Source organism: Mus caroli, unplaced genomic scaffold (assembly GCF_978045245.1).
Source record: "Mus caroli unplaced genomic scaffold, Mus_caroli_1 scaffold_1, whole genome shotgun sequence".
Lineage (NCBI taxonomy): Eukaryota > Metazoa > Chordata > Mammalia > Rodentia > Muridae > Mus > Mus caroli.
The window spans coordinates 182256545-182400723 of record NW_028227256.1 but is presented as its reverse complement, the minus strand read 5'-3'; the positions used below and the strand labels follow the sequence as shown (position 1 = coordinate 182400723).

General features: G+C 43.3%; 1 long non-coding RNA gene across 1 annotated transcript; it reads right to left on the bottom strand.

Annotated features, from left to right (window-relative positions):
- Positions 1 to 78120: 78120 nt before the first annotated feature.
- LOC147006292 (uncharacterized) lies at positions 78121 to 139054 on the bottom strand. Its single transcript, XR_015046619.1, has 3 exons — positions 138922 to 139054; positions 110621 to 110814; positions 78121 to 78296 (listed from the first exon to the last, which is right to left on the bottom strand). It is a non-coding gene; the product is annotated as an uncharacterized LOC147006292 (long non-coding RNA).
- Between the last annotated feature and the right edge of the window lie 5125 nt (positions 139055 to 144179).

Here is a 144179-nt window from a genome sequence, read left to right as displayed (position 1 = left end):
TCCCCTTTTCGGACTGTGATTTTTTTCAAGGACATGGAGATGTTTTATTAATTTGGATAGTTTGTCTACCCAGCACAAGGCTCACCCAAATTACATATTCAAGGCTCAAGGACACATTCTTATCAAGCTTGGAAGATAGATAGATATCAAGCTGTTAGATAGATAGGACAAATCTAAGTTATGTGGAATCTGCTGTTGAGATGACAAAGACTAGCATGTCTACCTCTCTTGGCAGGTCTGTGAAAGAAAGGTATCCCAGGTGCTATAGAAACTCATTCTTGATTGTGGTGAGGATGTAGAAGGTGGTTGGATTTGATTTAAGCATCTTAAATTTCAAAGAATAAGTTAAAAAAAAAAAACCTTTCTCTCCAATGATAGTACAGTGCAGGAAGATACTACTTGGCCATCTGGGGGACAAGAAATAGCAACAGTCTTAACAGCTGCTGGACTTTGGATACTACAATACCGACCTGCCAGGCAAGATGTGCCCACTGGTGCAATGTTGTCATGAAGGTTATGGGGGGTTATCAACCACTCTTTTGATTAGATTTGAGGCCTGCTCTATAGGAGGGAATTCATGTTTGATGCTATAAACCTAAGAACTGATGACTACAGAGGCCATAGGCCCAGAGGAACCCTTGAATTGGAAACTTTAAGGGTGCCTTGGAAAGTCAGTTGTGTTGAATGGTGTTTTGCTGGGGCAAGCACATGAAGGAATGTTTTCCTGAAGTGGACACAGGTGAAAGGCTAAGGCAGACTCATGAAGAAACAGTTCACTGAAGCAGACACAGGTGAAAGAATGTTCTGCTAAAGCAAGCACATGAAAGGACACATGCTGAAAGATTCTTTGCTAACAACACACATGTATTGGTTCGCCTTACATTGTGTAGTTGAGCTCCATTTGTCAGAACTCCATAGAGACAAATATACCAAAAACTTTTGGTGGTGTGCTGCAGTTTCTTGCCTCTTCCATGGATTCAGTCTGATTGGCCAAGTGATGTCAGCTGAGACAGACACATGTGCTGAGACAAGACCTGTGGAGGACACATGATGTTCGGAGTGTATAAATAGGACTTGAGGGACAGTAACAATGGTTGAGCTTGGCTTGCTTATAGAGCTAGCTTTGCAGTGCTTGTTGGTCTCCTGTCTTTGCTGATCTTCGCTTAGCTGAGAGAGGCACAGCTGAGAACATCTCCTGGCATTCTTGCTGGCTCCTTCAGCTGGCTCCTGTGAACTGACCTACTGATTTCTTGACAACACAGGTAGAATTTGCTCTGAAGAATCATCTCTAAACACATTCACTTCCCCTGTATCCTTTCTTTCCCACTACCTCTGGTGGGTGGTGGGCTAAAAGGGAGGTTAAAGCATTTAAGAACCATCATTAAAAATAAGGTTCTTAAAAAAAATAAAGTTACAGACCTTACTGGCTGTGTCAAACTGCCTTCTAAATATTTATGTTGACACCTGTATCTCAGTGCTGCTGTCAACTTGGATTAGAGAAGCTTCTATATTTTAGTGTACAGTTAGTACATTGACTCATAACTGGTCAAAGTGCTGAGAATACATGACTGTTGAGTTTTCTACCCTGTATGAGACATCTCTATCACTCTCCCCTGCCCCAAGGTTCAGAGAACATCCTGGAAGATGGAGTGGAAAGGATGCCAGAGCAGGAGGATGAGGAGGAGTGCTGTGAAAGCCTGTCCTCTGGAACAAACATAGCTGCCACACACATCAACTCACAGCAGCTATGGTCACTGGCACCAGACCTGTACAAGTTAATCAACATACCAGCGTGGATGGATGGGGACCCACTCCCTTATAACTCCATTATAACTTCCCAAATACTTTAATTGAGGCAGTATTGGCAATTGTTGATTGACAGAAGAGGGAGAGTCACTTTCCCTCATCTGAGTGCGTGGCCCCGCATCCATATACATGCTGCCAACACTAATGGGATTCAGTGAATTCTATTTAAAAGGTGAAAGGACAGAAATTGGGAGGGAGATGTGTTGAAGGAACTCAGTTGGAGTTGCAGAATAGAGTAAGGGGTGGCTATGATCATGGTTCTGCTATACACATATATGAAACTTGCAAAGCTTAAATAAAAAGAAAAAACTCAGTAAGATGTAGCCTCATTTGCTTGTGCGGTATCTTCAGTGACACTAGGTGGTTAGAGTGGCTCATAACTTTCGGTCTAAGCATCTAAAAGAGTCAGATTTATTTTGGGAGAAGCTCTATGTCACCTTTTGCGAGAAAGAAGTTGTTAAAAAAGACTTGGCCAAGAAAGTCTGTTTCATAAATCTGAAAAACAAATAAAGCTTTCTGTGAACAGCTACCCCCCATAAAGTCTCTTGACGAGGTTGCAAGGCAATGTACTGCAAGGCGGAGCCAGCCCTAGAGAATAGTTTCAAGAATTTCCTGAGCTTCTGAGGTGCAGTTACAGTTACGGGAACTAATCTGTGGAAGTGACTCATTCAGTGGCAGGAAGTGACAAGGACAGGTGTGGGTCCCAAACACTCTAGAAGGAAGGGGCTGAAATCTCCTGTGGTTTTCTTAGCGCCTTTACCAAGATGATCAATCTCCTTCCGTCTGAGTCTACTCAAGATATTGCCAGTGGGTTGAGAGGTCTGTGCCACACTGTCATTTGAGGTTCTGGGATCCTGAGATGTCTGCTTCACTCTGAGTTACTTTCAAACTGCTCAGGCGGAATCCTAAAATCTCACCTTTGATTTGGTATGGATTAGGAAGCTATATCTGATGCTATATTACCCATGAACTTCTACCCAGTTAGGGTAGACTCACAGATGTTTTCAGTTTTTTTTTTTTTCTTATGTCCATATGACTTTCAGTAAATTCCACTTAACATCGCTAAGTTTAATGACGTCATTATGGAACCGGGATAGTGTTACCTGACAGACACACCACTCTAGCATTCAGTGAAAGCATCTGTGGGCGGAGGATTCTTTTATATGACTGAGTTCTCCTTAGTCACTTCGGTGCAGGTATCATATATATGTGAAACTTGAGGTTGACGGAGATGATACGCCACGTACCCACAGAAGGCAGCGGGGCGTTGCAGCTTCAATCTGTGGCTTCCTCACTCTGTTTCTGAGCTCTTAAGTAATACATTAAGTTTTACACTTAACAAACTAGAGTATGTTTTTTATTTTGAAGATTAAAATTTACTTTTATTTGTGTGTGTGTGTGTGTGCCACATGTATCCAGGTGTCCGTGGAGGCCAGAAGAGAGTGTTGGATCTCTTGGAGTTGGAATTAGAGGTGGCTGTGAGCTGTCAGATGTGAGTGCTGAGAACTGAACTTGGGTCTTCTGGAAGAGCAGTCAGTGCTCATAACCAACAGACCATCGCTCCAGCTCCTATGATTAAAATCTTGATGTGAATGTACAGTATTACAAAGTTCGAACTTTCTCACGACTAGGTTATTTCTGAAGTTTGATTCTCTGGGGCTTCAATTACTTAGTAGGAGACAAAACTCTCATTTAAATTGTGTGAGAACCTCCGGGCCACCAGGGTTATCTTTTTTCTTAGCATCAAGGCCTGCTGAGAATGGCACCTGAAGAACATGACATTTCTGTGGGAACCCAAAGGAAGAAGTCTTTGACACATCACTCCATACAAAGTACATTACAAAATAGCTTAAATATGCATATATGTTTGTGGCTATCTAGCTCCCTTCAATAAAACATTTACTCATGTCTACCAGAATTGGAACATTAAAAAAATTAGAATAAGCAAACAAACAAATGCCCCCCCCCCAGACCCTTAAACAAGAACACTCATATTACCACACTCAGAAACAATCACCCAAGGGCTGGAGAGATGGCTCGGTAATTAAGAGCACTGGCCTCTCTTCCAGAAGACCCAAGTTCCATTTCCAGCATCCACAAGACAACTCACAACTGGCTGTAACCTCAGTTCCAGAGGAACCGATGCCCTCACACAGCAATGCAGGCAGGACACCAATACACATGAAAATAAATAAATCTTAAAAAACAAAACAAAACAAAACACTGTATGGAGGGGAATGCTTAAAATAATGGCTGTTCGCCATTTTTTAATACGAGCATTTAATATGTAAAATGGGATCGTGTCTACTATTTGAGCTGACAAGATTTATATATCCACTGCAAGGGCTTCATGCACTGAGCCATCTCCCCAAGTCTCTTAAACTCTGTTTAATGGAAGGAATATATTTCCATAGTAAGCTTACGGATGACTTTAGAGAAACACACAGAGCAAGGCCCTGCTTTTCTAATTTGTTAGGTCAATGTCTCAGTTACTTATCTGTCAACAGTCAATAGTTTCTTACTTATTAGTGTGGAGTTTTCTATGTATGTAAGCATTCCTCCCTCTCCCTCTGCCCTCTTCCCTTCCTTTCTCACCCCATCTCCACTAACGTTTGCTGAGCATATAATATTTCCTGTAAGTCATGTTTGCCCTGCTGTGGGCTAGCCTGCGCGCTGTCAGGTGCTGGGCTCAAGAAAAGAGCTGATACACTGCTCAGGGAGGGACACCGAAGCTGGGTTCCCTGACTCCCGGGAATCCAGTCGCCTCTGGAAAACTGCACAGTGGAGTTAGGAACAGAGGGCCGGAGGTCCGCGGGTTAGTGACAAGGCCAGGGCCTAGGGCTCCCAAACTCCCGGACATCTTGGCGCCACTGGGTCTCAGGGAGCTGGGAATAGAGCTGGGGTCCTGAAGGCTGAGGATGATGATGAGCCCAGGGCCAGGGGAATGGGGAACGCTGACAGCTCATTTGCTATTGTCCTTAGCTTAGCAGTGGTTGTCTGGGAGCACAAAGGGGCCTTCTGCAGGACACGTAGGCTGTGGCTCTGTAGGCAAAGGTATTTTCCATGTTTCCCACGGAGGTCCTTGATGCAAGAGACAGTCTTTGGTTCCAAACAGTTTATTGCTTGTTCATTGTGGAAAACTGGTGCATACCACCTTCTCAGGGTGGACCAGAGATTAAATACCTTTTGCAGGAAGGAATGTCTGGGAAGGGAAGCTTATTGGTTAAACCTTCAGGGCATCTAGATGCCTCGTTAGCATGTAGAACTCTGTTCTGGGCTACTTGACCGACATGGGTAGTGTGGCCACGTGTTCTGGGCCAGGAATCTGGCAGGGATCAGGGAGACACCTACCCTCTCAGGTGGGTGCCTGGGTGCCGGGGTCTCAGACCCACTCAATTCAAGTTTCCTGGCATGGTTCTTTGTCGGTCGTACATCTTGTTAATCTCAGATGGTGAGTGTTGCGACTCTTATGAGATGAAGGCTGTGGTTTTCTTGCTCACTTCTCTCGTCCATGAACACAGATATTTTTAAGAGGTAACTATTTTCAGCTGAAAGCAAACAGCCTTTTAAAAAGTGTTTCTGTTTCCTTAGGTGCAGACATTTTGGAAATGCCAGATTGAAAATGCATATGCTCCCATGGAAGAAGCAAAGGGGGTTGATTTGCTAAGTGTGCATCTCTTTGTTGTGGCTCAGAGATCTGAGCGTGGTTTCTGGGAAACCAGGCAATGTGGAAATGAAAGAGATTCTGTGTGTCGAATTGCTGAGCCACCACTGGGCTGTCAAACACAAACATAAGTTTTGCCAATTTAAAGTGGAAGTCTGAGTCGAAAGTCAGCTGGCAGTTATCTGTGGCTTCCTGCTGATACTTGGTTTCTGGTTAGCTTCAGCGAGTTGCTGAGAGGAGGAGGGTTATGAGCAAATCACCCACCTACCCAGTGACATATGGAAGGTGCTACATCGTTGTCCTGTCTCTTTCCCAACCTTGAGAGGGCTGGGGATGCATGCGGCTCCATCTTAGAGCATCTGCGAAGTACTCGTAGAATCCCGAGTCCCATCTTCAGCACCACAATGCTCTGCTTGAAGAACAAATGTCAGTACTTGTCTTTTAGGCAGGAAGTGCCCACAGAGCTTGTCTATACAGAAAGTTGATGCATACAGACAGGGGTTGGGTGGGGCTGGTGGGGAGGTGACTATGTGTAAGAAGGTCATTGTCAGAAGATGATGGATCCATGGAACATTGCTTTGGTGTACCTAGATGGCCCATGTTTGCTTGGGTAGCCGAGGTTCCAACAAGCCTCCTTGATTGCTACAATCACTTGAGCAAAATGGTGAACTGTTTGGGGCTCTTAGGAAGATGCTCTGCTCTCATCAGGAGCCCTCCTCTAGTAAAAATGTTTAGATCATAAGAGATCCTGATTCCGATGAGTGTGCTGTTCATTCTCCTCACTCGGCAAAGCCTTCTAGGTCGTCCTTGGTTTCACATCATTCTGCCTGTGCTGGCACAGATAAAGTCAGCCAGGAGAGGGGATCAGGGACGTGTCCATTAAGTGCAGGTCTCTGCCACCGAAGAGTTGGGATGAAGTTATAGAAAGAATTATTTTGGGGCCAAGTTGTAGAGTGATGGACATAACAAGGGTTGAGAGCAGGAGGCAACATTGTTTTTCCTTCTTAAAGGAAAATTGGACAATTATGAAATAAACTCAAGATGTGTGTGTGTGTGTGTGTGTGTAGGCTAGAGGTCAGATATTTTCCTTTATTGCTTTTTCTATTAATATTTAAGATCTCTTATTGAATGTGGAACTCACAACTTTGGCAAAACTGGTTGACCACTGAGCACCCAGTATCTCCTATCTTGGTCATCAGCTCTGGGGTTGTGGGTACCTATCATTACATCCAGATTCTATGTGGGTGCTAGGGATCTGAACTTGGATCCTCATGGTTATACAGCGGGTTCTTCACTGACTAAGCCATCTCTCCAACTTAGGGCACTTTAAAAGGAAACTGAGGTAGCAATGTCTATAGCACATGTGATAGCCACGTGCATCTGCAGAAGAGTTAAGGAAGTGTAATATTAGCATAATATATGGAAGTGTAATATATCATTGATATTGCAAAGGTATCGCATGCGTATAGGTGGTTTTAAAAAATGCAAAATTAAAATCCATTTTTACATTCATTTATGATAATCTATATATCTGTCCATTCATTCATTCATCTATTTTTCTATGTTTGGTTGTTTTGTGAGTTTTTCATGTGTAGTTTTTACATGACAAAAATCACAATGTACATTTCGGTTTATGATTTCTTTGTCCTCACGACTGTATGTCATGAACATTTCCTTGTGTTATTGAATGTGGTTAGTTGAATTTTGGGAAGATTCCTCGGCATGCTTTGGTAACTGTCCTGGCTAGTTTTATGCCAACTCAATGAAAGCTAGAGTTGTCTGAAAGGAGGGACCCTCAATTGAGAAAATACCTCTACAAGGTCCGGCTGTAAAGCATTTTCTTGATTTGTGATTGATGGAGGAGGGCCCAGCGTATTGTGGGTGGTGCCATCCCTGTGCTAATAGTCCTAGGTACTATAAGAATTCAGGCTGAGCAAGCCATGGGAGCCAGCCATGTAAGCAGCACCTCTCCGTGGTCTCTGCATCAGCTCCTGCCTCCAGATTCCTGCCCTATTTGAGTTCCTCTCCGGACTTCCTTCAATGATAGTGCCATGACAGTGTAAGCCAAATATACCCTTTCCTCTCCAAGTTTCTTTGGTCCTGGTGTTTCGTCACAGCAATAGTAACCCTGACTAAGACAGACTTTCAGCCATAGTTTAGGACAGTCAGTATTATGGGCACTTATCACTAGGGAAAATATTATCCATTAAATATTGACTAATTAAGTTAATTATTAATTTTTAATATGCATTTTGTTTTGGGGGAGAATATAGTTGATATACATGCCTCCATTCTTTTTGCTAAGTGCAATTAAATACCATGCTGGCTAGTTTTTGTTTGTTTGCTTGCTTGTTTGTATTTTTCTTTATCCACTTGATACAACCTGGAGTCATTAGTGACAAGGGAACCTCGATTAAGGAAACGGTCTAATCAGATTGGCCTGTGGGCAAGCCTGTGGTGCATTCCTTAAGTTAGAGATTGGCCTAGGAGGGCCCATCCGAAGCTGGAATGGGATGTATTATTCAGTTTCCCTGGGTTGATATGGGGGGCATCTGCTAGGAGATGGGACTTCCATTCCCCACTGAGAAATAGTGAGGGCTCTCCTCCTCTTGCCACCTCCTTCTTTGGTCTCAGTACAGACTGTGTGGGTAGGCTGGGTTTACAGTCATAGCCGCAGGTGGGTGGTGTTAGAGGAGGTCTAGTGTAGACTGGGGACTGTTGCTGCCCTATGTGGGCACCATCCTCCTTCCTTGGTATTAGTGGTGGTCATCAAACAAGAAGTAACTCTCATTGTGTCCAGCAGTAACAGGGGAGCTTTCTGACTTCCTCCGTGTGCCAGTGGTGCCCAAGTGGGAACCTACACTATTTTCACCTGGGCAGAGTAACAGGTATTACTCTTTCTCCTGTTAGGCCTGTGTTAGAAGAAACCAGTTAAAACAGGTTTGGATAAGATCCTGAGTTACATGGTATTGTACTCAAGCTAGTCTTTTTTTTTTTTTTTTTTTTTCCCAGTGAAAACCACCCATTACACTAAGAAACAGAAAGATCTCAAATTGAAAACAGAAAGATAGTTGACACAAACATAGCCAGGTGTGGAAGGTCATGAGGACCGTGTAGAAGGGCTGAATGAAGTAGGCTGTGGAGCACAAGACTATATTAAGTAATAAAAACTAGACACTAACATCAAGCTGATGATTTAGCCAAGATTTTAAATCAGTTGTCATAAAAATACTTTGTTAAATATATAAGCCTGACTGGAATTACAAATTATAGAAATAGCCTTAACCAGGAAATACAAAGTCTCAGAACAAAAGAAAAAGAGAAATGAAAAAAAAAATTTAAACTGAAAATACAATTAATTAAAATAAGATACTTAATGGCTAGGCTGAAGAGCAGGATGGGAAAGGGACAGAGGCAAGAGCCAGGTAAATGGAAGACAGAAAATTGGCAACAAAGAGAAAACCTGAAAACTAGTGACTAGTGCATCCTAGCCTTGAAAACTAGAACAAGAGTTAGTGAGTGAGCCACCAGGAATGCAGACACTGCAGACAGACACTGCAGACACTGCAGGCACTGCTGACACTACAGCTAGACACCAAAGACACTACAGACACTGCAGACATTGCAGGCAGACACTGCAGGCACTGCAGATATACACTGCAGACACTGAAGACACTGCAGACAGACACTGCAGGCACTGCAGGCAAACACTGAAGACACTGTAGGCAGACAGTGCAGGCATTGCAGACACTGCAGGCAGACACTGCAGACTCACACTGCAGGCACTGCAGGCACTGCTGACACTACAGGTAGACACCATAGACACTACAGATACTGAAGACATTGCAGGCAGACACTGCAGGCACTACAGGCACTGCAGATATACACTGCAGACACTGAACGCACTGCAGACAGACACTGCAGGCACTGCAGGCAGACACTGCAGACACTGAAGACACTGTAGGCAGACAGTGCAGGCATTGCAGACACTGCAGGCAGACACTGCAGACTCACACCGTAGGCACTGCAGGCACTGCTGACACCATAGACACTGCAGACACTGCAGACATTGCATGCAGACACTGCAGACAGACACTGCAGGCACTGCAGGCATACACTGCAGACACTGCAGACACTGTAGGCAGACACTGCAGGTATTGCAGACACTGCAGGTGCTGAGGAGAGGAAAGATGGAGACCAGAAAAGAACTCTAATGAAGAACAATCAACAGCATCTCCAACTTGGTCAAAAGCCTACTAATTTCAGAAGCCAGGTGAAATCCAGAAGAGAGAAATGCAGGGACACCAAGCCAAACAAATCACAGTCCCAGTTGAAAGCTGGAGACAGTAAAATAAATGCTAAGTGATGGAAGCCCCTTACCTGCAAGGGATACACAATTAGAATAATAATTTTCTCATCAGAATACTGTATAAGCCAGAGGAGATAGCATGGCGGTTTTTAAATTACCCCTTTCAAAAATCACTAGGAGCAGGGCTGGTGAAGTGCTTGCCGCAGCAGCTCGAGGACTTCTCCGTCTCTAAAACTCATGTATCTGATGGAGCCAATCCCGGGCACTGTTGGAATTCCTCCCTGGGGACATGAAGACAAGTGGATCTTTAGTGCTGGCTGGGCAGTCAACCTGGCTAGTTAATCAATGATGCTCAAGTCAGTGAGAGAGCTCCTCTCAAAAATCAAGATGGAAACCTTCCAAGGAAGACATTAAAGGGTGGTTCTCTGACCTCCATGCACGCACATATATTTACATAGAGATACAATAACTGGAAAGGAAAGCCGTCTCTCCAACCCTATATTGCCTTGGTCAAATCTAACCCTACTCCCTCTCCTCCAACTCCTATACCACTAGTACTTTCCCCATTCAACCTTATGGACTCCATTATTATTATTATCATTATTATTATTATTAAACTCACAGAGTCCATTAGTGCTGCAGGTATGTTCATGGGTTAGGGCCAGTCATTAGGATGTGGACAGCCAATCAGGACCCTCATCAGAAGAAAACTTGACTCTCTGTCCCCCAGAAGCCTCTATCACCAATAATTCCTTATCTATAGGTGGGACTTAGTGAGTTCTTCTCCCAAAGTTTAACTTTAAAAACTATGCTTGAAACACTATTTCGAAGCAAGTGTCACATATCGGCAAACCTGAAAAAGTCTGTCTCCTCATTAAAAATCCACAGTTAATACAAACTGTACCCACCGTGTTACCCAAGATGGGAACTAGGCAGTCAGAGTGTTTTAAAGAGAATTTTTGTCCCGAAAGGAATCGTCACAAACCATTCTGAAATTTTGTCCCATTTCTTCCTCCCCAGTCCATGTCTTAAGTCGTATCTGTTCACGAGTTGACTTTACCCAACTGTGGTTTGCCAAGTTTCTGTGAGTGATCAGTTCTGCACAGGGTGGCGTTATTCTTTGAGAAAGGTCCACAGAAATCCCAAGATCTCTGAAAGTACTTTATTATGCATAAAATAACAACTTTGAGGAATGAGGTGGTTTTAACTTATGAAGGAATTTTAAAGAGCTTAAGGAATGAGTTTAAGGAATTCATTTTTTTTAAATTAAATTTTAGAGAGAGTAGATTTCCCCTCTCATTTTGCTGATGGTATATTATTTTTCTTCTCAATGTTTCAGTGGTTCTTGTGTTATCGTATTTTTTGTCATTCCTTCCACTGATTTTTATGTTTAATTGTGTGTGTGCATGCACAAACATGCACACGAATTATGTGCCTACCCATGGAGGTCAGAAGAGGGCATCACATCTCCTGGCTCTCGAGTTACAGGCAGCTGTGGACTGCCTGATGTGGTTGCTGAGAACAGAACCTGGGTCCTTTGCAAGAGCAGTAACAGAACCTGGGTCCTTTGCAAGAGCAGTAAGTGCCCCCTGAACCATGTCTCCAGCCTGGCTTTATTGTATTTCATGGTTGCTTCTTCCTGCTTCCTTTCCAACAGTGGTGTTAAAGGAACTCCAGATCAAACATTGAAAGTGGGGGCAGTCGATGACATGGGCACTGATCTCTAAGAGAAGAGGTGTTCAAACTCAACAGGACTTTCCTTCCTAGTAACCCATTCTTATAGAGGGAGAAGGGGAAGGAGAGAGGTGGAAAGGGGAGAAGGAAGAAGCAGAAAATGGAGGGGAGAGGAAGAGGAAGGGGAAGAAGAGGGGAGGGAAGAAAGAATATGAGGGAGAAAGAGGAGGGAAAGAACTGGAAAGGAAGTGAGGTAGGAAGAGAGAGAAGAGACGAGGAACATTTGTTTGATTTTGTAAAAAAATAATTTTAGGGCTGCAGAGACAGTGCCATAGTTACAAGCTGGCTGCCCTTGCAAAGGCTTAGAGTTCTAACATCTATGCAGTAGCTCCTATCAATCTGTAACTGCAGTTCAGGGCATTCAATGCCCTCTGCTGCTGTTGATAATAATGGAAGTTCATTTAGATGAAGCATTGAAACAAATACATAATTAGCATCACAGGTACTTCCCTCTGCTTCTCATCTCTCTCTCCCTCCCCCTTGCTCTCTTTCCTTCTTCCTCCTCCCCTTTCCCCCTCTCCCCTCTCTCCCTCTTCCTCCCCCCTCCTCTCCTGAGGTACTCCCCCTAATAAACCTATTCTGCACAAATTGCTTTAATCATCTTCATGCTATGACAAGTTTTGCGGAACCAGGAGAGATGCAAAGTTGGAAAGAAGTGTGATTTTATTTTGAAGAGATAAAGCTTGGAAAGGCTTTACAGTTGGACCCTAGCAAAGGTGTCAGCAAGGCCACAGATTCTTCCTCTTGGGGGTCCTCCAGGGCTTGTGAGGTGTCAGCAAGGCCACAGATTCTTCCTCTTGGGGGTCCTCCAGGGCTTGTGATTCTTAGGTTTCTCTTCACTTTGTGGGAGCATCTCAGTTTATTGCAGACATTCTGAATTCCAGGCCGTGCCAACGACTTCATCCCAAATAGTGGAAACACTGAGCGCTCCCATGGCTGCACATCCTCACAGCCCAGACACCGACACAGCTCATTTCATTTTTCCTGGAGAATTGTTTATCATCTCACACAGGGATGCTGAGATAAACTTTCTCCAAAGATAGTTTTCATTATTTGAATTCTGTCTGTCCATTTCTATCCAGTATCTAGCCTTGGAAACATCCGACTTAAGTTTCTCTTGAACTACTGTTATATTAAGAAGTGACTTCTTTTATTTTCCAGTCTATTATTTCTTTGTTTCTTTCAAACTGCACCACCATCTTCTACTTCTTACTGTGATAATTCCACAATGTCATCTCACCAGGACTTCACACGGAAGAACCAAGCCTCATTTTCACAAGTCTTAGGACCAGTGACATCAAGAGCAAAGAGCCCAATGTCTCCTCTCCACTCCCTTCCCCTCACAGAGCAGGCTGCTATCACCTCAGACATCACCTCATGGGAACCTGTTCCTCATCTATTCTCCTCACTGCACCAAACACTTCAGCTTGGAAAGCTTGTGTGAGCCTTACACATTCTCAGATGCACTCCGTTGCGCCTGCCTGAGGTGAAATGATACGGTGCTCTGTGGAAGGAATCTGATTGGTACCACAGACTGTGACTCTGGGGCTTTAACTGGCAGCAATGGTAAATGCTCTCCTGATGTGGAAACTCCAACCACCTTGCACCTCAGAGAAGGCAGGTCCAGCAGCACTGCCCTTTAACTCAGTGTCCTGGGTTAACACCCATGCAACTGTGTCTGGAGCCTGGTAATTGCATTATAAACATGATGGTCCACAAGGCGTAGTCCCTGCAACCACTGGCAGTGACAGGGGTTGGCACAAGGGCAAACACAGGAAGAGTCCAATGATGGTAGGAATGAGAAGACATTGTCTGAGGATACCAAAGGCATTTGTCGGCACTGCAGTGACTTCCCTTCAGGTACTTGCAGTGCACCACACAGCAGTTTGTTGGATATAGGCTTTAACATACTACACATGCCATGGACAGATGGGAGCTACTGAGTTGAATGCTTCCTCATTAAATACCTTAAACCCTTTTATAGTGTTAGCATTAAGGATCAGAGGGAACACCTTTCTGGATGCATCAAGAGGACTTGAGCACAACTCTACACGGTTGTGACATTTTACGGGATGTGATTTCACGAGTAGCTTGCCAAATATTTGCAATAACACCATTCCATTGTATTTCTGTCATAGTCCTATAATCTCAGGAGTTGTGATTTATTTGGGGAAAAAAAAAAGGAAAAATGTTCTATCAAATCCAAGTTCCCTGGGGATTATGTGATCAGCAGTCGTGAAGGCAAGCCCCCAAGTTGTGTGTGTGTGTGTGTGTGTGTTTATTTTTTAATTTTTTTATTTTAAATATTGTCTTCTCAGGTGGATTTTTCTGTTTGGTATCACATCCTCTAACAGGGATGGATGGGATGAGATTTAATTAGTTTCTTGTGGGAAGTGGTACCTAGATGGGAGTGTGTGTGTGTGTGTGTGTGTGTGTGTGTGGTTTTGGCAATTGTTTTTTTTTTTCTGTAATGGGCATGTGCAGTATGTCATGCTCGTTGAAAGAGCCGTGCCAACAAACCACACTCCTAGTTCCCAGCAATCCCCTCTGATGCCTATTAATTAGATAACTTAGACTTCTCACACTTCTCCCTCTTACCTCTGCAGAGAGGATCATTGGGCTCTGTAGGTTTTACCCATAAGGCATTTTTCAATGTTCAAAGTTCAACTACTGAGGATGAGTGCCCTGTCCTTCTGCTTGGATGACACCGTTTTGCCATTTGTGGATGACAAGGGATATTGGAAGCCTTAGAATGATACAAGCCTATTGGGAAGATGAACGAAAGGGGTAAATCCTATTATGAGTAAAGGAAATCTAGAATGAGAGCAGAATTAGTGAGTGGGGCTCAGTCTGGAAGGATTCCTGGCTTCTCACCTCCCCTTCAATGGCACTGTGACTCGCATTTGAAATGGAAACAATAAAACAAGCCAGAGAGCAAAGCTCCTGGCCTTTTGCTTCCATCTCTATGTTTATCAGCACGCTCACATGAATCCTTTAGACACCTGGAGCCCATCTTCAAGCAGAGAATTAGAAGTGATAGAAACCATTGGCTTTATTTTAAAGTTTCCAACTTCCAACCAGTTGAACATTGGTTCTCATTTCACCAGGATGTTTTTTTTTTCTTTTTTTTCTTTTTTCTTTTTTTGGTTTTTGGTTTTTCGAGACAGGGTTTCTCTGTGTAGCCCTGGCTGTCCTGGAACTCACTTTGTAGACCAGGCTGACCTCAAACTCAGAAATCCACCTGCCTCTGCCTCCCAAGTGCTGGGATTAAAGGCATGCGCCACCACGCCCAGCTAGAAATTTGTTGTTGTTGTTCTCCTTTTAAAGCCAAGGTTTGACTAAGCGTTGAAGCTGTGTGGTCTTTTTATTGGGTGACATGAAGTGGCATGTGAACCAATGGTGCTCCAGAGTCTGGGCCCACTGACTTCCACATGGCCTATCTAGTGCTTTGGGTGCAGATGTGTGTGGGGGGTTACCTCCCCATCTGTGGCAGCAGAGGCCGAGTGGCTGGTCTGCAGTGATTCTCCCTCTCCGACTGCGCCCTATCCCGCACTGCTGAATTGGATGCAGGGCTAAGAGGTATAGTCTTCCAGCTCCCAGTCTTTCAGTTCTTGACTGAGACCTTGCCTGCATCTCCTCAGAAAGGCTCCTTTTAAGTGACTGGGCACACAGATGGATGGGGTCGCTGTGTAAAGCAGAAGAGTGGCTTTTAGTGGAAAAATGAGGTATTTTCCACTGTGGTAAACTGTTTCTTTTTTCTTTTTTTTTCAGTCATAAAATTGTTCAAAAGAGGAAGTAAAAAGGAGAACATGTATTCATTTGTTTTGACTTGAGTTCATAAATTGAGTTCTTATGAATGCTGTCAGGCACCTATTTCGAAGAATGATAACTTTGTTTCTCCAGGGAAACATCATGACACTTTCAGAAGATAATAACCTCCCATTGTGACCTGGATTTACAACGGGGACTGTAGGTCACAATGAGTAGATGTGTAGGGGCTTTCAGTGTGAGACCACCAGAATGAGAGAGCCGTGCGTGTGTGTGTGTATGAAGAAATATTAGTGCCTATTCAAATGACAATATCAAAAACTGTGATCCGTAATAAATTAGTTGATATTAGAAAGGCATGATCTAGCAGGCATATGGCATTAAGGTATATGGCCTTAATAATCCCTGCAGCCAGCCTTAGGAATGGATGTGCATACCAGAGCACACTCACACAAGCATACAGAATCAGATCCATTATTTAGACAGCTCCTCAGTGCTCCCAGTAGTCCCTAACTGTGGGGCAACCTCAGAGGACAGCTGCAGACTCTGGCCCTTCCCTACAGAGGGGAAGAGCTGAGTCTGGGCTTCACAATGCTGGAAACCACTGCACAGAACCACTGCCAACCTCCTACCACTGGTTCTCCACCAGCAGTGGCTGAGAAAGCAGAGGGAGGCAGATGTGGCTGCTGCCCAGTTGGAAGTAAGGAGATGTAAAGCGAAGTAAATGGCGGGTGGGCATGTGGTATGTGCGCGAGCGCTACTTTTTGGTAAGGTTCCCTCTGGCCACCCCAGACATGGCGGGAAGCTGATTTCATTTTGTGGTATCTCCCCTTCCTGGCAAGGGAAGGGCAATAAAGAGCACCACTGACATAGACATTTGGAGGGTGGGTGCCTTCTTCACCCCAACATTTTTGCCCATTCCTTTTAGCTGATTCTTCTTTGAATGAAAACTAAGGAATGAAAACTAAGGGGGCAAAGCCATGAAGGGCATCTGAGGTGATGAACATAGTGGGGACACTGTTGCCAAACCTGAGAGTGAATGTAGGTCCATTCCTGAGTTGTCTCTAGTGGTAGCTCTTCAGGGTCTCCAGGAACAGGAACTCCAAGGGAAGTTCAACTCAACAGCTTGACCTGAAGGTGAACTGGTTATGAGCCTGCACACTGGGGAGGTGACATGTATGGGACTGGGTCCTCCTCCCTTCCTTATTTACAGCATTTAATTGACAATGTGACCCCTAAGCATGGAAGCAGGATCCTGAATGCACCATCTGTCAAGCCCTCAGGATCCTGAATGCACCGCCTGTCAAGCCCTTAGCACCTTTGCTTTCTGAACAACTTAGTAAATAAGGTTGCCATTTTGTCTGTTAAGTTTACTGGGCAGTATCTGGAGAAATGATATCTGAGGTCTCTTTATGGCTTCTACATGCCTGCACACATTCATACACACTGTACATACGTGGGTACCTATGCATGAGTGCGTGCATGTGCGCGCGCGCGCGCGCGCGCGCACACACACACACACACACACACACACCCCACAAGCCTAGTTATTTATTTTATGGTAAAGGATGTGTTTCCCAGTGGCTTGTCAGAGCCTGCCTTGTATGCTGAACATGTGTAGGGAAGTCAAAGCGAGCTCTCTGAAGCCTTGGCGGAACATCTGGAGGAGGATGGGCGCTTTCCCTACTTCTCATTCATCTGGTGTCACATGGATCCAGCTATCAGCACGTGTCTCTTTTTCATTAAATTTTTTTAGAGTATTATTTTATTTTTCAGTGCCCCTTTTCCTTTTCTGGAAAACAATTTTGTAAGGTACAAGCTGCTTAGATGAGGTGCTGAAATCCCTGCCGGAGGAAAGGCTCCATGGAGCAGACCAACACTTACTTCAACCCCAGCAGTGACACTTAGAGGTTTACCCTTTGCCATTTAGCACGTCCCTTGGCTGTGTGAATGCACACAGTGTATCCTGGGAATTTAGCACATCCCTTGGCTGTGTGCGCACGCATAGTGCCTTCTGGAACCTTCCCAAGTCTCTCCATTTTATACTTTGGGGTGATATTAGCTTGACCAATACTAAAAAAGCAACATTAGAAGAATCTAGTTTTCTAACAAGAGAGCAGTGGGCTCTCTAGAGACCATGGCTTCATTTTCTATGCAAGGAATCCTCTAGCTCCATGAGGTCCCCATCCTCAGGCCCAGGCTTCCCAAACCTGTATCTATCCCCCCCGCACCCCGTCTATCCTCCCCTACATATCCCTCCTTCCTACCTGCTTCCCACCCCCAGCCTATCCTCCTCAGTCTGTGCATAGTCTGACTTGCATGAGATAATATGATGAAATGTTAATGTAGATTAGTCAGCCATGTTTTCTGAAGATTAGGGTTATGTGCATAGAACAAACAATCTGATCTCTTCCCCCCCCACCCGTGTGTGTGTGTGTGTGTGTGTGTGTGTGTGTGTATGTTTCTGTGTGTCTCTGTGTGTAAAAGTGTATCCCATGTGTTATTTGGACCAAACTCACACTAAAACTATTGTTTATTCAAATTTTCTTGGGCATCATATATTTTAGTTTTGAAGATTGACAGCTGTAGAGTAGACACTTTCTGTACCTGAAGACCCCCAAAACATCCATTTTCCAAATCCTCCATATCATCAGGACATTCAGCAGCAAGCTAAACTCTGGGCAGCTCGCCATTTTTGATTCAATCATGTGTTTACTTTTAACAACGAATCATAGAAGATTTTGTAAGCTCTTTGAGACATCTTTCAAGGCAAAGCTGTGTGAGGTATGAGGTAAGAATCTTGCTCTCTAATTTCTTTGGCTGCAGAGCATCAGGATTTGGCATGGTCAGATGGCAGCATCCCCTTGCTGAAGCAGAGGGCTTGCTGTCATCTCTACAGAGGGGCTTAAGTCTCTCCTCAGTTACCCAGTTGTCTACCATCTTCTCCTTCTTTGCTTGTTAAAGAAACAGCCTGATCTCTTTGAAGCTCACGTGTGTTTAACATTTGTGCCTCCAGGATCTGTGGCTCAGAAAGGTGATCTGACTTTCTATGGAAGATATTCCTAGGCTATAGATGTGTGTGTGTGTGTTTGCATGTATGCATGTGTGTGTATATGGAGGCCAGTTGTCAATGTTGGGTTAATGTAATGTTAGGTATGCAGAGGTCAATGTTCGGTGTGCAATGTCTTCCTCAGCATTCTGCTTTATTTTTATTTTTGATGTGAGATCTGTCACTGAGCCTGGAGCTAACCAGTTGGGCTAGAATGGATAGCCAGCACGTCCCCAGGATTCCCCTGCCTTCCCTTTTTCCTTGGCAGCTGGGAATTGAACTGAAGTCTTCTTGGAGTGCTTCTCCCATTGACCATCTGCCCAGCTCATCACGTGCAGGTTCTAAACACAGCTTGTCAGCGCTGACAAGGCCTTCTGAGTAACTTGACAAATGTCAGGGAGGAGAATACAGATTAATTAAGATTTATAAATGCATACTGAAATTATTTTGAAATTTAAAATTTTTTATTAAAAATCTACATTTTAAAATTAAATTCATGTTCACTGTGGATCAAAATATTACACATCTAAAAGCAGGAAGACACAAGCCACACTTGAACCTGACACCCAGAGAGCACCGCTGTTAGTATTTTTGAAGTACAGCCCTATAAATATCCTAAAAATAAATGTACAATTTGAACAAAAGCAGCGTGTGACCCATGCGATACTCTGCAACTTGTTTTTTATTGTTATTGAACATTGGAAGATGTAAAAATTTTCCAGTGTGATCTTGCTTGTCAGTGTAATTGTGCATTATTAGTTTTCAGAGTTTGGGGGGAGTTGCTGGTCTCATTTGAAAACATAATATTAGATGTGTAGCCTTCTTCCATAAAACTATTTATCCAGTTACATAGGGAATTTGGGTATAAGTGTCAGAGCTGTGAAAGATAAATGTTGATCCTACATATAAATAGACCCCACCCTAAAAACATCACAATTGATTTTTATTTAAAAACACATTTTTTTTACACTGTGTGTGTGTGGGTATGTGTATGTGGTATGGTGTGTGTGTGTGGTATGGATGTGTGTGTGCATGTGTATGTGGTATGGATGTGTGTGTGTGTGTGTATGTGTATGTGTGTGTGTAGTATGGATATGTGTGTGTGTGTATGTGTGTGTGTATGTATATTTGGTATGGGTGTGTGTGTGTGTGAGTGTGTGTGCGTCACAGTGCATTAGCAGAGGTCAGAGGACAGTTGGTTCTCTCCTTCCTCCATGTGGGTTCCAGGAATTGAACTCAGGTCTTTAGACTTGGAAGCACATTCCTTTCCCCACTGAGCCATCTCACGGGTCCCTACTTTAATGACTGTGCACACATGGGACATTTGAGGGCTTCTCATCTAAATGTACTATATCCAGGCTTTTGAGCAGTTAGACATGTGCCCCCTTGCAGCCTCAAGGCATCTGCTATCTTCGTTTCTGTAGACTGGCTGAGGGCTAACGAAGAGGAGTCACTGATGGCCAGGAAGACTGTCTGCCTTCCCAGCAGCTCCGAAAACTCCTGAGAGGCTGGGGCTTCTCTTGGTCACAAGCCAGCAGCTGTCATGAGTGAGAACTCTAGTGTGGATTTCACAAGACCTTTGTCACAAGTGTCACGTTTCCTGTAGGAAAGTTGAATTTGCCAGCACACTCCCTGTGAGTAACTCCACTCTCAGCACAAGACTTGGCAGAGGAGAAAAGTGAATTCTCAGAGGAAACAAAGTGAATCCCCTAGTTCCTGAATGCTAAAGATGACGGTTCCTCTTCTTCCATATTTTGGGTATACCACGTCCCCAGTGTAGCATTCTATTTATTTCCATCATCTGAGAATGAAAATGAGGTAGCTTGGGAAAGCATAGGAAACAAGGGAGCTCTTCAGGGAGAGCTAGGTCTTGGGGGGTTTCTGGGCAGGTCTAACCTGGGATAGAGTTATATGGCTTCTGCAGCCCATGGAGTCAGCAATAGGGCTATATTATCAATTGCAGTAACTTTAGATGCTATTCACTGGGTGCTTTTGATTGGAAGGCTGTGTGCTTTACATCCTCATTGCTCTGAAGAGTAGATGACTTGTTTTTCTTTGAATTGTACTAAGAGGCAAAGAGAATGGAATCTGTCGCTCTACCATCAGGATTCATCCTTGCTGGCTCTGAGACCTGGGGAAAGTTGCCTGCTCATCCGTTTCTTCATTTCTCTCATCTGCAGAATGGGTACAGTGCAGGGTATGATCCAGGTTAGCCAAAACATCCTGGGTCAGAGAGGCCATCTCTGAGCCCCTGTCCTCACCCTGTCTTTTCCCCGCCCCTTCCTGCCAGAGCCCCGCCCTTTCCTGCCAGAGCTCTTCCCCTTCCCTTTCCATGCCCTGAACAGTTAGCGTCCAGGTCTTTCACGTGAAGTGCTGTGGAACAGAAGCACACAGTGGGGTAGGAGCACCCCAGAAATAGGAACCTTTGGACCACAGGCTCTGGGAGTACAAGGGTGTTTTCTAATGGGGGAACGGCTGGAGCCATACCAGGAGCAAGGACACATTTGCTGCCAGGTTCCTATCGTGTGTTTCCCAAAACACACTTAAAGAGATGGCTACCTACTTTCCTCAAATTATTTGGGCTTTGGTGTGGGTCTGGGAGAAAAATCATACACTGTAGCCTCTCTTCAAGTTCAGGATCTCAGTTACCTTGGCCATCCTCAGGATGACATCACTTTGGGGCCCAGGCAACAGGCAATCCAGGCCTCATCTTTTCCTACATAAAGCCTACAGTCCTCTTTGCTTGTGGGTAACTGTACATTTTCTTTCCTGGATTGAATGATTAGGGGAGAGAACGGTTGGTTGTCATTTTGAATACCTGCAAATTGTTTTCTGATTTGGTTATGAGAAGGATTTTGGGAAGCCTTCCATCAGCCTCAGTTAGTATCTCTCCCATTATATTTGCCTTAACATTTGTTCCAAGCCTCTAGCTTCATGTGGTGCCTCTGGAGCCATCCCATGTCCTCCGGGCTGGGTTAGAAGTTCCCGAGAGTCGCTGTCACTATTGGAAAGGCAGCCAGCATCTCTGAAGAGCCAGGAACAAACTGGCAAGAAAGGGAGAAGAACCAGTGTTTCTGCATTTATTTAGATGCTTGTTGTGCGTGTATGTATACATTTGGGTGTTTACAGGTATGTAAATATGTGTATACATGCATGAACATGCTAGAGGCTGACATTGTGGGTCTTCTTCAACTGCCCCACACCTTGCTTTTTGCATGCCTGCTCATTAGCAAGACTGGCTGACTGGTAAACTCCAGGGATCCTGCTGTCTTTGCCTCCTGTGTGCTGGGATTGATGGAAATATCTCCTCAGCTACTTCAGCCTGTTATTTTTTTTAATTAGGTATTTTCCTCGTTTACATTTTCAATGCTATCCCAAAAGTCCCCCATAACCACCCCCCCAATCCCCTACCCACCCACTCCCCCTTCTTGGCCCTGGGGTTCCCCTGTACTGGGGCATATAAAGTTTGCAAGTCCAATGGGCCTCTCTTTGCAGTGATGGCCGACTAGGCCATCTTTTGATACATATGCAGCTAGAGACAAGAGCTCCGGGGTACTGGTTAGTTCATATTGCTGTTCCACCTATAGGGTTGCAGTTCCCTTTAGCTCTTTGGGTAATTTCTCTAGCTCCTCCATTGGGGGCCCTGTGATCCATCCAATAGCTGACTGTGATCATTCACTTCTGTGTTTGCTAGGCCCCGGCATAGTCTCAAAAGAGACAGCTATATCTGGGTCCTTTCAGCAAAATCTTGCTAGTGTATTTAATGGTGTCAGCGTTTGGAAGCTGACTATGGGATGGATCCCTGCATATGGCAATCACAAGATGGTCCATCCTTTCGTCACAGCTCCAACTTTTGTCTCTGTAACTCCTTCCATGGGTGCCTTGTTCCCATTTCTAAGAAGGGGCAAAGTGTCCACACTTTGGTCTTCGTTCTTCTTGAATTTCATACATTTAGCAAATTGTATCTTATATCTTGGGTATCCTAAGTTTCTGGGCTAATATTCACTTATCAGTGAGTACATATTGTGCGAGTTCCTTTGTGATTGGGTTACCTCACTCAGGATGATGCCCTCCAGGTCCATCCATTTGCCTAGGAATTTCATAAATTCATTTTTTAAATAGCTGAGTAGTACTCCATTGTGTAAATGTACCACATTTTCTGTATCCATTCCTCTGTTGAGGGGCATCTGGGTTCTTTCCAGCTTCTGACTATTATAAATAAGGCTGCTATGAACATAGTGGAGCATGTGTCCTTTTTACCGGTTGGGACATCTTCTGGATATATGCCCAGGAGAGGTATTGCGGGATCCTCCAGTAGTACTATGTCCAATTTTCTGAGGAACCACCAAACTGATTTCCAGAGTGGTTGTACAAGCTTGCAATCCCACCAACAATGGAGGAGTGTTCCTCTTTCTCCACATCCTCGCCAGCATCTGCTGTCACCTGAATTTTTGATCTTAGCCATTCTGACTGGAGTGAAGTGGAATCTCAGGGTTGTTTTGATTTGCATTTCCCTGATGATTAAGGATATTGAACATTTTTTCAGGTGCTTCTCAGCCATTCGGTATTCCTCAGGTGAGAATTCTTTGTTCAGCTCTGAGCCCTGTTATTTTAACATGTATTTTGGTTTTAATAGTACTGGATAATTCCATGAACAATGCACCAGAAGAGATCTTCTTGCCACCAAGAGACGCTGTGATATCCTGTCTGTGAACTTCAGTCCAGAGATAGCTGTCTAGACCTGAAACGAAGGACAGGTGTGTGGATGATGTTCAGATTGCTTTGCCATCATTTGAGTGGGGCTCAGATGATTTTGACTAGAGTGGAGTATAAGACAATACATTCATTCTCAAAAACCACATGGTGTAGTTAGGAGGTAAAGTTAAATAATCTCTGTCTGTCTGTCTGTCTGTCTGTCTGTCTGTCTGTCTGTCTGTCTCTGTCTGTCTTTGTGTGTGTGTGTGTGTCTGTGTTTGTATATGTGTGAAGCCAAGTATTGAGCTCAAGGTCTTGTACGTGGATGGCATGTGCATGTGTCTTCTACTGAGTAACATCCTTAACACGTGACTGTAGTGACAATTCTGGAACTTTGGTTTCTTTTAAAAACCCAGAAATATTATAAGAATGTGCTTTCTTTTTAATCCCAGGTGTGGGATACAGGACTGGTGCAGACTGTTCGAGGCAGCTGATTATGATTTTCCTTGTGCTCTAGCAGAGGCATGGTTTTGCCAGCTGCAGAAAATTTCTTCAGGCTGCTTGCAGTTTGTGTAGTAGTCAAGCACAAAGAAGAAACAGAAGGAAAGAAATTAGATTCATGGATGTCTGTCTGTCTGTCTGCCTGCCTGTCTGTTTCTCTCTCTTAGTTCACAGGCTGTAACAAATCCATTGGTTGGAAATCTCTACATGATAAAATTATTTTGTAAAATAATAAGCCTAGAAAAAATGAAGCTCGTATTCTAAATGATTGACAAAACTGTGTTTTGAAAGAAGCCTTTATTTAGGCTTTGTGTATCTTTTCCAAGTGTCAGGATTTGGCCCGAGTTCTTTGTGTGCTCATGCACATCCTAGTGCAATACTCTTGAGAACAAATGCCCAGCACCTTGGTTTAATTTCGCTATAGGTAGGAGAGATGCCAGAAGTCCTCTATCTAGTGACAAAATAGCTCTTCAAACATGCTAGAAAAGGGACAGGAGCCATGGTCGGTGAGTTTAGGGAATCTTGTTGATAGTTGGGAATGGTTCTTCTGGAAATGGCCATCTTATATCCCCATGGGAAAACAGGGTGACAGGGACATTAGAGGATAAATGCAGAAGAGAGGGAAGCTGTTAGAGTGACCATGGTTGTGGTTTTCTCATATTTTATGTATAATATTGTATATTATATAGTGTGTAATATATTGTATAACATATATTATACACATACATATATGTGCTTATCTACACACACACTCAAATGGTTATACTAACAAAAAAATGGAAGACAGGAAGAAAAATCTTGAGACCGGAGGGCAAAACAAACTCACATTCTTAGGAATGAATGGCTTAAAAAACTTCATTTTCCTTGAAGGGACATTAAAGATTAACTCTTGGTCTCACTGGGGTCAGTCTTGCAGAAGTAGGTAGACCTACCCGTGTGGCCAAAGCTGCCCTCTGAGAAACACTGAGAGCTGCTTGTAAGTCTGTCCTGGGCTCTGCCCCTCTGCCTCATTCTAAGTGCAGCAATTTGGGTTTGCTGACAGATAGCAGGCTTTGTTGTTTGGCTGGTTTTGTTTTATTCTGATTATTTCAGTTACCTTGTTCTCTTTGGAAGTCCTACCAAGAGCACACTGGTCCTCTCAAGTTAATTATTTGCTGTCTTATCTCTTAGGTGTGTTTTTGTCTATCTTCTGGTGTGATGCTACTTCCAGAAGCATTGTCACTTATTATCTCATTCTCTATTTAAATGTTATGTTCCTACTGTAATAAGCAGCTTTTCAAATATTCAAATTCTCTTGTTTTATTTTTTTTTCTCTCTCTCTCTTAAATGAGCACAACCTTGCTTTCTCATCTCTCTGAGATAGTAATAACAGTGCATTGAGGCTTTTTCCTCTTCTGTTTTTTCACTTGTATTTCTTGACTTCTACTACAGATCTAGTGTTGAATGTCTTCCATGTGCCTTTGGCCTGGGTCTGGGATAACATTGTCATGATCTCCTCACAGAGAGCCATGAGCCCAAGTGATCTGCTGACCCAGTCTCATGTGCTCATGGACGATGCTAGCACATGTCACTCACATCTGCTCAGGTTCCATCAGCTGGGGAATGATGTGGCCAAGCTCAAAGTCAGATACACAGAGGAATAGAATCCACCCTGGCCCAATTTGCTTTTCTGTTTCTGGCTTAAACACTGGACCAAAAACAACTTAGTGGTTTCTGCTTCCAGGTCACAGTCCAGCACTGAAGAACATCAAGGCAAGAATCCAAGCAGGTCTGTATCCAGTTTTTTATTATTCACTTTACTTCCTGACCACTGTCCCCCCCCCCCGCCCCGTCCCTTCCTCAAAGTCCCTTCTCCACCTCCTCCGCTTCTCCTCTGAGAGGGTGGAGCCCCCCCTCCCAGCCGAGTATTCCCCCTGTCCTGGGTCATCAAGTTTGCAGGGTACAAACAAATGGGGTACAGATCTAAAAAATTAAAAAATTTAACCCAAATACAATCACACACACACACACACACACACACACTCACACACAGACACACACAGGGACTGATGTAGGACCATGGAGAATGCTGTGTTCACTGGCTTGTCTCCAGGCTCATGGTCAGCTGTCTTCTTATATAGCACAGGATGCCTGCCAGGGGAATGGTGCTGCCCACAGTGGGATGAACCCTTCCATATTAATCAACAAGAAAGATGATTCTTCTCACATATGGCCACAGGCCAATCTTACCTGGGCAATCCCCAAGCTGAGACTCTCTCAGATGCTTCTAGGACACATCAAATTGACAGCTGAGGCTAGTGAGGACACACCTCAAGGCAGCTAGCTTGTTGATCAGTGATAACATATTCACACGCACATACTCATACAAACACACACTATCTCATACACATTACACGCATTCCCTGTTATGCATGCAGAGTCAGATGTGCAGGTACTCGCACATATGCTGGCATTTACAGACTCTGTCATAGACAGTTACACACACATACTGCCATCCACACACTGCCATATGCATGCTGTTACATACACAGTTACAAACATGCTATCACATGCATACTCACATACTGCCACATACATATCCTGTTTCAAAACACTATCCTACACATGCTGCCACAATATGCTACCATACACATATACTATCATACATAGGTGTTCTTCACAAAGCACACATACCTAAGCATCCAAATTTGTGAGCCTTTAGTTTTAAGGATTATCAAGGATTATCTATGTATGCATGTATGTATGTATCTATGTCCTATCTATGTATCTATGTTTCTATGTATCTATCTACGTATCTGTCTATTTGCCTATCTATCTATCTATCTATCTATCTATCTATCTATCTATCTATCTATCTATCTATTGTCTGTCTGTCTGTCTGACTTACAGATTTGGGTCATGAGTTACTAATGAAAGAATTGGAGAGAATAACAATGTTTGCATTTGAAGCCGTGGTGGTAATGATAAGTGCTATTTTTAGTTTACAAAGGATTTATTCATGTGTGTATCCATATGCACGCATGTACAAATGAGTGTGGGGGCTGGCGGAGGCCAGAAGAGCATGCTGGATCCCCGGTGCTAGAATTATAGGTGATCCTGAGTGGCCGGATATGGATGCTGGGTGATGACCTCAGGTCCTCTGCAAGAGTAGTAGATGCTCATAACTACTGAGCCATCCCTGCAGCCGGATCCATCCTTGCCGCCCGGGCCATCCCTGCATCTCCCAGATTTCATTTCTTGTCAGGGTTTAGAAACAAGGCAGTTGATCTTACCCTCCCATTGCTAATCAAATCCTTCACGGTTGGCTTTCCTTTTGGAACCCAGCTTCTGTTCAGTGGGTCCTGACCTGCTGTTCTATATGTCTGCTCGCTGAGTTTACTGGAGTCGCTTTCATTACTCAGGCAACGCTGCTTTCCTTCAGTAAACATGAACAGAAGCCAACGAACACATTTATGGGAAGAAACCCTACTGGGGCTATTGTAGGTGGCATGGCGGGTGGGTACCAAGCCAGCTGTTTGCCTCTGGAGGTCTCACTGGAAAGCTTGGCCTGGTTCACATGTGGAAATATGTCTAGTGGTCTCATCCTCTTCTCAGCCGCCTGTTCACTGCACGTCTTGGCACTAGCTTCTGGGCAGAGACCCACAGGACTGCATGGCTGCGTTTTGTAGGTTAGGAATGGCATGTGTGTGGTGTGAAGCTTTTCCACTGTCCAAAAACCTACATGGGCAGTCCCTCTGACTTTAATTTTATACACTCCTGATGGAAACAAGGTATCCTGTGTCTCGTATTGGAATAAAGATTCCAGAATATTCTGCCTTATACTTTGGATTCTACCTAAAAGGTACAAAAAGTTAACAAGTACATTTTTAAAAACTTCTCTGTTAGTGGAGATGGTTCTGTGTGTATTTGATATAAAGCTGTTGGTATCATACTATGGCTTTGGTTTCTTGGGGAGAAGAAGTACCAGATATACAACACACACACACACACACACACACACACACACACACACACACACACACACACACAGCAGGAGGGAAGAAATAAGGGAGAGAAGGAGGGAGAGAGAAACAGAGACAGAGATAGACAGAGAAAGACAGAGCCAGAAAGGCAGACACAGACAGATATAGAGACAGAGAGACATACCCAGAGAGAGACACACATACACAGAGAGATTGATTTCTGCTTTGTGGGCTAAGGGAACATACCAGAGTTTATGAGTGTTGGGATTTAATTCTAGGAAACCTTGTCTTCTGGCATCTACCAATATAGCCTCTGGAATTTATTATGTGCCCGCAATGTCTCTCTGAGCAGCCCTTCTCTCCCATTTTCCACAGTCACTAGCTTAATATTAGCCTCTATCCTCTCACACCTGTATTATAGACACAGTTCAGTCCCTTGTCTCGCTGGCTCTGATCATCCCCAGTTTCAGCATCCATCCTGGCTGACAGCAGAAGATGAAGTCATTATTCTTTCTAAGTCATCCCCTTCCCCACCTGTTAAAGAACTCAACTGCATCCACTCGAAAGCCATTGCTCACATCCTGCTCTGGTCCTTTGAAGCAGAAAGGCAAGCTAAGTATATCTGTCAGAGTCATTGGAGAGATACCAAGATGTGCTCACTCCTGATACTCTTTGACTTGGGAGGCCATATTATATATTTATATATTATATTTACTGTTACTATATTCTGAAAATGAATTTAAGGCTATAAATTATTCCTTATTGATATTACTTGAAGATGAAATTGTCCCTAAACTTAACCAACAAGTTGGGAGTCTTTAAAATATTTACAGATTTTTTTTTGTTAGAGGTTAAAAGAATTGCTATCTTTCCTTCCTTCCTTCCTTCCTTCCTTCCTTCCTTCCTTCCTTCCTTCCTTCCTTCCTTCCTTCTTCCCTCCCTCCCTCCCTCCCTCCCTCCCTCCCTTCCTTTTACTTATTTCTTTTCTGTCTATCTTTATTTATTTTTGCTGTTAATATTCTATTTCTTGAGCCAGGTGCTGAATAAGTTCAAATATGAATGGTAAATATTCTATATAATATGTAGTGTAACCCTCTAATTTTCCATTTATTGTATTATTCTTTGTGATACATACCACTTCAAAATACTTTCATTGACTTACTCCAGCTATGCTTATGGTGATCCTGGTAATTGTTCCCAAATACAGCATTTCAGTAACTGTATTTAACTACAGTGGACCTTTGGTGTATGTTCAACAAGTTGAAACCTCCTTTGTTTATATAATGTATATACTTGTTACCTGGTCTCATGTGTAGCTTATGATGCTGTCAGACTCATAACCCTCATGAATGTACCCATTTATGCATAGCTGCAAACCAGAACTCAAGTGCCCTGAGTACTGGTTTACAGCTATGCATAAATGGATCAAACTCCTCCTCCCTCAAATCTTGCTAAGTAGACAAAGACACTGTATGGAAAGAGGTGACAGACACAGCTGGGAGTTAGTAGTCAGAGCCTCATTTAGGGGCCTCTGGGCACCAGAGTTTGCTTCCCACATTCCGAGGCCACATTAATACTAAAGAAGTAAAAGGAAAAAACAAAACAAAACTGGACACAGCTTTCAGCTCACAATACACAACCAATACATGTAGGATGGAGCGAGGAGTTAGGGAGGATGCAGTTAAACAATACCATTACATGATCTCTGTTTCTTGTGAACCCTGAAAATAAAGTATGTGGTCCAAAACACTGCTTTAAGCAATAGCTGATAACTTAATCATCTGATTAGGTAATTGTTCTAGTGGATTTTCTAGGACTGCTTTTGAGCCATGAAATGGTATCTTCATGGGTGAGAGTTCTCTTAAGAAAGCATGGGGTCTCCTCTGAGTTCTTACTATTTTGAAAGCAGGATTCTTGTATGGAATGGACAGGTGTCAGCCAAACAGAAGCCAGTTTTATTCACCCCTGGCTAGCAGATGCGCATAGGGGCATTTCCCCTGACCCACAACTGGTATTTCTCTATGTGTATGCTCAGACCAGGTGTTCCCACAGGTAAGCTCCAGGCACTCACTGTGATAGGCCCTTGTGAGGGAACCGTGTGGAGAATGACGAATGACAGACAGTTTGGTCCAAGGAAGTTGGAGGCTGGATACATCCTTCTGGCTGGAAAGGGCAGGGCAACTTCAGGGAAGATGGTACTGGAAATGGATCTTGAAGGATGGTGCTGCATCTGACAGGGCATGATGGGAGAAAGCAAAAAAAAAAACATGGATGTAGAAGAATGCAGGGTGATTGTGAGGAGATGTTGCCTGAGATAAAGGGGTCTTCAGGGTGGGTAGATTTGACCAGGTATCCATCCAAACTGCAGGTAACCAACAGTGTGGATTGCACTGGGGTTAGAATGTTAGAAAGTTCTTGAAGTCCTGGGTGAGAAATAATTGAATTAAGATTCTGCAGGGACAGTGGAAGGAGGTCTGCTTCTTGCAGAGGCACTGACTTGGGAAAAATCTCGGTGAACTAATGATTGCAGCCTAGGAGGCTAGAAGGGTGAATTTTCAAAGACGACGAGGCATTATTTCCAATGGGATAGCACGGAACACCAGCTACCACCAAAGCAGTTGTGTGGAGAACAATAACTAGAACCCTCATTTTAATCTTTCATTTTTATTTTAGGTGCATGTGTCTGTCAGTGTAAGAAAATTGTGTGTGTGTGTGTATGTGTGTGTGTGTCTTGAGACTAGAAGAAGAAGTTAGACCCCCAGGAATTACAGGCAGTTGTGAGTTACATGGTATGGGTGCCAAGAACCAAACTCAGGTCCTCTGGAGAAAGTGCTCTTAACCACTGAGCCATCTCCCAGACTCTCTTTTTATTGATCTTTCTTACGTTTTTTTAATGCCCCTGCTGGCTGTTTAACTCTACCAATAAAAGACTATAGTAAGGAAATCTTTGCTATTTGTATGTCTAGTACATAGTAATATGGCATCTTGTATATATGAAGGTTTTAAATTAAAAATTAGTCATCGGCCTATATATAAAAACACCATGACACTGACTGCCTACATGTGTTAGTGAACCAGCCCTGGGTTTGGGGCTATGCAGTTTTATTTGACCTTGCTTTGTTGTTGGATATTCCTCTGTTTTGTGTTGAGTATTTGGGGCTGAATTGGTGGCCAGAGGGTCATGTCACAGGTTAGCTCCACGTCATCTGTGCGTGTTAAGAAAGATGCTGCTCAAATATAGAGCAATTTGGCAGAGAATCAGAGGCTCAAAGGCAGGAAGGCTTTGTGGAAGAAATTGCATCCTGGACTTTGAAGGCAACAGAAAAGGTCAAGTCTCTTGTGAAAAATAAAACCACAGCTGAAGAGATGCCCAGTGGGCACAAAGTGCTTCCCACACAAGTGTGAGGACCCAAGTTGGGATCTCCAATGCCCATGTAAAGCTGATGTGGGAGTGCACATCTGGAATGCCAACACTTCCATAGCAAGACAGGAGGTGGAGACAGGGCAACCCAGCTCCCAAGCCAGCGGACCCAGGGTACACAGCAGCATACAGTAAGAGACACCCCAACTCATATAACATAAAAGATGACTCCTGGTGCCTGAAGTTTTCCTTTGACCCTCACACATGTGCCTACACTCAAGGCAGAGAGTCATCTGTAGTTCCTAACGGTTTCAGTGGCTGCTCAGTGAGCTGCCTGTGTCCTGTCCAACTGCATTGATCTCTTATCAAAGCCACTGGTGCTGGTGCCTGCCACGGCCAGCAGGGTCTTGGTTCGTGGAGTACCCAGTTCTCTGTGTCTTCCCCGTTATTTCTCCATGTTCTCTGCACAAAGCCCCTGCCTGTCCTCTCATTATTTTTATAGCATGAAAACGATTTAGAGAATATCTTTAGCACAGCGACAGAGCCAAGTACCAAGCATAAGACACACAAATTGAACCCGTGTCTGCAAAGATGTCTTTTCTGTTTCCTTTCTCCGTGTGAAAAATGAGGATCTGAGCAGAGCCCTGACGTCGCAGATGCGACGATGCCTAATGAATGAATGGCTCTAGAGAGGGAGCAGGACGTATGAGGTGCTAAATAATATTGTGCAAGCCGAGATTAAGCCTGACCAAGTGATTTACGAGAGGGGTCTGACAAGTGATATCATGGGCTCCGGGGAGTAGAGTCAGGTTGGTTTATAAGATCACTTGAACTTGAAACAGATTGAGTTGTGGATGTTTGTTGCTGTTTTAACGGCAGAGGCCCAGTGTAGCCTTTGCGCTTCCAAACCTTGCAACATGACATTCATTATGCCTCCAACTCCATCAATAGCAGTGGCAGCTGTTAAAATACAGTGGTTAGAGGGAGGCAAATAAGGAGATGCTACCTCCGGCTGCTTTTACTGCATGGCAGTTCGGAACACAACCTTGGTGGCAGTAATCAGGCTGACAGTTTCCCTTCGTGATGGTCATAGCATACATCCCCATCTTGCAAGTTAAAACATAGTGTCCCCCCGCACCCCCTGTAGCCACATTAAACTCCACATGGGATCTCAAGCCCAGCTGCCATCTCTCTCTGTTTCTGTTGCCATTAAAAACCATGAAGATTCTGCAATCAAGTAAGCACTTTCCCCCCTACATTTAATAGAAAAGAATGTCAAATATACAACCTTTTAGTAGCTGTGATATTAATATATCATAATTTGAAAGTTAAAAGTTGACCGGCAGCAGGGGACATGCCTTTAATCACACCAATCAGGAGGCAGAGGCAGGCAGATCTCTGAGCTCAAAGCCAGTCTGGTCTACCATGTGAGTTCCAGGATAGTCGGGGCTATACAGAGAAATACTGTTTCCAAAAAAAAACAAAAAACAAAAACAAACAAAAAGAATTTAGAAGTTGGGGCACTGAAGAGAACGCTCAGTGGTTAGAAAGACTTTTTCCACTTGTAGAGGACCTGGGTTTGGTTCTAGCACCTGCTTAGAAGCTAACAACTGTCAGTTATTTCTGCTCCGGAGCTCTGGCACCCTTGTATGGTATCCACGCACACCAGACATGCAGGAGAGGCTGTCACATATGAGTAGGGAGCACACTCATACATGACCAAATAAAAATAAATAATTTAAAACATTTTTGAAAATTAGATGTCGTTCACTGCACAAGCCAGATAGGCACAGATCATCGATCCAGCATGAAATTCACTCCACTGGTGAGAAGTCAGCTCAGCTCAGCAGCCAGCCTCAGGGACTCAGTGTGTAGACCATGAGAACTTCTCTCTCACACTGCAACCTGGACATTGGGATTGGGATTCACTTTAGCATTTAATTATACAGTTCATGTCAGAAAACACTAAGATTCTGCAACTTGAAAAAAATTACATCATAGATTATAAAACACTAATAATAAAAACTCAATAATAACTTATGTCCAGAAGTGATTGATTAGAACAGAGAGGGTGACTGAGTGCTGATATTAACTACATCAATTTATTACATAATTACAATTTTTTTTACAGAGCTCGTAGGTTTGTTTTACAGTTGAAGTAGCTAAGGAGTGATTCCATAATGCTTAGTGACACAGATGTTGGTCATCTCCAAGCCCTTCGACACTTTGTGACTCTTCACAGTCATCCATAAAGTGTGGCTATATTGTCACATGACGATCACCTGACCTCCAGGCCGTGCAGCCTACCCAAGTAAGAATAGGCTGGTATCTTGCAGTGTTCATTGCTTATGCCATGTGGCACAGATTAAATTTGATGAACTTGTTATTTTTCTGTATAAATTAGCAGGAGTCCGGGCATCAGAGCAGGTGAAGTGCTTGCCAAGCAAGCGTGAGACCTGAGTTCAGATTCCCAGAAACCATGTGAAGAGGGATGTGATAGAACATGTCTGACATCTCAGTGCTCTGATGCAAGACAGGAGGCAGGGACAGGAGAGCCCATGGAAACTCTAGGCCAGCTAAGCCTGGTGTGTGCATCAGTGCACGAGAGTCCCGGGTAGAGGGTGTGAGAATTGACACCTCAGGTTACACTGTCCTTCACATGCATGCTATAACACATGTGTCACACACACACACACACACACACACACTCACACAACACACACCCACGCACGCATGCACACACGCACACACACACGGGATGAGAAGGAAAACAAAAGACAATCTCTGACACCTATGACCACTACAGAAATTAGTTGGTGGTGAGCATTTTCTCAGACAGAGTCTTTCGGTCCACCGAGAGCAACCATTACTGCTACTGTCATTGTTCTTTATGCAAGCTGAAAAGGATTCTGAGCTGAGAAGACAGACTGAGGGCCTGGATATGTAGCTCAACGATCGAGCCCATGGCTTGCACAAGTGAAGCCCTGAGTTTGATCTCCCTCCAAAACAAATTAGAAACAAATAATTGAAGTGACTTGCCCATGGTTGGTCACCTCTGGGCTTCAGAGTCACAGTCAGACCTCTGAGCGCCTCACTGGCTGCTCTGCCTGGGGTACACAAGGCTATACCATGTGTTCTTGAAGGTACCAGCTGGAGTGAGGAAGCTGGCCCCTGTCACCCTCATTGGTCATGTAGACCACGGTCCTGTTACTCTATTTAACACATACCACTTTGCTATCATGCTAGAATTTTAACAGAGCTTTGGACTTTTAATTTTCACTTTGCTATAAAATATGATAGAAGCTGGGTTGTACTTATGGCTACAGAGGTATCATTTAATGTGTTAGTGTCAGGTTCTAAGATAATGACTGATCATGCCTGGTGTATAGTTACCTGTGTTAAACGATAGCCTGCTGCACAGTTATGGCTGCCAAAACCTCCTCACACTGCCAAGTTTCAACTAGTTAGATATTACCCTGGGATTAGCTGTCAAATCATCTGGAAATTGAGTAACATCGTGTGGCAGTAATTTATTTTACTTTAGGTTTTTTTTTTCTACCTTACACAAAAAAAGTTTATGTTACTCTAACATTCTTCTCTGAGATCAAATTTTAAGGCTCTTAAGAACCTAGAAAAGGTGATAAATACCTGTGGTTATTGTCCTGTTCCCCCGGGAGAACACTCTACACAATCATAGACACATGTGAGAGAGGTAGTGCATTTTTTCCATTATGAAAGCTATTGGTTTGGATTCATAAACATTTAGATTTGCTTCCCTGGATGTCTAAACTCAAAGTGAGCATGGTTTTATCCATTCATTTAGGGTAAAAACAATAAGAAATTAGATTCTATTCTTTCTAGAAACTTGTCTCATAGGGTTTATATTTTTACTTTAAAACAGCTTGTTTTTTAAAAGGTTTTTTGATCTCTTCTCTTCTCTTCTCTTCTCTTCTCTTCTCTTCTCTTCTCTTCTCTTCTCTTCTCTTCTCTTCTTTTCTTTTCTTTTCTTAATTTTGAGATGGGTTTTACTGGGTTGTCCAGACTGACCTGAATGCCTGAGCTCAAGTCATCCTCCTGCCTCAGCTTCCAGAATAGCTTGGACTCTGGTGTATTTTGCTATTCCCAACTGTCTTAGTGACTTGTGTTGTTTTATAGTAAAACCCTCTGACAAAATCAATTCAGAGGAAGGCAGGGTTTATTTTGGTTCACAGTTTGAACGTTCAGTCTATCATGGTAGGGACGTCACAGTAGCAGGGGTGTGAGGCTACACTGCATCCGCAGTCAGGAGGCAGAGAGAGACACATGCTGGTGCTCAGTTCTGTCTCTCTTCATTCAGCCCAGGACCCCAGCCCATGGGATGCTGTAACCCTATTAGGATGGTTCTTGTCAGTTAAGTCAAAGATCCGCTTTGGTTACTGTCAAGCTGGCAATCGATATTAACCATCACTCTAACTTTTTTTTTTAAATAAATGCTATTTTTTTCCTCTGATATTTTTCTGTTTTCTCTTAAAAGTTCTGATGTTGCTCTCTTGTTAAGTGTTCTATTTCTAAATACATGTAATTGATCATGTGATTTGTTCATGTCATGGTGTTTTGTTGCTGTGCTGAGCTGTGCTGGGCTGTGCTGTGCTGTGCTGGGCTGGGCTGTGCTGGGCTGTGCTGGGCTGGGCTGTGCTGGGCTGTGCTGGGCTGTGCTGGTGAGGTTGTGAGAGGTTTAGATTTCTGGGTACAACGGTTCTGCCCCTGTGACATCACTGAGCAGACTCAGAGAAAAGTGAGTGGTGCCATTTCTGCAGACTCCCAACTCCAGGTGTCACACCCCTTACAAAAACATACGTGTATATCTTAGCACCTAATGGAGATGGAAAACATTCAGCTAAGTTGCCAAAGTTAAAGTGACTTGATTTATTATTATTATTAATTATTCAAGTAAGAAACTGGAGTTCTAATCAACCAAAGTGACAAGAAAGGTGACAAGAAAAGCCTCACCGTTGCAGCTGGTTCTGCACAGCCTGTCTCTGTGATTGACACAGACAACTCGGATTGAAACTTGAGTAATAGAAACATAATTAGCTCATCCTTTCCAAGCACACAGTTGACTGTTTGGAAACACATAGAAAAGGCACTGTACATTTTCATCCTATATAAGCTGTTGGCGAGTGTGCACTGATGATGTCGGTACACAATAGGCTTAGAACAATTGTGTGGATACCAGTGTCCTCTCATTCATCTAAGGACGTCATCACAACTGGACAGAACAGTCTATTAAAGGTTAAGGGCTACACTTCAGACCCTACATCTTGCTATGCAGCTAGAGTTTGCATCTATAGGCCAAAAGCCATGTAATATCCCAAGGGAAATAGCTAACGGGGAATTGATGGATTAGTATACTCCAGCCCCACTCATGGAAAAAAAATTCCAGGATAAGCGTTATGGATGACAGTCAACAGGATCTTTACAGTGACGTCTATACATGCATATATTATAATTTTTTCTTCTCTTACAAAATCCGGTACATTTCAGTTTTTTGAAAGTATGTTTAAAACATAAAAATGTAAAGACATAGAAAAAAAAAAAAAAGAACAGATCCTAATCTTACCACGTAGAAGTCGTTACTTTGCTTTTGGCTCCATTCCCTTGTATACTCTTTAAGGCATTTGAACACGTTGTTGAACTCATATGTGGGTTTTTAGTTTTGAATTTTATTTGCAGTGAACATCATCCCCAAACTATTTCCTTGTTTAATAAAAATTCGTCCTCACCCTATGCATCACACTCATCTTCATGATGGTCCATCATTTTCCTAAACCACCTCTAATTTTAGGCATCTGAGTCACTTTCCCGAATTTTCCTTTTGTTATAACCAGTGCTAGAGGAAGTCTCTGTCGATGTCTGGGTCATGCGGTTGATTCTTTCCTCAGGAGGAAGCTTTAGCTCGCCGTTGGCAGAGCTGGCACCTCCTCTCATATCAAGATCACAGTGTTGGGAGTTGCGCATATCAGGGTGAGATCGCATATCATCTTAATTTACCTGCACTAGTAAGGCTGTGTGTTTCTGTCTGTCCATCAGCCATCTGTGTTCCTCTGCTGTGACTTAGCTGTTCATCCTCCTGCCTGTTTTATGTCTTAGTGTTTTATGAAGAGCTTTAGTTGGTTTGTGGGTTGATGATTTCACACACATATGTCGTATGTTCTGGTTTCCACAGTTTGGCTTTCTTATCTTTCTCTCTCTCCTGAGGACAACAAGTTCTGTACACCGGTGCAAGTCTGTGACCATATGCAAAGCACATAGTCCCATCAGGCTCTCGTGTTTTAGATTAGCAGCTGGCATATTCTTGTGATAGATGAAAGTAACAATATTTATTAAGGTCAGCTTTATTTATGGTTCCCCTTTGTGATTTCTACCATTGGATTTGAGTGTAGCCAGTTCCTCTTCCTCCCAGATCAAATACTGACAGGCTTTCTTTTGCTTTTTCTATTTTCATTTCTAAAGAAGACTTAATGCTCCACCCTGTTTAACTTCAACTGAAGTGCAGAGATACAGTTGAACTGATATGAATCATTTCAATTAATTTTCCTAGCAAATTTTCCTAGGACCAATTATAAAATAATGTTTTTACTGCCTTTTCATTGTGAAGTGCTGGCTTTTGCATCTGTAATTTGGCTTGTGGTAAAGCTTGTTGCAGAAGCTTTGATTTTGATCTGTCTTTCAGCCTAGATTTGAGTCGATGCTACTTTATAATGTAACGATCACAGGCGTATTTTTTAAAAATATCTTTAATTGACATTTGCCTTATTATCACCCTCATTTGAAATTAGGTGACCTAGTTGTCAATTTTTCCAGATTACTTTAAAAATCAATTAAGAACAAGTGAAAAAATGCTCTGCTTTAATTTTGATTCCTGTTAGGATTATTGGTGAGGTTTGAGAAAATTATCATCCTGATACAGCTGTCGCATAAATGTTAGCAAAGTTGTGTAAAACCCAATAGTAATGGAATCTGAAGTTGAGAGACAGGAGGCACTTGGAGTGCTTTAGAACAGCTACGTCAGGCTGAACTCTGATGAATTTTCCTGATGCATGTTTGTCAACCACAGTGTCGAGCAAACCTCTCAAACCTGTAAAATAGAAATAATCTCCTACCCCCTCCCCTCGTCTGGGTATTGGATGATCAGGAGGACTAGCACTGTTGTAATCTTTTAAAACATTAAAGCACTTGCACTTTAAAAGTTAGATTATCATGATGTCCAAAGTGCAAAATCCCCACATGTGCACACACAAGGGACCAGACTCTGCAAATGCCCAGTGATTTTCATTTCCTTTAACATGGAAATTTATAAACTACACTCATTCTCCATCTTGTCCTTTGGAGAATCAAATTGTTCCATTTTTATTTTCCTGCAGATACAGTTCGCTTACAAAACCCCAAACTTTTTAATACTGAAAAGAATGCCTTAGATTTTATAAGCCGGAGGTCTGTCAAGCAAATTGCCCTTGGCAGGAAAGCAGATCATAGATCTTGAGCTTATCTACCTCCTCAGACTGCACACAGCCATGATTGCCCTGGAGTGCAAGCGGAGGTCTGCAGACTGCCCTGTGCTGTCTAGGCTGGGGCCGCCAGGCCCCGGGCTGCTGAGGAGGGTTGGCTCTATCTAGCTGTGGTTTAGGGAAGCTCTGCTGCTTCCCACCAGTGATGACTTTCTGCTGTGATTTTCAAACTGCCTACTACTGTTTATTTGGAATCTAAACATCTGGGAAGCTTTAAAGACCCAATTTGTTGAGGGCACAGTCTGTGCTCTGATTTAATGTGAACGAGACACATGACACGTAAACACGTTGATAGCAAGATTTATTAAAATGTAACTATTGCAATATAACCGGGGACTGGGGCGATCTAACTCAGTTTTCCACCCTTGTGATGGAATTTTAGGTTAGCGAGAGATGAAAGTGTGACTGGGTTAACACTGGCCTTTTGCAGATGAAGAGTTGGAGTGAGATGAAGCTTGCTTTCCCATGCCATGCACCCAGTCGGTGGCAGAGCTGGGCACAGGAGGGGTTCCATCTTTGTAATGTCTCCCTTGCTGCTTGAACACATCACCTTGCTCATGAGGACCTCAAAGTAGTACATTGGTGAGAGAGTGCTGTAAAAGCCTGGCTCGTATATTTAATTTCAGCTACTCTAGAAGCCAAGGAAGATTGTGAGGATGAGGACAGCCTGGGCAATTAATTTAGGGGCACCTGTTTCAAAGCAAAAATAATTACATCAGTCAATCAACCAATCAATCAATCAATCCAGGTTGGGGAGGTAAGGACGTGTAGATTAGTGGTACTTGACTCCCATGTATAAGAGTGTGCTGGCCAGTCTAGGAATGAAATAGTCATAGCAGCAGCTGAAGGTACTTATGACAGACACGAAGTTCTTCGAGTCACACAGCTTGACCCTCTCTGTAAATCCCAGAGAAGCAGATGCCGACTACATTGGGAAAACCATTTTGCATTTCCTCTTAGGTTTTGGATGTCATTGGGAAAACCATTTTGCATTTCCTCTTAGGTTTTGGATGTCGTCTTTTGGATTCATTGGAAAGTACTGACTAAGAAAGAAGTGCTTCTGTTTAGGCTCCCAATGGAAACATCCGCTCTTGGAGACACTGTTGGCTTCAACATTTGAATGTTGGCTTCATCCATTCCCTCCATCTAACGGAGCAGCTCCACAGATCAGTTGTTATTAAAACTGGGGACAAATGGGACGGGTCCCAACTCTCTGTCTGACTCTTTGAGAGGACCACAGTCTGTTAGACTTCTCACTGTGCTCTCTCTGGCTTCTTCCCTAACCTCAACTTTAACAGCTTCAGTTTCAGCTCATCTCTGACAGGACCCAAGATTTGATCGACTTAATGCTAACGTCTTTAGAGTCTCCTAAACGTGGCTAGCTTTGGCCTCTGTATATTTTTTTCCCCCAGCTTGTCCCTTTTCATGGAGGGCCAGACACCACATTCTCACAGACAACTTCTGTCTTGTCTCTTCCAGCCTTCAGTGTTTAGGGCCTTCACAGCCACATCTAGCTTACATGAATTCTTCTATCATTTGGTCTTGGTTTTCTGACTAAATTGTGAGTCTGCAGCGGTTGGTGAGGATGAGATTTTTCTCCTAAGTATCCCCAAGGTTAGAAGGGACACGAATAAATAAAAAAAAAAAAAAAAAAAAGAAAAGAAAAGGAAAGAAAAGAAAATGTCAGTCAATTCTTCAGGGAGAGAGTCAAGCTGAGATGCTGGTCCCAGTTCTTCTCATGAATGGGCTCAGCATGGCTCCCTCCTGTTGATTCCTGAATGCTCATCACCACAAGTAAAAAAAGCCTTAGGACAGATGTCTCCACTCCCCCAGATTTGCTTCATGATTTCTTTCTCTGGCATGACCTTGCTTCTCTTTCAGTCATGGAAATTTTTCTTTGATATATATGCATATCTATACACCTTCTTTCTGCATATATGATTTCCTCCTCAAATTGTCCCAGGTATTCACTTTCAAGATCTATAAAGAAGGAATGTCTCTTCCCACAGCTTATAATTCCTCATGCTATCTCTTTACCACAACCTGTCGCCTCAGACTGCCAAGCTCTGGGCCTGGGCCCTTCTCTTCCATTAGCTTGTGAGGTCAGCTTTACATATTTGTTTGTGTGGCATTAATAACATAGTGTCTCATATGCAGTAAAGCCATAAGTGTGAGTAGGACATTAAAGAAATTTAAGATTTTCTTAAGCAAATTTTAATAAGTGAGTTCAGTTTACCCTTTTGAATTTCTCTCTGTATGTGTGTATATACACACATATGCATATACATATATACACATACACACGTGTATATATATATATATATATACACCTATATACATATCTGTATATGTGTGTGTGCCTGTGTGTATGGTATGAGTATGTGGAAATGTCCGTGTGGGTAGGTCAGAGGTCAATTTTTGTTTGTCTTCTTCAATTGCTTTCCATCTTGAGAAACAGAGTATCTTTATTTTATTTTTTAATCTATTCTTTGGAAATTTCATATATTTTTATTATATTTTTTCCTGTCCTCTCATTCTCTCCAGATCAGATCCTAACTCCTCCCAGAACTTTTTGATCCTTTTCTGTAAAAAAAAGAAAAGAGCCATTAAAAATCATCTTATTTATGCTGGCCAACTCCTCCTGGGTATGAGACCTGCCCTGGGTTGTGCCTGATACAACCACTGTCACTCCACTGGAGGCAACTGACTTTCCCTCTCCTGTCAGCAGTCATTTGTGAAGGGGTGGGACTTCACACCCGTGTCCCCTCCTTCATGTGGGGATTTTGTCTGGTCTGAGCTTTTGGAGGCCCTATGCACACTGTCTCAGTCTCCCTTGATAAGCTCACGTGTGCTTCCTATGTCTGGAAAATGCAGTCTCCTTAAAACCGTCCATCACTTCTGACTCTTATATCTCCCTGTCCCTCAGACATGGTCTCTCACTCAAGGCTCAGGGCTCTGTGTCACAGGAGACCGAGTACTGTTTAGGATAGATTGGTGCCCTTGAGTTTCTGGGATTTGCCTGTCTCTGCCTCCCTAGTGATGGGGTTAGAGATGGCTGTCTGCTCCCTGTGCTTGTGCAACCAAGTACTCTGTCCATTGACCCACCTCCCAGAGCCTCCCCACTTTAATTTTTCATGGATTTTCTCCCCGTTTGTACTAGATAAAATGACATTCTAGGTACTCAGACAACATAGTTGTTCCTGTTCTCCATCTTATAACTTCTAAATTTCCTATCCTTGTTATCTCAACTTGGTGTTTGCTTAGTCTGTGGCATCATGAATGCCGTGCTTTCTATTTAAGGTGACATGTGACAATTTCCTTTTTCTTTTTTAGGGGGGAGGAAGGTATGATTTTTGAAACTGCGGTTTGCTGAAGCTGGTGAAATGTATTGGTTTTGTTGACAAATTTCTTGGTCTAAACTGCTGACATTTCTCAGCCTGCTACTAGATTGTGCAACATTACACAACTTTATGTAGAAATAAATGAGTTTATTAGTGATGAGTGTGTGTTTGCGGCTGCATCCGTGTGTGATAATAGACAACTTTTGTGGGTACTTAACAGCAATAATGACACTGCTGCTTTTCAGTTCACCCTTTACCATAAACTATGTCATTATTCATTTCAGTGGGGGCATACAACCTCAAAGAATGTTACGAGAGTAGCTTGTTGAAAAGAAGTAATGGACGGTGGGTCGTTGAGTAAGCCTTTGCTGGCAGGGCTATGTGATAGCTGAGCGCAAGGCTTCTCTCATGTTGGTGGTCTATGATATTTCTGTTTTAAACCGTTCATATCTGACACTGCTTGGTCCTTCAGACCAAGGCATTTCCAGTGACTGAATTCAACAGAATATTTTCCAAAGCCTACCTTAATCACTCATGGAGTCAGCTTGTACTTCAAGGAGTGTCTGGGGTAAGGGGTGGTCCCTGCTTCACAGAGTACATAGTCAGATATTAAAGTACGTGAATGTCTAATTCGACCCAACAAATGTCAGAAACCCTGAAAGATGTGGTAAGCAGAATATTGTTGAGCTGTGCGATGGCTGGAATGGCTGGGCTGGGGGTAGGGTGGAGCTAAGATGAAAGCATTGTGGGAGATTAGCAGTGGACTAGCAAAGGGAAGAATTAGTGGGTATTTAGAAGATTGAACAGTGTGCTGTAGTTGGTGAGGCTCACATAAGAAGTTAAGGAGGAAGGAACAACATGTTGTGGGAAGGCAAGGGAAATGAAACCATAGAATAAGCAGTCCAGCTAAAATCCCCTTGGGGGGATTGGCAATGTCTTAGCTTCACCCAAGAGTTTTACATCGGACCTGAAAGTGTGAAGCACAATCGGTGGCTGAGTCAGTGAGCACTGGTTAGATGTTGGTAGACAGAGGCAGGTCCTGCATTGAAGATGCTTGGGCCAGTCCAAGATAAGCAGAGGGGTCATTTCAACATGTTTGAAGACATGCTGGCCTTCAGGTGAAGTCTAGAACTCAGGGTTCAACCTGGCTTTGTGCAGGGTGGCAGGCCATGTGGACTCTAGAAGGAGCCATAAGACTCAGTCCTTAGGGAAGTCTGAATATACAGCAAGAAGTTTGGGAGTTTGCAGCAGGGATTGCTTCTGTGGGTGATGGGGGCTTTGGAGGAGGTGGGAAGAGAGTAATCAACACACTGTGATTGTGGAGCGAGCGATCGTCCAGTAGGAGGAAGGGTCAGGTGAAGGCGATGGCTGCTAACTGTTAAGAGTCTGTTCATAGGAGAGGCCCGAGGACTTGATAGGATACCATAATAGAATCGAGAGGAGGAGTGGGTACCAAAATGTGCTTCTCATGTAAACCTCTGAGGATTCAGGAGCTCTGAAGACAGGGAGGAACTGTGAGATGGAGGGAGAGAATAATCACAAGCCCGGTGGCTTTGGTGGCTGAGTTTACAGTGCTCACAGCTCATTTGGGAGTATGATAGACTGGACTCAAGGGGCCCCTAGAACATCTACAGAAGCCTAAAAGTAGATCTACTTAATACTCATGCTGGCCATTTGGGCTGTCAGTAGACTGGAGACCTCAGCTCTGGTCGTCACACTACCCCTTACCAGTACTCACTGACAAGGGGTTAAACTATGTAACTCCTACTTCCTTCTCCGCAGGTGACCATAGAGACAGTGCTGTGAGGATCAATCTAGGGATGGACATAAAAGGCCATGGGACACTGTCTTCTGATGACTGACACCTCTCTCTTCTTGGCTGTTCCCAAGGGGATGATGGTAGTAGACTTTGCCCCAGGACCCTTCTCTCTCTGTAAATTCTAACAGAGCAGACACCTTCCAAGCAACAGAGGTGAGTCAATATTTCCTAGGACTTGTGGTTTAACATTGAGTCAACATTATTCTAACACCTTCTAATGCTCTTCATATTGACAGCAGGCAGTAAGTGGCAGACAGTGGGTCAGAACCGCAAGGGGCTTTAGGGCCAGCGAGATCCTTCTCTTCTGGTAGCTATAAGAAAGTGCTCGAAATGTGTTGGCATAGATAACTGTTCTCTATTAAAAATAGAAGGAATAATAAATTCATAGTGAACATCTTTAGGAAGATGTATGCTACAGTTCTGGAAGTGTGAAGGTCAAGAGAAGGGGAGAAAGCACAACCTCCACAACACACAGACACACAGACACACAGACACATGGGCACACAGACACACAGACACACGGGCACAGACACACTCACACACACAAAGGAAACAACAACAAAGACCAAATTGCCATGAGCCACTATGACTCAGAGTTCACCAACAGGGAAGAAACATATAAATTAGGGGAAAGTTCCTCAAAGTTCCTGAAAGCGATTAGCATTATTTCCTGTTGGTGTCCGGGGCCTCCGCTGGTCTAGAAGAATCCTGAAATTTCATGTGGGCTATTTTTTTTTTCTTTTTGATGGTGGAAAATCAAGCAGAGTCAAAACAAGAAAGGAAAGCTCTCCCCTCCCCCCTCCTTTTAATATCGTTTTCAGTAGCACAATGCATTAAAGCAAGGCATTTTTTTCCCCTCATAGTAATACGGCTTCAGGACATGATTTAGATGGAAAATTTAAGTAAGATTAATGCAATTTATTATCCGACAGGATATCCCTACAAGCCACACTATTTGGCTGAATTTTAGATTCCCAATCTAATATTTCAGATGAGATTTCCAGATGGGTGTCTTATTCCTCTATTAGTTTAGTCAGGGTGATGGAGAGTTTGTAAAACAGGAGAGGTTAAACTAGTTTTAACACTTGATTAATCATTGAAATTACATTGTTACTGCCTGAGTCCACTGGATGTTGTTTATTAAGGGGGCTCCCTAAGACCCAAAGCCAACACAAACTACAGGCGCTTTTCCAACTTGGCGAATTTATTTGATGACTTCTTCAAAGGGATTTTTTTTTAAAGTAAATTTATGGTTACATTGAAAAGCTGCTCAAAGCTTTCTGTTTGCTTTTCAAAATACTAAAGTGTGGGATTATAACACTGAAAAGAAAATAGGTATGGGCACACTACACACACTACACACAGACACACACATACAGACACACATACAGACATACACAGACACACACAAGGACACACAGGCACACACAGACATAACCAGACACACACAGACACATAACACACACAGACACATACACAGACACACAGACACACACAAACAGACACACACACACCTCTAAATTCTAATTTCCTGAAACAATATTGAGAAGGTAAATCTTTAAACACAAAATATGTGAATAATTGTCAGAGCTGTTGCTACTTCTTCCCAGAGACAACATGAAGCCTTCCAAGGTGACAAACCAGACATATATATTCTGCCATTTTATAAACCACTGGCCAGTGAACTAAGGGAAGCTAATGCCAGTGTGCCCAGTAAAGCTGTATGGAGAGAAGTATGTGCTGGGGAAAAAGGCACAAATAAGCGCATGCGTACAGGAGGAAGGCTGGGTGCAGACACTGGACAAACCTCCAAACCAGAGCTTCTTTTGTGGATATGAAAATTTCCTGAAGTCTGGGCTTGGTAAATTGATTACAATCTCTTCTCAGAGACCTATCAGGAGAAAACGAGTGAGTTGCAGACATAAATATGAATTCCAGAGCCCAACTCATAAATGAATTCCTAAATGCTGACCGAGCCAGAACCGAGCATTGGAAAACCACTTGGCAGGAACCATTAGTTTCAAAATGAGATGAACTGCTCTATTTAGCCCTCATTGAAAACTTTACAGAAATGCCAGATTTCCATAAACACAGGTTTCCTTGAGTTTCCAGGGCTTTGATTAACTGGTGGACAAGAGCTTCGCAGACACAGATTTTTTGTGTTATATTCAGCCTGGATGGGCTTGGGATCTGGAAACCAACACAGAGTAGTCCCTCGCCTTTCTGGGAAGTTAACTCTTCCCTGACTTCCAGAAGGCTCCTTTTGTTATAGGGAGTTTGGAGAATTAAGAATTAGTTTAGGGTTTAAAAACGCGGTTATAGATCATATTCCTGTCAGCTGTGTCATCATCTGTTAAGCTTTTTATGACTGATTGACAGCCTGCTGCTTTATGGTTTGGCTCTAATGCCCCAAAGGAATGAGAGAATTAAAAAATACACTTCTGTCTTTACTGAGAAAGCCATAAAGCTGTGGCCTCGGCTAAGTAAAGAGATTGCTTGCAAGACATATTTTAGTTTTTAAATGTGTTTTCACTTTTCTTCTTTCTGCCATATTCCTCCATTGATCCTGGCACTCCAGACGGTCTCTAAAGTCTGTGCAGCTTAGATGCTCATCATCAAACGTTCTGCCTCTGCTTCTCAGCCTCCCCTCCTCCTCTTCCTCTCCTCTTCCTCTCCATCCTCCTCCTTTTCTTCTTCCTCTTCTTCTTCTTCTTCTTCTTCTTCTTCTTCTTCTTCTTCTTCTTCTTCTTCTTCTTCTTCTTCTTCTTCTTCTTCTTCTTCTTTCTCCTTCTTCTTCCTCCTCCTCCTTTTCTGGCTTCCAAGTTCAAGTCAATAAAAAACAAAATAAATTTGAAGAGTAAAGAGCCAGTTTTCTGTGTTCTAAAAAGCTGTTTCCTTCCAAGCAAGTGAGTTTGTAGGCCAGGAATGGCGTGAGTTATGACATGGATTTTGTGGCCTCTGTAAGCATCTTCCACAGTTTGTTCTGTGCTTGATACTGTTCCACGGGACATTAAATGACAGAGATTATGCAAGATGAGAAGATGAGTTAAGCTGGCTGTTTTCCTTAGAGTGGTTGAAGCTTTCAATGGGAGGACCAAGAGGAATGAGGAAGCCAGGCACAACATAGCACGGAGTTCTGACAGTACCCAAGAAGCTGGTGTGCTGCGGAGACACCTGGGTCAGTAGGAGTGCTTGATGCACAACACTGGGGCCTGAGTTCAAGTTCCCTGGACCCACATTAGAAGCTGAGTGTGGTCCCATTTGCTCCTGTAACTTCAACACCAAGGACGGGGATGCAGACAAGGAGAATACATGGACTCACTGGCTTAGTCCTATGTTAGTCCTATGTTCAGTGAGACATGTCTGTCTCAAGGGGACAAGGTGGGAGGTGATAGAGAAAGACCCTTGACATCTCCTGCTGTCCCTTCTGCACAAGTACACAAACATTCTCTCTCTCTCTCTCTCTTTCACACACACACACACACACACACACACACACAGAGGAAAGGAGGAGGAAGGGAGTAATCAACACATTTGACTTCAGTTTTAATTTCTTTCTGGATAGCAGAAACTCATATCCTTGTCTGAATGATGTCAGCTCTGGTTGCAGGAGTGACATAAAAGCCATCTTCAGTCAGGCAAGAGATCAGTTTTCCTCTAGAATACTGGCAGCAAGAGCATCCCCAGTGTTGGGAAGAGCTGGGTTCGGTCCAGAAAGGGCAAGTGAGCAGCAACTGAGCAGCGCTCCCTAGAGCTGAGTTCTCAAGCAGAGCAGTGTGGAGACTTCATTCTAGATTTGTCCTGATGACTCCATATATTCAGTGTTTGATTCAGACCTTCCATGCAGCATCCTGGTAAGGGATGGAGAAAGAAAGTGCCTGCCTCCTGTCTGTATCCTCCACCCTCCTCCCTCCTCTCCCTCCCCTCCCTCCAGCCCCTCCCCTCCCCTGGCCCCTCCCTCCTGCTCCTGCCCCTGCCCCTCCCTCCTGGCCCTCTCCCTCCCTCCTGGCCCTCCCCCTCCCTCCAGCCCCTCCCCTCCCCTATCCCCTCCCTCCTGCCCCTGCCCCTCCCTCCTGGCCCTCTCCCTCCCTCCTGGCCCTCCCCCTCCCTCCAACCCCCTCCCCTCCCTCCTGGCCCCTCCCCCTCCCTCCTGCCCCCACCCTCCTTTTCTTCTGTCTTTAGGGACTAACTGGGAGGTTGATCAGAGTCAAATCATCCAAGTGACTCAGTGATTTTTTTTCAATCCCAATCTTTTTAGTTCTCTTTTATGAGTCAGTTGTGAGAGTTGCATTTCCAAGGCAAACATAAGATCAGGCAAGCTCTCAGAAACAGGCCCTAACCTAGAGAATCAGTTGCATGCTTATAAAGGGCACAGTAGTAGCTCTTCTTGGCCTTACTACCCTGTGGGATAGTGGAGACCCACCCTTGCAGACTTCTGTCACCTCCCTCTGAGCACCCTGAGAATCTCATCCCTTCCTTTGAGTGGGGACAGGATTCCTGGAATGGAGAGTTTTCTGGAAGGACAGAAAAACACACTGATTGGATAAAAGCTGGCTGAGCTGGGAGAAGGTAGCAGATCCCTCAGTGGTGAGCCTGAATTTGCATGTTGTCATGGTCACTGTTCTATGGCTATGAAGAGACACCATGACCAAGGCAACTTATAAAGAAAGCATGTAATTGGGGTTTGTTTACAGTGTCAGAGGATGAGGCCATGACATTCAGGCTTCAACACAGGTCCTCTGTGCTGTAAACAGACCCTGCTGCCTGCCTGCCTGCCTGCCTGCTGTGAGCTGAGGTGTGCCTGCTGTTCTGCTGTAAGCTGTTCCTGTCAGGTACTGTGGTCACAGAGACACAATAACCAATAGAGTGTTCGGGTTGAAACATGCAAGAAGCTGGAAGGTATACCTCTGTCTTCATTCTCCAGTGTCCCAAGGAATCCCACCAGCTCTCACATCAGTTCAAGCTACGGAGACGTGAAACATGCAGTTGAACTAGACTTGTGTCTATCTTCCCTTTAATACAAAAGGCTACGGTTAAAGGTGATGTTAAGATTCCCTTAAAACAACAGTCTCTTCACATCCTGTAGAGTCCACCGAGTACAAATTAATTTAAAAATTTTTAAATGTAACAAACATGTAATGTTTGTACATCCTCAGTACAATGAATTGTAGTGTTTTCTTTTATGTGCACATTGCCAAATTATCTAGTCATATAGACTGCATATATTCACACACATTTTCTCTCTTTCTCTTTCTCTCTCTCTCTCTCTCTCACACACACACACACACACACACATGTTCAGTTTCACTATCAATCAGAGAAATATACAATGACATGTCATGTAACTCCAGTTAGGATGGATATTACCACATGCACACACATATGCACATGCACACACACAAGCACACACACATGCACACACACACACACACAAAGACGACAACAACTAACAAAACAAAGGTAGAAGGTAATGTGAAGAAAATAGAATTCTTGTACACTACTGATAGAAACATAACTAATATAGTTAATGTGGATAGGAGTATGGCAGTATCACAGACACACACACACACACACACACACACACACACACTCACTCTCACATCTGGAATACTCACACAATCTGGCAGTCCTGTTCCTTGGTGTGTATGTGAAGAAATGGAGATCAGAATGTTTGCTGGGAGCCCGCATTACTTTCTCCCTATTGTTTCTATTCTGTGATTTTCAGGTCTGACCTATTTATTTCTCATAGTTCCTCTAATATGTTCACTTTCCCATTCCAAAGTGCATCTCACGGAGCCTCTGCTAACATTTTTCTCTTTGATCCACAGCCCTGGAGAAATTGTTTTGAAGATACAGTTGTTTCTACTATCCAGCTCACCTGTTTGTTACTTAGTGGAGTTGAAAGTTGTGACCCTCAAATAGCTACTTACTCAACTACGTTTTCACAAATAGGTTTTGCTCTTGCTTTTTAAAAAATAGTACTGCAGATGTGATGCAAGGCCAAAGTACATCAAGCTGGTAGTAGGATTTGTCTTCGTCTACACGGAGCTGCTTTTCCAGGCATGTAAAATGTGAGAGTTAATGGGTCATAGAGATGTCCATCAAAGTTACAGAATATCTCTGAGGTTGGGCATATGTGTGGCAGCACCAGAGTTCCTGCAGAGAGCTCCTGACTGAGCTATATGTGAACTGTGAAAATGAGGTCTAAGGATCAACAGAGTCCCCAGAATAAAAGAGAAGCCCAAACCACGAGGCATACATCAAGTAAAGTTGTAGTCACTGAATGGAGGCAGCTGGAGGTCACATGTGCTCAATGCAAGCTGGAGGGAAAGAGCTCTCTAATTCCTATTGGACCTAGATAAGGCCATCAATACCTCCAGTTGTTGTGCATGGGGCCTGGTCTCTTCCCTGTTGGCTTTGGGTCTTACTTATTTCTAGTCTTTCCCTGATAAGGCTCCATTATTCATTTTAGGGATGAGAATGTGTATTCTGTGGTATTGAATATGGAGGTAGATAGCTTGGTGTGTTGGTTGGTTGGTTTTTGTTTTGTAAAGTTTTATCAGGGCTCACGGAAAACAGTTTGTCTTTAGCGATTTAGGGCTATTTACAGCTTTAAGATGATTATAAACACTTTGGAAATTGGACTGAATGCATTTTGTATTATGAGGTGTCCATGAGCCTTTGGAGACTAGGGATGAAATGCTATAGTTTAAAAGTAACATGTTTGATAAGAGATGTTCCTATAATGGCTGTTTTTTTTTTTTTTAATTGTCAACTTGACTGGATGAGACAGTTTTGTGTGTATCTTTTAGGGAGTTTTCTGTAAAGGTTAAACCAAGGAGGGACAAACAACCCTGAATGTTGCTATCGTCACATGGGCTGGGATCTTGGACTGATCAAAAAGGGAAAAAGGAGAAAGCCAGCTGGGTGTGACCATTGGTGACTGCTGCCAGGCTCTGGGTGCAATGTGGAGACCATTGCCAAGTGCCTTCCACAGTGGGTTTTATCCTCTAAAACTAAATAAACTCTCCTTTCCTTGAGTTGCTGGGACAGATATTTTGTTTAATCACATGAGAAAAAATAATCTAATATACCTAACCCATGTTCTTCTGATATAGGGTAGATACCATTTCCTGGAGTTTTATATGAATGTAGGCATAGGATACAATGTCTTTGAAAACTGTATTTGTTCAACTCATAGAGCTGTTTTGACATTTATCTGTGTTGTATATATCGGGAGTTAGTTTTCTTGTGTTGTTGAGTTGTAGTCCATTATATGAACTGTATAAGAATTTATTTACCTATTCATATCTTAATTTAGTTCCACATTTTTTATATTATATACAAGTCTTCTGTGAACATTCACGTGCAAAAGTTTGTGTGAGCACACACTCCTGCAACATTGAACAACAAGGATATTCTTTATAAACATCACTGGGCACATATTAAAGTGGCTGTGCTGTCACTGGCTAACTATCTTATTGCTATTATTGTGTATGTGATCTGCTGTGAATGAAAACACTATTTAATGCATGATTGTGTGGTTTTACTTCTCTTAGATAAATGCAAGAGGTGGCTATGTCTGATATTATAAATAAATGTGTAAATAGATGCTGTTCAAAATAGTTGTATAATCTTACATCTCCTACACTCTCAGTGTGGGAAGATTTCAGTTCTTTCATACCCTTGCTAAATATTTGCTGTTGTGAATACAAAAGCACTTGCTATTTTAGTGGTATGTGCTGTGATCTTTAGAGAGCATACACACACACACACACACACACACATGTATATAAAAGTATATATACTAAGCATATATATATATATATATATATATATATATATATATATATATATACTTATTTACCCTCTGTTTTAGTTACTTTTCTGTTACAGTGATAAAACACCATGACTAGAATCAACTCACAGGACTTTATTTGGACTTACGGTTCTAGGGCAAGAAGAGTCCAGCATGGTAGGAAATGTGGCAGCAAGCAGGCATAGCTGCAAGAATAAGAAGCCGAGAAATCATACCTTCAAGTGCAAGAAGGATGCTGAGAGAGCAAACTGGAATCAACAGTTTTCTGTAAAGTGAAAACAACTGAGCAGTGTGAGGAGGCAGGAACATGTTCTTTGCCAGCTGTGCGTACCACAGGGGGTTAATACTTAGAAGCAGCGGAGCACTCCAAAAACTAAAACATACCGGTTCAGTCAGCAATGGGTGTACTGAATTGAATGGACAGTTCTCAAGGAAAATAGAAGTGGCCGATTACTATTTGAAAAAGTATCCAACATCCTTAGCCACCAGAAAAAAGCAAATTATAATTGTCTTGAGAGCCTGTCTCACCCCAGGTAGAATATCTAACACTGAAATCAAATGCTGACAAGCATATGATGAGAGGAATCCATATAAATGGGAGGAATGTGAATGGATATATAGCCACTGGAAACATCATCAATATGAAGGTTCCTCCAAAATCTGAAAAATAGAAGGATCGTATAATCCGTCTATACCACTCCTGGATGCTGACCCAAAGGATTCTGAATCAGGATTCTGAATCATAATTCTGCCGAAAGAGTTGCATATCCCAGTTCATTGAAACACAATTTGCAGTAACTAATTGTGAATGGTTAATGCTGATTGACAGCTTGACAGGCTCTAGAATACCTAGGAGACAAGCCTCTGGCACGTCTGTGAGGGAGCTTTATGATTGGCTGGAGATGCGGAGACCCACCCTGAATTTAGGTGGTTGTATGCCAGGGGGAGGAGTCCAAGACTGAAGGAAAAGGAGAAAGTACGGTGAGTGCCAGCATTCATCTCGTTCCACTTACTGATTATAGATGCCATAGGACCTACCATGGGACGAGCTGCATCACAGCCCCTCCTGTCATGCCACCTCCACCATGGACTGTAAGTCAGACTGTGAGCCAAGAATTAGCTCTGTCTTCCTTAAGTTACTGTTCTCAGGTACCTTGTCATAGCAATGAGGAAAGTGACTGCGAGACCAAGATTTGGTCTTGGTAGGAACTATCCTACATGTCCTTTAAAGGAAGAACAGCTAAACAAATATGGTGCATAAATACATAATGGAGGTTGATACAGCTGTAAAAAAAATAAAATTATGACACTTCAGGAAAATGGATGGGATTGGAGATCATTATGCTAAATGAAGAGAGCCAACTCAGACTAATTTATGTTTCTCTTATATACAGACTCGAGATGTGTGTGTGTGTGTGTGTGTGTGTGTGTGCAGGACACATGCATATATAGATATACACATATATAGAAGCATGATTACTGGGCAGTGGCCTAGCAAGATGGGAAGAGAGAGAATGAGGAAGGGTAGGAGGAGGACAAATAACAGAGTTTAATCAGATATATATATATATATATATATATATATATATATATATATATATGATAAGATCACAATGACACCATATTTGTATGGTGACCAAAATATTAATACAAGTATAAGTAAATGCCTCTTAAATACTTTTTAAAGTTATTTTTCCCAGAAGTACTTCTTTGAATTTTCATCTTTTGTCATTTTAGAGTTTAGAAATGTTAGAACTAGGGGTTTTAGATGTTCCTCAACAGAGGAATGGATACAGAAAATGTGGTACATTTACACAATGGAGTACTACTCAGCTATTAAAAACAATGAATTCATGAAATTCTTAGGCAAATGGATGGATCTGGAGGATATCATCCCGAGTAAGGTAACCCAACCACAAAAGAACACACATGATATGCACTCACTGATAAGTGTATATTACCCCAGAAACTTAGATTACCCAAGATACAATATGCAAAACACATGAAACTCAAGAAGAAGGAAGACCAAAGTGTGGATACTTTGCTCCTTCTTAGAATGGGGAACAAAACACCCATGGAAGGAGTTACAGAGACAAAGTTTGGAGCTGAGATGGAAGGAAAGACCATCCAGAGACTACCCCACCTGGGGATCCATCCCATATACAACCATCAAACCCAGACACTATTGCATATACCAGAAAGATTTTGCTGACAGGACCCTGGCATAGCTCTGTTTTGTGAGGCTATGCTAGTTCCTGGCAAATACAGAAGTGGATGCTCACAGTCATCTATTGGTTGGAACACAGGGCCCCTAATGAAGGAGCTAGAGAAAGTACCCAAGGAGCTAAAGGGGTCTGCAACCCTATATGTGGAACAACAATATGAACTAACCAGTCTCCTTTAAAGTATATTCTTGCACTATCCTAGGTAAGTTTTGCCTGTGATCTTCTTAAGTATTTTATGCAACTTCCCTATTATGGTCCACTCTCCTTTCTTCCAGTGTCTTACACACTTGGAGCTTAGTTACAGCGGTCTTGGTGGTTTTATATAGTGACTTAATTATGTGTCCTCCTTTGATCAGTTTGATCACTGATTGGTTCAGTCTTTTACCCAAGTGCATTCTGGGCAATTTTGTATGAGATTCTGGCTTGATAGCTTGCTTATGTTGCTGGATACTCTAACTTCGTACTTTAAATATTCTGTTGATTGTTTCTGAGTGTTGTACTGGGTTGTACTTGCTGGTTGAAACTAAGCTAATATTTCAGTACCCTGATTGGAAGTTCTTGAAGGTGTATCCAGGGCAGATGTTTATCTGCGGTTCACGTGAGCTAGCTCCTAAGCCAATAGTCTTTTAAAGATTCTATTTATTGACCCCTAGGTTGCGAGGTCTCTCTGCTCTAAGAGAATGGGCTATTCTTGCCTCTGTTTCTGGCCTTGGGATCACTCATTCTGCCTGCTACTTCTTTCCTTGGCCTCGACAGTTTCTTCCTAAGTTCTTGCTGACTAGTCCTCTGTGGAACTCTAAGGGGATATGGACGTGCAGGACAGTTCTCTCTTGTTCTTTCTTTCTTTGGGTCCTTTCTCTGTGAATTCTGGTTGGTCAGACACCTTGAGCTTTGTTTGGCTCCCCTTGCTTGGACACTTTTGTGGAAAGTGCACAGAGAGTGATATGGAGCACACACAGGGTCCGCCTGGCTTGATTTCCTTCCCCACGAATCTTCGGCTCTGCTGGGTGCTGTCTGGCAGCTGCCATTTTATCTCTTCCCTTTTCTCACTGTTTAGGTCAGTCAGTCTTCTCTGTTACTCTGTCATCCCAGGATTGGAAGTCAACAGTAGCATCCTTACTATCACATCAGCCACTATATGCACTACTCATAATCTGTTGTTTTCCTGTATCAATTACCTATCTTTATTGATACCATGCTCTGTTCTAGGCCCTGTATTAGTTACTAAAGTTCCAAAATTTCCTTACCCACCCCCAGCAGCTGAATGATATGGAATGTGGAAAATGTATGTGTACATAATTCCAAATATAAGCTCTACCAAGCTTCTGAATGGTGACCAGCTCGCCCCCCTAGTGTGCCTGCCTCTCGGCAGTGTGACTTTGCCACTTCCCTCCCTCCCTGGCCTTCATCTGGGCTAGGCAGCTGAGATGGAAATGATATCCTGTGCTTTGTGTAGCTCGAGTCTCAAGAGACTCTGTGCCTTCCACTTTCACTCTCTTGGAATGTTGTTCTGAGACCTCCATGTAAGGACAGCAGGGTAGCTCGACACAGGACTTGAGGTCACAGAAAAGAGCAGTGACTAGCCTAACTGACTCTCCAGCTGACCGAGGTATGGAGATAGTCCTGGAGAAGCCCTCCAGGGGCATCATGTTCAATTCAGGCAGTTGTAAAACAGAGCAACTCAGTTTCCTTAAAGACTCTGAGTTTTCAAGCTGCTCATTACACAGAAAAGTTGGAGAGGAGCAAACACCAGACCATACCCTCTGAAAATGTCAACGTTAGCTCTACCCACAGGGATGGCTGCTGTCTGTGATGTTTGAGACATTTGCTTTTCAGATCGTCCGCATGATGATCAGTCTTTATCACTTTGCTTTGTCTGACTCGTGACCTGTTATCCATCTGATCTCTCATTAACTAAACCAAAGTCTCTTTAGGGCTGAGACCTTTTTCTCAGTTGTGTTTCCAGTGGTAGGAAAGCTACTTAAAAATGTATTTGACACTGACATCCATTTTATTTTATTACTATTTGAACATTCCCTTTCTCTCTGTCTCTGTCTCTGTCTCTGTCTCTGCCTCTGCCTCTGTCTCTGTCTCTGTCTCTGTCTCTGTCTCCCTCTCTCTCTCTCCCTGTGTGTATGTGTGTTCTTGTATATTAATGTCTTTTGAATGTGGGCCCATATCATGTCACATGTGTGGAAGTCAGAGGACAACTTTGGATGTTGACTCAAATCTAAAATTCATATTTTGATCAGCTTATGAACTATCCTGGGTACTTTTAATTCAGCAGGGCCTGGGAATACAGGGATCTTATAAAGTATTAAGCTCTGTGCTTTTGGAAACATTATTATTAGTAAAATTGCTACCAGTATCATTTAAACGATCACAATAAGCATGTGGGGGAGTTCAGCATTTTCCTTGTTTTATAGTTACTGAGATGCAAAGATATAGAAACCTTGTTTAAATACTCAAGTTCCTGAGTGGGGGCAGGGATGTAAGCCCAGCTCTCTTACCTCTCAGGACAGAGCATTTTCAGTAGTGTTTGAGAAGCAGGCAGGTGAGCTGACTCCAGGCAGTCTGAGGAGTGGAGCCTGGAAGCCAGCTGGAGGACAGACTCCACAGGATTCCTTCCTTTTAGTCTTGGAGGGAAATATGATATACCAGCTATCAGTTAGCACAGGATGGTTGGGACTGAAGAGTGTGAGAAGATACCATGCTCAGATAACCAGACCCCTGTCACTCATACCTAGTCTTCTCCAAGAGGAGTGGAGTTAGTCCTCCGTTCCCTGCTTCTGACCGTTTGACCCCTTTTCTTACTGGGCTCCATGGCTCATCTTGGTGCAATATAAGGTCACCCAGTAGATTTTTCTCCAGGGAGATCATTTTGGGTGAAAAAGAAAAATGGGTGGAAAATAGGCTATTTTTGACCCAGTGTCTTGGGTGATCTTGATCCAATCCTAGTACGAGTGTGAAGTTTCTAGGACCTTCTGGGAAAAGAGCAATTTGGATCAGCTCTGTGGTCATTAGAAGGACAATATTAAAATGACAGGAAAATATATAGTCTTTTCTCCTTAGGGTTTTGTTTTTAGAAAGGACTCTGGGTCTGGTATAGCACATGTGGAAACAAACCTGTGAGAACAATAGAAAAACACTGAGGAAACAGGCCACATGCTTCAAAAGTGAGAAGCTTTCTTGAGCGACTGCTCAGTAACATTTAATTAATGACACCATTCGATTAATGACAGTGATAATGTTAATAACTTTAGTGATAAATAACACATCTTCACATAAAACTTGGTGGCAAGGGCTTGGGAAATCTCAGATTTAGGAGTAAAATACGCTACTACTCAGCTATTAAAAAGAATGAATTTATGAAATTCCTAGGCAAATGGATGGACCTGGGGGGCATCATGCTGAGTGAGGTAACACAATCACAAAAGAACTCAAATGATATGGACTCACTGATAAGTGGATATTAGCCCAGAAACTTAGAATACCCAAGATGTAAGATACAATTTGCGAAACACATGAAACTCAAGAAGAATGAAGACCAAAGTGTGGACACTTTGCCCCTTCTTAGAATTGGAAACAAAACACCCATGGAAGGAGTTACAGAGACAAAGTTTGGAGCTGAGACAAAAGGATGGACCATCTAGAGACTGCCATATTCGGGGATCCATCCTATAATTTGCCTCCAAACGCTGACACCATTGCATACACTAACAAGATTTTGCTGAAAGGACTCTCATATAGTTGTCTCTTGTGAGACTATGCTGGGGCCTAGCAAACACAGAAGTGGATGCTCACAGTCAGCTATTGGATGGATCACAGGGCCCCCAATGGAGGAGCTAGAGAAAGTACCTAAGGAGCTAAAGGGATCTGCAACCCTATAGGTGGAACAACGATATTAACTAACCATTACCCCCGGAGCTTGTTTCTCTAGCTGCATATGTATCAAAAGATGGCCTAGTCGGCCATCACTGGAAAGAGAGGCCCATTGGTTGTGCAAACTTTATATGCCTCAGTACAGTGCATCGCCAGGGCTAAGAAGTGGGAGTGGGTGGGTAGGGGAGTGGAGGGGAGGGTATGGGGGACTTTTGGGATAGCATTGGAAATGTAAATGAGGAAAATACCTAATTAAAAATTTTTAAAAATTAAAAAAAGGAGTAAAATATGCATTTATGAAGACACATTGACACATTTATATGTGTGTGAATGTATGATTTTGTTCACAGAATTTGAAGTTCAGTGGAAAGAGACACACTTAAAGCCAGTAAGAGAAAATTGCAAAATTTGAGAAGAATGAAAAAGTAAGAACTATGGGATAGGGTTTTTAAAAAAATCCACATAATTCTTGTGCACCAGGTTAGGGAAACCAAAATAGGCTTCCCCAAGGAAGTAATATTTTGGACTTGAAACCATTAAACCTTGAAGATTATGGAAAGACGATCCAATGGGAACTGCTGGAGTTGGTGGGGAATATAAGGAAAGTAAGAGATATGGAGTACAGCAAAGTTCTAATATGGCTCTATTAATATGACTTTGGTCATTTTCTGCTTTCCTTTCTATTGCTTTGATAAAACACTTTGAGGAAATGCAATTTAAGAGAGGAGGGATTTGGTTCAGATACAGGTCACAGTCCCTTGTTGAGGGTAGTCAAGGAAGGAACTCAAACATGAACTTGAATCAGAAACAAGCTTGCTGGTTTTCTCCCAAATTCTTATATAGCCCTGAACTACCTTCTCAGGGAATGGAACCACCCACAGTGGGCTGTTGCTTCTTATAGTAATTGACAATTAAGACAAATCCCCACAGAAATGTTTACAGACCAACCTGTTATAGGGAATTCCTCAGTTGAGGCTATCTTTCTCAGATGACTCTAGGCCATATCAAGGTAACAGTTTAAATCAACTAGGGCAAGCTCCCAAAAGGATTCTGTCCCCAAAAGTAGTTACGGGAAATGAGGTCACCATCACCTTTCTTCTCACTTGGGCCTTATGCAAAACCCAACTAGCAGTGAATCCTCTTCTTATATCCCTTGTAGGCTGGGACTTCACAGCCTCGTCTGTTTAAGACAATTCGTGAAAGATACAATCATTGGTTATGAGCTTCTGCCATTGCCCCAACTTAACCTTTGGCGACACGAGACTCTGTTGTACACATCTCTAATGGCGATAGTCCAGCATTCCTATTTTCTGTGAAATAAACCTCGTTTCTCAAACATTTAAAAATCTGTCCTCCAGGAAACATTTCATGAAACACCAGCGAGCACAGAGGCAGACTGGACTGGCCCAGACCCACAGACCACAAATTGGGCTGGTTCTGTAATGCGTCACTAACCTCCAGGGCCCAGAGACTATTGCAAACCACTCTCTGAAAACCTAATAATTATCAGTTGTGCAAAAAGTGTCACCATTTTTCTGGCAGAGTTCTGCTCTCTTCGGCATGGGAGTGGAGGATTGGCGGGCAGGGGGTGGGGCGCAGTGGCAGCCTGCAGTGACTCTTAGTGGGAACTGGCTGAGCATGTAATTATATCATGAGTCAAGCACTCCCCTGGGATGTAAGATGACCAGAGGAAAATGAAATAACATTATATCCCACATGAATAAAGGCAGTGGTGGGGTAAGCTGACTCCCGAGAAAGAAAACTGGGGCGAAGACATTTCCCAGCAATTAAGCGTCTTCTGACATGTCCCCGTGTCCCCTCTCTTAAAATGAAGGGATTATGTGGGCACGATTTATGTCTTTGCTTTAAGCTTGGAGGAACAAGTGACCAGAGTTGACAAGCCACATGGATAGATGACCTCCACAGCAAACAAAAAGCCTTTGAGCTGGAGAAACTTGCCTTGCTGTGTTCCAACAGAGCTCTGTTTGTTCAGGAAGAAATTAGACTGACAAATGTTGTGGTGGGAGCTAAAAAATATTTTTTTCCTGGCTAAACCACTTCCAAAGGTATATTTTTATGTACCCAGGAATAGCAGCCTGTTTGTCTTGCTTCGGCTCTTTCTCATTTCTTGTTTGACCAACGGCTAAAGAATTAGGAGGCTCTTTGCACTGGGCTGATGATGGAGTGGCTGAATAGGCTCCCATGCAGTGCCTGTGTCTCCCCCACCTTCCCGGTTGATAAAATTATCCAGGGGGTTTTTGATCAAGCTCACCAGAGCAAAGCAGTTATAGGCACCTCCAGAAAGGTTATGGTTGTAGAGGCATTAACAAGAAGACTGACACCTCTACACTGTTTCCCAAAACAAGTTATTCAATAGAATTTAGTTATTTAGGGCAACATCTTGTTATGTAAATCAGGCTAGCCTGGAACTTACTATACAGCCCAGGGTGGCCACCCTGACTCAGCCTCCTACACATTGCTTTTGGAGATGCGTGCTCCAGTGCCTAAACAACAAGATAGGGTTGTTTCAGACAGGAAGAGTGTGCGACCAATACAAAGCTCTAAGCGGCGAAGAATAAATAATTTTCACTGTGCCTCTTCCCTCAGTCTCTGGCAATATTTCTAAAGGAAACCCAGAGTCTGGGGATAAGGGACTGTGTGTCAAGGGAAAAAGCAAAGCAACCAAGTGGCCGCCACATATTTTGTAAAAGGTAAATACTTTTGGTTCAGTTCTGTTCAGTTCAGTGTTCAGTGTGGACACAGATTTATTTGATGTGAGCAATAAAATATAGAAGTAAAAAGAGGAGAATTGTTTAAAGATGACTGAAGTTTGGCTTTATATTCAATCCTCCTGAGAGGGTAAGACTAAGAGGGAGCACTCCTACCCAGCCACACCCTCAGAAGTAAGGGTGAAGGGTACCTGATGTTACTGTTGCTCACTTCTTAAGCCCCCTACGATGTTACTAAGCCACTGTAACATGCCTGCATTCATGATGACCAGAACACAGTACAGAGTATAAACAAAGGGTTCACTAGATAGATAGATAGATAGATAGATAGATAGATAGATAGATAGTACAGTTAACTCTATAATGAATACATAGGTTAAGTATCCATTATCCAGAATGCTGTGGTCAGAGGGTTTTGGATTTGGGGCTGAGTATTCGCTGCACCGAATGTGGTATCACAGGGGTGGGAGCCAAGTCGAGCTGTGAAATGTGTGTGTGTGTTTCATTTATACCTGAAGGCAGTTAGTACCGTATTTTTAGTTTACCTGCATTGTGTTTGGGACCCATCTCATGAGATAAACTGTGAAATTTTCAGTTTGTGATAGCACATTGGGTCTGCCAGTGTTTTAGATTTTGGAACATCATAGCTTAAATGTGTTCAAACGATTCCTTTAAAAATTACATCGTTTACTTGTTATTATTGTGTAGTGTTTGGTGTGTGATGTGATGTGTGTGTGCAACTACAGGCTTGTGCATGTCATACTGTGTGAACGGAGGCCAGGGTACAACGCTCAGGAGTTGGTGTGGCCTTTCCACAATGTGAATCCTGGAGATGGCACTAAGGTGGCCAGTCTTGGTGGGGTAAGTATTTTTATACACTGAGCCATCTCCTCAGCTTTCCCATTTCTTAATGAAAACATTCCAGTAAGATGAGTAACATGTGCGCTCTTTTGACCTTTGTCCCAACTCATATTGAAAGATTCCCAGTGCTGTTGGGATTTACAATGTCCCACCATCTACCCCTATCTCTTTATGACCATGGTGATTTTATTTTATTTTATTTTATTTTTTCAGATTTATTTGTTTTATATAAATCAGTATACTGTTGCTGTTTTTGGACACATGGGAAGAGGGCATCAGATCCCATTACAGATGGTTGTGAGCCACTATGTGGTTGCTGGGAATTAAACTTAGAACCTCTAGAAGAGCAGTCAGTACTCTTAACTGCTGAGCCATCTCTCCAGCCCTAGTGATTTTTAACTGATAATTAGAAATTCTCGAAATCTTGCATACATTTCTATTCTTTATAAACTATTCTATTCTTTATAAACCAGGATTTTCCTGGTTTTCAAGGTTATTGAGCATGATTTATCCTAAGATGAGTATTTTTTTCCTCCCTTGTACTTCAGGTTTGCAAAACAGATGCATTTAAAGTTGATTAATATGTCTATTTAGCTTGGAAGTATTTTCACCATCTCCTATCCAGTTGTGAAATCAATGACTTGGTCTGACATTGAGGCAGTGAGGCATGCTGACACTCCAAACCCCAGGACTCAGAACATGATGAGGTTTGGATAAAGGGTTCTCAAAGAAGCAACACGTGGTTATTAACATGACCCTTTCTAGAGATGGCTGATTCCTCATAAGAAAGAAACAAGGAAAGACACAGATATACTCAGAGGGAAAATTATATGGAGACACAGAGAGAAACTGGCAATAGACAAGCTAAGAGGAGAAACTTCTAGAAGAAACTAACTGTGCTGACATTAGCTCATTTGTCTAATTGCATTAGCTCAGACTAATTAAAACACCATGTACCAAGTGATGTATACAATAGGAACTTATTTCCCATGATTCTGCAGGCAGAGATGTCTAAGGCCTGACTGCTGCATCCTCCAATGAGGCCTCTCTTTCAGGTGTGCTGAAGCTGTCTCTCCTCCCACGGCTGTGGCCAGTGGAGACAGGGCCTCAATCTGCTCCCAAAGGTACACTCTCAACTTGCCTCCAATTTAAACATTATTTCCCAAAGCCCCATCTCCAGAGCATGCCACTGTGCAGTAGGGGTTCCACGTATGACTTCATGGAGGGAAACCTTCAGACCACGTGGTAGAGGATCAAATAGGTTTGGGTTACACCATGGTCTTCAGAATAGTGAGCAGTATGTTTCTGTTGTCTGAGCCACCTTTGTTAGGCCACAGCTTGTCACCTGGTGCAGGTTAGAGTGAGGAGACACTTATGGACAATGGCACCAGTAGGAAAAAGCCCACAGGTCTAAGAGGACATATAGGAAGTCTTTACATTCTATTTGTGCTAATATAAAAAAATGCCCAAGACTGAATACTTTATAAAGAATTGAAACGTATGTTCTCACAGTCCTGAAGGCTGGGAAGTCCATATTCAAGAGAAGTCACTTACCAAGAGAATGATCCTGTTTATGAGGACTCTGTGATGGTATCACTTTGTAAGGATCCACCTAATCAATATTAATTGATTAATTAAAGCTAGTTTCTTCTGTATTAATCAATATTATTGATTATTGATTAATAACATTGGCCATCAATATGTTCTGGAGGGGACTAACACTGAAACAATGAGAGAAGTTGAAGAAGTAGCCAGCTGTTACATGGAAGTCTTTCACAGATGACCGGTGTCTTGACAAAGAAACACCACCTCCCACTCAAGTGTGTGAGATGCATGGGACATGGTATCTGTGTGAATGGCTTTGGCTTTCCTTTGTCACTAAATATCAACCTTTTCAGGGGACCTCTCCATGTCCACAACCTAACCCCTGTTCTAGTCTCCATTCTGTTGCTGTGATCAAAGACTGACCAAAACCAAGGGTTCATATCAGCTTATAAGCCACAGACCATCATGGAGGGGAGGTGGAACAGGAGCTTAAAGCATAAACCTCACTAGCTCATGCTTCAGTAACTTGTATAGACTAGGACCACCTGTTAGAGACGGCACTGCCCATGGAGGGCTGGACACTCTCACATTAATTAACTCCCAAGGCACATATGCTCACAGGCCAATCTGATTGAAACAATTCCTCAACAAAGAATTTGCTCTCATCTGACTCAAGTCTGTGTCAAGCTGACAGTTAAAACTAGCTAGAATACCACAGGCCAGTTTTCCTTTCCCATTTGTCCTAATTGTGACTGTTTCTATCTAAGGCCAGAACAATCGGTCAGTTCTCTCAAAATAGTACAAATTGGGTTAAGTCACTGGGGTATAATCTTAGACACCATCTCTCTTACCCAGGATCTTTTCAGAGCTCAGGGTTTTCTCCCCGAATATTATCTTTTAAGCGTTGTTGAAGCATCATTTATAGAATCTCTGCTAAACAGCTTTGGATGCTCTTGATTGAGGAGATGTGGTAGAGGATCAAATTAGTTTGGGTCACAAGGGAAAGTGTCTGTAAGAAAAATGAATGGGACTCGGAGGAATTGAGTATTGCAGAGAAACCAGATTTGACAGTGCATTCTTTCTTTTGCCAGTTGGATTTGGATTGTGTTAATAATCACAAGTTCAAGGAATGGGCAAGCCAGTCTGGAGGAAAGAAGTGACCAGAGCCATTTCCCAAGCCATGAACCAAGCAATAGGAAAGACAGAGGGAGGGAGGAGCAATTTTCTTTGATGCAAAAGACATATTCTTGATATCTGTCCCCCATGTACACATTCCCAAGAATCTCATTGCTTCCTGTCCTAGAGTAGGTGCAAAATTCTAGAGTTGACAAAAATAACTGTATAGTCCCAGATCACCTTTTTTTTTAAACCATTGACTATTTAATTTAACAAAGGGTAAAGGTTTCTCTCTTACTCATAGTTGTAAGAAATATGCCACATATACATATCTTATCCTCTCATAATTCTGTTTTATTTCTTTGTTTTTTTCTGGTTTAGAAATAAGATATTTTATTTTATTTTATTTTATTTCTCTTTTTTTAGTTCATTGGGAATTTTGCGCATTTGTATTGTGATCATATTTACCCCTCCCCAACACCTCCCAGATCCACCCCCCTTCCCTACCCACCCGACTTTGTGGTTTCTGTCTTTTAAATCCATAAAGGTCAATTTGTGTTGCCCATATACTCTTAGCTGTGTGACTTTCCAGTGGAGCATGGCTGACTTACCAGAGACTATACTCTTAAACAAAAGTGACTTTCTCTCTCAAGGCAATGATTTCCAAAAGCTCCCAAGCTAGGGATGGAACTTCATGTCCACCCCTCTTCTCCATACAAGGTTTGTCTGGCTTGAGCTTTCAAGGTATAACTGCTATGGATTCATGTGTACATCGCCCCTATTCTATTGGGAAACTATTGTTTCCTGTAGTCACCCAACTACTCCTGGCTCTTGTAGTTTTTATACAGTCTCTTCCACAATGACCCTCAACGCTTGGGAATAAGGGTTGCGGTACAGATGTCTCATTTAGGGCTGAGTACCCTGCAGTCGCTTATTCTCGGTGCTTTTACCAATTGTGGGTCTCTGTGTTAATATCTACTGAAAATAGAAGCTTCTCTGACAAAGGATGAGAGAGAAATTAATGGATAGGTATAAGGAGATATTATTGGGAGTTGGTTTCATACTTTGTTCGTATAGCTGAATAGTAATACAATTCGGGCCTATGACTTATTTAGGAATAGGTTCGTAGTCTGATCATGGTGCCTGGTTTGGCTTTCATCTTGTGGAGTAGACCTTAAATCCAATGAGAAAGTGCTTGATCACTCTAATTATGTTTATGCCACAATCCGCCCAGTGGGGATGTCTTAGTGAGTCAGTAATTATTGTATCTTGCAGGAGTCACAGCTGTGTAAGACATGATATTCTTGTTCTTCAGTAGTGGGCACTCTATTTTAGATTACTTATGTATTACCCTAGACAAGGCCTGTCACTTCAGAGACATTTTATTTTTCTGTTTATAAGGTTGGGTAGCAAACCATCCTAAAGCTCAGGGACCTAAAAAGCACTAGATTTGTTTGTGAGAGATTCTGTGGGTGAGCAATTATGTCTTGATGAATGAATGGCACTGTCCATTAGGGTTAAGGAACTCTGGTCATCCCTGAACACATTTTGTTGTTCTTCATAGAAGCCACCTTATCCTTTTGTGGAATAGCTATAGTCAATGAGTATTAAATTATTAACATGCCTGGCACTTGATATATATTATAATCTTGAATCTTGAAGACCCACTTTTGTAAGGAACTATTGGTCCAAATAGCATAGCTCTTAAGTGGCAGAATGGACTCTCAAATTGCAACCCATCTCCAGTACCACCCAAAGCTTGCCACTGTGTCCTGTTAATGGTCAAGGCTATATGGAATGTCCCCATTTTGCTGATCCACATCCTCTAGGAGGACCATACAAGCCTATACAGGAAATGGCATTTCTACAGAGCAGTTCTTTTTTTTTTTTTCTTGATGTAAAAATATGAGGTAGTTTAATGGTGGAGCTCTGGGTCAAAACATATCTCATGCAGGAGACAGTGGTTTCGACTGTTTAATGGCGGAGCTCCAGGTTGAAACGTATCTCATGCAGGAGACAGTAGTTTCGACCATGAGGCTTGGAAGCTAGGGGTTTTTATAGAAAAGGGGCTGGGGCTGGGGCTGGGGGAGGAATTGGCGCGGTTTCACATGATTGGTCCATTTAAACATCAGCAGCCTGTTAACATTTAACTTAGGTCAGAAGGGTGGGAGATAGGGAGTAGCCGGGCCAGTCATTCTCTTTATCTCTTTCTCTTTCTTTTCTTTTTTTTCCATATATTTTTTATTGGGTATTTATTTCAATTACATTTCCAATGCTATCCCAAAAGTCCCCCACACGCTCCCACATGCACTCCCCTACCCACCCACTCCCACTTCTTGGCCCTGGCGTTCCCCTGTACTGAGGCATATAAAGTTTGCACGACCAATGGGCCTATCTTTCTACTGATGGCTGACTAGGCCATCTTCTGATTCATATGTAGCTAGAGACATGAGCTCCAGGGGGGTATTGGTTAGTTCATATTGTTGTTACACCTATAGGATTGCAGGTCCCTTCTGCTCCTTGAGTACTTTCCCAGCTCCTCCATTGGGGGCCCTGTGATCCATCCAATAGCTGACTGTGAGCCTCCACTTCTGTGTTTGCCAGGCCCCGGCATAGTCTCACAAGAGATAGCCATATCTGGGTCTTTTTAGCAAAATCTTGCTAGTGTATGCAATGGTGTCAGCACTTGGAAGCTGATTATGGGATGGATCCCCGGATATGGCAGTTTCTAGATGGTCCATCTTTTCGTCTCAGCTCCAAACTTTGTCTCTGTAACTCCTTCCATGGGTGTTTTGTTCCCAATTCTAAGAAGGGGCAAAGTGTCCACACTTTGGTCTTCGTTCTTCTTGAGTTTCACACGTTTAGCAAATTGTATCTTATATCTTGGGTATTCTAAATTTCTGGGCTAATATCCACTTATCAGTGAGTACATATTGCCCGAGTTCTTTTGTGATTGGGTTACCTCACTCAGGATGATGCCCTCCAGGTCCATCCATTTGCCTAGAAATTTCATAAATTCATTCTTTTTAATAGCTGAGTAGTACTCCATTGTGTATATGTACCACATTTTCTGTATCCATTCCTCTGTTGAGGGACATCTGGGTTCTTTCCAGCTTCTGGCTATTATAAATAAGGCTGCTATGAAATGGCCAAGCAGCCTCAGGAATGTCTTAAGGATGGGCCTGCCCGGGCATGTCCTGGCCTGTTCTGCTATGTTATCAGCCCCAGGTTTCAAAGCTCACAAACAACTCTTTGGGCTATTTGACATACATTACATGAATCACAGGTCTCAAGTTTTATTTTCTTTCATTCCCCTCTTCTTCTACTAAGTAATTCTAATCTTAGAATTTTAGAAGTCTATATCTCTATGTGGAGAATAGAAATCAACAGAATAAGAAGGGATAGTAAACAGAACTAGGCAGGGACCCTTCTAGTGAAGCTTGAGGGTCTGAGCATAATGTAGGTGTATGTGGATCAGATCTCTGGCTGGAACTGGTGAGATGTCTTTTGTGGTACCCGGCTACTTCGCTGTAGCCAATTGTGACCAGCCTTCTTTCTGCACCACCTGCAAGCCTTTTAACTTAGCACACAGATTATTATTACAACAACCTGTAGGTTTAAACACATCATTTAAGACAGTGATGGGCATGGGGAAGGAGCACCAAGTCTGCATCAATCTCTTTTAGAATTCTATTCATCTTTTCTACCTGTTCTGAGCTTTGGAGCTTGTATGCACAATGTAACTTCTAACCAATCTCTAATATCTTGGCCAGTCCCTGATTTACCTGGGCAACAAAGGCAGTTCCATTATTGGACCTGATTACCTTGGGTATCACAAACCTCAGGAAGATTTCTTCTAGGATCTTCTTGGCCATCACATTGGCTGTCTCAGTCCTGGTTGGAAAAGCTTCTACCCATCTTGAAAAGGTGTCCATTTCTAACCCTAAATACTTGTTGCCATATCTAGCTGGCTTAATTTCTGTAAATTTTACCTCCCAGAAGGCTCCAGGCCAGTCGCCTCTGAGCCTCTTCTCAGGAGTATATACATAGAGTATCCTGCATTAGTCATAGCACAGGCCTTGCAGCTTTTGACTATTTCTTCTGCCAAGTCAGAGAGTTCTGTAACTTAGTAGTCAAAGGACCTAGCCACACCTTTGAATTTCTTGGCCCCCAGGTGGGTCAAGTAATGTCCATAGCTTGGTAGTGCTCAGGGGTGTATCTAAAGCTGGTCTCTCTGACATCATAATAATCTTTAGGCTCCTTGACTGCCAGGATCATTGCTACAGAGCAGTTCTTGTTTTCCAAACTGGAGTTCCTTTGCTTTCCTGTCTCTTTCTGCTTCTTTAGCTGCCTACAGTCACTCTACATTCTGCCTCAGTTCTTGGTACCTGCTGTGCTGACAAGGAAATCAGTTGTGTAATATACCTCTGGACAGAGAGGTAGTTAAATGTTCTCTGTCCCCCCCACCCCCAAAGTCAATCTGGCCTTTGCCAATAAATCCAGAAGGAAGTGACAATCAAGTTGTCCATAGGAGTTTCCCATCAAACATAGGCATTTAGGAGGACATATGTCCAGGTGGTAAACAGACGAATGGTCCACAGTAAACCATTGCCTTTCTGAGTAGATAGTGATAGTTGGTAAGGGGTATTTGGTACCTAGGTTTAAAGGCAAGGGTGGATGGGTTATAAGGTTATAAAATACTTTTATCCATGATATTATCAAGTTCCCAAAAACACTTCAGTGAACTACTTTATATTCTCCTCTGAATCTAAACCACAGCAAATTCTCAGCTTTCTGTGTGAAGATGCACAATAGAAAGAAAACCACATTATTAAGATAAACAATAAAAGCACTTGACACTGTGTATTGAAGAACTCATTATTATATAAATTATAAGTTCGTTTGTCTTTCCCTGTGGGTTTTTTTTTTTTTTTAAGAATTTGGAATTCTGAAGATTACACCATTACTTAGTTTTTTAGAGGAATAAGTCAAGAGCAGTCAACCACTAAAGCAACTGAAGGGCACTGAGAGACCCCAGAGAGCCCTGCTAACATTTTGGCTTTTATAGGTATGGGCTGACAAATGCACCTTAGTTACAAAAGGGCACCTGAGCTCATTAGTTCTTGAAGTTCTTTCCTGACATACAACACAACAGGTGTTAGAGTCTGAAGGTGGTAGCAAGTCTATGCTGTTGTCTTCTCCATGTTACAGAGTTGAGAGGTGGCTGGGAGGGTGACATCCTGACTGACAGTTGAGTGAAACCTGAGTTCTAACATCCTCGGGCAGGGGAAGGCAGTAGGAGCTTGGTGTGAGCTCATGGGAGTTTGATACTTACCTTGCAGCCATGGCAATGCACCTGTCAGCAACCACTCATGCAGAAAAGATTTATCTTGGCTTATGGTTCCTGGGGCATTTCAGTTCACCATGGAGGAGAAAACATGGTGGCTGGGTTTGCTTGGTCTGTGCTGGTGGGGGCATATGGTATACCTCTCACTGTTCGCAGATGAGAAAGCAGAGAATGAACGCTAGAACCAAAGAGGAAACTAGCTGTCAACCCCCTCGCCCCCATCATGACTGACTTCTGTGGGCAAGGACCCACCTCCTAAAGGCTTCATGGCTTTCAAGCTAGTTCTTCAGCCTAGGCACCACCATTGAAAACCTGAGCACGTGGGAGACATTCCAGATCAAAGCCAATTCCCCAATGTGTCTAGAGGCCTGTTGGAGTCATCTTATTTCATGTGAGGGACATCATCTTTCCAAGAGGTTTAAGCAGCTCTGTCGTGTATGTGTGCCCATGACCCTGTGTGAGAGTGTGACTTGGTATACAGCCACGACTTTACTGGCAGGTTAGCTAAATGAGTGTCACAGGCATGCTAGGTCATGTTAACCAAGAATTTGGATGGACAAAAAGATAATGGAGTAATTTCTTGATGAATTGAAGTTCATATTTTCTTCTTCACCAGCTAATGGTTCTCATTAATAACTTAGGAATGAGCCCCTTGGCTTATTTATTTTCTTCTATGTACACTCTTCGGGACAAGCAGAAATGTCTCAAATGAAGCACACACAAATACATAGAGTACACATACAGCACACAGAAACCATCACACACAGAGACAGTATTTAGAAGTTATAAATATGCAGAGAAGGAAATGTGAGGTTGGGACAGAAGCCACCATTTTCTTATTATCCAGCCTTCATATGACTGATGCCTGGTGTTAGCATGCTTCCTCTGTTAAACTAACATACCATATCAGGTCCGTTGGCTCCTACCAAAACCCAGAGTTTAGTCAACATTTCTAGTTTTGCCTAATTCTTTGCTTTGTCTCAGAATTCTACCAATGCACCACTTCACACAGTTGCTGCATTTCCTTCACCCTCTTGGTGGTAAGTCTCTCAGATTTTTTATCTGTCTGTTTTCAGCAATTCTGGCAGCTTTGAGGATCACTGGTTGTTCTGTGCTGTGCTTCTATATTTTTTTTTCTGGTGTTTTTCCTTGTGATTAGACCGGGACTGTGGGTTCTTGGGAGGAAGACCTCAGAAGCAAAGTGCACTTTCTTCTTCACCCTGCACAAAGCACACATTCATTCCCACGAACCACCACAGTTGGGTTGATGGTTCCAGGATGTGGAACACAGCGTGGCTGTACTCTGCTCTCTGGAGGGAAGTCACAGTGTCTGACCCACTGGTCAGGAGTAGCTGCGATCATTCTGTGAGGGAGAGTGAGCTGTCTTTTCTATTTACTCATTAATTCACTCATTAATTTAATAATCTATTTTGTCAGTATGGGCAAATAAATAGATATTTTCTGCAGTGAGTAACCTCCTCTATTCTCATGTGTTGACTGCTATTAGAGTCCCTTCAGTGGGCTCCTTTGCTACTGGGATGTCTCCCATCAGTATGTATGTGAATACACCCATGTATACATCTATGTGGTGTGTATGTATGTACAAACACATGCATACACTTTAAGTTTGTCTTGGCACTGCCTTACTTTCTGATATTGAAAGAACACACTTCAGAACCTTCTTATCTAGTACATTTCTCACACTAGCCCTTGAGTCAGCTGGTTTTGTTATTGTTTATTTTGATTCCTGGTGTCTACAGTCACAGAATGTTGTCAGAAAGTATGATCATAATGTTCAATGCACTGGTCACCATGGGAGGTCTATTTCTAGGCCCTTCTCCACTAACAGAGCAAGCAATGTGGCCATCGTGGCCCTGACTTCCAAGCATCACTGTCTGTATCAATTTTAACCTGAGCACATGCTCACATAGATGCCTCTGGTACCAAGTAGATTCGTTCCAGAGGCTCTCCTCATTTATGTGTAAAATCCAGCTTCTGCAATGAGACACCTGATTCTCACCATCACTGTCTATCTTTCTAATTGTCCATTTCCAGTTGTGCCCACAGGGCAATTGCCAGCCTACCCTCCCCTGGGAAACAGCTAACAACAGTGGAGCATGATGCCTGCATGTGTTTCCTCTTGCTTCTTGTCTTAGGAAATGATGTTGCATGGGCCACCTCCATCCTCCCACCCCAGTGAGATATCAGTTCTCCCTGCACAGTCTGAGTTCATTCCTGGGATCTCCCAACATTCTGAATCGTTGTTTTTTAAAGTTACATTTAAATCCATGCTATGGCAGTCAAGAGGGTTCGGCAGGAAATCATAATGCTGTTCTACAAGGACTTCGAAGAGTAAGCTGGCTTCTATTCTCCACCATGTGAGGCTTCAGTGGATGCCGGTGCCCCCATCTTGAGCTTCTAGGACCTCAAAGCACAGAGAGATGAAAGGTTCTGCTAGAGGGGCACAGGGCAGACAAAGACATGCAAAACTGTGTTTAGCTTTGTAAGAAATGCTAAACTCTCTCCCAAAGTCACTCCAAACAGTGACTCCAGGTACCTCTTATCCTTGTGGCCCTTGAAAAGGTCAGGAATGAGACCTCAGCTGTTCCACTTTGTATGCTGATGTCTAATGTCTGTTTTTACTCCCAATTCCCTAATGACAGATGGTGTGGGACATTTTACTTTTCCTTCCTTCCTTCCTTCCTTCCTTCCTTCCTTCCTTCCTTCCTTCCTTCCTTCCTTCCTTCTGTTATCTGCACATCTTCTTTTTGTGTTATGAGATATTTTTCCTAGTTTTTAGTTTTCTTTCATCTTTTAAAAGCTGTTTGTAGCTGTATATGCCATAGAGCACACACAGAGGTCAGAGGATGACTTACAGAACTTGATTCTCTCTTTCGTCCAGCTGGTTCTGAGTGTGGAGCTCACAGGTTGCCAGGCTCGATGGCAAGCGCCCTTATGTGCTGAGCTGTCTTGTTGACCTCCATGGTTTTCTTTAAGAGCATTTTAAAGTCTTGAAGATGGCTCATTGCAGAAAGCACGAGGACCCGTATTCAATCCCCAATCCCCACACAAAAACTCCAGGTGCAGGAGCATGCATCTGTTATCTCAATAATGAGGAGGTGGACAGATCTGGCAGCCAGCATAGACATTGGTGAGCTTCAGGTTTACCGAAAGACCCTATCTCAAAAGATGGTGAGAAGGGAGATGGCTCAGTGTGTGAATCACTTTCCATGCAAGCCTGAAAACCTGAGTTCAGAGCTTTAGAACCAAAGCAGAAGCTGAGTATAGTAGGAGATGTGTCCATAATCCATCCTCGTGATCCCACAGAGAGGCGAAAGGTGGAGACAAGAGAATTCCTAGAAGTTCTAGGCTGGCTAGGCTGGCTCACACATTAGCATTGAGATCCTGTCTCAAACAAGGTGGAGGTAAGGATTGTTCTTTGACCTTCATACATGTGTGAAGACATACGTGTTCATGAGACAAGAAGGCTTACAAGGCAGAGATGGATAAATAACCTCCTCCATAGGAAGGGTAGAACTCTAATTAATGTTTTTACTTAGATGTTAAAATGGTCTGGGCGTATTAGGTTATGGCTACTTTAAATTCTCTGGCCTCCATTAGAGCCACAAGTATGTGGTTCTGGCTCTCCATGGTGAGAATCTGGTAGGTAGGATTGCTGAAGGTAAAAGGCATACAGGTATCAGGGATCCCTGAGACTACAAACCCCCATGAGTTTCTGACATGTTCTCATAGATATGAACACACACACACACACACACACACACACACACACACCACCACCACCACCACCACCACCACCACCACCAAACCACAACTCTGAAGGAACTTGGAAACAGAGTATTTTGGTATATTTGACAGGAATCCATTATTGGGTTGCTGTGGCCATTTTCTCCAAGCATAAAGCTAGCCTTTCCATTCCCTTAACACATATCTTTTGCAATATAGAAGTCTTATTCTTTGAAAGTCCAATTTATCACTTCTTTTTTTTTTTTTCATGGATCAGGCCCTCAGTGTTATATCCAAGTGAGCAAATTCCACAACACCTAGACTTCCCCTAAGCTTTGTCTTGTGTACTACAATATGTTTTGTGTTCTACAATAGTTTGATGGCTGCTGCCCACTGTTCTCTGTGTTTTCTTCTGATCGTCTAATTATGTATATATACCCTTGAAATTACCCCACATTTTTTAATATATTTTATTACGTATTTTCCTCAGTTACATTTCCAATGCTATCCCAAAAGTCCCCCATACCCTCCCCCCTCTCCCCCATTTCCCTACCCACCCATTCCCATTTTTTTTTTTTTTGGCCCTGGTGTTTCCCTGTACTGGGGCATATAAAGTTTGTGTGTCCAATGGGCCTCTCTTTCCAGTGATGGCTGACTAGGCCATCTTTTGATACATATGCAGCTAGAGAGTCAAGAGCTCTGGGGTACTGGTTAGTTCATAATGTTGTACCACCTATAGGGTTGCAGGGCCCTTTAGCTCCTTGGGTACTTTCTCCAGCTCCTCCATTGGGAGCCCTGTGATCCATCCACTAGCTGACTGTGAGCATCCACTTCTGTGTTTGCTAGGCCCTGGCATAGTCTCACAAGAGACAGCTATATCAGGGTCCTTTCAGCAAAATCTTGCTAGTGTATGCAATGGTGTCAGCGTTTGGAAGCTGATTATGGGATGGATCCCTGATTATCCCACATTTTTTATTGTTTTTTTTTTTTTTTTCTATTCTGTGATCCAGTGTGGAAGGCATCCACTGACCTGCCTTCAAGCTTGTTGTGCCTTTCCTCAGCCACTTTGGTCTTTCAATACCTCATGAAGGCATCTGTGCCAAGCTCAACGGATCAACCTTTCACAAGAAAATCAGAACCAAGTGTTATCATCCTGCAGTGCTCTTAGTCTCCACCAAGTGTCCTCCAGAACGCCTATATACATAAGATCATCACCTGTGACGCTTACAGCAATAATCCCCTACTATGCTAGGGCCCGGCCCTTGTGGTGAGAAGGCAGAAGGAACACATGCTACCATTTTATGACTAAATCTTAACTTTCTATGGGCCTAAAACCTTAGTAAGTGTGTAACTTTAATTTCTCAACTCCTATTTTTAATGATGGTTCTTAAATGCTTTAACCTCCCTTGTAGCCCACCACCCACCTTAGGTAGTAGAAAAGAAAGGATATGGGGGAAATGGACCTGTTTAAAAAGGTTCTTTAGAGCAACTCCTGTCTGTGTTGTCTGGAAATCGGCAGCTCAGTTAGCAGGTTAGCAGGCAGCAGGGACTCGATCCACTTGTAAACACTATAGGGATACACAAGCAGTCTAGTTATGTGGAGTCGAGATAACAGCAGTGCTGACATGGCCTAGCAGAGACAGCCAGGCCTCAACCTTGGCTCAAGTCAGCAGGAGAGACCTGGAGGGACACCAGGAGAGCACTGTGCCTCTCTAAGGGAAGCGAAGAGCAGCAAAGGCTTGAGACCCACAAGCATTGCACAGCCAGCTGTACCAGCAAGCCAAGCTGTCCTGTCACTCCATCGAGTCCTATTTGTACCCTCCAAACAGCATTTGTCTGCCATGTGATTCCACTGAGAGGCAAGAGGTAGAGACAAGAGAATTCCTAGAAGTTCTAGGCTGGTTAGACTGGCACACACATTATCGTTGAGATCCTGTCGAAAACAAGGTGGAGGTTAAGGACCGATACCCTAGATTGTTCTTTGACCTTCATATATGTGCGAAGACATATGTGTTCATGAGCCTCAGCATGTACATCCAATCAACCTAAGTCCTTGGAGCCCAGACAAAGCTTAACTACCAATGTAAGGCAGACCAATACATGCATGTTGTTAGCAAAGAATCCTTCATGTGTCCTTTCACATGCTTGCTTTAGCAGAACAGCCTCTCTCTTGTGTCTGCTTCAGTTTTTTTCACGTCTGCCTTAGCCTTTCACCTGTGTCCACTTCAGGAAAACACTCTTTCAGGTGTTTGCCCCAGGAAAAATACCATCCAACACAACGGACTCTCTAAAGAACCCCTAAGTTTCTACTTCATACATGTCTTCTGATTGCTTCTCTTCTACCTTCCCAAGCCTTATTTGTGTGTGAGACAAGAAGGCTTACAAAATGAAGCTGGGTAAATATCCTTCTCCCTAGGGTAGGGTATAGCTGTAATTATTATTGTTTTTAGTTATTAAAAATATTCTGGGTGTATTAGGCTATGGCTACTTTAAATTCTCTGCATCCACTAGAGTCACACTTATGTGGTTCTGGCTCTCCATGGTGAGGATATGGCAGGGTTGCTGAATGGAAAAGGCATACAGGTTTCAGGTGAGGAGACCCTGCCATGAGCTTTTTAACCTCCCTTGTTCTAGATTTGGGTCATGGTGGTTAGTCCTTGATAACTTCAAGGAAGGTTCTCAGCTTTAGGGCTGTTCATATTTTTTTTCTATTATAGGTTTGAGATGTTGACTCTGAAGCTGTTTAGAAGTGAGAGCTACAATCAGAACTGTCAAATACACAAGGAAAAAAAGTAGCTTGGGGAAGAAGACATTCTCTCTACTACCAAATCTATTTTTAATTTTTCTTTTCCTCCTCCTCTTCCTCCTCCTCCTTCTTCTTCTTCGTTTTGAAAAGGCTTTCTCTGTATGGACCTGGCTGTCCTTGAACTTGCTGTATAGATCAGGCTGGCCTTGAACTCAGAGATCTGCCTGCCTCTTTCTCCCTCCTGAGTGCTGGGATTAAAAGCTTGCACCACCACTTCCCAATTCTGAATCCATTTTGATGATTTTGGAAACTCTTGTTTAAAAACACCTCAGTAGGCAAGTCCTTTATATAGGTACTATCTTTTGTCCCCACGATCAGAAAGATACAACTGTCTTTGTTGTTAGACTCTCCTAGTTTAACCCTGCCTCACCCACTAACCTTCTGTATGGCTTTGGGCCAGTCACCTTAGCTTCCTCTTAATAAAACAGCCATGATTATTATTATGTCAGTTGGAGGAATGTACCTACTTATATGTCTGTGTGATTGGCTAGCATTGGGCATGACATCAATATTCAATGGCTCTTCCTGCCCTACCTAGAACTTGCCTCTCTTATCGGTAGGTAATAATTCCTATGACTTTCTCTCTACAATGCACTGTTAGCTTTCCTGACATGTAGATACACAGCCACAGAGCAGGGGAGAGGGATGCTCTTCTGTCCAGCTTTAAATCTCACTCTAAACTTCTAGCATCTAAATTTATATCCAATCTCAGAGTTTCTGAGTCTGGTAAATAATTGCTCACAGCTAGTACCTACAGAGTGTGGTATGAGCTGTCCTTTTCTGCTTTGGCATTCGCTTGTCTGATAATCTCCTGCCACTACCCACCCATTCACCCTTCTCTTAGGCAAAATCATGTTCTTTGGCCATTGAGTTTCAAAATAATTGCAGCATTTAGTTTTGAAACTGCCTAGAGGCGTGTGGGCAGCAGGCTTGTTTAAAGAAGACTAATAAATGAGGGAAAATAAATGAGCAGGGTGACGAAGTAAATGAGGCTAATCCTATTTGAAGAAAACCTCAGAGTGACTGCTTCTTGTTTATAGGAAGAATAATTATTTTAGGTCAGATCAGCAATGTAAGCAAAGTAAACATGCCAGGCCTGCCCTATCCACACCACTGTGAGGTCTCTGCTTCACAAGAGGAGTCTCTGACCGGCGTCTGAGAAATCACATGCCTCAAGCAAAAGGCTGAGGTAGGTCAGCCTCCCTTAGCCCGCTCTCAGGTGAACAAGGCCATATTGAAACTTCCAAGTAATTGAATTTCCTGTTACTAACATTGAGAGATATATTATGCAATGAGCCTATCCCCCTGTGAGGGACCTCAGTCTCCCTGTAAGCTCTCTGACCTTTGGTTGCTGACTTTGTCCTGAGGTGAGCCTAGCGGACTCTGCTTCTGCCTGTTCTCCCTTCAGGGTACTAAGTGATGACTGCACTTATGTTGAATTCACTCTTGAGAACATCCACCTTGAAGGAGAAACAAGAGCAAGTTCTCTGCTTCTTCCCTTGGTGGGACAATTCTGAGCTGTGTTTTCTATGGTGTCTCAGGGATTCCTGGTCGCAGTGGGTTGAACCCTAGGGATAAACTGTTACCAACATTCTCGTCCCCACTCCACTTCCCCAGTGGCTCACAGTGCTTCCTCAGCTGCCTCAGCTGCTTGTATAAACAAGTCACTTGCATAAAAATTCTTGACTTGGAGTCTGCATTGTGAAGGACTCTAACAAGACAGTGAGATTCAGAGACTTCAAAGATTCCTGCAAGGTCACACAGCACCTCAAGGGCAGAGGTCATTATAAACATTCTCTGATGAGATCCTAATGTATCTCGTTGTGTCATAAAGTTGTGCAATGTGGGGTGGGGACTAAATTTTTTTATTTATTTTTTAATTTTTTAATTGAAAAACATGTTGATATTGAGAAAAAATATTCTTCAATTTTTTTAAGCTTAGATTTGTATAGTATATTCTGAAATGATACAGGCAAAGTACAGATTTTAAGGTGAACAGATATAAGTTGGACTGCCTATTAAAGTGAGATTTGGGGGGCTGGAGAGATGCCTTGGGAGGTTAAGAGAACTTCTCTTATTCCCAAAGGACCAGGCTGTGGTTCTTAGCACTCACATCCAGGCTTTCATAACCACCGTTACTCCAGCACCAGGGGATCCAGCCCCATCTTCTGGTCCTGTCGAGTATCTGCACTCACACGTACATCCCACGTCTTGTACATTTAAGTAAAAATAAAATTTAAAAAATTGTAAAAACTGAGCGTTGGATATGACAGGAGATAAGTGAAATGAGCATTTAAGAAAATGCCAAGTGATATGAATTCAACAACAGGCACCCCATAAAGATGAATGCTGCAAACAAGAATAAGGAAGAATGGTATGCCAGCTTCAGGGCAAGGGCAAGTTAGTCTTCAAGCAGACACAGCAGAGCCTTTTGGATTTTTACTTCTAATATTTATTCATGAAGTTTTTCAGTGGATAAATCTGGCATTTACTTAAGGGTAAATGAAGAGTGGCTTTGAGATTCCTTAGGAGCAGCTCACCAAGTCCTCCTGTCTCAGACCAAGACACCATTTGTGCAGTGGACAAATGAAAAGATAGGACGATTGCAATAAGCATCTGTTTGCCTGAAGTTTTGGAGACGTCAGAAGTTCTGACACATAAATCTATAACAGAGAAATAGTGAGAAACATGTATGAAATTTCCTATAGGTGAGAAAAATTTCTAAAGTGGGTCATTATTATAAAGTCATTAAGAAAGGATTCATTGTGTGTGTGTGTGTGTGTGTGTGTGTGTGTGTGTGTGTTTGTGTGTGTGTTTCTGGGTGCAGTGCTGTTGGAGTCCAGAAGAGGGCACCAAATCTCATGGATTTTCAGTTGCATGCACTTGTATGCCACCCAAAGTGGGTGCTTGGAACTGAACTCAGGTCCTCTGCAAGAGCAGCAGTGCTTCTGACTGCTGAGACATCTCTCCAGTCCTGGCATGCAGTCATTTGATGCTAAGAAAAAGGAACTGGTCACCACTGCAGGCCAACATGAGTATACAGTAACAGCTGACTGCAGTTTGCTGTGTTGTGAACTTTTGCTGGTCTCAGCATATGTATGTCAGGGCACACTTCTCATAGCACATCTGACTGGTGGATTCTCTTGGTGGACTCCAGTAGTAAATGAAGAATAGTTAATGGGATGCTTCCTTAGGTTTGGTTCTCATTGAACAGTGTTGCTGGGTGTGTTGTTCAGAGCATGAGTGTTAGTTCTTTAATTTTAGAGGAGCAAAGTTAGTGAGATTTTTGTGTCTGAGCTAAGTTCGAATCCTGACTTCTTAGTTATAAGTGAATTATTAAACGAAGTTTTATACAATTTTCTCCACTAAATGGAAAGAAAAATATTGTTTCATAGTACTGTCTTCATGAGTAGTGAAATAAAGTATGTAGAAGAGGGTTATGAGTTATAATGTAACAAATTCTAAATAGGATTTTTAAAAAAAGACACTTGAAGCTTTAATCCTGAGAAAATCCATCATAATAGAGATATAGCATAATTTTTCATTTATAAAAACTCACTGTCTTGCTAAATAATAATTAAAACATCCGATAGCTATTTTCAGAGTAGGGGCAACATTGCTGGAACTGGTTCTTACTGGAAACTTTCCCTGGACCCTGGGCTGGGAGGCTTGGCTGGTGAGCGGAATGTGACCTAGCATCGGAGTTGCAAATGCACTTTGATTGGAGCACAGCCAAGGCTCTGCTGACAGAGAATCCCTGCTTGCTTCTGCGCTCTAAGAGAGGAGAAGTTGTCCATAGACCTTATGGACCAGCTAGCTTGGATCATGGAGTGGAAAAACAGAGTCCCTGCATCATACAAGGTGGGAAGAAGGAAGACCTGGGGCTGAGGTTGCCCTTTGACTGTCACATGCAGGCGGTGGCATACACATCTCATCCTCACATATATAACTGTACACACACACACACATCCACACTTCTAAAACCAAAAGGAAAGTGTGCTTACTCTCTGACCTATGCTAACATGGCTGTACAGTGTGAAACATTACACAATTATATGCGTAGAGGACATGGTTAAGCAAAAGATAATACTATAATCAGAATGGAAGCCCTGTACTGGCTGGTTTTATGGTTTATGTTAACTTGACACAAACTAGAGTCATCAGAGAGGGAGGACCCTCAGTTGAGGAAATGCCTCCATGAGAACCAGCTGTAAGGCATTTTCTCAATGATCAATGGAGGAGGACCCAGCCCATGGTGTGTGGTGCCATCCCTGGGCTGGTGGTTCCGAGTTCTATAAGAAAGCAAGCCAGTAAGCAGCATCCATCCACGGTCTCGCCATCAGCTCCTGCCTCCAGGTTCCGGCCCAGCTTGAGTTCCTGTCCTGACTTCCTCCAAATAATGAACTGTGATCTGTGACGTGTAAGCTGAGTAAACCCTTTCCTCCCCATACTTGCTTTTTGTTTATGGTGTTTCATCTGCAGCAATAGAAACCCCGAGTAAGATAAATCCTAACTTCACAGTGTACACAGTTTCCTTCATCACCTCACACGTTGGTTATCAAGGTTTCTACATTCATGAAGAGCAGCACATACAGAATATGACTTTGGGGTATAACTGACAAGTCACAGGCCCATGGAATGGCTCAGTCAGCATTTGAAGGCATTTATTGCCAATCCTGATGACATGAGTCTGAGTCCTGAAACCCCCTTAGTGGAAAGAGAACAGGCTCTTGTAGGCTATCCCTGGACTGCCCTGTGTGTGCCGTTGTGTGCACGCACACAACCATATCAGAGAGCTGTGGAACTTGACTGTGAAGCTTCTGCAGGGCACAAGCATTAGGCTGATTCAATAGTGTGTTACCCAAAGCAGCGATGGCTTTGGGAGGGGTGAGCTTTGTGTGCTAGTTTGGCTCAGTCGCTATGGAAACATGCAGCTCTATTTACTTGACCAGACATTGCTGCTGTTTTTTCTTATAAATACACATTCAACGGAAGCCTTCTTAGTTTTTTTTCTTTAAATGATTTATTAAGTTTATCTTATGTGCACTGGTGTGAGACTGTCAGATTCCTTGGGACTGGAGTTACAGTCAGTTGTATGCTGCTATGTGGCCGCTGGGGATTAGAACTGCTGGGCTCTTTGGAAGAACAGACCGTGCTCTTAACAACTGAGCCATCTCTCCACTCCCAACCTAAGCCTTCCTTAAGAAATTTCAGAATCATTCAGTATCCTTAGGCGGCTTTCCTCCGCAAATGGGCTGCTGATGTATGGCTCATTGTTCAGTGCTTAAAATGACACTAAGAATGAATTAATTGCCTATGAGTTTTGAACTTGCGAGAGGCACTGATCTGGGTATTCCTGCGGGATTTCTTTCTCCATTGGCCAGTTCTGCTTGAAAGAGCCAGGGAACTGCTAAGTTCAAAAAGTAAGACCTCAAACTTTGACCTTGTACCTAACTTCAGTGTTGGGTAAGCCTTTGATTAAATTTTAAGCATATGACTTTGTACTGATGAAAATAAATGATAGATAGAATTGCCTGGACTAAACCATCGACAAAGTAGTACACATGGCTCCAGCTGCATATGTAGCAGAGGACGGCCTTGTCAGGCACCAATGGGAGGAGAGGCCCTTGGTCCTGTGAAAGCTCAACAGATGCCCCAGTGTCGGGGAATCAAAGGTGGGGAGGTGAGAGTGGGTGGGTGGAGGAACATCTTCACAGAAGCAGTGCGAGGGAGGGTGTGATAGGGTGTTTCCAGGAGGAAGGGAAACTGGGAAAGGGGGTAACATTTGGAATGTAAATAAAGAAAATATTCAATAAAACAAACAAACAAAAATTGTCCATCCATCCACATTGCTTATCAATAGGTGAAGCTCCAGGGACTGGAGGGGAGGGGAGAGGACAGCATGGAAGAATGCCCAGAAACTGCTGCTGCTTTTAATTAGGCCTCTAATAATAGGAACAATTGTCAGGTTTAGATAGATCCTTGATAACACTGACTACAATCATAGAATTTTAGAGTTCATGCCATCCACAGTGATTTGTTTCCATTTCTTCAACAATATTCCTTTATGTGTGTGTACATGCCAATGCTTATGGAGGGCAGAGGACCATGTGGGGCAGTCCATTTCCTCCTATCTCCATGGAGACCTTGGGGAGTAAGCTCGGGTCCTCGGCTTGGCAACAATGTCCTCTCCCACCATCTTACCAGCCCCTCCGTCTTCCCCAGCATTGACACTGTTTTACTGGTGAAAAACCCAAGGAGGAGGAAGGAGTCTTGCTGTCATCATGTCTGTCGTCTCTGGAGAAACCCAGGTTGGAGCTGACCCCTCTGTTCAGTGTTGCTTCCTTTCCTTTCTGGGACATTCCGACACTAATGGAGAGGGAGTGTGTCTCTGAAGGAATTCAGTTAATGGGGTATGAACTGAGGGAGCCAAGTTGTTCTCAGTGAGGGTGGCCACGCTTAGGATGCCCGAGTGGGGGCTGAGGAATGACTGTTAGAAACAGATATGACCAGAAACTAGAGCTACAACGGAAACAAAGGTCAGCGTCAAACACGCCTCTCCCAACTAAAAGATTCGTGAGGTATTTCAATGTGAAAATCTTTAACAGAGTAAAGTGGAAAGCGGCCTCTGGGAAATACATCTGACATCCTAGAATTGTCCAGTTCCCCTAGGGAATGTCGTAAGTACGGAGTTTGACAGACAGTGAGTGGAAGTCACAGGCTGATGGTGTGGACTGGGAAAAGACACTTAATTTTTAAAGACTACTTTTTTTTTTTAATCTTTATAGCAGCAGTGTTTTTCAACCTGTGGGTTGAGACTCCTTTGGGAGTTGCATATCAGGTATCCTGTATATCAAATATTTACATTGTGATTCCTCTCGTTAGCAAAATGGCAGTTATGCAGTAACAACAGAATAATTTTATGGTTGGGGTGTCGCCAAGCATGAGGAGCTACATTAAAGGATCACAGCATTGGGTAGGTGGACAGCCACTGCTTTACCGCGTGGGGATAAAATCCAATGCCTTGTATGCTCTAGGTAGGATCCCCATTGCTGAGCTGAACTCTCCCAGCCTTAGAAATGGATTCTCCCTCTCCCTCTCCCTCTCCCTCTCCCTCTCCCTCTCCCTCTCCCTCTCCCTCTCCCTCTCCCTCTCCCTCTCCCTCTCCCTCTCCCTCTCCCTCTCCCTCTCCCTCTCCCTCTCCCTCTCCCTCTCCCTCTCCCTCCCCCCTCCCCCCTCCCCCCTCCCCCCTCCCCCTCCCCCTCCCCCTCCCCCTCCCCCTCCCCCCTCCCCCTCCCTCCTCCCCCTCCCCACCCCACCCCACCCCACCGTGTGTGTGTGTGTGTGTGTGTGTGTGTGTGTGTGTGTGTGTGTGTTTGGGTTTTGGTTCTTTTGGGGGGGGGCGGTTGGTTGTTTTTGAAAATGATGTCTCACTGTGTTATCAGAGTATATAAGGAAATAGAAAGAAAATAACCAGAAAAGACAGAGATAGGACAAACAGAAGCAGAATTGCCAGTGTCTGGGAGCAGAGTTCCTAGAAGAAAATCCACACAGATGGGAGAAAACAAACTACAGAAGTCATGCACACAAACTGCTCATTCTTTAAAAAACGTTTTTTGAAATTTAATTTATTTTTACTTTATGTGTACTGGTGCTTTGCTGGCTGGTATGTCTGGGTACCATGTACACACAGTGCCCATGGAGGCCAGAAGGGGGCGAGGGATTCCATGGAACTGAAGTTACAGGTGGTTGTGAGCCACCATGTGGGAGCTTGGAATCAAACCTGGGTCTCTGCAAGAGCAGCCAATGCTCTTGAATTCTGAGCCATCTCTCTAGCCTTGGGCTGCTCATCCTTTTTTAAAAAAGGAAGTTTCCTTTGGAAGGGCCCCTGGATGGTGAAATATGGAGGAGGAGAACTTCAATGTATGTGCTGTGATGGCCTCAAGCGCAAAGAGAGGATCCCAAATTGAGGATCCTTGTTTTCGCTTGCGCAAAACGATGGCCACTTAAGGATCCCATGGACAGCAGACTTCTCAAAGGCAGAAGTAAATGATAGAAGATCTTAAGCGGTACGTCCTGGAACGATGAAGGAGGGTGACTTTGCACACAACCTAGTGTGTAAATAAAATGACCTTTTAATGTGATACAGAAAAGTTTAGTGCTATGAAAGCGCACACAGAATGTGTTTTTGGAAAAAGCTATATAGAGCAGAACAGACACACTTAGGAGTGTTTCAGGAGATATGCTGAAAGAAAAAAACCATGATAAATTTGGAGTGCATGTAGACAGAGGTGCAGTGTGAATTTTCACAGGGTTAGCAGGAAGCAGGCAGGCATGGCAGGAGCAGTCACTGGGAGCTTTATATCCTGACCACACAGGCAAGAGAGAGAGAGATGGGAGAAGGGGAAAGGGAGAGAGAGAGGGAGAGAGAGAGGGAGAGGGAGAGTGTGTGTGAGCACACAGGGGGCTTTTAAACCTTCAAGGCCCACCCCTTAAGACACACTCCAACAAGGCCACACCTAATCCTTCCAAACAGTTCAACAGGGAACTACGCATGCAAATTTACGAGCCAGTGGGGGGCTATTCTCTTTCAGGGAGATAAAGAACTTGATGGACTGACTGAGTTTGCCAGAGTAGCTGTAACAAAGCCTGTGGATCAGCAACTTAAGCCGTGTATTTGTCACTCACAATCTTAGATGTCCTGAGTGCAGAGTTAAGGTGTCCTCTGTTTCCCCCAGGATGCATGGCTTGTGGCCATCTGACTTCTCCCTGGCATGTGGCCTTCCCTGAAGACATGGATCCTCCTCATAAAGTCACTAACAGTCACACTAACAGTCACACTGACAGTCACACTGGCTCACAACAAGCTTATTTTAACTAAATCATGTCTATTGATGCTCTGTGTACAAACACAGCCACATTCAGAGGTCCTGGGATGTAGAATGTGAGCATATAAAAACTAGAGGGTACATAGTGCTGACATTCTCCTAGCCCACGCTTAAAAATGCACAGATTTGCGATTGCTCTGGTAGGCCATTGCAGGGCTGTATATTTTCATATCACCTCTAGATATTGCTACGTGTGATAAATAATAAAGAGGACAGCAAAGAGTTTGGGAAACAGCTTGGGTGAATAGTGAGTTTTAAGGCCAACCGGAGCAACAGAGTGAGACCCAGTCACAAAAATAAAAATGAATGAAATAAGGGAATGAAGGAAGGAAGGAAGATGCAGCAAAAAGAAAGACAAGGAGGAAGGGCCATTAATTATGATATTGGTTAAGAGATTTATATGAGAATGAAAATGAAATCTATGGTTTTTAAACCAGAAGGGAAATTAATTTATTCAACGGAAAGTGGGAGGGAGAAAGAAACAAAAATAGGGTAAATGGAAAACGTGAAATGAAAGCTCAGACGTGAGTTAAAATCCACTGGTATAACAGGTAAAGCCCACGGATTGGGAGAAAACAATGAGACTTCACAAAGCCTCAACAGCACTGTGATCTAGAACATACAATCAAATAAAAGACACAGAAAGGTAAAAAGTGAAAAGACATCTGGAAAATACATGCAGAAAGGAATCTGAAGCTGACATTTTAATAACCAAGAAATAAAACCCAAAGCCAGAATCTAAAAATGGACAGAGATGCATATTATACATGGTGAATGGAGCTACAGAACAAAGAGATATAGTTGCTTTAACCCATTATGCATCTACTAAGATAGCAGCAAATATTTCCAAGAAAGAGCTAGAAACATTTCAGGAAGATATAGATAATCAACAAGTATGGATAGAGATTTTATACGAGCCCTCAAAAGCCTCAAAAGATTGATCATGTGCACATATATAAAGGGCAACAGGCATCTACAGCACCACCTGTGCATGTGCACATACACATACAAGTAAATATTCATGAATGTTTACAATCATATCATACACACACACTCACAGAGTTTACTCAAAATTTTAAGCAAACAGAATTTCTTCCTTTAGTTGTCCTCTGGCAGTATAAACCTTTGAAGCACACAGAGTCAGTAAACTGTCACTCTTTGTTGAGTGTTCTCCATTTTCTTTTTGACACCTCATTCTCTATGCAGGCCTTCCTTGGGAAGGGTTGTATCTTTTACGCACAAACAATATTAATGTATTCACCATAGGAAGGTGGCTCCCGTCCCTCTTTTCAGGTTTCTCTCTGTTTTTTGAAATATGAAATAAATGTAATTTTCAAACCTGCACTGCATTCCAAAGCTACATTTTTTTTTCTCCAGGAATGCTTTTGTACTTAACACCCCTGTGAACTCTGTGGCCATACACCCTCATCTGGAAGGTCTATTCCGAGGTGACCGAGCAGACTGCCAAGTTCAGCCCGGAACCCTATCATTTCTGCATTATGGATGCCTCTCCCTCTGACAGCTGGAATTCAATGTTCAGAGGCGTTTGGATTGCATTTACATTGCACAGTCAAATCTTAAGTCACCTTTCCACAGCAGATGGAATCCTTAACACGGGAAAAGGCATTTAGGTGAATCCAGGGAAGCAGCCAAAGAGAGATACTTAAATTGGGATGCTCCAAGTGGGGGATAGGCTCAGCTGGCTGTCTAGAGGGAGGCATGAGCTCACTGAAGCACTGACAACAGAGGCTACTCTTGGCCCATCCCTGTAGACCATTTTCCCATTAGGAAAACTCTTCCTGAAGAATTTTCTCACTTAGGATCTCTTAAAGGTTAGTTATCATGTTCACCACACATGATCCCTTGTGGAAGAGTTACTTTAGCATGAGATGATACAGACCTTATGGATTATTAACTAGGAGTCATTGCTATGAAACATCTCCATTGTGACAGCCATGAAAATGTTCATAGGCATGGTGATGGAGTCTAATCCCAGAATTTGGGAGGCTCAGACAGAAAGCTGACCTGTCACTAGTTCAAGGACAACTTAAGCTGTATAGTAATACCTTGTATAAACACACCACACACACACACACACACACACACACACACACACACACCCTAAGCCAAACAGACATGTCCAGATGTCCAGAGAGCTATTTATCTCTCCACTGGGGTGATGGGAGGGCCTTGATAGGCTAAAATCTCCAGTTTGAGATAGGGATATAGTGGTATACTCAACTTTAGCCAATAACTCTGTTTAAGAAATCATAATCTCTAGGGCTGAGCTGAAGAAATGACTCCATGGATAAAGGCATTTGTCACACGGCCTGAAGATCTGAGTTTGAGCCTTGAAAACCATGTAGTTAGAGAACCAGTTCCACAGAGCTGTCCTCTGATCTCCACATGGGCACGGTCCATATATACATCACATCACATCACATCACATCGCATCTCTCTCTCTCTCTCTCTCTCTCTCACACACACACACACACACACAAACACACATGCATACACACACCAGGTATTATATATTCATTAGTAATAGTTGAAATAAAAGTTTAAATTAGAACTTATTGTTTTAAATCATTGTTAAAATTATAGGATATCTATTTGAAAATTAGGCTCATATTTGTTTGGTTGGTTTTCATGTTGGCTTCTGTGCACAGAACAATCACTTGTCTTGGTTGTCAGGGTACCGTCTTGACTTTTGACAACAGTCATTCCCTCACTCTCTTCCAATGGAGGTAAAATCTCAGAAAATGCTTTTGGAAAATACTCTTCCCTGAGCATGGAACTGGGAGGTTCAGTCGCAGTAGACTCTATTACTAATTTCTCCTACTGGTTGGGCACGTAGCTTCACTTTCTACGATAGTCTATACACTGAAAATAGAATTCAGTTCCCATGGCTGTAAATCAGGTATTTTGAAAATACAGTAAGAGAAGCTGGAGAGAGCAGATAAGAGCACTTGCTGCGTTTCCAACTGCTGTTCCCAGCACTCTATGTAGCATTCCTGTTGGGAGGCTCGCAATGTGTAACTCTAGCACCAGGGGATCCAATGCCCCCTTCTGGTCTCTGTAGGCAACTGCACACATTTCTCTGTTTCTTTCTATTTCTCTCACACACACATACAAAATATCTCTTTAAAAAGCTGGGATTTCATTATAACAAGATTATCAAAACCATTTATTATACTTTATGACATAATATCTTCTGTTCATTAGTGTACTTTATTGAGTAAGTACATAGCTCTCTTGATGGGATGAGAGACATGCCCCTGCGTGCTCTGCTGTCCTTTTCTTTCCTTTGAGGGACCACTCACTGGTCTTCCACTGAAGATAACCACACTGGAGATCTTGCAGTACTTATGAAAGAGACAAACCTTGGGCAGCTGCTTTTAACCTCACTTCCCATTGACTATGGTAAAGCCCTTCCTAAACAGCTGAATTGGCACCAAATTTATGAGTTATCTGTTAATCAAACAGAAGCTTTGGGAATAATGGGGATAAGGGAAAGTTAGGATATTTCATTTACAGTGCATTCAAGATACCCGTTTACCCGTTTAGGTCTTCCTCAAAAATAAACACAAAACCAGTGATTGAAGCAAGTGAGACAGAGAGCTGACAAGCCATTTCTCCAAATGACAAAGCTAGTTCAAGGCATAGGCATGATCAATATTGGTCTTGTGGCCTCCTAATGGATGTTTAAACATAATCTATATTCTAGAAGCCAATAACCTTATTAAACCTATGGTAATATTAGGGGACATCTTTTGAAGAGTGCTGCGTTAGAAGAAAATGCTAGAATGTGCTGGGGGTTATGTGAAGCATGTTGGGACATATCAAGATAAAACAGGGAGATTGTAAACCACTTCTCACTTTCTGATTTCCAGCAGGGCTCATTATGCAATTCCCCATCAGCCTTATCTGCAAAGGCTCTACAGCCATCACCCTGGTTATTGTACCTGCTGGCTTAATGGCAGCACTTATGTAGAACCCTATGATCCTTAGTGTCTCCATAACATAATAATCTGAAGAGGGAAGTGTGGTCAAATTCACAAGCATTAGACTATCTTTCCCACCAACGAGGCAGCATACACCAGCTGATATAAGGTCCCCAACACATATACAGCAGAGGACTGCCGGGTCTTGGTTCAGTCAGAAAAGATGCACCTAACCCTCAGGAGACTGGAGGCCCCAGGGAGTGGGGGATGGGTGTGGGAACATCCTCATGGAGATGAGGCAGGTGGGGAGGAGGTTTGGGATGTGGAAGAGTCAGAGGGTTGACCAGGAGGGGATAAAAATCTGGAGTGTACGGCCTGAGTAGGGCCACAGGCCTCATCCGGCTGGATCAGCGCCGGGGTAGCGGGAGCGCAGGGTTGCCTGACACCCGCCAGCTACCCACGACCCCCTCCGCAGGATTTTGGGACTGCTGGGGAGTGGAACACAGCTTCTGCTCCAGTCCAATCACGCGGGACCTGAGACTGCTCTGGTTGGGGAGAGAGAAATCCGGCATACATAGGGCCACAACCCTCTTCCGGTCAGAAAAGCACCGGGGCAGCTGGGGCGCAGGGTCGGCTGACACTCGCCAGCTACCCACAACACCCGCCACAGGATCTTAAGACTTCTGGTGAGTGGAGCACAGCTTCTGCTCCAATCCAAGTGCTCGGGACCTGAGACTGCATTAGTTAGGGAAGCAGAAACCGGCCTGAGTAGGGCCACAGGCCTCATCCGGCCAGATCAGCGCCGGGGTAGCGGGAGCGCAGGGTTGCCTGACACCCGCCAGCTACCCAGACCCCCGCCGCAGGATTTTGGGACTGCTGGGGAGTGGAACACAGCTTCTGCTCCAGTCCAATCACACGGGACCTGAGACTGCTCTGGTTGGGGAGAGAGAAATCCGGCCTACACAGGGCCACAACACTCTTCCGGTCAGAAAAACACCAGGGCAGCTGGGGCGCAGGGTCTGCTGACACCCGCCAGCTACCCACGACCCCCTCCGCAGGATTTTGGGACTGCTGGGGAGTGGAACACAGCTTCTGCTCCCGTCCAATCACGCAGGACCTGAGACTGCTCTGGTTGGGGAGAGAGGAATCCGGCCTACATAGGGCCACAACCCTCTTCCGGTCAGAAAAGCACCAGGGCAGCTGGGGCGCAGGGTCTGCTGACACTCGCCAGCTACCCACAACACCCGCCACAGGATCTTAAGACTTCTGGTGAGTGGAGCACAGCTTCTGCTCCAATCCAATTGCGCGGGACCTGAGACTGCATTAGTTAGGGAAGCAGAAACCTGCCTGAGTAGGGCCACAGACCTCATCCGGCCGGATCAGCACCGGGGTAGCGGGAGCGCAGGGTTGCCTGACACCCGCCAGCTACCCACGACCCCCGCCACAGGATTTTGGGACTGCTGGGGAGTGGAACACAGCCTCTGCTCCAGTCCAATCACGCGGGACCTGAGACTGCTCTGGTTGGGGAGAGAGGAATCCGGCCTACATAGGGCCACAACCCTCTTCCGGTCAGAAAAGCACCGGGGCAGCTGGGGCGCAGGGTCGGCTGACACTCGCCAGCTACCCACAACACCCGCCACAGGATCTTAAGACTTCTGGTGAGTGGAGCACAGCTTCTGCTCCAATTCAAGTGCTCGGGACCTGAGACTGCATTAGTTAGGGAAGCAGAAACCTGCCTGAGTAGGGCCACAGACCTCATCCGGCCGGATCAGCGCCAGGGTAGCGGGAGCGCAGGGTTGCCTGACACCCGCCAGCTACCCACGACCCCCGCCTCAGGATTTTGGGACTGCTGGGGAGTGGAACACAGCTTCTGCTCCAATCTTTAAACAGTGACAACGATAACAACTAACCCCAGTGATTACCAGATGGCGAAAGGTAAACGTAATAATCTTACTAACAGAAACCAAGACCACTCACCATCATCAGAACCCAGCACCCCCACTTCGCCCAGTCCAGGGCACCCCAACACACCGGAAAAGCTAGACACAGATTTAAAAGCATATCTCCTGATGATGATAGAGGACTTCAAGAAGGACTTTAATAACACACTTAAAGAAATGCAGGAGAACACTGCTAAACAGGCAGAAGACAATAAAGAGGAAGCACAAAAATCCCTTAAAGAATTGCAGGAGAACACAGCTAAAGAGTTACAAATCCTTAAAGAAAAACAGGATAACATAATCAAACAGGTAGAAGTCCTTACAGAAAAACAGGAAAACACATCCAAACAGATGATGGAAATGAACAAAACCATACTAGACCTAAAAAGGGAAGTAGACACAATAAAGAAAACCCAAAATGAGGCAACGCTGGAGATAGAAACCCTAGGAAAGAAATCTGGAACCATAGATACGAGCATCAGCAACAGAATACAAGAGATGGAAGAGAGAATCTCAGGTGCAGAAGATTCCATAGAGAACATCGGCACAACAATCAAGGAAAATGTAAAATGCAAAAAGATCCTAACTCAAAACATCCAAGAAATACAGGACGCAATGAGAAGACCAAACCTACGGATAATAGGAGTGAATGAGAATGAAGATTTTCAACTCAAAGGACCAGCAAACATCTTCAACAAAATTATAGAAGAAAACTTCCCAAATCTAAAGAAAGAGATGCCCATGAACATACAAGAAGCCTACAGAACTCCAAATAGACTGGACCAGAAAAGAAATACCTCCCGACACATAATAATCAGAACAACAAATGCTCTAAATAAAGATAGAATACTAAAAGCAGTAAGAGAAAAAGGCCAAGTAACATATAAAGGCAAGCATATCAGAATTACACCAGATTTTTCACCAGAGACTATGAAAGCCAGAAGATCCTGGACGGATGTTATACAGACACTAAAAGAACACAAATTCCAGCCCAGGCTACTATACCCAGCCAAACTCTCAATTAACATAGATGGAGAAACCAAAGTATTCCACGACAAAACCAAATTCACACATTATCTCTCCACGAATCCAGCCCTTCAAAGGATAATAACAGAAAAAAACCAATACAAGGACAGGAACCACGCCCTAGAAACAACAAGAAGGTAATCCCTCAACAAACCTAAAAGAAGACAGCCACAAGAACAAAATGCCAACTTTAACAACAAAAATAACAGGAAACAACAATTACTTTTCCTTAATATCTCTTAATATCAATGGACTCAACTCCCCAATAAAAAGACATAGACTAACAAACTGGCTACACAAACAAGACCCAACATTTTGCTGCTTACAGGAAACTCATCTCAGAGAAAAGGATAGACACTACCTCAGAATGAAAGGCTGGAAAACAATTTTCCAAGCAAATGGCATGAAGAAACAAGCTGGAGTAGCCATTCTAATATCTGATAAGATTGACTTCCAACCCAAAGTCATTAAAAAAGACAGGGAGGGACACTTCATACTCATCAAAGGTAAAATCCTCCAAGAGGAACTATCAATCCTGAATATCTATGCTCCAAATACAAAGGCAGCCACATTCATTAAAGAAACTTTAGTAAATCTCAAAGCACACATTGCACCTCATACAATAATAGTGGGAGACTTCAACATACCACTTTCACCAATGGACAGATCATGGAAACAGAAACTAAACAGGGACACAGTGAAACTAACAGAAATTATGAGTCAAATGGATCTGGCAGATATCTACAGAACATTCTATCCTAAAACAAAAGGATATACCTTCTTCTCAGCACCTCATGGTACCTTCTCCAAAATTGACCACATAATTGGTCACAAAACAGGCCTCAACAGATACAAAAATATTGAAATTGTCCCATGCATCCTATCAGATCACCATGGACTAAGGCTGATCTTCAATAACAAAATAAATAATAGAAAGCCAACCTTCACGTGGAAACTGAACAACACTCTTCTCAATGATACCTTGGTCAAGGAAGGAATAAAGAAAGAAATTAAGGACTTTTTAGAGTTCAATGAAAATGAAGCCACAACATACCCAAACTTATGGGACGCAATGAAAGCATTTCTAAGAGGAAAACTCATAGCTCTGAGTGCCTCCAAAAGGAAACTAGAGAGAGCACACATTAGCAGCTTGACAACACACCTAAAAGCACTAGAACAAAAGGAAGCAAATTCACCCAAGAGGAGTAGACGGCAGGAAATAATCAAACTCAGGGGTGAAATCAACCAAGTGGAAACAAGAAAAACTATTCAAAGAATCAACCAATCAAGGAGCTGGTTCTTTGAGAAAATCAACAAGATAGATAAACCCTTAGCCAGACTCACTAGAGGGCACAGGGAAAGCATCCTAATTAACAAAATCAGAAATGAAAAAGGAGACATAACAACAGATCCTGAAGACATCCAAAACACCATCAGATCCTTCTACCAAAGGCTATACTCAACAAAACTGGAGAACCTGGATGAAATGGAGAAGTTCCTAGACAGATACCAGGTACCAAAGTTGAATCAAGATCAGGTTAATGATCTAAACAGCCCTATATCCCCCAAAGAAATAGAAGCAGTCATTAATAGTCTCCCAACTAAAAAAAGCCCAGGACCAGATGGGTTTAGTGCAGAGTTCTATCAGACCTTCAAAGAAGATCTAATCCCAGTTCTTCACAAACTATTCCACAAAATAGAAACAGAAGGTACTCTACCCAACTCATTCTATGAAGCCACAATTACTCTGATACCTAAACCACAAAAAGACCCAACAAAGATAGAAAACTTCAGACCAATATCCCTTATGAATATTGATGCAAAAATCCTCAATAAAGTTCTTGCTAACCGAATCCAAGAACACATCAAAACAATCATCCATCCTGACCAAGTAGGTTTCATCCCAGGGATGCAGGGATGGTTCAATATACGGAAATCCATCAACGTAATCCAGTATATAAACAAACTCAAAGACAAAAACCACATGGTCATCTCGTTAGATGCGGAAAAAGCATTTGACAAGATCCAACACCCATTCATGATAAAAGTCTTGGAAAGATCAGGAATTCAAGGCCCATACCTAAACATGATAAAAGCAATCTACAGCAAACCAGTAGCCAACATCAAAGTAAATGGTGAGAAGCTTGAAGCAATCCCTCTAAAATCAGGGACTAGACAAGGCTGTCCACTTTCTCCATACCTATTCAACATTGTACTTGAAGTCCTAGCCAGAGCAATTCGACAACAAAAGGAGATCAAAGGGATACAAATTGGAAAAGATGAAGTCAAAATATCACTTTTTGCAGATGATATGATAGTATATATAAGTGACCCTAAAAATTCCACCAGAGAACTCCTAAGCCTGATAAACAGCTTCGGTGAAGTAGCTGGATATAAAATTAACTCAAACAAATCAATGGCCTTTCTCTACACAAAGAATAAACAGGCTGAGAAAGAAATTAGGGAAACAACACCCTTCTCAATAGTCACAAATAATATAAAATATCTTGGCGTGACTCTAACTAAGGAAGTGAAAGATCTGTATAATAAAAACTTCAAGTCTCTGAAGAAAGAAATTATAGAAGATCTCAGAAGATGGAAAGATCTCCCATGCTCATGGATTGGCAGGATCAACATTGTAAAAATGGCTATCTTGCCAAAAGCAATCTACAGATTCAATGCAATCCCCATCAAAATTCCAAATCAATTCTTCAACGAATTAGAAAGTGCAATCTGCAAATTCATCTGGAATAACAAAAAACCTAGGATAGCAAAAACTCTTCTCAAGGATAAAAGAACCTCTGGTGGAATCACCATGCCGGACCTAAAGCTCTACTACAGAGCAATTGTGATAAAAACTGCATGGTACTGGTATAGTGACAGACAAATAGACCAATGGAATAGAATTGAAGACCCAGAAATGAACCCACACACCTATGGTCACTTGATCTTCGACAAGGGAGCTAAAAACATCCAGTGGAAGAAAGACAGCATTTTCAACAAATGGTGCTGGCACAACTGGTTGTTAACATGTAGAAGAATGCGAATCGATCCATTCCTATCTCCTTGTACTAAGGTCAAGTCTAAGTGGATCAAGGAACTTCACATAAAACCAGAGACACTGAAACTTATAGAGGAGAAAGTGGGGAAAAGCCTTGAAGATATGGGCACAGGGGAAAAATTCCTGAATAGAACAGTAATGGCTTGTGCTGTAAGATTGAGAATTGACAAGTGGGACCTCATGAAACTACAAAGCTTCTGCAAGGCTAAAGACACCATCAACAAGACAAAAAAACCACCAACAGATTGGGAAAGGATCTTCACCTATCCTAAATCAGATAAGGGACTAATATCCAATATATATAAAGAACTCAAGAAGGTGGACTCCAGAAAGTCAAATAACCCCATTAAAAAATGGGGCTCAGAACTGAACAAAGAATTCTCACCTGAGGAATACCGAATGGCAGAGAAACACCTGAAAAAATGTTCAACATCCTTAATCATCAGGGAAATGCAAATCAAAACAACCCTGAGATTCCACCTCACACCAGTCAGAATGGCTAAGATCAAAAATTCAGGTGACAGCAGATGCTGGCGAGGATGTGGAGAAAGATGAACACTCCTCCATTGTTGGTGGGATTGCAAGCTTGTACAACCACTCTGGAAATCAGTCTGGCGGTTCCTCAGAAAATTGGACATAGTACTACCGGAGGATCCAGCAATACCTCTCCTGGGCATATATCCAGAAGATGTCCCAACCGGTAAAAAGGACACATGCTCCACTATGTTCATAGCAGCCCTATTTATAATAGCCAGAAGCTGGAAAGAACCCAGATGTCCCTCAACAGAGGAATGGATACAGAAATTATGGTACATTTACACAATGGAGTACTACTCAGCTATTAAAAAGAATGAATTTATGAAATTCCTAGCCAAATGGATGGACCTGGAGGGCATCATCTTGAGTGAAGTAACACAATCACAAAAGAACTCACACAATATGTATTCACTGATAAGTGGATATTAGCCCAAAACTTAGGATACCCAAGATATAAGATACAATTTGCTAAACGCATGAAACTCAAGAAGAATGAAGACCAAAGTATGGACACTGTGCACCTTCTTAGAATTGGGAACAAAACACCCAGGGAAGGAGTTACAGAGACAAAGTTCATAGCTGTGATGAAAGGATGGACCATTTAGAGACTGCTGTATCCAGGGATCCATCCCATAATCAGCTTCTAAACGCTGACACCATTGCATACACTAGCAATATTTTGCTGAAAGGACCCAAATATAGCTGTCTCTTGTGAGATGATGCCGGGGCCTAGCAAACACAGGAGTGGATGTTCACAGTCAGCTATTGGATGTATCACAGGGCTCCCAATGGAGAAGCTAGAGAAAGTAACCAAGGAGCTAAAGGGATCTGCAACCCTATGTTGGAACAACATGATGTACTAACCAGAACCCCGGAGCTCTTGTCTCTAGCGGCATATGTATGGAAAGATGGCCTAGTCGGCCATCAATGGAAAGAGAGGCCCATTGGACTTGCAAACTTTATATGCCCCAATATAGGGGAATGCCAGGGCCAAAAGAATGGGAATGGGTGGGTAGGGAAGTGGGGGGCGCTATGGGGGACTTTTGGGATAGCATTGGAAATGTAATTGAGGAAAATATGTAATAAAAATATTAAAAATTAAAAAAAAATCTGGAGTGTAAATTAAAAAAAAATAGGGCTGGCAAGATGGCTCAGTGGTTAAGAGCACTGACTGTTCTTCTGAAGGTCCTGAGTTCAAATCCCAGCAACCACATGGTGGCTCACAACCATCTGTAATGAAATCTGATGCCCTCTTCTGGAGTCTCTGGAGACAGCTACAGTGTACTTACATATAATAAATAAATAAATCTTTAAAAAAAAAAACTAGTCAGCACAAGCAGGGTCCATTGACAACCTCAGCTAGACTTCAGAATACACGCGCTAGATTTAAAAAAAAAAAAAGATTAAATAAAAAAAGAGTTTATTTGTGTGTGTGTATGTGAATAAAATATATGTATGTGTAGTGTGTATGTGTATATAGTATGTATGTTTGTGTCTGTAGTATGTGTGTATGCATGAATATGTGTATGAATATATGTAGTGTATATGGTATGTGTATATATATTTATTTATGAGTATGTTCGTGTGTAATCTACATGGTGTGTGTAAAGTGTGTCTGCATGCGTGTATATGCATGAGTGTGTGTATGTGTATGTAGTTTGTATGATGTGTAGTTGTGTGTATGGAGGCCAGAAGAAGGTATTGGATCTCATGATCTGGAGTTATCCTCCACTGTGAGTTACTCAAGGTGGGTACTGGGAACCACGCCCAGCTCCTCTGGAAGAGAATCGAGTGCTCTTAACTCTCACTTCTGATAGTTTTGTGTATCAACCTGGTAGAGTCTCAGTGGGGACTTGTCTGGTGCAGGCAACTGTGTCTGTGGGGAATTGTCTTGATTGACTCAACTGATGTGGGAAGACCCAGCCTGGATGGGGCAACACCGTTCCCTGGTTTGGGGTCCTACACTACCTAAGAGCAGAGACAGCTAGCTGAGCACTGAGTGTGCACGCATTTATTTTCTCTCCATTGCTGGCTGCTGAGGTGGCTGTGATGGAACCAGCTGTTGTTGTAAGTTCCTCCCACCTCAACTTCCCTCCTAGGGTGGATGGTGTCCTGGAACTGTGAGCTAAATAAAACACACCCTTTCTTCTCTAAGTTGCTCCTTGTCCGGGGATTTTTTATCAAGGCCACAGACATGAAACTGGGACACTAATCAGGTTGTCCTTTTATTTTAGCCGCAAGGTATCAGAACAGTAATATAATACAGCAAAATAGTGCTTGGTTTCATTTCACTCAAAAAGAAAAGTGGAAGATGTGAAACATTATAAACATTGTATTATATATACATGTAGCATTTTGGTGAAAAGATTTTTGGCATCTCAACCTTGGTGTTTGGTGCACTAAAAGAATCTTGGGAAAGCTGGAGTTATGCAGTTGATTCAAAAGGTTAAAGCAGCTCGCAGCGTGTAGCTGCGTATCACGCTACCTCCGACTGCTGAAAGCACCAGGCAAGGCCTCTCAATCACCCGGTGGAGTGATCTCCAGAGATCTTTTTCTGGCTCCCCACAAGTGCTTGGTGCTTTTCAGCAGTCCACCGCGTGCATAAATTAACAACATGCTACAAGGCCTTCTTATATTGTAAATGGAGCCCCTTAAAGTTATATTCCTTCCTTCCCACACTCACACAGCCTTCCGGTGTGAATTACTACTGGGCTCTGCTCATTTGAACAGAAGGCGTGAGTTTAAAGGCACCAACAAACACACCAGCAATATATTAGCTGTCCTCGGTGACTTTCGCATGCTTGGGTTACTCACAGGCGGTGACTGGCTTCAGAAACCAATTTCACTAAATACTAAATCTTTGCAGGATGTCTTTGGGGAAACTGAAAGAATTCCGAACAATGGCTCCCACTACCTCTTCAGGTGCACCCCTCGTTCCTCATCTGTTATTTTAGCACCATAGAAGCCTGATGGAATCACCCATCCCCCTCTGTCAGGAATTCCACATCAGACTTCTGTGACTGGCCAAATAGCCATCTTACCATTCTGCTTAGCTTTGTTGTTTAACAAGGCCTTGCTATGTAACCCAGGCTGGCCTGGAACTTGACATGTAGCCTAGGCTGACTTGAAACTCAAGACTGATCTGCCTCACCCTCCCGAGTGCCATGGTAACAGGTGTGTGCCACCACGACACCACTGCTGCCCCCGCTGCTGCCGCTGCCGCCGCCGCAGCCACCACCACCACCACCACCACCACCACCACCAGCAGCAACAACAATAACAACAAGCAATGTGGCCAAGGTCACACAGCCAAGTGCTGATGGATGCCGACCCCTCCCCTACCCCTTTCTCTACTTTCCCATCCCCACTCTTCAAGGGCCAGGGACTGAGCCAGGGTTTTGCCACATATAAGGAAAACACAGCATCATTGAGTTGTCCTCCTGTTTCTCCTGTCCTGCCTGCCCCAGTCTTTTCTACTGACTCCTGCTGGTCCCTTTTCTCCAAACAGTCCCTTTGCCACATTTATACCTGCACCATACAGCCTGCCTATGAATAAATGCAATGTTTCCTCATCCTTTCTCCTCTATTTCCATTCTTCTCCCATTATCCCCCTACTGTTAGGTCCCTCCCCTCCACGTGGACCCCACTATTGTTAGGCCCCTCCCCTCCATATGGATCCCCATTGTTAGGCCCCTCCCCTTCATATGGGCCCTTCTTCCATTTTCATGCCTTATGTAAACCTTGTATTTCAATCGCAGCAGACTACCCTCTCTATAGGTGCCCAGAAGTAAGAAGGACAACATCTCTGGACAATCTGTGTCCTTGAAAAGACAGAGCTCCATCGAGGACTGATCTGCCATTCTTCCTTGGTCAGCTTTATGCTTAGCCAACCCTGTACGGGCAAGTGCAACCACATTAAGATTTTCGTTTACTTCTATTGATTCTTGAATAAAGCTTTGGATTTCCACACTGAACAAACAACGGTGTGAAGGTAAGTTTGAACTTCAGAAAAGCAATAGCAGTTGCTTTTAAGGATAAGCAGCTCCCCGACATCGCAGGGCATATCCTTGTATGAGAAATAATTGTTGAGAAATTCAAATTTAATTGTGCATATTATATTTTATATGGCAACTCTAAGTAGGCCATGCCTCCAGTCTGGAGGTCAGTATCAAAATGTCACTTCTGTCTATTGAGGGAAATTATGGATGCAAACATACATACAGACAGACAGACACATATACACACACACAGAGGGAGGGAAGTAGGAAGGGGGAGAGTAAGGGAGGAATTAAGGGAGGGAGGGAGGGAGAAAGAGAGAGAGAGGAGAGAGAGAGAGAGAGAGAGAGAGAGAGAGAGAGAGAGAGAGAGAGAGAGGGAGAGAGAGAGAGAGACTTAGTTTGCTTAAAAACAAAGTGTTGGTCAAGTTTGCCTTAGGCCTGGCTTAGCTCAGAGTCTGGTCCCCCAACCACCTGCATATTCTTTGCCTTCTTTCAAGTCCTGGTGAGAGTTGGGGAGATGATTCTGGCTTACAGGTTCTGCTTCTTAAACTTTGCTGGCTGCACAGCCCAGGAAGCCAGTCACTTGGGCTAAAACAGGCCCCTTAATGTTATTTTAACGACATGATCCCCACATTGCAAACGGGTCCTCTTAGCTGTGGCCTCTAGAATAAAGTAATTGACCTTGACGCCATTTAGCTGGGGACACATAACTCATGTCATGGTCAATTATCTCTTGGTAGACTTTAGCACAGTGGGGGCCATTGTCCACATAATGACTATGGGGCTCGAAGGGTCTATTACTGCGAGGGCCCCTCACAGGCTTCACCTGCTCCATTCACATCTGCACCCCACATCTGCACACTTAGCACTGTGCCTGGCACACTTAGGATCCTGACACACAGGGCTCTGTGCTAGATGAGGAGTCACAAGAAGTAACAAGTGAAGTCTTGTCCCCATTGTCGAAAGATTCGGTCTAGAGGTTTCAATAAACGGCAAGGGATGCTTAGAAAAGGCACCCAGAGAACCTTGGGAGTTGGAGGATTCTCTGGGTAATTGGTATTTAGAAAAATAAACTGAAGGCGAAGAATAGGCTTTATAACTGAGACAGAAGAGCGAAGTTCAGAACACTTAGCTTTACCTATGGTCTTTAAGCAAGTTACAAAATGTTTCCTATCCTCAGTTTATTCACCTGCAAAATGGAGATAATATTGTAACCCAGCTCATAATGCAAATATGATCATCTACAAACTGGAGGACATTTTGTCATTGTAAGATGCAACGTGCAGAGCATGGGACTGAACCACGCTCATCAGAGACAGTTTCACACAGAGGTTAAGGTAGGATGCCAGTGGCCTGGGTTTATACAAGTTGGCTCTGTCACTTGCTGACTCCTTGACCTTTAGCATGTGGTTAATATCTGTGCCTCAGTTTCCTCTTCTATTAAGTGAAGATAATTTTGCTCAAAATAATCTGTGAACATTAGTTGAATTACTGTGCATGACTACAATAAACACTCAGCAAATTCTATTTACAGTTAATATCAATTGCAACATCTGGGCATGGTAGGGAAAAGAATGGATGTGATGTTTTGAGGCTGCTGACACAAACCACTCACCTAATTATAGATATCTTTCTGTTCCAACACAAAGAATCAAGAATTCAAGAATTCAGGTCAAGAATCTAGGAAAGAGAGATACAAATTTTGTTTTCTGTTTAGTACATAATTTTCAATTCAAGAGATGCTTGTAAAATCATGTTGTTCTATCAATAACTCCCAAATAGCTGCCGAATCAAAACGTCAGTGCTGGAAGATGGGGAGAAATGGAAAACTGATTTATTCGTTCTTAGTCAATAAAATAAGCAGGCAGTCGCCAGATTATAAACACCCTATGCAAAGTGAGATTTACAGACATAATATCAGAAGATGGAATTATCCCAGTTTAAAACAGCACTGTTGAAGCAAGTTCTAGTAGAATTTACAAGGGGACACCTCAAATGATCAGGACCTGGGGGCCATCGGGGGTCAGCACCTCCACCCCTGAGATTTGCGACCAGCAACTTCAATTTGCATTTTCCAGAAGGCAGGTAGAAACACTGTAGGGGAAAGGAGAAAAACAACCAGGCTGGTTGCATCCACTTTGTTTAAAACGTCCCGTTACTTGGGACTGTTAGGTTTATAAATCAAAATTATGTATCCAGCAAGGAAATGGGAGGTAAAACTGTTTCCAAAAGGAAAAAAGAAAGAAAGAAAAGAAGAGAAAGCAAGTGATTCATTTTGGCCAAAATAATTGAAAATGCAGAGACCGCGCATTTGCGCTGCTCGGCCCTAGAGCCTGTGCATTCCCAGTTGCTCGGCCCCCAGGCTTGTATTTTGCCTTTGCAGCAATGTAGCAGATTTCACGGTGAAGATGAGCTCCTCGGATCAGGGACTCCTTACTCTATTTGGTGTAATTACATAAAGCCCAATCCTTGACAACTTGAAGGATTTTCTTCTGTGTTACTAGAACCAGCCTCCAAGAAACAACAGAACTATGTGATGCTCCTTCTGTGCAAAAGGAAGAGAAAGCGATAGAGGGAAGGAGGAAGGGAGAAAGGGAAGAGGATGAAAAGAGGAAGGCAGAAGAGTGAAAAGGAAGCCAAGAAACAGAAGAGAGGAGTGAAGAATGGAAGGAAAGAAGGAAGAAAGAAAGGAAGGAAGGAAGGAGGGAAGAAATGGGGGAAAGAAGGAAGAAAGCCAGAAAAGGAAATGAGGAAGGAAGGAAGGAATGAGGGAAGGAAGGAGGGAGGGAAGGATGGAGGGAAAGGAAGGAATGAAGGAACTAAGGAACGTAGGAAGGAGAAAACTTCCATTACTTTTTCTACTGGCTCCAAGTCAGACCAAGTCTTATAGCAGAGTGCCTCTTAGAATTTACCTTTGAGGACCCAAGTCACATCTGGATACTGGGTCCTAAGTGAATGCAGCTAATGGAAGATGTGGAAGGTGAGCTTGCTGGAATATGAAATATGGCAGCCTTGAATGGTGCCACTAATCTCCAGGACTACCACACATTTCATTGGTGTCTAGGTAGGGCATCAGAGAGAGCCCGGGAGTGAGATCTCCGGGGTCCCAGCTTTCCTCCTAAGAAGTCCAAAGCATCCGTGCTTGACATAAAACACTACAGGGAGAATTAAAGGGCACAGGGAAGGTAGCCCAATGAATGGAGATCGCAGAAGAGGAAGGGCTTCTCACTCCCCTCCCCCTAGCTAGAGAAATTGAGGAAGACAGCTTGGGGAAATCAGCTCTGAAGCAGAGCTCTGGTGTGTGGTCAAGAGTCAAGTGAAAGCAGCCAGCAGAGGGTTATGGAGTTAATAATAACAGAGTCGAGAGAGTCCAGAGGACATTCGTGGAAAACAAAAAACAAAAAACAAAAAAACGGAGGAGGGCTCTGACCACTAGACAGCAGTGATTCTGTCTGTCCATGTTCTGTGTGAAGAGAGAGTAAAAGTCTTCCATCCCTGTCTCCAAGCACTTGATACGCCATTGGGGAGAACACGGTGTTTGTAGGCTGTCCTGAAGATAGGGTTGCTCTATGATGTACAAAAATTACCTATAGAGAATGGGAAGGGAGTAAAGGGGTTGGTGTGCCGGGATCAATCTACAGGTAAGAAAAGAATTGAGAACTGACTAAAATAGCAGAGTAAGCCCGCGCTGGGGCTGAGAACAGAACCCCTGATTGCCTGTTCCAATTTCTGGGCTCTTCCCCAAACGGAGCTGGGGAGACCTATCTTGGTAAAGATGGTGGAGTTCTTTTTATTCTTGTGACCCAAATGAGGGAACTTCAGGGCAGCCATGGGAACAAGACTTACCTATACACATCCCCACCCCAAGGCTCAGAAGTCCTGTGAAGAGAACTTTTAGAAATTAAAGTCTCTACATACACCGTTCATCTTTGCAAATCCGGCCTCACCCAGTTGCAGGCAAAATAGGAATCTCATTTATACCAGTAGAAAAACTAGGCACTATAGGAGGGATGGAAAATACAGGGACCATTTTTAGAACATGGAAATGGGAGGGATGGTTACCTGATACAGTTTTGTTAATTGTATCAAAAAATTCACACAGCTGTGTTCCTTTCATTTAAAAGAAAAGAGAAGGAAGAGGTGGAGAGAGGAAGGAAGGAACAAGAGTGAGGAAAGGGTACAGAGTGGAGAAATGAAAAGGAAGAACAAAAGAAAAGAAAAGAAAAGAAAAGAAGAGGGAAGAAGAAAGGGAGGAGGGTGGAAGGGAAAGGAAGGAGAGAGATGGGAGGAGGGAAGGAGGGAGGGGTGGAGGGAGGGATCAGAGGAGAGAAGGAAAGAGGGAGGGAAGGAGGGAAAAATTGTTAGATTTTTTTTCCCCCATTCAATATGTAGCCTTGGGATTTCCAGGCCCATTCCCAGTTCCAGGAGCAAGTGGAAGCAGAGGGTGGTTACTTCCATTGTCCATGTGGCACATTGTGACATTCAGTTAAAAGTTCTTCTTATTAATACAATTTTATAATGAGTTATAAAACCTCTCTCTGTTGATGATTTGCCTTATTAAAAGAACAGCCATCCAGATCCCACTTGAGTGTGTTTGTGTCCTGAAAGTGACTTCTGAGACAGCCTTTGCTGCAGATGAGTTCCTTTAGCTGGCCTCTTGGACCCCACAGAGGACACAGTAGGCAGCAGTCCTTTTCTTAGACTGGATTTAATCAAGTGCAAATTCTCCTTTAAGCACAGTACTAAACAAATCCGAGCGTTGGCTTTCTAATTTACTAGCCAGTAAATTACAGGAGCCAAGTTTTGTATGTAGCCAGTGATTTGTTTTTCTTCTTTCCATGTGAAATGGGGGACATCATGGAGGGGCAGACCTAGCAGGTGAGACACACCATTCACTGTACTCACAAACAGGGAGCTCCCAAGTAGGAAAGAGCTGTACTCCACAAAAGGAACCTCTATATATTGTGTATGTGATGTGTGTGCGCACAGGCATGCATATGTGTGAGCATGTGTGTGTGTGTGTGTGCGCGCGCGCGCATGTTTGTCTGGTGTGCATGTGGAGGTCAGAGGACAACTGTCACAAGTGACTTTTTCTTCCCACCGTGTGGGGTTCTGGAGATGGAACTGAGGTCATCAGATTTGGCATCTTTACACATTAAACCACCCTGCCACCCCTGTAAATTAACAAAGCCTAAAGACCTCCTTCTTGCCACTGGAATTTTGAATTCTGCAGTAAACTGGTGAAAGAGAAAGCACAACTTGTACAAGAAATGAGGCTAGAACCAGAGACGTGGGACATCGGGGAACTTTGAACACACAGGCAACCAGAGACTAAAACAGAGGCCGCAGAGGCAGCTCATAGAGCTCGCAGGGAGAGCCATTTCTCTTGGAAGTCTGACGGTCTTCAGAGGTTTTGTGAGCAGAAAATAATATTAGTATATCTTATTGTGCTTCCAGTTATACTTACATCCTGAAGCTCAAACACTGGTTTAGATAATTGAAGGTAATTAAATTATGGTTGAGGACATTAAATAGCCAACCAATGACTCCCAGGAATGAACTAGAAGAAATCTCAACTTCTAGCATTTTTTAAAAGGATGTATAGAGTATACATCTCTTTCCCCCTCTTGCCTTAGAGGAAGAAATGATGGGGTCTTTGGACAGGTTTTATAGTGACCTACTGACTACTAAGACTGAATGTTCGAACTGAGAAGTCATGGTGCTGGAGCTGAAACCAGAGAGGAGTCAGTCACTCAGCAATTTGAAGCAAGAATCCCGCCCCTTGTTTCCTTTCAGTGCGATGATGTTGCTGTCAATCAGCTGGTTCCTTGTCGGCTCTCTCCTCCTCTTCGCATCCCATCAGGCACTGCGCTGTTTTGTTTCTGACTCTAGCTCTGCCGGGAGATAAGCTCGTTCGATTTATCTGCACTTCGGATCATGAACAACCATCCCTCTTAGATTAGGCATGTCTCATCTGAGGTCACTCCATCCTGCGTTTTCCTGTGGTGAAAATACTTTTTCTCTCTGAAAGGCGAGCCAGCCATACATGGGAAGAGGGGCGCAGGGGACTGCCAACGGCTGTGATATATGGTGACGGTTCTGAAGAAAGTCAAAACCATTTAAAGACCAGGTTTTGATGAATTGCAGGAAATGGTGGATTTACAGCCATTCCAGAACTCCTAGGGACTGACTGTCATTGGGTGACCATGAGAATTTTAACTAGCGTGTTGTAGAACCCAGATCAAGTCTGTGACAGAGCAGAAGGTTCTGTTTGGGTCTCCTGTTGTATGTATAGAGATCGCTGGTGGGAGACATGTTTAAAATTTTTTGAGTCTTATTTTTTATTTATGTGTACATGTGTGTCTGTATGCACACATGCATGTGTGTAGGTCCTCGCAGAGGCAAGAAGAGGATGTGGGGTCCCCTGAAGTTGTAATTGCAGGTGGCTGCCAGCTGCCCAATTTTGGTGCTAGGAATTTAACCCTGATTCTTTGCAAGAACAGCACATGCTTTTAACTGTTGAGCCATCTCTCCAGACCAACAAACATTTAAATTACCTTTTTTGTTTGTTTGTTTACTTATCCGAGATTCATTTCTATTTGTTTGATAAGGTTAAAAATTAGCAGGAAGGAGGGAAATGCCTACGGTAAAAAGCTTAAGCCGGGAATCTTTGCTCCTGTACACTACTATGGTGTGACTGCTAGGAATAGCCCAACTTCTCTTCCTATGTCAGTGCACCTCCATCCTATAGGAGCCTTGCTGCTGCCTCATGTTCTGTAGAAGGGACTGCTGGGCATTCTGACCTCCTTTAATCTTGCTGGGGAACCACGGACTATCAAGATGTAGGGTGACAGCTGAGCTATTGGGCACCATTATCCTAACATATAGTGACTTTCTTAAAGTTCACTAGGACAGTTGGCATCGACCCTAAAAGCTAAGGGAGCAATTGTTTGCAACATTGTTGTTGACACTAACATTTGATGGCTTTGGCTGAACCTGAAATGACGCAGCCCCGGCGACACTCATTAGATCATGTTGAGGATGTAGGGGCGGCTGCGGCTCATCTGTGAATTCCTTCTCAGTTAACTTTCTGTGATGCATTGTACTAAACCTGTGAAGCACAGCCTGCTTGACGCTCAACACTCGATGCTCAAGGCTGATCACTCTTGGTCTCGTGGTGAGTTCCAAGAGGGGGTCTTCCCCTCCCAACACAATGAATAAATTATTCAAAGCATGAGATATTCCTATAAAGGCCCATAGTGTTCTGATGGGGCCAGTCATTAGGAAGAGGTATCAATGTGCAATCGGCAGAAAAGGGGAACCCTCCGAGAAGCTGTGGTAACTTACTGCAGTTACTTAAAGAACATTTAAGCTGCAAATATCTCTGTGGTTTGCGATTTGGCCCAATGCTGCAGTCACTCTGAGAAATTTCTCAAACTTTGGCTAATTACTTTAAGAAATGTAAGGCTTAGTACATGATTCTACTTCCCCAAATATCATGGGCTGTCTTCTGCATTTGGCAAGCCACTCACATGTGAGGAATTGATGAGAAAGACCAAGCAGGTTCTGGCCCACAGCAGGGAATGCTAACTGTTGATACAGGGAATGACCACTACATAGTGGCCATGTAGGGCTGTCTGTCAAACCCCAGAGACTTCATCAGAATAGTGGGGTGTGCTGGTTTCTTATGAGTGAGGAGAAACATGATTAGATGTGCTGAAGCCCCAATATTCTCACATGTGCCTAGTCATGTTTAAGTAAACAGCTGGAAGTGTGTGTGTGTGTGTGTGTGTTAAGTTTGCCCTTCTTATCATGTCTTCATTTGGCTACTTAATAGCCTAAAGTGGAACTCCTAGGTACAACACTGTCCCTCCTGGGTATCATGTTGTTGTAGAACAGGTAGGTGCTGTTCCTTTTCGAAGTGAGCCAGTGTGAAGTCCGTGGACTGCAGAAAGCACTGATACATGCTACAATGTGCTATAGTTGTGGCCTTTTCAATCTGGCCTGGAGAGGACCGACCCTGAACTTTATCTGGTCTCACTCAGACCAAAGCTAGCAGAAAGCACTTCATGAATTGCTCTGTGAGTGGTAGGGCTCCGTTTTCTTTTCTCAGACTTATTTTAAAACTTGCATTTATGTGTTTGACAAGTTTGTGGGTGTCTGAGAAGCCCAGAGGAGGATGTCTGATTCCCTGGAGCTGGAGCTCTAGGAAGTTGTGAGCCACCTGACCTGTGGGCTAGGAAGTGAACCCCAGTTCTCTGGAAAAGCAGCAAGCACGTCTAACCACTGAGCCATCTCGCTAGAGCAGAGGCTCTCAGCCTTCCTACTGCTGTGGCCCTTTAACACAGTTCCTCATGCTGTGGTGACCCCAACCATCAAATGGTTTCCATTGTTACTTCATAACTGTAACGTTGCTACTGTTATGAATTGTAATGTAAATATCTGTGTTTCAGATGATCTTAGGTGACCCGTGTGAAAGGCCACTGCTCTGGAGTCAGCATTAGTGTCATTTAAGTGATTAGATTAGGACTTTAAGGGAAAGGAGAGATAAGTCTTATACTTTAAAAACTTAGGCTGGTAGTTCTTAAAATCTTCCTCTGTATCTGGCAAGGTATTTAAAAGGTGCTCAATACTTATTTGAATTAGTGGAAGACAGAGTCTCAGGTCGGACAGTTTCTATGTTGTCCTAACTCCATGACAGGGAGCACTTGCTGTGTCCCACGTTCTTGCTTCCTCGGACGTACCCGAGGACAGTTCGTTTTCATCCTCTGTAGGCAATTTTCATTCTTTGGTCAGTGCTGGCTAGGAAAGCAGAGCAGCAAGTCTCTAAGCAAACCCAGAACCCTCGGTGGGATGACCCAGGCACCGGCCATGCCGACACACTGGAATGTATAGAAGGACTATATTTTTATATAACTCATGCTGATAATAATTACAGTTGACATGTTTTAAGTCACAGCTGTTTGCTGTGGTCTATAGCAAGACCATCTTGGCCATGTCAGTGATATAAATAATGACACAGAGGCTTATTAATATTTTAAAGCTCAGGCCTTCATTGGTCAGTCTCCTGACTACTCCATCCGGCCTAATTCTGGCATGTGTCCCGCCATGTGGCCAGGTCTACCTCTCCACTCCAGTTCATCCTTCCACCTCCAAGTCCATCCCTCACCCCTCATCTCGTCTCCCTGTGTCCCTCTCTTTCCTGAAGATCTGCCCTCCACTTCTGTCCCAGAGATGCCCTTCAGATCTTTATCAAAGCCAATCCGATACAATTCTAGAATGCCTTAGGCAGGTAAGGAAGAAAAAACGTTTATAAAATATGGGAGCGGCAGTGGGCCATAGGTCTCTGCCAGTACAGACTCATCAATGGAATATCCAGAGACACACCTTCTCACAGTGTACCTCAATGGCGGTCCAAATCTGAGCATATAGTAATGTGGGCCTGCCTATCTACAAGTAAGGACAGTCTCAGAAAGGCAACCTCATTCTTAAAGGGCATATGCAAGTCAGAGAGTTGAGATTCGACCTCATATTTTTCTGCTCCAGATATATTGCTACTCTGGAACCAAGGAACTAACAACAAAAGCATAGGATTTATAACAGATGGACAAGCTATAGGGTTTATAACAGATGGACAAGCTATAGGGTTTATAACAGATGGACAAGCTATAGGGTTTATAACAGATGGACAAGCTATAGGGTTTATAACAGATGGACAAGCACCCAACTCCTTTATTCTGGGTGCTCACACACACCTATGGTCGCGCCTTTTGTGGACTCAGAGCCTTCAACTTTGTAAAGAGCTGTATGTTGGACATCTCCTCTTTCCTCACTATAATTGTGTATAGTGCAGAGCCTAAAGCTATCTGGGTTCCAGACACAACAATAAAGCTGAAATCATGAAAAGTAACTAGCTTTCCCAAGATCAGCTTGCTGGGAAGAAGTTTATCTAGGAAGCTTTGCTGGCCTTCACTGTTGCATGCAATACCCCACCCCCAACCTGCTTTGGGTGTCAGGGACTTAGTCCAGGCACTTCAGGGACCTAGCGTGACATAATTGTGATGATCACGTAATAGAGTGAGCAAACAAAGAAGCCCTTGCGAAACACTGAGCACACACTTCCTCATCTTACACTGTTCACAGCTTCACTGCGACAGCTCCCTCAACAGTTCTGTGTGAACCTGGAAATAATACGGTCTGAGGGCCCCCTGATCTAAGAGCCCCATCTTTAGATTCCTTGCCTAGGGCAATATCTTTGACACCGCAGATTGCTTCTAAATGACTTGGAATGGAAGTAAGTCCCATGACCCCTTAACGTGATCATGCTGATAGTTGGCATACCTAGCCAGCAGGACTAACGGTGTTGTCCCCCTCCCCCACATCCACTGCACTTTAAATGGAATCTGGAGAAGTTGGGGGAATATTGGATTCAACTTAACAGTGGGTGGCAGGAACTCAGAAGTTTAATCCCAGACCTGCTACTAATTTCCTGGATGGCTTTTTGGTGTGTCCATTAATCTCTCTCTATCACCATTTCCTTCTCAGGAGGAGATAGAAAGAATAATGGAATGTTTTATGCATTAATGCATTTATGATCCTAACGTGTGCTGTAAAAGCATAGCTTTCTAAAAATGTTTGGTGGTAGGAGGTAAATCAAAAAAAAATCTAGTTTCTGGTCTTTTATTATGATGCATGAACGAGAGAGAGAGAGAGAGAGTGTGTGTGTATGTGTGTGCCATAGTTAGAAACCAGACCTGAGGTACACTAAAGAGGTGTGTAGTTTGTCGTGTCAAAAAGCACTATATTTTCCAAGGGCCAGAATGGAGTTCTCTAATAATAACCACCGAAGTATCTTAAAGCAGAGATGAGGGGCTTCTTTTGGTATCAGGACTAATAAAATTGAAATCTCACACTATCTCAAGAGGAGCATTTTCATTAGTCACAGGCACTGTTAAACTGAAAATGGTCTCATTAGGACTCTGGCTGGAAGTCCTTAACTTTTTCTGGTACAACACATCACTTTGGTCATGAATTTTGAAAACAATTCACCGAATCAGCAGGATTTATATGAGAGCAGAGAGGATGACGTGACCTCCCAGATGTCGTCTGCATGAACTACATTGCTTATTCTCTGAGAAATGCTCTTGACTGTTGTGCATCTATAAATTCTTCAGCCTTGTAGGAAGAGATGGGAAGGCTCTAAGGAGAACTCAAATCTTGTGTGCAATGACCCCTTTGCAAGACAGAATCAAAACGTGGTTCAGTTTTTAAGCTGAATTCTAGGCCATTGCTGATTTTAAAAAGGCATTTCTATAACTTCAATGCAGAGGCTTAGTTTTAGGCTTTAGTACGTTTTGTGTTTAGAAACAATTGTTTTTTGACATCAAAATAATGAAATTATTTTAGAGAATCTACCCATGTCATAGATTTCTTCTGTACCTTCAGGAATAATATCTGCCTTTCTCAGTTCCTAAAATGCCAACTGAGTCAAAGTGGTCTATGTGATTTTATATGAGAAAACACAATTTATTTTTTATTTTTTAAATTTTTTGTTATCAATATTTTACTTGCTCACCTTGCTTACTTTACTTACCTGCTCACTGCCCCCTTCTGGTCACACCCTCCTATAATCCTTCTCCCCACTCCCCTTCTATGAGTGGGTGGGTGCCTCTCCTGAGTATTCTTCCATAAGAGTCTCCAAACCCCATCCACGGTTTGGCTGTGGGTGTCTTTATCTGTCTGAGTCAGCTGCTGGGTGGAGCCTCTCAGAGGACAGCATGCTCCTGTCTGCAAGCAGAACAGAGCATCATTAATAGTGCCAAGGAATGGGGCTGGCCCATGGGATGGGTCTCAAGTTGGGCTGGTTATTGGGTGGTCATTCCCTTAGTCTCTGTTCCATTCCTTCTCCCTGAATTTCTCAGACACAGGACAAATTTTAGGTCAGATGTTTTGTGGGTGGGTTGGTGTCACTATTGTCCACTGGGGTTCCTGCCTGGCTACAGGAGGTGGCTTCTTCAGGTTCTATATCCCCAGTGCTGTGAGTCACAGCTAAGGTCACCCTCATTGATTCTTGGACACCTTATCCCCAGTCTCTGTCTCTTCCTGGGGATGCACCCTACCTCCCTATCCCTGTCAGTTGCAGATTTCCATTCATTGTCATGACCATCTCCTGTCCTTCCCCACACCTGATCCTGAAACCCCCTCATTGCCTCCCCATCATCTCTCCAACCCTCATTCCTCCCACATCTGCCTCTTATGACTATTTTATTTATCCTTCTAAATGAGATTTAAGCATCCTCACTTGGGCCTTCCTTCTTGTTTAGCTTCTTTTGGTTTGTGGAGTGTAGCATGGGTATCCTGTATTTTATGGCTGGTATACACTTATAAGTGAGTGCACAGTGTGTGTCCTTTTGGGATTGGTTACCTCACTCAGGATGATATTCTCAAGTTCATCCATTTGCTTGCAAAATCCATGGTGTCTTTGTTTTTGATGGCTGAATAGTATTCATTGTGTAGATGTACTACATTGTCTGTATCCATTGTTCAGTTGAGGGACATCTAGGTTGTTTCCAGTTTCTGGCTATTACAAATAAAGCTGCTATGAACATAGTTGAGCAAGTGACTTTGTGGGATGGTGGAGCATCTTTTGGGTGTTTGCCCAGGAGTGGTGTAGCTGGGTCTTCAGGTAGAACTATTTACAGTTTTCTGAGAAACCACCAAATTGATTTCCAAAGTGGTTGTAGAGAAAAGACGACTTAGAAAGTTATAAGCAGATAGACCAGCTTAAAGATGCTATTGTACCAAGGGTGCACATGGTGTCTAGAGGACATGTAGGTCTCTGTACCTCATCATGGGGGATGTCTGGGAGTGAGCTGTATCTAATGCCACATGATTCTTCCCAGAATTCACTTTCAGCATTTTATTATTTCTCTATATATCAAGTAAATCTATGGATCATTCTCACCCCACTTCTCATGTGTGCATGTGTCTGTGTGTCTGTCTCTGTGTTTCTTTTATTGGAGATGGAAGCAAGGCCTTGAACAACCTAGGCAAGTATGCTACAGCTCAGTGCAGTCATTCGTAAGATGTTTTCTCATGAGATCACTTTGATCTGGGGTCATTTGTTTGGTGGCATAGAGGAGACAGAAATCAAAGCCAAAGGCAGACTGAATAAGTCAAATTTTATGTAATTATATTTTTAATTAAGTTGGGATCTCTGTACGTGGGGATGAACCTGGACAAAATTCACTATCTTCCTCCTAATATTGGGAAATATAGAATGAATTGTGTCTGTGTTGGACAGAATATGGAAACAAAGGAGAGAAATAATAATAATAATAATAATAATAATAATAATAATAATAATAGTTAAATAAAAGCAAATACAACTACCCTAGTATAAGTTCACATTCCTGGACATGTCACGGTCTGGGCGAATCCTAAAGCTCCAACCCTTCCCTTGAGATAGGCTGTATCCATGAGTGCTCCAGAGGGTTGACACAAGTGATTACAAAGACTCTGGCAGGGGCAGTTATTTATAAATTTATTTACAAAGCCCCAGATGCAGATTTCACTCAGTTCAGGTTGGTGACTTTTGGTACCTGGAAAGTTGTCCTATAGGTGACATTTCACTGTCAAGGTTGTGTTTCATCATTGAGGGACAGAAGATGCTCGTGTGAGGTTGAGGCAACCTTGTAGTACAATATCTACAACTGACTTGAAACCAGGAGGAAAGATTAAGGCTAGGTTCTAAAAGCTTACTTAATGTGTACTACATTGAGGTTCTCAGACATTTTATATCAAGGAAATAATACCTGAATGTGTGTGTGTAATATGGTGATTGTGTGTATGTGTGATTGTGTGTGTGACATGGTTGTGTGTGACATGAGTGTGTGTGTGTGTGTGTGTGTGTGTGTGTGCATGCACTTATGCATGTGTTCTCGGGCATACGTGCACAGGTATGCCTGCTGCCCTTCACATGTTTTTACCGGGACTCAGCGCTTGTGTTTCTGACCTTCTGCTTTTCTAAAGTTTAGACTGACGAGCACTGTGGCGAAGTTCCCAGAAGCCTTTACACTGGATGACCGCACAGATACTTTGACAGTTGTGTTAATTTTCCTTAGGCTTGTGAGAAATTTGCTTCAATTTAAAAAAACAAAAAAACAAAATACTTTCTCGCAGTGAACATGAACCACAGATGAGGGCTGAGAAAAGAGGAGCAGCCTTTATATGGTCACCTGACATTGAGAGCTCTGTCCCCAGAAGAGTCTATGACTGGAACAGAATAGAGAATGTAAGAGCTTGTGCAGAGACTCTTAAGAGCAAGAATGTTTTTAAGTGAAGTTTTTGAATGCTTAAAGAAGAATCCATGTAGGTGTGGTATGGTGTATGTGGTAATGGGGTGTGTGTATACATGTATATATGCCTATATTGTGTGTATCCTATACATATTGTGGTGATGTATATAGATGATGTGATGTGTGTGTGTGTGTGTTGCTGTGCATTCTCACACATATGTTTGTCTGTTTTGTATGCATGTGTATTGTGGAGCATGTTGTCTGTGCATATGTATGTATTTATAGCAGGCTGAGAAGGAATACAAAACTTAGTGTAAATGCAGTCATTCCTGTAGTAGTGACGGAGGCTCTTATCCTATTAGGGACTAGCCCATGAAGGGCATTTTGATTTTCAAATCACACATCTAATAACGCTGATAGGAAATGATGGTGTTGACTTGGCTGCCGTCTGCATCTCTGGTTAGAGGAGAATCTTGCAGGCTGAAGTACAATGGATGTTTCCAAGGCTCTGACAGCCTGGCTGCAGTTAAGGCCCAGATCTACAATCACATGGTTCTGGGAAAATCTCTTCCTGGTTGTCTTCTCTGCCTCCTCAGTTCCAGTAACCCCCTGTTGCTCACTTCTCTGGTAATCTGGGAACAAAATGGTTTTCATCTGCCAAGGAGGAGTACCTGTGACCTGTGCACATCAATCTTACAGCCTTCCCTTTCTGGGGTGCGGGGTGGGGAGGGAGGTGCAGTGGGGGTGGTGATTATTCATCTTTCTTTCTGGGTTGGCCTTTGAGGAGCTCAGCTTAGCAGGCCTTGAGCAGGGGAGCCAGTGCTTGGGGGAAGTGCAGCTCTGGGCACAGGAACACCACCCTTCCCTTGGAGTCACATTGGCCTCTAGTGGCTCCCAGGCAACTGACAGACGGCTCAATCATTTCCTCAGGGCCGGCGGGCTCCCAGCACCAGCTGGCTTTGACATTAAGGCTGCACCCTGACTGACAGGGGCCCTGTCCTTGACTGAGCCCTGGAGGCCCGGGAGAGTCTATTCAAATCCTCCTTTACTCTGTTGATTTACTGTCCCTGTTGGCATGTTGTTGATCCATTTTCCCTCTTCGTTTGCTCACAGGGTACCCCAGAAACCATCCTCTAGTAATATATTTGGTTTATGATTTCCTCAGGAGCCAAGGAAGAAAAACACCGTAGTGGTGCACCTGTTGGATTTAATGTGCCCAGGGCTCTTCAGCCAGGAAGGCACAGAAAGAGACTGTGAGGGCCTCAAAGCCATCTGGAGCTCCCATTATTCTGTCCGGATACCATCAGAAGCTGAATGAAGTTCTTTTGAAATAGATTTGTTATTTTATTTATAGCTATATTTGGACTCAGCTCCCTCAGAGTCTGACTCTGGCCAACTCACCATTAGAGACTATGATTCCAAATGGCAGCTATGGGAGAGAGTAACTGCGGAGCAGCAGTGGGAGTACAGGGAGGATGGGCAAGTGCTGAGCCTCCACTGTGGAGGGTCATTCTTGACCCTCTCTCTCTGTCTCTCTCTTTCACACACATACATGCGCGCGCGCACACACACACACACACACACACACACACACGTTAAATCACTCAAGAGAAATAAGATAAAAAAAACCTGTTCAACACTTAAGGGACATTTGAGGGGTCTTGAAAGAAGAGAGACCAAGTATCTCTGCTTATTCTCTTAACTTCTTTCCCATCAGGTATCCATGAAAGGTTACAGGGCAGATTGAACTGAATCTGCTTTTGGAATTTCTTTTCATCTGGGCTAGAGTGTTTAGAGAGTGAGCAATAACCAACCTTCAGACGCAAAAGTGAGGTTGACAGCTGACCATTTTTAATTCAGATGAGAGTTTCAAGAGTTATGCAAGAGATTCTTCTTTCTCCATCTCTTCCCAACCCAATATCGAGAGAGAGAGAGAGAGAGAGAGAGAGAGAGAGAGAGAGAGAGAGAGTGTATGGGAAGCATCCGGGAGGAACTGGGGAAGGAAAACATGAGCATTAAAAATAAGGCAATAAGTAAAAGGAGGCAAGAGGAAAGGACACAAGTGACAACGTGACTCATGTCTAGGAACACGTGTGTATGGGAAGTGGATAAAGAAGGGAGGCGTGGTTTGTGATTTCTGGTTTAACAGTTTCCTCAATGGTTCTTGAAGAATTGTTCTCTGGCCTATGGCAGCAGCAGCATGTGCAAACATAGCAGGAATTCAATGCTTGTACCTCTCTGTAGATGCTGAGTAGCAGACGCTCCAAGGATGGGGCCAAAGTTCTGTTTTGTGTAGACTTCCAGGTCACATCAGCCAGGGAAAGGAAAGCATCATACTGATGGAGAAGAGGGCTCTCAGCACAGCATCTACAGTAGCATCGGGCATCATCGCAAGGGGAACCAATTAACCAGCTGATGTAAAATTAGCTTTGTAGTCTTCCATACTGGCAAATGAGTGCTGTTTTCTCCCCCTCATGGAAAACTGACAGCTGTGTCACACTTCTCCAGTTTGGGAAAATTCTAGAAAGCACACTTTTGAGATGGCCATGATCTCATAAACTGTTGGCCCCAAATAGAACAATGAACTCCAGTGAGAGTCTGACAGTGAGATACCCTTCTAATGTGGTTGTCATTCCTGTCCTGACATGTAGGTCTGGACACGAGAGGGTGTTTGAACCTTTGACATGCTATCATGTTCCCTGAGAACCATATCCTCAGGTACCCCAGATCTTGCATCGCTTCGTACAGTTGGATGTAGCAACATTTCAGTGCAAAGTTTGTCCATGGAAGATCTCATTCTTCATGGGGGTTTCTGGCCTTCAGGCCTTCCATGGCCTGGTTTTGTAATTTTGGGTATTTCTGGGTCTTTTTTTCCTCATCCATAAAATTTGAGACTGGACACGAGTGTCTATAAGCTTCCTCTGTAGCCTATGATTGCCTCATTTCAGTATCCCCAAGTCACTCAAAGAGAAGTGATCTTGCTTATGTGAGAGATAAAGTAATCATAAAGTAATCACCATTCCTGGGTGGAATAATCAATTAGAGAAGGTCTTTAAATTAATGTAAAAAGTGTGTGTGTGTGTGTGTGTGTGTGTGTGCAGGTATCAGTGAAGGCCAGAAGAGGATGTCTGTTCCCCTGGGGTCAGAGTTACAGGTGACTGTTTGCAGCCTGATGTGGGTTTAAGGAACCAAATTAAGGCCCTCTGGAAGAACAGTATGAACTATTTAATGCTGAGCCATCTCTCTAGCCCTCAAAAATCTTAGAAAGATTTGTAAGAAATTGGTCTACAAACCAGGTCACAAATGTCATCTTTTATTTTAAATGTTGAAAATCAAGTTACCAAGGTAATCAATTTATCATAAAAACAAGACAACAAAATAAGTCCATGGTGAACAACAATACAATGAAACAAATCCATGGTCAAAAACCATATAAGAAACAAATCAGGCCCACAGTCATCATATGGGAAAACTGATATGGAAGTTAATCATGAAGCAGAGGAGAGGGAAGTTATCATCCAGGAAGGAAGAAGCATCAGTTGGATCGTCTTGATGACCAGTGTAGACAACAGTTAACTAGGAAAAGGAGATGCACGGGAAGAAGGACCCTTATTCACCGCTGGAGTGAGAACAAACTAGTGAGCTATTATAGAAGTTAGTAGGGAAATTAATAAAAAAAAATGACAATATGATATCGCTATTCTACTCTGGGAATATATCCTAAAGACTCTATTCTGTCATTGTACATGTATATTTATTGTTGCATTGCTCACCATAGCAAGGAAACAGAACTAGCTTACAAGTCCATCAACACATGGATGATAATGAAAATATACGTACATATATAGTATGTATATGCACAGTGGGATTTCACTGAGACTTAAGAAAAATGAAATTTACAGGAAAATTGAATGGGCCTTGATAGCGTTATAGTACGAGAAACAACTGTACCTCAGAAAAACAAATAGCTTGTGTTCTGTCACTTTTCATGTTTACATATTTGTATGTATGTGGGTGTGCATGTGTATATATAGGTTATGAAGCTCAGAAGGAGACCATAAGAGGAGTAAAGAGTGGGCCTGGGGGCAACAGAGCACATGTGAGGATATGTAAGTAGAAAGGTGGCTTCTGGAGTAGACTAGTGTAGAACAGTTTTCACTTTTCCTAACAGTTCCTCATGTTGTGACCCCCCCACCACCACCATAGAATTATTTCTGTTGCTACTTCATAACTGTAATTTTGTTACTGTTATGAATTACAAGGTAAATATTCGATATGGAGATTATCTGCTGTGTAGCCCCTGTAAATCATCATTTGATCTTCAAAGGGGTTGAGACTGACAGGTTGAGAACCACTGATATAAAGGCAGGAAGTGGGATGGGAAGAAAGGACGAGATAGAAACAACCCTTGTCTGAAAACACTAGAACAAGATCAATGCCACTTTAGCACACTGCTTTGCCAACAGCAGTTGTGTTGCAGTATGCTAACAAGGACACATTCCTCAAAGTTGCTTTGGTTACAGTTCAGGCCCTGTAGAATACACTACACAACAGCCAGCTTAGCTTCCTGGAGCAATGTGGCTAAGTCTGTCTTCCTTGCTTTATGGAGAAAGGCTTAGAAGGTGTCCTGCTGAGGTCCTCCCTCCATTTGCCCCTACAATGGCCTGCAGGTGCTAATCAAGACACCTGCAAAATCTTGTCAACGCTCGAAAGAGTGACTTTAATAACCTGCAGCTGGAATGATCCCAGGTCTTGGGAGAATGCTGCCCCATCACATCTGGGAGGGATCTCAATGTCAAGATGGATCCTAATGTCAAGGTGGATTCACCCCCAGGAAACTGTCAGGTACGAAATGCAGATTCTGTGGTCCTTGCTAGAGCTTAGCATTGACGTCTTACATACCTTGGTGATCCAAATCCAGGCTTAGTTCTCTAATTCATTCTCTGCAGGTTTGCCTAACTGTGGCTCACAGTCACCTTGTGCAGCATGAAGGATCTTACACCGGATATCAGCCAGAAGGCTGGAAGGAAAAGAGCTACTCATAGGGACAGAGGGAGGAAGGGAGTACACACACACACACACACACACACACACACACACACACACACACAGGCATGGTAGTGGGGAGAGGAGAGAAAGAAGAAAGAGAGGACAAGAGGGAGAGGCAGGTGGGGGAGGGGAGGGCAAGTAGGCAAATGTAAAATGTAGCTGGGGAAATTTCAAGTCCTTTATTGAGCTCAGTAGAAAGCCATCTAATGTTGCTTTGTTTTGTATTTGCCTAGGCTGAGCAGAGGCTACAGGGAGGTGGGTCACTCTCAGTGTGTGCCCATGCATGCTTCCCGAGAAAGGTCACATCTATTATTTGTCTGTTATTACCTGTGTTAGGGCTTCCATTGCAAAATGCCATAGACCACGTGGTTTAAATAACAGGATGCATCATTCCATGATCCGGACACTACAAGTTGAGTTTCAGATGTCAATGGTTCAATCCCCTTTGAGGACAGTGAGGGAGAATTTGTTCCATGCCTTTATCCTCGGCTGTCAGCTTGCTAGCTGTCGCTGGGTATTCCTTGGCATGTGGGTTCACTGTTCTCTGTTTCCACACTCACGTGCCAGTCTCATTTTATGTAAGTCCATTTCTATATTTGAATGTCTCCTTTTGGTAATGACATCAGTTCTGTTGCATTAAGGCTCTGCGTAATGACCTAATTTAACTCAACGCTCTCCACTAACTTCTTATCTTCAAACAAAATAACAGTCTAAAATGTTCAGAGTTAGGGACTTTGAGATAGATGCAAGACATCCCACAGAAGTCCCATTTCATATTGTCTTGGGTGAGGCAAACGGCTTGCCTCTGCTTAGTATGTCATCACTGGTTGCCTCTGCTCGGTCTGTCATCACTGGTTGCCTCTGCTGGGTCTGCCATCACTGCTTGCCTCTGCTCAGTCTGCCATCACTGCTTGCCTCTGCTCAATCTGTCATCACTGGGGGTTCTGTTTTGTTTGCCTTGAGGATGAGCTGAGTTGACGAAGTCCGCTGAGCTTTTCAAAGACGGCTGGTGAAACATCTCTCCTCTAAGATGTTCTACAGGATATAAGGCCATGGCGGTCTGCACTGAGACGTGGGGTCTCTTCTTTCCCCCTCCACCATGGCCATCTCACGACTCCATGGTATGCAATATAAATCCCGTTCTGGGAATTTTGAAGCCAGCACTTCTGAAGCCTTGCAGCTGATCTCTTTGTGACGTGAATCCATAAGAAACACCCTCATTCAGGGTGTGTATTGGGGTGAGGAAGCTCAGAGCTCCTCTGGAAGAACCAGGACCCCTCAGCAGAGCTTGTTATGGACGGGAAGCATCAACGTCCAGCCTTCTGAGGCTGACTCTACACACTCTTCTAGATGAGCCCTGTGAGTTCAGCCCAAGCTGCAGAGATTCCAACCATCCCAGGAGAAATTACTAGGAGACAACCATGGTGCTGAGTCCCAGCCAGACCACACAACCTCTAAGAGATAATGTTAGGTTTTGTGCTCAGCCGTAAAGTTTTGGGATTCTTCACCAAGAAATCAATGGAGGAATTGGTTGCTAGTTGTGGTGGCACACACTGGTAGGATTTGCTGAAAGAGGCAGAGGCACGAGGATCATGAGTTTGAGGCCAGCCTGGGCTACACATTTTAGAAGCCGGGCAGTGGTGGTGTATGCCTTTAATCCCAGCACTTGGGAGGCAGAGCAGGCAGATTTCTGAGTTCGAGGCCAGCCTGGTCTACAGAGTGAGTTCTAGGACAGCCAGGGCTACACAGAGAAACCCTGTCTCGAAAAACCAAAGAGAGAGAGAGAGAGAGAGAGAGAGAGAAAGAGAGAGAGAGAGAGAGAGAGAGAGAGGAGGGAGGGAGAGAGAGAGAGAGAACTGATTATAGTGCTTAAAATGGCCCTTCATTTCTGTAGCTCTGTAATATTTTATAAGCTCAGTCTACACCCATGTTCTGCAAAGTATTTCCATACTCCCTTTGTTTGAAAAGATAAAACTTCCCAATTTTAACCGAATGACTCACTGAAGCTTTCAATGGAGGTTGCTTAGATCTCTCTCTCTCACACACACACACTCTCTCTATATCCATATTGAATCCATATTTACTATATCTATATCATCTATATCTATATACCTCCTATATACAATCCCTATAAATATTGACATATTACTGGATATATATATATATATATATATATATATATATGTATGTATATGTCTTAGTCAGGGTTTTTATTCCTGCACAAACATCATGACCAAGAAGCAAGTTGGGGAGGAAAGGATTTATTCAGCTTACATTTCCACAGTGCTGTTCATCACTGAAAGAAGTCAGGACTGGAACTCAAGCAGGTCAGGGAGCAGAAGCTGATGCAGAGGCCATGGAGGGATGCTCTTTACTGGATTGCTTCCCCTGGCTTGCTCAGCCTGCTCTCTTATAGAACCCAGGACTACCAGCCCAGAGATGGCACCACCCACAAGGGGACTTTCCCCCTTGATCACTAATTGAGAAAATGCCTTACAGTTGGATCTCATGGAGGCATTTCCTCAACTGAAGCTCCTTTCTCTGTGATAACTCCAGCTGTGTCAAGTTGACACAAAACTAGCCAGTACAATATATGTGTGTGTGTATGTGTATATATATATATATATATATATATCCAGTAATCTTAGTAAAAATGAATATAGAATATAGGTCTCCACTTGGCAGTATTACTTTGACAGGATCAGTGCTTACATAAAATCTTACTAATTTATTTATCACAGATTGTGAGGAATTGTGAATAGACTCCTCAGCCTAAATCTCCAGGAGCCAGGACCCAACACCTGAAATCCTTTGGGTTTTGCATTTTTTACAACCAAATATGGAAACAATAGTGCTTCCCCTTGTCTCTGTTTCTGTCTCTGTCTCTTAATATTTTAGGAACTGTTTTCATATAGAAATGGGTTGAGGTCTGTTACTTGATCGGAAGCTGCTAAGAGCGAATCACCATGTTCAAGAGGCATAGGTTAAAATCTCAGCGAGTAATGGTCTGATCAAAGTGGCTCCTACATCCAAAACCTCAAACATCCGTCACTTATTTTTCATGTTAAGAGCCTTCTGTTTTGCTTATAAATGCTTATTACTGATAGTTACCCTACTGCGATGTGGAATACCTACATGCTTTTATCTTATCTGTTTTGGTACTTATTAAACATCTTCTTTCTACCCCCTCTTCTCCCTCTACTCTCCCCATTCTTTATGCTCTATTCCTATCAGGGCACCATATTTATCTTCTATACATGATGAAATCACATGGTATTTCCTTTGTGTTCCTGGCCCATTGATGAAGAGACAATGTCTTCCAGACTCACGTGTTTGTCATTAAAACAACAACAACAACAAGAACCAGGATCTCATTTTTTATGGCTGAATAATATTCCATGTGCATGCTCTCATTTTCTTTTATGTGTTCATCCACTGATGGAGACATAAACCAGGTAGTGCAGGTGTCTCTTTGATATAATTTCCATCTATATTAAATGTATGCCCAGAAATAAGCTTGCTGGATCATGTGATAGGGTTTCGATGCTTTGAGTAACTTCTATGCTGTTTACCATGATAGCGATACTGATTTACACCGCCACCAAGAGTATATCAGTTTCTCGTTCTCCACACCCTCATCTGCACGAGCTGTCCCTTCATCTCTTGTTAGCAGCCACTCTACCTGAGCAGCCGATGGCATTGGGCTGCGATTTACAGTCACGTTTCCCTGATGATTAGGGAGGGTGCACATTTCCACCTCCTTGCATGTTTCCTTGTCTTTGTCGAAAAATGCCTGCTCAGATAACTCGCCCCTTCTTACACATTAGATTTCTTACTTTTGCTGTTGGCTGGTTTGCATTCCTTCCACGTTTCAGACACTGCTTCCTTGTTGAGTTGACAGATTGCAAATATCGTCTCCCTTTCTGTGGGCTGCCTTCGCTGTTGTTGCTTTGGTTGTGCAAAGGGTATTTCCTTTGATTCACGTGCTTTAGAGATGGGAGTAGTTGACCATTGCTTTATTCAATTACAAATCTTAACGTATGTTTTTATATATCCACCAGGAGCAGGGACGGGGAGGGGAGGGGAGGGGAGGGGAGGGGAGGGAGGGAAAGAGAGAGTGCAGATATGCATACCTCTCAGTTTTATCAACGCTGAGGCATTTGGGGTACACTTAGCTACAGCAGACAGCTTTAACATGCCATTTTGGTATGTGTCCTAAGGAGCTAGAGATTCATGGCATACATTTACAGAGGAGATTTTGACACAGGGTTTTTCTAAATTCCTAAGATAAAGTGTGGGAGGAGCCAGTAGGTAATCTATACTTCAAATATAAGACATTAATCTCAGTTTAGCAGCAGGCTTAGTGAAATCATGGCTTTTTTTTATAAAATAGGATTTAATTTATCATTGAATTAGCAGGAGGATTTAAAACATACAGTAATCAAATTATGTGTCCAGAAAGGATTATTCTCAAAATGTGGTCTATCTCCTAAACACAAAGGGATGGTGATAATGATAATGTGGTCTCTTTAACCTGAAGGGGATGATTCACTAAGCGGTGGACAGCCCTGCCTCACAGGCTCAGGTGGACGCAGAGTAAACAGGTAACCGCAAGTGGAGGAGAGAAGACAGGAGCTGAGTCTGGGGACAGGGCAGACAGAAGACCTGCACAGCTGTCAGCAGTGGTATAAAAGTCAAAGCCCACAGCTAGAGTTTATAGATCTGAACTTAGCCCACACTGCAGGAGGGGCTAGAACAAGGCTTAGGAGCGCCAAGGGATGGTCTTAACTGAAGCCAGCTTCCTAATCCTCTTAAGCCTGGGTCTTAAATCAATCAAGCAATCGATGGACCAACAGAAAATAAATTAATTCATTCTTTGCTATATTTGTATTCAGCACCAACTCAGCTTAGGGCTCATGGCCAGGCCTGGGGATGCCATTTTTGGGGAAAATACAAGCCAGCTCTGCCCTCCTACAGCTCCCAGCTGAGGAGGGGAAGTTTCAACAAATATGCCAAAAATTGTGAGGTTGGAACTGCAGTTAGTTCATGTAAGAAAGGCTTATATGTCTGTGAAAATGTTACAAAGTTTGCAAACAGCCAGGGATGTATATGACTGTGACGATTAGATGACACTTAGCTTCAGAGGTTGTTGGGGTAGAAGATAGCTAGGCTGAGGGACAGGACAGGAGGAGTGTTCTGATGGAAGAACAGGATCATATCTGGGCTCTGTGGAGTGAGAGGTGGATGCAGGAAGTCTGAAGGTCAAGTCTTGGGTCTGTGTTTGCCACAGCCTTAGCTCAGAAGAGACTCTTGTCTTCTCAAACTTCTATACTCAGCCTGGGGCTTTTCACTAGCAAGAGAGGTATTGTCCCAACTGCCTCTAAGCTTGAAGGTCTGAGGAAACCCAGAAGTGACATTGTCCTTTCTGTAAGGAGCACAGTGATGACAACAGAAGACCAAAGGCCTCATCTGAGAACAGGGCACCTGTGGAGTCTGGCACGGATGTGGAGGGGAGGTGGAGTTGAACCAGGGGTGCTTTGACCTTAGGGGCAGAAATATGTGATTCTTCAACATCACCTAATAATGTCTTATCAGCATTGCTCTGCAGAGAGGGCTTTTGATTGCTTTGCTTCATATAGCTGTGCATTTGGTAACGTTCTTCGTTTATTTTATTTTTAATTCCTTACTGGCATGATCTATGGAATTTGGTATGTGTTCTAACAATAATCTTGGTCTATTGATCTTCTCTCTCTCTCTCTCTCTCTCTCTATATATATATATATATATATATATATATATATATATGTGTGTGTGTGTGTGTGTGTGTGTGTGTGTGTGTGAATATCTATCTGTCTATCTATCTACCTATCAATCTATCTGTGTGTGTACAATTTTTAATTTTGGCACTTTTTAAGACATGATCTAAGTTACCCAGGGTGGCCTTGAACTCACATCTGACTGATTTTGGTTCACAGTTTGAGGGAATCCAGTCCATCACACCAGGCAAGGCCTGGCAGTGAGAGTTTGTTCACACCTGGCAGAACTGGAAGCAGAGAGTGACAGGGCAGGACTTTGGGCTGCTTTGTAACCCTCAGGCCCATCCCCACCTCTAGAGCTCACTCTCTAAGGCCACTCTATAGGCGCCACAACTTGTCAGAAAAGTGTCATTATCTAAGGACCAAGTGTTCACACCGGGTAGCCTGCAGGGGAACATTTTATATCTGAACCATCGCAGAGCCAGACACCTTCTCATCCATCCCCTGAGAGATGCAGCCCTTATGGTCTCCTTGACCCCCCCAAACCCTCAGATCAGTGATCTTTCCATCAGCCAGCAGTAAACGAAGACCCAGGAAGGCTGTAAAAATAAAGGGAATTATTATTAAGATTTAAATGTATGCAAGTTTAGTCTCTGGTTTAATGGTCTAGAGGGCCCACGTGCTAGTCATTGTGCAATGGCGTCACCTAGGTGAAGTGGTCTATGATACACAGCTGTTGCTTCTGCACTGGCTGTGCCCAGCCTGAGTCAGCAGGGCAGGCAGCTGGGATGTACACAGAGCAGCGGCTCTCAACCAACCGAGTGTTGTGATTCCTTCTGTGGTTGAATGACCATTTAACAGGGGCCACCTAAGACCATTGGAAAGCACAGATTCACAACAGGAGCAAACCTACAGTTATGCGGGAACAACAAAAATAATGTTATGGTTGGGGGTCACTGCAGCAAGAAGGACTGTATAAGAGGGTCGCAGGGTTAGGAATATTGAAAACCACTGATGTGGAGGGGAATGAAGGGAAATGGAAGATCCAGGAAGACGTCAATGTACTTCTCTCTTGTTTCCTTCAAGCTTCTTTCTAAAATAATTACTATGCTATCAACTTCATTATATAATTGACAACCGTTAAAGTTTCACATCATGTTTAATTGTTCAGTTGTATTCCTTGTCTGTTTTACCACTCTGTGTTTTTATACTTCATCTCATAACCGTTTTTAAATTTCATAAGCTTGGTTACTAAAAAAAAAAAAAAAAAAAAAAAAAAAAAAGCTTACAAATAAATAAAAACATCACACACACACACAAACTAACCAAACCCGAAGTCCGTACAACTCCAACTCAAGGGACTTCCGTGCAGCTAGGGCAGGCTTCTGGAGAAGCTGCGGAGCTTTGAAGAGGTTGTTTCTCATTAATGGAGGTCAAACTCAGGACCACAGGTACCCAACAAGTGAGCATCCTTTAGCCCCATTCCATCTTTTTGTATGTTGGCTATACACCATATACTGTTTGAAAACATTCCTTGTCATTATTTTCTGTTAAATATGTTTATAGTGCACTTTATAATGTGGCAATTCTTAATTTTCATGTAATCTAAAAACACTTTTTAAATCCTAAATATTTCTGCTTGTAGGCCAGTCACAATTTCCTGAGACTTTTATTTGATAGCATTTATTTGGGATGGCTGTGGGGAGGAGCTCTGAACAGATTGTGAGGAAATGATTGGGGATGGAGAAGGAATAACTGAGTGATGTTGATTCCAGTTGCAACCTCTTGTGAGCAGAGACAGTTGTGTTTCTTTGTGATCTGTGTGTCTTTTGTGTGTTACTGACCTGACAACATGTAACCTCACTGGAGTTGGTGGTTATTCTTGTTTTGTTGCCAGTCTTGGTGAGAGAACACTCAGTTTTTCCTCATTGGTTTTAGCGATCTGTAGGACTTTGAAGTTATCTATTCTAAGACAATGGAAACATTCTTATTTTCATGTGTTGAGAGTTTTCACCAGAAATGGGTGCTAAGTGTTTTAAAAACCTTACGTGAAGCCGGGGGTGGTGGCACACGCCTTTAATCCCAGCACTCGAGAGGCAGAGGCAGGCAGATTTCTGAGTTCCAGGCCAGCCTGGTCTACAGAGTGAGTTCCAAGACAGCCAGGGCTATACAGAGAAACCCTGTCTCGAAAAACCAAAACCAACCAACCAAAAAAACAAACAAAAAACCTTCACCTGATTAACTGACAGTCACATTTCCCTGGTTTATCAAAATTGAAACTTGTGATCTCATTGGTCAGTTCTTATATATTCAATCAACCAGGTATCACACTGGTCATGTTTTTAGTGAATTTTCCTCTTAGCGCTTTAGGCTCATATCTCTGTATTTTAAGAAAGTTTATTTGGATTTTTCTTTCTGACAGGCTAAGGTCCCACAACCTACTGAGTATAGAGCTTGAGTGCTTGTGAGGTGAGGGTGAGTTGGGGAGTTGAAGGGGGGAAGAGACAACTAGGTAGGGAGATTAGAGAGGGAGAGAGAGGGAGGGGAAGGGGGAGAGGGAAGATGTTTGCAGAGGAGCATGCCTTTCTCTTCTGTAGAAGTTGATTTGACATTGAGGATTTAGGGCTGGCTTCTTTGAGTGGCCCATAAAGCTCTAGTTTGTGATTTATATAAAATGAATGTTTTACTATTATTACCAAGGGACAGGTAATGTGGGAACATTTCCTGGAACAAGGAAGGTGACCAGCACAACACATAATTCAGAACTGATACATCTTTGGAAAAGAATGTTTATAGCAATGACACAATGAGAGACCATGTGGCATCACAAATGACAGAAAAGACACCCTGGAAACAAATGTACATACAGATATGGAGTGAGAAGGGAACTGTTTGCACACATGGGGTGAGAAGGGAGATGTATGCATACATGTATTATACACACATGGAGTGAGAAGGGAGATGTACAGACATGGAGTGAGAAGGGAGATGTTTGCACACATGGGGTGAGAAGGGAGATGTATGCATACATGTATACACACATGGAGTGAGAAGGGAGATGTACAGACATGGAGTGAGAAGGGAGCTGTTTGCACACATGGGGTGAGAAGGGAGATGTATGCATACATGTATTATACACACATGGAGTGAGAAGGGAGATGTACAGACATGGAGTGAGAAGGGAGATGTATACATACATGTATACACACATGGAGTGAGAAGGGAGATGTATACATACATGTATACACACATGGAGTGAGAAGGGAGATGTATGCATACATGTATACACACATGGAGTGAGAAGGGAGATGTATGCATACATGTATACACACATGGAGTGAGAAGGGAGATGTACAGACATGGAGTGAGAAGGGAGATGTATGCATACATGTATACACACATGGAGTGAGAAGGGAGATGTATACATACATGTATACACACATGGAGTGAGAAGGGAGATGTACAGACATGGAGTGAGAAGGGAGATGTATGCATACATGTATACACACATGGAGTGAGAAGGGAGATGTATACATACATGTATACACACATGGTGTGAGAAGGGAGATGTATGCATACATGTATTATACACACATGGAGTGAGAAGGGAGATGTATGCATACATGTATTATACACACATGGAGTGAGAAGGGAGATGTATGCATACATGTATTATACACACATGGGGTGAGAAGGGAGATGTGTGCATACATGTATTATACACACATGGAGTGAGAAGGGAGATGTACAGACATGGAGTGAGAAGGGAGATGTATGCATACATGTATACACACATGGAGTGAGAAGGGAGATGTATACATACATGTATACACACATGGAGTGAGAAGGGAGATGTATGCATACATGTATTATACACACATGGAGTGAGAAGGGAGATGTATGCATACATGTATACAGACATGGAGTGAGAAGGGAGATGTATGCATACATGTATTATACACACATGGAGTGAGAAGGGAGCTGTATACACACATGGAGTGAGAAGGGAGATGTATGCATACATGTATACACACATGGAGTGAGAAGGGAGATGTACAGACATGGAGTGAGAAGGGAGATGTATGCATACATGTATACACACATGGAGTGAGAAGGGAGATGTACAGACATGGAGTGAGAAGGGAGATGTATGCATACATGTATACACACATGGAGTGAGAAGGGAGATGTACAGACATGGAGTGAGAAGGGAGATGTATACATACATGTATACACACATGGAGTGAGAAGGGAGAGAGGAAGCCAACAGAGAGGGTTGCCAAGGAAGAGAGAGAAAGGCTTTGAAAAACAATTATATTTTTTGAACATATATAAGTACATATTTATATAAAGTAATGCATGTTTATTCGTTTGTGTACATACCCATCTATGTATACACACATATATTATTTTATATAGGCATATTTTCTGTTAATCAAGACATAATACTTATATTCTTTTCGCCCTATGTTGGCTTATTAGCACAAATTAAGCATGTCTTAGGTTACAGATCAGTCTCAGGAATCCTCCAAAACCTTGTATTTCACCAAATTCAGAAGCAAACACAAAACATGGCCAACTCTGTTCTCCCCAAAGCACCAACATCATTCACTAAGTTAAAGAAATCATAAGCAAAAAGGAAATTAAACATGGAAATTTTAAAACATTTGGAACTGAAAGAAAATAAATAGAGTTTCTAGTAAAGATGGGAACAAAGCCAAAAGAATTCTTTGGGGGAAAATTTTATACTATGAAAGACATTTGTAAGATGGAAAATAGCAAATGAACTTGAATTTTAGAAAGAAAGAAAAACAAACAATAAAAATAACCATAAATGATGAGGAAGAAAATGAGCAAAGCTGGGAGAAGGAGAGTGGTCCTTCCCAGGGAGGAGCAGACCAATGATCGTACAAGTTACACTGTATGACTTGACAGTCTGTACCTAGCAATATACATGTAGATACAAAAATATATATGTATACAGTAACAATTAATGGAAAAAGAGGCCGTGCATTTGACAGAGAGTAGGGAGGGGTTTATGTGAGGCTTTGGAGGGAGGAAAGGGGAAATGTAATTAAATTGCAATCTCAAACACAACAAAAGAGAGGGAAGGAAGGAAGGGAGGGAGGAAAAAAGGAAGGAAGGAAAGAAGGAAGGAAGGAGGGAAGGAAGGAAGGAGGGAAGGAAGGAAGGAGGGAGGGAAGGAGGGAAGGAGAGAAGGAGGGAAGGAAAGAAGGAAGGAAGGAGGGAAGGAAGGAAGGAGGGAGGGAAGGAAGGAAGGTGAGAAAGGAAGCCACAAAGATAAGGTGAGATGTTCAGGTCAGATAGACTCAACCTGTCATGACAGCATCTGCTGAGGTACCACAGCCCAGTTTCCTCCACTGCATAATCCTGCCACCTTCCCTTGCTCCGTAGACACTGTCCCTGTCAGCTGTCTGAGTTACCGCTGTAGACACTGTCCCCCATGAGCTGTCTGAGTTTGCTCCATAGACATTGTCCCCCATGAATTGTCTGCCTACAGATCTGTGTCTCAGTCTGCTTCTCGGGAATGTGATGTTAAACCCACACACACATGCAGATTTCATGAACTCATCTCACAGAAGCAACATATCAGGATGAGGACACAGATGACTAGGTGATCCAGGGCCTAAGAAAGCAGGGAGGGAGAGGTGGAAGGAAGAACAGGATTATGGGATAATAGGAACCAAACAACATACAGGGTGAGTCTAATTGAGTGAAATATGTCAAAGTAATAAAAAGGACTCCCTCCCGATCATACATGTCTGAGCTGAGGGTAAGGCCGATCATTCTGATCTGATCATATACATGTATTGAAATATCACACTATACCCAATAAATACATATATGAATATAAATATAAATATAATGTAGATATATAGTTGCTATGTGTCATTTAATTATATATAATATGTATAATATATATATACATATATATATATATTTTTTTTTTAAAGATGAAACCTAAACTTACTGGGAAAAATAAAACTGGTAGTTTTCCTTTAAAGGGTCCAAAGCACAGGGATAATATATGATAGACCAAGGTCTCCAGTACGGCACCAGTGTGTCTTGCAGGCAGCTCACTGTTGTGGCTCACAGGGTGACACCTGGGTGACAAAGACGATTGCCTTTCTCTCCAATAGCAGGCAGAGCACCTTCCAGCACCACGAGTGCTGGTCAGCAGGGATGAAGCTTCTAGCTGGGCTCCGGCCAGACGTTTCCATGTTTGATGATGTAAGTGTTATCCTGAGCGACAGGCTTCACCTTCTGGTTGTGGAGAACAAACAAACAGTAGCCTTGGCCAGTGAGGTTTGAGGGAATACATGGGACCCTTTTTGCCGATGACTCAACAAGATGTAATCCACTCCTGGTACTGGAGGCTTTCCTGCGTGGTCTAGTGGGGGGCATCGCCTCATCCCTTTTATGAGGAATCTATTGAAATTCCTTTCAGCTATGTACGGGTTTTAGGAAGCTTCTCTAGAAGTAGGTTTCCATATAGTTTTCAAAAGGCTTTAATAACAAAAGTATAAAAACATAAAAATATTAAAAGTAAAGTATAAAAACTAACCATATACATCTAATCTCCAGAGGAAACCCTAAGAAGTGTTTGTTAAAAGACACCGGGGACGGTCTGAAGGGCAATATCATAGATTTCCCAAATTTTGTTGTGATTGGGACTGACGGTTGGTTGGGCAGATGATTCTAGGACATTCCTTAAGGCAAAGAGTAGAGAAAAACACTGATGTGACCTAAAATGTTTTATTTCAACTTTTAGCATGTTAATTTACATTTATTCCCTGCATTTTGCCTAAAGACTGCACTCGTAGGCTTACGTCTCTCTTTGCTTGTTTTTGTGTCAATTGAAGTCAGACTCATTGAGGTGTCTTCCTGTCATGTTTTATTTTATTTGAAGTGAAACTAGTAGATTAAAGAACTGATTGAGCAGCCCAAAGGAGGACTCTTAGGATCTCACCATGTGCGCCATGTTGACCAGTTTCTCACAGACGCTGAGTTTGTAGCAAGCTCGCAGTTCCATTCAGCTGTGGCTGGAGCAATAACTCTTTAATGTTCTGAGTTTGTGTAATATTCAATTAAATTACATCCTTCCATTAGCCGGAGCAGATGTGTCTTGAAACTCTACGTGAGTGTTCAATTTGATCTATGGGAAGGGAGATGCGTGGGCGTTTTATTAATAATTTACTTAAGTGAATCACCATACAATGTCTCTTGGTGACTGTGTTACAAGGAATTTGGTTTGGAGGAGGTTTGGCCCAATTCTGTAAAGATGTTATTTCTTTTCAAGTAACCTAGTAAGTTAATGTGATCAGTAAGGCTGTCATAGGATATCGTAAACTGCTTTTCAAACATTAGGCGTCTTCTTCAACGGCTTTCCATGTTACTGTTGGAGACAAAATCTCTCACCGAATCTGGGGCTCAATGACTAGGCTGGGGTGCTGGCCAGTGAGGGAAGGTCAGGCATCAGCCTGTCTCTGCTTCCCCAGTGCTGGCTTCCAGGCATCTACTCCTATACAACACTTTTAAAATGTGGGTAGTCGCACCCTAAGTCTGCTCTTTGTGCTTTTGCAAAACAGGTACCTTACCGCCACTTTTCCACCCCTAGGCTGGCCTTTGGGGGCTGTGAGGTATGGCCAGCTCATAGTTCAGTGATGCTGCAGTGTGTTTCTGCTCTCCAACTCTATTCACTTTGTGTCTCAAGAGAGCAGACCTCTGGCCTCCATCCTTCCTGATAGACTTGTAATGTCTGTGTATAATTAGGGTGTAGCACTACCTTCTCTATCAACATTGCACTTTCCTGCAGAACAACACTCTTCCTGTGTGCATCTCACCGTGGAAGTTTCACTATGGTTTACAATGTACACCTATTTCCCTACTTCTTAAGAACGGGATTTTGACTTGAATTCAGCATTTGCCATAGTAACTGTGGATCCAGATTGCCTAGAATGCTTATTAAAATGCAGGTGGTGAGGGCTTCGTAAAGTTCTGCCCATAAAGTGTTTGCTTCAGGCCTTGAGTTCCAGAACCAACTGTAAAAGCAGAGTGTGGCGGTGGATGCTTGTAATCTCAGTGCTGGGGTGGTGGACACAGAAGGATCCCCTGGGAGATGACCAGCCAGCTAGCCTACCGCATGATGTGAGTTCTAGGCAACGGAGAGACCACGTCTCAAAAAATAATGTGGAAAGTGTCCTGAGAAATTGGTCTTCAGCTCTCCGTGCATGCAAATACACATGTATGCCCATCTGTACACACACACACACACACACACACACACACTTCAATTCAGTGGGTCTTATGTAGGAGCCTAGAGTCTGTATTTCTTGCAAGCCCCCAGGTTTGTGACCTCTCTGACTTATGTCCCCCAGGCTTCTTTGCACACTCAAGATCCAGAACGAACAGAGTGGCTGACTTTGCTCATGCAGAAGGGTACCATTTCCCATTAGTTTCCAGTTCTTCTCAGCTCTGGCTCCCCATTCGAACCGCCCAGGGAAGTGTTGGAGCATTCTACAGCCCAGATCCCACCCTGGGGGTTTCTAATTTAATTAGCTTGGAAAGCAGCCTGGGCATTAGATGGTTTTCAGCTTGAGTGCAAGTCCCTTGGATTGTAAGCTGTAACTCTTTGAAGATTTGAGGTTTCCCTTACTGCTCCCAGGTCTATCTCATGACCCCACAGACTGCAACCTTTTAATAGAAGTTGGTTGAATAAATTAACTTCTTGCTCTTGGCTTGGGTTCAGTGTTTCTAAGATACTTCCATCTCTTCAGGGTAGGCAGTTCTTTTTTTCTTTTCTTTTCTTTTTTTTTTTTTTTTGAAGGGAAGGTGGCTCTGGAAATGACACATTTATGAGGTGAGAAAGCCAAGGGTGAGTGTGTTGGGGGCCCTGAATTAGGAAGTAAGCCAACCCTGGTGACATCTTATGGCTCAGAGTGGGTGGCAGAAAGGCCAAGCTGAGGATGTAAGCTCTTTTAAAGTTACTGCAGGAAAAATCTTTGGCCCAATATATTTTAAGGAGTCCCCTTTAATAGCTCTTCCGGCAAGGGCAAATTTAAATTAAGCAGTTTATTGTTCAGCGTGCTTATGTATTTTCAAATAGCCAATGAATATGTAAGCAGGGAACTGGGCTGGTTTCAGGCAAGGCATCCCAGCAAAGGACAATGTTGGGAAGCTTCTCTCGACTTCAGCCCGGTTTTGTTTTATGTAATGAGCTCTCAAGTGCTGGAAAGTCAAGGACTCTGAGAAGGAATTAATAGTGAACAAAGAAAGAAACGCGGAGGGGGGGAGAGGGTAGGGAGAAGCCTTGTGGTGCCAGTGGAGAATACTGAGCAGCTGAAGAATCAGGTTGTAACAAGGGCCTTGAGTCAAATGGCTTCTAGATTCACCGAGGAGGCAGATCTGGCTGTGTCCCAGGGCTGGAGGCGGAAGCATGTTCGACTGAAGCAGCTCAAGATAGCCTACTACTAATTTTTGAGCAGTTCTATGAGCTAGTCTTTAAACACAGCCATCACTAAGAAATCATAAAACTTTACAGTCAGATTATTTGAGAGCAAACTAAGGAACAATTGACCCCATTGTTTCTTAACCATTTTACCACATTTTGCTGTTATATGAATGGCAGAGTCGTTATGCCTGTAACCAGCACCCGGTGAAAATATTTATAGTCATCAGTGGTCTTTCTCCATGGTGAAAATATTTATAGCCACCACCATTTTTCTCCTTTACCCTGCTTTCTATGATGTCATAGTGAGAGCCTGGCAGGCTAGACCATAAGAGTTGATACGTGGGTCTGGGGGTGTAGCTCAGTTGCAGCTATGAAGTCCTGTGTTTCATCTATGGTACTAAATGAAACCGGACATGATAGCACATGCCTGTAATCTCAGTCCTTGGGAGGCAGAAGCAAGAGGATCAGAAGTTCAAGGTCAACCTTGGCTACGAAGTGACTCTTGGAGAACAGCCTGGAGTATGAGTGTTACTTAGTGGTTTGTTGATTTTGTAGTTTTAAAAAGCAAGGAAGGGGCCGAAGAGATGGCTCAGTGGTTAGTAGGACTTGATGTTCTCTTGGAGGATCAGAGTTCTCACCACCAACATCAGGCAGTTCACAATCTACTATAACATCAGCTGCAGAGGATTTGACGTCCATTTTTAGCCTCTAAATGACCCTCTAATGTAAGTGCTTGTGCCTACACACAAATAAATAACAAAGCATTTTTTTTAAGTCATGGGGAAATGTCATTAATATGTATTAAATCAGCACTGGTGAATTTATATAAAATGTGTGTGAGGGCTATGGTATACTGAAGTGGTCCTTTTCTGCGGATGAAAGACTCCGAATTTAATCCCATGCAGGGCAAGAGGAAGGCAAGAATCAGTTGTTACATAATGTTGGACAAAAAAAATCTCAAGATTTGAAAATTCTGAGGATATAGGGCCACAAAAGACTCACAGAGCCTTCTTTAAAACCTCTGGGCCGGACAAATTCTGAACTTCAGAATTTGGGGATCTGGGAGTGGTCACATGGTATGAGCATGGCGTGTTACAATCCACAGTGTAGTCAGATGTAGCAGACTGTGCCCAAGTGCGGGCACATTTTTTAAAGATGTGGAATCAAGGTGTTTTCTCCCTAGACTGTAGGAGGAAAATCCGTGTGTGTTGTGTCAGTTCAAGTCAAGGTTTACCAGCAGGTGAGCGGAGCTCAAGTGAAGTGTTCTCGGCTGAGTGAGGAAGAAAGAAGGAATGAACTGTGGAAAACACGCCAGGAGCTGTGGACTCTGTACAGACTGGTCGGTCCAAGCTAATACAGGAGCCATGGTGGGCGGCCTGTGTTAGGTCACATGACTTGAGGTTTCACAGGCCCTTGGTTCAGTTCCTCCCACATCTGCTCATCTTCCTATTAGGAGACTGTTTTGTTGTTTCCTTTATTTAACAAAAGGTTTATCCTATTTGTGTGTGTGTGTGTGTGTGTAAGTGCAGGCACATGTATGCTCTCTGTGTATGTGCACTCATGGAATCCAGAACTGGCTCCCTGGAGCTGAAGTTACAGGCATCTGTGAGCCTTGGGATCTAGGTGCTAGCATCCAAACTGCAGTCATGTGACAGAACGGCAACAGCAAGCTGTCTTACCCCTTCAGCTCTTACTGGGAGATTTCTGGTGAGAACACATTGGTACACTTTCCCCTCTGACAGCATTCAGTAGTACTCTGTCACACACACCCCTCCTTCCAGTGAGTCAGGGAAGCAGGCCTGAGGTTTTAGGAGGGGCAAAGGAGCCGTGTACTCTGGGAATAAGCTGGCCTAGCCTCAGGGTTTCTCTGTATAGCCCTGGCTGTCCTGAACCTCACTTTGTAGACCAGGCTGGCCTCGAACTCAGAAATCCGCCTGCCTCTGCCTCCCGAGTGCTGGGATTAAAGACGTGCGCCACCACGCCCGGCTGGCCTAGCCTCTTGGAAGGAGTATAGTACTCCACAGCAAGAAATCACAGCGTCGCTAGAACACTAGCTATGTGGGACACCCCCCTGGGGCTTTGTAAAATTCTAATGGCGAGTGAGTCCTAGGAATGACAAACGTTTTCTCAGATGATAAATCGAGTCTCATCCAGGAATCTCAGGGAATGGGGGATTTAAAAAATCAGCTGTGATGGTTGGTGCTTGTAATCCTGGTGCTTGCGAAGCCGAGGTGGAGCTTGAAGCCGAGGTGGAAAGTTGCTGTGAGCTCAAGGCTAAGCCCTGGCTGAGTAGTGATTTCCAGAGCAGCGTGGGCTCATTTAAAAAAAAAAAAAAGAAGCTCCCAAACATCTTAAACAATCCAACGAGCCCAAGCATCTTGTCCAAGAAGCTGGGAGACAGCTTTGGTGGCCCCTCTACCCTCCTCTGGTCGTTTCTAGATCCCCATCCTTGCCATGCTGTGTGTTCAGAGAGACCATGAGGGGTGTGCTGCAGACCCCACACAGCTTTCCAGCAACGAAATGTCCTCAGGTATTTCAGCATGGAATTCCCTCTGCAAGGGATCTTTGTGTAGAAGGAAGTCACATACTCGGTGACATCTTCACTGTCTCGTGTTTTATTCCTTCAGATGTATGATAGCTTTAAATTCCGTTCCACAAAAAATACTTATGTCACCATCCTAGAGTGGGCTTTTCAGGGACATTTGCAAAAGTGGATGCACTGAGCAGCTGCTTCATTCGGACTTTCTCTCGGGATCCCAAGGACCTCAGAAGGCGCCTCGGTTTGAGAAGCATGGACTTTATGTGTTGTTCTAATACTTCGTCCTTTGCCCTTCATGGTGGACCCCAGGTACCGTGTTGACCACTGTCCGCTTCATCTATATCTCTGAACTAGGTCAAATAGATACAGATCATGACTGCTGTAGAAAGGGGTTTGGAGGAACCCCATAACAATTATCTTCTAAACTTTTGGTTTGTTTGTTTGGAAACTGAAGCCTCTCACTGTTAAAGGGCTTTCTTAAGATTATAGACCATCCTTTAGACCATCCTTGAACTCGACTAGTCATATAGAGCGCGCAGGAGCACACAGAGCATTCTGCATCTACTAACTACCTTTCTCTCCTTCCACGTGACCTGAGCGGATCAGGTCAAGTTGTGCAATCTCTACAAACTGAGGCAACTACATCTCCAACTTCTTTGAGCTGCTGGGGTTCCTTTAAATACTGTATACTCAGTTTAAAATACTCTTACTAGTTGCTTAGCTTTGGGTTTGGGTCAAGTATCCTGCCTCCATGTGTGTCTGACGTAGCCCTTCTTAGAGCTGTGGAGCAGGAGGAGGAGGAAGTGCTGGGATTGGGATGTAGCTCACCGGTAGCTTGCCTAGCATGAAGGACACTCTGGGTTCAGTCCCCAGAACCATACAAAATGGTCACAGTGGTACGTGCTTAGGATTCTGTCACTTGTGAGGTAGAGAAGAGAGGATCAGAAGTTCCAAACCAGTCATTCTCTGCTGCAGAGGGAGGTGAGGTCAGGCTTGGAAACATGAGACCATGTTAGGAAGGAAAGGAGGAAGAAAGGAAGGGAGAGTGGAAGGGAGGGTGTGAGGGAGGGCACGAGAGATGGCTCAGTGGTTAGGGGTGTTTATAATTTTCCCAGAGGACCAGGTTCAGTTCCCATGGAGGAGCTGGAGTCTGTAACTCCAGTTCCAGGGGATCAGATGCCTCTTCTGACCCTTGTGGGCACTCTGAGCACATGATGCATGCATATACACTCAGGTGCATGTGTGTACACACACACACACAAACACACACACACACTATTTTTAATATGAAAGGATGAAAGGAAAGGAGAAAAGAAGGAAAAAAGAAAAGAAAGAGAGAGGAAGAGAAAAAGAGAGGAAGGAATGAAGGAAGGAAGGAAGGAAGGAAGGAAGGAAGGAAGGAAGGAAGGAAGGAAGGAAGGACAAAGGAAGAAAAAAGGAAAAAGAAAACCAGAGCTCATAGGAATGGAATATTCAATAATTATTATAGGAAACATATTTTGAAATTTTAATTTCAAAGCTGTTTCCTACCTGTTTTTCTTTGACTGGTTTACAACAGGACCCAGGTAGGTTAGATTATAGGAAAATCGTTATTTTTTCTCTTACTTTAAGCCTATATGACAATGAAATAGTCCCATACTATTTGACAGAAGAAGATGGGTGAAACTTTGGATTCAACGTTTTAATACCAGCCTGCTTGGGATGAACAGATGAGAGAGAACTGGACCCTATTTAGATCTCTCATGATATCTTTTAAAGCTGAAAAAACCAGCCTAGGAGATAAAAAAAAATTATTTTAGATTTAAGATGTTTAAGAGCCTGTGGAAAACCCGGTTGCCTTTTGCCTCTCAGTAATCTTTTCGGCAGGCACGGAAGTCTGTATCCCTTTGCAGCTTTCCTTAATGACAAAGGAGCCCTGTGCAGGACCGGGAAGGACATTAACCTCTACTCACCCTCAGCCATAGCCTGTGATCATGATGTACCAAGTCTGCCTGCGAGCACCGACAAACGCAATTAACTCTTGGAGAGTTTGTCAGACATCTGGACCTTTGGCACCCACAACCAAAACATCTGGACATTTGTTTGAGTTCTCTCCTTGTTTTCCAAGTTTTGATACAGTGTCACAGTCATCACTGGGACCCAGCACTTCCTATGGAGCTAAGCCAGGCTAATGGCTTCCCCTGCATCTGCCTGCTTCACCATCACCAGATCCAATTAATCCTTGGCCAGCGATTAATCCTTTCACACAGAACAGTGCTTGGGATTGGCATCGAACCCAGATGCCGAGAACAAACCTTGGGCTCGTCACGGAGTCTCTCATGTTGCTCAAACAGCCACAGAGAGTCAGGGCGATACCTAGTGTCTAGTTGGTGTGATGTTACACCATTGAAAGTGTCCAACATCAAAGCTCACAAAACCATTCAATAATGTCACCATTGTTAGCCAGGCTGGTGGAATATCATTCTGTCCATTACTGGTTGTTGACGTAGAAGTGTTCAACTTCAGCTGATGGTTGTTTATCTCAAGTTTTCCATGTCAGAAATTAACAAAAAAACGAAAAGCTAAAAAAAAAAAAAAAAAAAAAAAAAAAAAAACTTGTATCTGCTTTGTCAGGTAAAATAATTTTAACGATGAACTGCCTGTAGTGGCATACACATGCAGTCCCACCTCTCTGGAGACTGAAGGAGGAGGATCACAGGTTCAAGGCCAGCCTGAACTACATGCTATTAAAAATTAAGTAATGAAATCAAAGAAACCAAAATTTCAAATAAAGCTTGGTACCTGGGTCAACGATGAGAGTCTTTGAACTCTTTCCTTAATCTAGGTTTCAGTTTTAGCTCTGTAACCTCGAACAATCTGCACACGGCTTCAAGCCTCAGTGTCTTCGCCTTCAGGACATCAGAAATAGTCATCAGCTTCGTTTCTCTTTGTCAAAAGGCTGGATAAAATGATGATGTTGGGATTCCGCTTGGCAGAGCGTGGGCTCGAGACTACCACGTAACGGCTGCCGTCCAAATATTTGCCACAACCTACGTTAGCAGGCGAAGGACCTGGAAGTTAATCCACCAGAGGTTTACTCCTGCCAGGGAGGACCAGAGGAGGTCAGAGAAACCCCTTTGGCTTTCATCATTTCTCCTTGTTTAAGTCCCTTCATAGTTCAAGAAGGAAGCAGCTTCCAGGCCTCTATTACTACTGCCCCCTGCTGGCTGGGGAGGGAAAGACTGGAGGCCAGAGATGAAGCACAAGTTGCCTCCTCTGGGCCTCTCTTCTCATGCTTCTCTTTGCCAGGTCCTCGGGTTTCTTTAAATATTAAAGCCAAATAGGCTCCTATAAAGAGACGTGAGGGCATGAATACCATCATTGCCTCTTCAGTACTGTAAAATTTTATGGTTATGTAGGAACTCAATATTAAAATAAAAAGCCACGAGGAAATTCCTCTGGATAAATAATTAGTTGTACTCGGAGACAGATTGCAGGGGCAATGAATTTCTCTCTTTCTTCTCTCTTCTCTCTTCTCTCTTCTCTCTCTCTCTCTCTCTCTCTCTCTCTCTCTCTCTCTCTCTCTCTCTCAATTTGACTTTTCAGCATAGACAGATGGTTTACGCATCTTCAGCATCCAGGGCTTTTGGGGAAGCGTTATATAACCTCAGAGCAGTCACCAAATGAAATAAGAAATTCCTCGTTTGGCAGACAGAGCTAGAGTATAGAGTTCATAAACTTTAAGAATGCTCCCAAGTCCAAAATCAGAGACAACCTGCTCCAAGTCAGCTCCCATTTGCACTTAATTAGGGAGTGTGTTTTGGAGGTCAGTGAAAACCAGTGGAGTATGTTTTCATAATAACTTTCCTCACAATAAAATTATTTAGGAGGCAGCTGTCCAACTTTTTCTGGAATGAGGGCAAGAAAAATGAGGACACAGTGAAGTTATTGGATACCTTATCTGGAACTGCCCAAAGCGTTGTCTGGGATCCAAAGAACACACAGTACCTTCTGGATTAGGGGAGAGGAGCCAAGTGCTTTTATAGTCTCAACAATTTTCTTAACTGTGCAATTTTGCTTTATTGCTAACAAGTAAGTGAAGCAGTTTTGAGGATTTCAGATACTGGAGAACAAAAGCCGGCCTGGAGCTGTAACCGTGTCATTCTTTCTGAAGGAAAGCAGGAAGGGTTTGGGTTGAGGACAACCCAAGAATCAGGTTCGGAGAAAGCAGTCAATAGTGAGACTTAGGGACGGTCGCTGTGTGCACCTGAGCTACTCGGAGAGAGCACAGAGCATGGGGCACACTGGTTATCGGTGCCTCTGTGTGCACCTGAGCTACTCAGAGAGAACACAGAGTGTGGGGCACACTGGGCACCTCTGTCTCTGAGGACAGAGTTTCATATGGTGTTGTCCTTGCTCAGAGCTCTAGAGAATAGAAGAAATCTGAAGGCGCACGTTCCCTAACATTTTAGGTAAACAAATCCTAACAATATTTTAAGTTCTTTGTACCTATTTAAAATTGTTTATTAATTTTTTCATAGGTTTTGATCACATTTCACCTCCTTGATTCCTCCCAGATCTTCCCCACCTCCATACCCACCAACTTCATGTTCTCTCTCTCTCTCTCTCTCTCTCTGTCTTTCTCTCAAATGACAAGAACAAAAATGAAAAATATAAATCAAACCAAACAAAAACCCAGTAATATTTTTAAAATGCCAAAATGAAACACACACACACACACACATACACACACATACCACCACCACCACCACCACCACCACCACCACCACCACCACCACCTCCATGTCTGGTTTGTGTTGTGTTGGTTACTCCTCTTGGCCCCAAGGCCAGCCCTGGAGTGTGGTTGATATACCCAATGACACTCCATTGGAGAAAACGGATTTTTCTCTTTCCCAGAAGGTACCAATTGCAAATAACATCTTGGGTAGTGGTGGAACCCTGTGTCCACTTCCCCGTCTCAGTTCTGGACTCATCTGGCTTAGACCTGTGCGTGCTGCCACAGCCCCTATGAGCTCATATGTGCCTCAGTCCTATTGTGTCAGCCACCACGTCTGGCTCTTACAGTCTTTTCTCCCCTCTTCTACACAGTTCCCTGAAGCTCGAGGGCAGGGCTCTAATGAAGACATTCCATTTAAGATCTTGTGCTCCAAAGGCCCTTACTCCCTGCATAGTGCCCAGTTGCAGATCCCTGTGCTAACAGTCTTCTAGTGCAAGAAGAAGCTTTTCTGATGGGGTTGAGCAATGCTCTGAGCTGTGGGCATAGCAGTAGGAGTCATTTTATTGCTGTATTCCATACCTGACTTTTCACTAGGCCCATGGCCCAGATAGTCTCAGCCTCTTGGACATTTTAACAGTGTCAGGGGTGGGGTCCGTCTCATAGGATAGACCTTAAAGCCATTTTTACTTTTTAAAAAAAGTATTATTTTAGCAGCCTGGGCTGCACAATAATGCTACATCAATCAACCTGGGCTATATTGGAAACCTACTTCAAAAAGGGAATGCCGAAAAATGAAAATAGAGAAAAAGCCATGAATGTAGTGGTGTGAGTTCAATGCTTCAGAGGTGTGATCAGCAGGATCAGGAATTTTAAGAGCAGCCTCTGCTATATAGCAAATTGAAGGCCATCCTGGGCTACATGAAATGACTCTACCTTCATCACTGACCACCCAAAAAGAATATCTTTTCAGATATTTCTAAATTCCATTTGGTTTTTGTCACTCCCATTAATTCAGATAGACTCATAACTTCCAACTATAGAAACTGAGATGTGTTTATTATCCTAGGAAGCTAGTGATTTCTACATGTCAAAACGATCTCTATCCTTTTCTCGAAGACTTCTTTAACTGTCTTACATGCACGGACACACACACGGACACACACACACACAGACACAGGAGAGAGAGAAATAAGATCAGTTATATTATGCTGTAGTGTACGTTCTATGATAGATGGTTATGTCTTGAAGCTTCTAAATGGAGCCTATGTCAAGCTGCTTGCATGCCCTAGATGACTGTCGGTACCCGTGTCTAGTGTGGTATGGCTGATGCCTCAGCACGGGCATGCTGTTTCTCTTTAGCCTCTTGGTTTCCTGGTGTTGATAACGGAATCTGTCGCCCTTTGTTTCCAAGGCATGGCAGATCATTCAGATCTTGACCTTGACACATTACCTGTGTGTAGGTCACCCTAAGCTTGATACGGCTGGCACTTGGGATACCCGACAAAGTTATCTGGTTTTATATGCTAACTTCGTGAAGTTTGGCCAGTTCAGGCTCCCAGCTGCTAAGACATCCCTGAGGCTCCCTGCATCCTGGTGTCAATGTCCTTATAGATAGTTGTTCCTGGATCTCATGGGAGTTGTCTCCAGGATATCCTCTAGTCCCGTAAAATGACACGGTATTTACATATACCGATGCACAGTCTTCTGTATCCTATGTATCATGCCTAGATTGCTTTCAATACCTAAAATCAGTACTTTTGTGTTTTAAATCCTACGTATGTGTGTGCCTATGCGTGTGAATGTAGCTGTGCTTAGGGGCCACAAGGCACCCTGAATCTGGAGTTGGCTGTAAGCTGTCCAGCATGGGCTAAAAACTGGACTCCAGTCCTCTGCAAGAGCAGTACAAACTTTTAACTACGGAGTCATCTCTTTATCATCTCTGTTTGTGTTCTTTGGGGGAAAATTTTTCACTCTGTAGCCCAGGCTATGGGATTTCAGGGGCGAGCCAACCACATACACTCGGTTTAAAGCAGGACAGATGCCTTGTCAACTGTTGCCTTGCCGTGTTGTTTGAGGAACCATGGTAAGGGAAAACGTCCACACGGTCAGCACAGATGTGTTCCTCTGCCCGAATATTTTCAGTTCACACTGTGGCTGGGTCTGAGGATGTGAAACAGGGAAACACACCAGGTCTCACCACCACTCTGCCGCCTCAGCTGGCTTGAGCTCAGTAAATCACTTCACACCCATGTGTGTCCAAGCGCCCTGATGTCTCCATGAAGATCAGGCTAGGCAAGGACTGTGATTCCACCTTGGGTGTGCTCCTTCAAAATTGCTTTTAAAAGCCAATGAACAAGAACACTCTATAGCATCCCCGTGGGTGAGAAACAGGCCTTTCCCCAGGCTTGCTTGAGATGGAGCCATCCCCAGCTGATATATTCACTACAGAGATCAGGAGGCGGGGTATGTCCATTCCTCTCAAAAACTTTGACATTAGTGTTGAGTGTATGAAACATTCAAGTCTGAGGGTTACTTGTTACATGGCAATTGATTACTGATACACACATTTGTACCTCTGTTGATGCCTAAATATCACAGAGTAATGGTTTTTATGCAAAGCCAGTGATGAAATACATTGGACCACATGCTCAGCCAGGAATTATAAGCTCTGTCTACATCCATACAGCGAAGAGTTGCTGGGGGTTACTAGTTTCATCAGTTAATAAACATATCCTGTACCATGTGTGGGTCATGGCAATGTCTCATTTTACATGAAATTTGGCTCTGTCTCCAAACCATATAACAAAAACGGGAGGCATCTGTACATTTGGAGTATTTTTTTATTATTTATTTCTGATGGTTTTTCCATATCTATGTTTTAGGACAGCTATAAAATTTCATTTCTTATAAACCCAAGCCCAACTGCCCTTCTCTATCAGGTTGATGACATAGGGACTCTGGGAGGAGGGTAGTACATTGGAGTGTGTCTGTTCATCTGTCCAAAGGACGCGCAGGTCAAAGCACACATGGCTCAGCCTTAAATAGTTCACAGTGAAGAATAACTCAGCGAGTTATTTTTTTTTTAATTTCTGAAACAGCCCCCCCCCCTCTTTAGAAGATCTAACAACAATGTCTCAGGGTCAGAAAGGTTCAGATGAGCAGAGCCAAGAACCCAGGAAGACCATTGTCATACCACATTCAAACAGTGCTCTTTGTCCCCTTGGCTTCCTCTGCGGTGCACAATGCTCTCCCCTCCCTGCCCTGTAGCCCTCCTAAGGCTGTCCGGGGGCTTCTGGAGCCTTCTATATTAAGACACATTGAT